The sequence below is a fragment of the Thamnophis elegans genome, chromosome 3, assembly GCF_009769535.1.
Source record: "Thamnophis elegans isolate rThaEle1 chromosome 3, rThaEle1.pri, whole genome shotgun sequence".
Classification (NCBI taxonomy): Eukaryota; Metazoa; Chordata; class Lepidosauria; order Squamata; family Colubridae; genus Thamnophis; species Thamnophis elegans.
The window spans coordinates 114,585,711-114,707,606 of NC_045543.1; the positions used below are offsets into that span (position 1 = coordinate 114,585,711).

Below are 121,896 nucleotides of genomic sequence, written 5' to 3' on the forward strand. Positions count from 1 at the left end.
AATGAGCTTATTCTCCCCTTTCTATCCTAGACTGTGAAATTAAAACATTCTTAGACTTAGGTGGCTGGTTGGGATTTGACTAGGGCAGTGTTTCTCAACCTTGGCAACTTGAAGATGTCTGGACTTCAACTCCCAGAATTCCCCAGCCAGCATTCACATTCGCTGGCTGGGAAATTCTGGGAGTTGAAGTCCAGACATCTTCAAGTTGCCAAGGTTGAGAAACACTGGACTAGGGATTCATGGTCTCCATGGGGAAAAAAAATCCAGGAATCCTAACCAAAGTAAGCTTTGCTGCAAGAAAAGAATAATGGGATACAGAAGCTGAATGAAGGGGATAATATTTTATGGAGAGAAGTGGGCTCAGCATTGAACTGAGAATGGGAAACTAAGCCTAGAAAATGCTAACTCGCATTTGTGAACAACAAGAAAAGAAATGTGGATGGCTTTTCTAATATAAATCAATAAAAGTTTGAAACAGAGATAATGGATTTGTGAAGATACTTCTGTTGTATCTAAATCTGTATTTCTGTGTGAGGGTACAGTGAGATAGTCAGGCCAGCAGACCTTGAACAGGAAGTAGGCACAGTGTACACTTTTCTACATTCATGCCTAATGCCTACAACTGCTACAGGAAGGAGACAAAATATTGCCCTTTACTGATTGAATGTGTGATACTTTGAAGAAGGCAATTAGTGGATTCCTCCTGATGGAATGAAATTGAAAAAGAGTTAATATTTTGTATGAACACTAGAGGGAGCCAAGAGAGAGAGTTTTAGAAGAGAACTGTATAATCATTTAATTGGTTAAAGAAAAACAATGTTAGAAGTTGATTGGTTAAATGTCATAATTCTATATAAGGTAATAGTTAGGGCGTTACTGTCGCTGACTGGTTTGTGACCGCCCCGATCAGGCTAGCTGATATGGGAGTAGGAGGAGTTAGGGAGGGTATAACTGCTGTCTCACTTTCATTGTGGGTGTGGCTCTCCTTTGTGACTCAGGTGAAGTCAGGGTGAGACCCACCAACGCTTTGCAAACCGTTTTCAAATTAGCTTTGATTTTTGATAATAAAGAGAATTTTATTACTCTACTCCGAACCTCGTCTCCAGAATTCTTTTAAATTCTGCAAACAAATTGGGGGCTCGTGTCCGGGATCCAATCTGCGTTGGGGCTCTGAGGGGTCCCCCTCAGGTGCACCCCTTTCCTTTTTTGAGAGGAGGGGAACCACCCAGAGGACTACGTAGCTTTTGGAAGCCCGTAAAAATTGTGTCATAGACGAACAGTAGGAGGGGAGTGAATAAAATAAGAAAAAGCCTGAAGACAGACCGGATAACTCCTGCGCGCGGACCCTGGTGAGTACTGGTTTTGAAAACACCAGAGCACAAGACCCAGGGCGGTCAGGGAGTGTGTGAATGTGAGAACTGGCAGCGGGGCTGGGTATAAGTCCTTTTGAGGACGGAGTGAGTGATGGGGATATTGTGAATATCCGGAGACGGTGATGTGTGGAATTGAAAAGAGCTGCTGGGAGGGACACAGAAGCACACACTTAAGGGAGGGCTACCTACCCATATAAGAGATGGGGGGAAATACAAGTTCAGCTGAGAAAGGAACACAGTGTGTAAAGAAAATTAGAAAGAATCCTAAGCTTAAAATTGACCCGAATGGCCCATTGGGCCAAATGCTGGCTGGATGGGGGTCCCCACCTTATAATCGGGAAATTTTAAGATTAGGATTGACTAAAGAAAATATGGTAAATTTATGCTGTTTTATTTGGTGGCAAGATGATAATGTTGAGTGGCCGCGGGACGGCTCTATGAATTTCTTTAAATGCCGTAATCTATATGATTATGTGAAACAGAAAAAGTGTAAACATTTGGACAATGAGTTAGATTATGCTCTGCTCTGGAACCCGGACCTTTGGCCATCAGAACGTATTCTGATGGTGAAGCCCGGAGAGCAGGAAGAAGAGGAAGAAGCCCCAAAAAGGGATTTGTTGAAAAATATCCCTCCTCCGTATAATCCAGTTCATATCCAAAATCCCCCACACCCGGCTAATGCAGTAACTCCCCCATTATATCCTGGAATGCAGGGAGGGATAAGCCAATTTACCCCAGGGCAGTGGCCTGGTTCTCCGATGCCCGTATTAAGTCCACAGGGAGGGGAGAACCCAGTTTGGACTCCTAATTGTCACACACCCCCCATCCCGTCCTTAATGCCATACTCTCCGGGGGTTGATGAGAAAACAGGATGTTCAAAGGACAAATTGGATAGTGCAAGGAAGAATTTAATAAACCAATTGGGTGAAGAGGAACAGGTTAAGCAATTTCCTCTAAGAGAGACCCCGAATGGAGTAAATGCCCAAGGGGCCCCAATTATAACATATGTACACGAACCGCTAAGGGCAACGGAGGTTCGGGCATTTAAAAAGGAAATGAAAAACTTCATTGAGGATCCATTAACAGCTAGCGATCAATTGGATTCCCTATTAGGACCTAACATATATACTTGGGAAGAAATACAAAATATAATGGGTATTTTGTTTAGCCCCGAAGAGAGAAATTTAATCAGAGTAGCCGCCATGGCAGTGTGGGAAAGAGAAAACCCTGTGGTGGCGGGAGGGAATCAAGATAGAGGAGATACTAAATATCCCCTGGTAAAGCCAAATTGGAATAATAATGAAGCAGAGGGGAGAAGAAACATGCAAGATTTAAGATCAATAATTATAAAGGGGATGAGGGAAGCAATACCAAGAACTCAGAACATGGCTAAAGCCATGGATATAGAGCAGGGAAAGGAAGAAGCACCAGCTACATTTTTGCAACGTCTCAAGGACGGAATGCGAAAGTATGCGGGGGCGGATCCTGACGATGCCCTAAATGTACAGATAGTTAAAATTCAATTTGTAACTAAAGCATGGCCAGACATTGCAAGGAAATTACAAAAGAGAGAGAATTGGGCTACAGAATCTTTAGAAGTTTTGTTAAAGGAAGCGCAGAAAATATATGTGAATAGGGAAGAGGAAAAAGTAAAAAGGGACGGACAGAGGACAAGTCGAATGATGGCTATAGCAGTAAGGGGGGCTATGCAAACACAGCCCGAGCAAGGAAGGGGGCGGGGCTGGGTGCCACACGGACGAGGGAGAGACGATACCGGACTTAGAGGGAAGCTCGGAATGAGAGGCAGAGGCGGAGTTAACCGAGGAATGATGAGAAGGGGAACAATGGGAGAAAGAGGAACTTGCTTCCATTGTGGCAAGACAGGACATTTTAAGAGAGAATGTCCCACTCTGGCCGGAGAGGAGCAAATTAACCGATTGATGGAGGAAGATGAAGATATATATTAGGGAAGTCAGGGGCCCTTCATTAGGAGTTCCCGCCGGGAGCCCTTGATAAATTTGGAGGTGGGAACCCAGGAATATACCTTCTTAGTGGACACTGGAGCATCTCGCACCTCTATGTGTGTGATGCCAAAGGAGGGAAAAATTGATGATCAAGCAAAAATAAAAGTTAGTGGGGTAAAGGGGGAAGCTTTTAATGTGAAGCAGTTAGAACCAGTGAAAATAAGATATGGGAAAAATGAGATCCGGACTCTAAAATTATTGTATGTGCCTGAAGCAGGAATTAACATCATGGGAAGAGACCTGATGTCTGCCTTGGGAATTACAATAAGCTTTGACAAAAGTGAAACAGTTTATGTTCTAACAGAAGATAAAGAACAAAAGATCGACCCTTTAGTGTGGGTGCAACCGGGAAATAGGGGCGGGTTAGAGATAGAGCCTCTAAAGATAAAATTGAAACCCAATAGTGAGGTAGTAAGCCAAAGACAGTATAATATTCCGATGGAAGGAAGAAAAGGTCTTCAACCAGTGATAGACCAACTAATAAACGACGGATTATTAGAAGGAACTATGTCACCTTACAATACCCCTATATTGCCTGTGAGAAAACCAGATGGTACTTACAGGATGGTGCAGGACCTGAGACTTTTAAATAAAATAGTAGAAACCAGACATCCGGTGGTCCCAAATCCCTATACTATCTTGAGCAAAATACCTGTAGAACACCGCTGGTTTAGTGTAATAGATTTAAAAGATGCTTTTTGGTCCTGTCCTTTAGACAAAGACAGTAGGGCTCTATTTGCATTCGAATGGGAGAACCCTTTCACTGGGAGGAAACAGCAGTATCAATGGACAGTGTTGCCTCAAGGGTTTACAGAATCTCCAAATTTGTTTGGACAAGTATTAGAACAGACCTTAGAAAAGTTTAAGTTACCAAAAGGAATAAACATGATCCAATATGTAGATGATCTTTTAGTGTCAGGCAAGAAGAAAATAGATACCGAGGAAGGAACAGTGGCTTTATTGAATTTTTTGGCCCAACAGGGTCTGAGAGTAAGTAAAGGGAAACTTCAGTTTGTAGAACCAGAAGTAAAATATTTGGGACATTTAATTAGTCAGGGCTCAAGAAAGATCAGTGCTGAAAGAATTCAAGGGATTATAGAACAACCAAAGCCTAAAACGCAAAAAGAGTTGAGAAAGTTTTTAGGATTAATTGGATATTGTAGGTTATGGATAGAAGATTATGCCAAATGGACCAAAGGATTATATGAACAGTTAACTCAAACAAAACCATTTAAAATTGGGTGGACCAAGAGGTTGGATGAGGACTTTCAGAGACTTAAGCACTTGTTAGTCAGTGCCCCAGTCTTAAGTCTTCCCAATTTAGAGAAACCATTTCACCTTTTTGCGTCAGTGGAAGGAGGGACAGCCCTGGGGATTTTGACACAAAGTTGGGCAGGGCAAAAGAAACCAGTAGCATATTTGTCCGAAAACCTTGACCCTGTAGCTCAAGGATGGCCCACATGTATTCAAGCCATAGCAGCAGTAGCGTTATTAGTAAAGAAGAGTGAGAAAATCACAATGGGAGGGGCGCTAATTGTAAGCAGCCCACATCAAGTGAGAACATTGTTGAAACAAAAAGCTGGGAGGTGGTTGACTGATTCAAGGTTGCTAAAATATGAGGGGATGTTACTGGATCATGCTGACTTAGTCCTGACAACTGACTCAGCATTGAATCCAGCCCAATTCCTCAATAAAACCAGTTCATCTGAAAGTGAAGAAATTGAACACTGGTGTAGTGAAATAGTAGATTTAGAAACAAAAATCAGGCCAGATTTACAGGATACCCCTTTGGAAAAAGGAGAAAGATGGTACATTGATGGTTCTTCACGAGTGGTAGAAGGGAAAAGACAAAATGGATACGCTATAATCCAGGAGGGCACATGGGCTCTTCTAGAAGGGGGGAGATTGCCAAACCATTGGTCTGCACAGGCAGCCGAATTGTATGCCTTGAAAAGAGCTCTCATATTGGGGGAAAAATCAAATTTAACGATTTACACCGACTCTAAATATGTGTTTGGAGTGGTGCAGACCTTTGGGAAGATTTGGAGGGAAAGGGGATATGTGACAAGTCAGGGAAAGGACCTGATCCACCAGCAATTAATCGAGAAGGTGTTATCAGCCCTTGCCCTGCCCCATAGAATTGCTGTAGTGCATTTGAGAGCACACCAAAAGGGAGATGAGGTTGAGAAGAAGGGAAACAGGTTGGCAGACCAGGAAGCTAAGGAAGCTGGTATGAATGAAGTTATTGAACAAATTAAAATTATGATTCCCCATGTATTTGAAATGAAGGAGATACCAATTTTTAATGAGAAAGAGGAAAACAAAATTAAACAGATGGGGGGAACGAAAGATGAAGATGGGAAATGGTGGTTACCAGATGGGAGACAAATTCTCAATTACCCCCTCATGAGACAAATCTTTGAAAGACTACACGAGGGGAGTCATTGGGGAACTCAAGCCTTGATTGATGAAGTATTAAAAAAATATGCAGGAGTAAAAGTCTATACGGCAGCACAACAAGTAACTCAAAAATGTATAATTTGTCAAAGGGTAAATAGAAATCAATTAAGGGAAAAACAAAAGGGAGGGAGGCCTTTAGCGCTCTATCCTTTCCAAAATATACAAATAGACTTCACCGAAATGCCACAAGTGGGAAGATATAAATATTTGTTAGTTATTATAGATCATTTGACAGGATGGGTAGAAGCCTACCCATGTTTTGATGAAACTGCTAGAACTGTTGTTAGATTATTATTAGAACATATTATACCAAGATATGGGATTGTTCAGAGAGTTGATAGTGACCAGGGAAGACACTTCACGGGGAAAATTACTCAAGGAGTGGCTAACGTATTGGGAATAAAATGGGACTTACACAGTCCATGGCATCCGCCCTCTAGTGGGAAAGTGGAAAATATGAATGGAAAGATTAAAACAATGTTGACAAAATTGTATTTGGAAACAGGAGTGAATTGGATAAAAGCGTTGCCGATAGCCTTATTTAGAATAAGAACACAACCCAGGAGGGATGTGGGAGTCTCACCTTATGAAATGTTATTTGGAATGCCACTAAGGAATGCTGGGATACGAATGGGGAATTTACCTAGTAAAGACAAAGGATTGATACAATACTTGCAAATACTGTCCCAGACTTTTGACTCTTTCAGGAAAGCGGGCTATTTAATACAGACTCCTCCATTGAGCTTCAAAGTACATTCCATTGAAGTGGGAGACCAGGTGTGGATAAAAACTTGGAAGGACGATTCCCTAAAGCCGAAGTGGGATGGACCATTCCTGGTGTTGCTGACCACAGACACTGCCATCCGGACGGAAGAAAAAGGCTGGACCCACTACACCAGAGCGAAGAGAGCCAACTTGGAGGAGTCGGAAACTTGGAAGGCCTTTCAGAAGGAGCCATTGAAGTTGGTGTTGAAAAGGCAGTAATTCTTCTAAAGGAAAAGGCCCGTGAGTTCTTGGCTTGTGACCAATGTGCTGGTTCTGTTCTTGTCCGTGTGAAGCCTGTTGCTGTTCTCATTGTCATTACTGTGTGCTTTGCACTCACTGCAGGATCCCGTGTGACATTGTGATAATTGAACAGTATCTTGAGGAATATTTTTCCTATACCAATCCTTCTCACACTGAACTCCGTATCACACCAACAGTACAACAAGCTATTGACAATCCTTTTTATAACCACTATCACCAAGGGTCTCTTGACCCCTCTTTTGATATCTAGTACTCAAGATGAAAATCCGTCCGGAACAGGTCGTTGGCCGGTCATATGTTCCCAGAGTACGTCAGCCCCGATGCCCATTTTTCAGAGGACCTTCGCCTGGACAGGAAATGGGATTTTGGGACTATTGGGCTCCTCGACCATCTTGCAAGTATTTCCTGTTGCATTTTCTAGGCATGACAATAATGATGGGTGTGTTACTTTTGGTGGTGTGGGGAGCATGTGAATATCAAAATAAGGAGGGAATAGTAGAGGATTTCTATGGACCTCCCTCTAAACAGAATCGCTCAAAAAGAGCGATCATTCCATACTTCAATGGGGAAAACTGTAATTCTCAAGGGATATGCATCTACCCTCACAATACATACGGAGAAGCCAATACACAAGTTACCTTAACTTGTTATTTGAAAAATCCAGCTGCAGCGTGTTTAATTACATGGCAATTTTTGCCTGCAAAATACAAAAAGGCAATCCAAAATGTGAGAGGTATTTCACACCCGAAAGAGAATGGCTGCTCTTCACATATTAGAATAAGAATCACAGAAAATTCTATAGGTTGGTATCAATGCATACAATACCAAAAAGGGTTACCTAATAAAATGAAAAAAACAGAAGTAACTTCAAGAGCAAGTATAAAATTTCCCCCGGTTAGTGAGTGGTTTTTAACATTATTGAGTTATCAACAAGAGATAGGAGGAGACAGCTCTCACCACCTTACAAAAAGAGAGATAAAAGAGGACATTTGCACAGCCTGTTTACAAAAAACCAAACAAGGCAAAAAAATTTCCATGACCTTAATATATTATACTATGAAGCCTGAATGTAATGGAACTATAATACCACCATGCACACATAACAATACACAATACAATCAGTGTTATACATCAAATGGGATACAATGTTATGAACCAAAGGCGGTAGGACCTATAACAAATAGCATCTATGTTTATGGCTATAAAGGAGGATCATCTAATTTAAGAGATCAATTTATTCAAGCACAAAAATCATCAGGGTACATAGCCCATAATGTTTCAAAGGGAATAGCACCTGTTACTGTTTGTTTCGATGCATGTTTAGCAATTGATATAGGGCAAGGAACAGGATCCGATGGAGTAACCTGTGGAGGACAGTCATGGGAACAATCATATATCCAAAACCGTAAATATCTATTTACTCGCTCAACACTTTCATCGCATGGAGGCTATACCCAACCAAGTGTATATTGGTACACAAGTGGCCGAGGACCTAATAATTTCAATCTTTCAATTACTCCGGCCACTACTGATTGTCAATTCCATCACTGTACACCACTCTGCCTTTCCGCGCACGTAGCAGGTACTTTAGGCACCCGATACTATCATTATGGTATTGGTATAGATAAAGCAGGAAAGGATCCTTATGGATACATCATTGTAAAGACTGAAGCAACAAAATTGACAAATCAACCTGTAAAGTTTTTTTGGAGTTATGAGCAGGAGATTGCTAAACTTAATGATCTACCTACACCTCCAAAAGCAAAAAATATGTTTATTAATTTGGCTCAAGAAGTTGCTACAGAACTTATGTTAAAAAATTGTTTTGTATGTGGAGGAACCACTATGGGGGATCGCTGGCCATGGCATGTACAAGAAGCAAACTATACTGAAATAGCACAATGGAAAGGGAACTTCACCTTTAATAACAACTTCAATGAAACCTGGCAAGTTACCTCTCATATAATAGGTCACATATGTTATACCAGAAATAAAAATAATCAGATTAAAAGAAATAAACCTATGGGATTTTTAAAATGTTCTAATGAGTGGGAAAATAGCACTTGGGTTTCACAAACTAATATGACCAAACCTGAAAACTCATTGCTGGAAGTAACTAAGTTACGAGGACTTTCAGACCCTGAAAATGATACTATTGTGTGGAATTCACCTGATGGGTTATATTGGATATGTGGTAATTTTGCCTATAATATGTTACCCGCAGGGTGGTATGGGTCATGCATCTTGGGGGCGATTCAACCATCATTCTTCCTAATGCCTATAGAGAAAAAACAAAAATTGGGAGTCCCTGTATATGATACTCTTGAAAGACGTAAACGTACAATAAATCTTTCCAAAGGGATAAAAATAGGTAACTGGAAGGATGATGAGTGGCCCCCTGAGAGAATTATTGCATATTATGATCCTGCGACGTGGGCACAAGACGGTTCGTGGGGATATAGAACGCCTATATACATGATAAATCGCATTATTAGATTACAAGCTGTATTAGAAATAATTACAAATGAAACTGCATTGGCATTAACTAAGCTTGCAAAAGAAAGTGTATTGTCAAGAACTTATATTATGCAAAATCGTTTAGCCTTAGACTATTTGCTTGCTGCCGAAGGCGGAGTGTGTGGTAAATTTAATCTTAGTAATTGTTGTATACAAATTGATGATTCTGGAATTGTGATAGAAAAAATAACTCGAACTATGATACAAACTGCACATGTTCCTGTACAAACTTGGAAAGGCATATTGGACACTGATGGTTGGCTTGGAGGTATTTTTAACAATTGGAAACAAGCATTGTTCATGGTTGGTATAATTTTTATTGGATTAATGATGCTACCATGTTTAATTCCCATAATAAGAAATGTTGTCACCTCCACGGTGGGAAGCATAATACAAGCTCAGCAACATGAAAAGTCAATGATGGTATTAAAAGAAATTGGGGATCAGATCCAATTATTGGAAAGTATGAATACATTCCCTATGGAAAGTACAATAATAGAAAGAGAAAGGTTGAAAGAAATAAGGGAAAATATTAAGAAAATTGCCATATAAGAGATGGGGGAATTGATGGAATGAAATTGAAAAAGAGTTAATATTTTGTATGAACACTAGAGGGAGCCAAGAGAGAGAGTTTTAGAAGAGAACTGTATAATCATTTAATTGGTTAAAGAAAAACAATGTTAGAAGTTGATTGGTTAAATGTCATAATTCTATATAAGGTAATAGTTAGGGCGTTACTGTCGCTGACTGGTTTGTGACCGCCCCGATCAGGCTAGCTGATATGGGAGTAGGAGGAGTTAGGGAGGGTATAACTGCTGTCTCACTTTCATTGTGGGTGTGGCTCTCCTTTGTGACTCAGGTGAAGTCAGGGTGAGACCCACCAACGCTTTGCAAACCGTTTTCAAATTAGCTTTGATTTTTGATAATAAAGAGAATTTTATTACTCTACTCCGAACCTCGTCTCCAGAATTCTTTTAAATTCTGCAAACACTCCTATCAAATGTGACTTCCTGCTGGGAAAACATCTACCAACATAAACTGGAACTGATGAGGACTGATTCTTCCCAGATGGTGAGGCTTGTAATCTAGTAGAGGGTGCCTGGTAAAGAAAGACAGGACCTGTGGAGAAAGGGGCTGGAAGGGCCATTAGGAAAACCCTCTAGGTATCAATCAGCCCCATATCCAGCTCTGCTGGAGTTAGTAGTATGATAAATAGGAAAGATCTGCTTCACCACACAGACCTCCCAGTGTTGTCAGCTGCTTTGGGATCTATTTTTGAATGAACCCTAGTTCTATATTCAGACTGAAACATGAGGTTAATAGGGTTTTTTTAAAAATAAGAACACTGAACCTGTGACTAATAAAGCAGAGGTTGATCAGGACAGTGGGTGAGCACCTTCCCATGTCACCTTACAACGGCCACCCTACCTATCATATCTAGAGCTATCCAGGGCTTCTCATTCTCTCTCCAAACGAAAACCTATGTGTCCCATACATCAAGCTCTCTACTTCCTAATCTTACTAGCCATTGCTCCTCTCCCTTCTTGCTTACTTGAGGCTTGTGAAAATCCTGCCCTGAATTTGCAGTTTCTAGCTTTCCCTGCTTGCAGAAGTGGCCAATTTGGATGGGGAGGTGAGGTGTGAAATTGCCTTTTTAAATTAGCTATCGTTTGTTTCCAAATGTCAGGTGGGTAGGAACAGGATGCACACAAAGGAGACAGCTGAGACAAGAATGCAAGAGGAAAAAATCAATGAGGTGGAGAACCCATGTTGCTTGGGTGGATTGTCCCAACGAAAACAGTGATCTTAAAGCGAACTCTTTTGTTATATTTGGGAGGATGCATGCTGGACTGAAAAGGCAAGAGGAAAACTTTCTTAATCCAACCTCTTTCATATCAATATATCTTTTCTTCTCTTGCACACATTTAGGTACCACACAAAAATTAGTTGTCCGCGTGACTAAACTCACCAAATGGCATAATAATTTAGATGGGGAAACTGTTTCTTGGCTTTGCCTGTACAATCTCACTCATGAAAATAACTAGTAAGTTTCCAACTTCTCCTGAAATGAAAAGCACCTGTTGGAGATGATCAGGCTGAGCCCAAGGGAGGGATTAAGTGTGTCATAAGTCTTGAGTATGTTCGTGTTCACAAGACATCTACTGTAAATCCAGCCCTCCTTGAATTCCTTCTGTCCTTATCTACTGCCAATTTCCTTTGGCCCTTAGTAGTTCAGATTAATGTCATGTGCCAGGGAAATCAGGAGATCCAGGCAGTTAAATGGGGATAAAGATTTATTGCAAGCTTAAGCTCTGTGTAAGAATCTGAACTACTGATGGCCAAAGGAAATTGGCAGTAGATGAGAACAGAAGGAAATTCAAGAAGGGGTGGACTTTGATCTCTTTTGGACACAAAGAGTCTCATGACTGATGATGTGTTTGACCAATCCTTCGGGCTCAGCCTGATCATCTCCTACAGCACCATTGTGATAATGGAGATTGTACAAAGGGAATGGCCTATGCCAGCTGAAAGTGGCTAATAGGTACTGGCACATCTCCATCCCTGACTATATCATCAGCCACTTCATTGATGAAGCATGAAAAAATGTGTTGAAAGAAGAAATACATGACTTTGAATTGGAACAGATAAGAAAGACTTGATGCTGCTGAAGCTGTAGATGGGGCAGGTGGAGAAGTTATCATGAGCAGAGCCCTCTACGTGGAAGGAAGGGGGTGCAAATGGTGAAATGAGTATTGCAGCAACCCTATGCAGGTGATGCCCCTTTTGTACATATATCATGTTATTATATGCACTTATAAAAGGGCTTCTGTCAGCCTCTGCTTCGCTACTTGCTTTCGGCTGCCACTGAAACTGGGGGGGGGGGGAGGCAGGGTATTTGGGAGGGGAGATTTTCAGTACAGGAGTGATTGTAAAAAGGGAGTTTGTTCTCACCATCTACTGCGCATGCTGCAGATAGTGGATTTGCCGCCAAGGCCAACTGTCCGGCATACCAACCTGATGATGCTTTTTGAAGATGAAACCCACGTGACACCTGAGGGGTGTGCGGATTGGACTATGGGATGGGGTTACCAGGGGGAGGGAGTTGGGTCACATATTGATATCTATGATTACGCGCGCTTTTGCCTCAGATCTTGCTTTGCTTAGCTGCTATCTACTCATAACCAGTAAAAGTACTCTCAATTCTGCAAAATGGAGTTGAGTGGTTTCTTTCTTGGTTACTGAGGGAGGCTGTCTTGACAGCTTCTATGAAAAAGAAAAAGAAATTTCAAGAATATCTTCATGTGCACTTAAGAGGCATAGGAGGATGAGCCAAGAAAGAGAATATTGGTGGTCTGAATGAAAATAATTAGGTTTCCACAAGGATTGCTTTATCTTGGTAGAGAGCATTTATTGGTCATTATATGGAGGAAGGGATGTTCTTTATGTGTAAATTGTTAATTGTGTTATGTTTTGAAATTATTTTCAGCCTGTCCTGTAATTTTATTTTCCAGAGTAGGCTGCTCTGAATTTGTCCAATGGTGTCCGTCAGTTAGCATTAATAAAATCTGCTCTCTGCTTTTGCCTAACCATCTTTGTCTTTTTTAGTGTGGGAAGTTATCACCCAGCGCTCTCCCAGAAAAATGAAATATCCTAGGAAATATTGAAAAGGCAGAATATTTCTCTGGATGTGAAAAGGAGGAAACCTGTTTTAAAAGACAGAATAGCTCCCTGCAGCTTCCTGCCCCCACCCACTTTGTCAATGGGCCATTAAGAAGGCCAAGCGAGTCCCTTTACATAATAAAGAGTTCTCCCCTTCAGCTCCAGGTGGTTGGGATTAAGGCATGATAATATTGGCCTTTTACCCAACTCACCACATGGCATCTGAGAATGCAACCAAACCTGGATTCAAAACGCAGCCTAGAGAGTTGCCCCTGCATGGCCCCATGGGAGTCTGACAACCAATCAGAATACAAGATCAAGATCAAAGGCCAGAGAGGACATAAAACCAGGGACACAGCTTCTCTTCCTCTCTTCTCTTTTTCTCCATCAACATTGAAGCATGTGATCACCTTTTCTGTTCAGGATTCAAGCCATGTGGTCCTGTACACCATTAAAACCATCTTTCCAAGCAGCCTCCATGTCTCCAGTGTCTTTTCCCCCACTTGAAGCTGAACCCAGAAGGACATTTCTTCCAACATTAGAAAGAGCCTGCTCCTTAAAAACAACTTGGAATTTCTTTTCAGCTGTAAGAATGGGACAACTCTCACAGTTTTTCCAAGAGGAAAAGGAACATAGGGTTCCATAAAGCAGTATACAAATGCCCGATGAATCAGAAGGCTGAATCAATTAGCAAATTGCCAAATGTCTGAGTGTTTGCATTACAAGATCAATATGAGGCTTTTTAACCCCTAATTCTGTTAGACTCTCCTCATTTCCCAAATCCTTATCAAACTCTTTTCAACTCTCTTAACTTCACAACACCTCCCAATGTTACCTTAATAACTACACTTGCTTTTTTATTCACCTGTTCAAAGGCCAGGTAGACTACACTAGAGAGTGCTTTGAAGAAGTATTATGTGTTAGGTAAACACATAAATTCAGCCGAGATGAGAAAAGGGAGTGAGAAAGAAGTTCAGGTTCAGGTTTCAGGTTTATTGGATTTATATGTCGCCCTTCTCCCAAGGACTCAGGGTGGTGTACAACATAAAAGAAAACACATATTACAAAAATTAAAAGGGACATTAAATAAAGTATCCCCCAAAAACCCCCAATTTATATTTACAATAAAAATTTTAAATTAAATTAAAATTAACAACCAAATTAATCCTATATTTTATTCTATTCAGGCCAGGCCGGCTTGCTGGAAAAGCCAACTTTTTAGGGCGTGTCGCAAGGACCAGGGGTCGGGGATTATGCGAAGCTCCGGGGACAGCTCATTCCAGAGGGAAGGCGCTCCCACAGAGAAGGCTCTCCCCCTGGGGGTCACTAGCCGACACTGTCTGGCTGACAGCACCCTCAGGAGGCCAACTCCGTGGAATGGCACTGGACGGTGGGATCCTAGTGGTGGCAGTAGGTGGTCTCGCAGGTATCCTGGGCCTAAGCCATGGCGCGCTTTAAAGGTCATAATTAGTACCTTGCATCTCACCCGGAAGACAACTGGCAACCAGTGCAGGCCGCCTAAAAGGGGTATAACATAGGAGCACCTAGGTACCCCCATGATAACCTGCGCTAAAGAATGCATGTGGTATAAGATTTCAAGATGCTTTTATTATAACTGGCAACAATAGTATCAGATCTGGAAGCCATCTTTTACATCTGGGCCTTCAGGCCTACATTTTCTACTGTGGGAAAATGGAAGGGAGATTATATGGACTATGGGTGATATGCAGTCAAAATAACAATCTTTTCTCAGAGAGTCAAAGCCATCTTGTCCTGCAGCTGTGATGAGGTGACTGGGAGGAATCTCCAGTTTTGGATGGTGCCTGATTAGATCATGTGATGGACATGTAAGTGCTGGGCAGGGACTTTAATTTTGTTTTGGGTGGGGGGGAACCTGGAATCTTTCAGATTTGGGTTTTCCCAGATGTGCCAATATGACATCTCTAATAAAATGAAACTTTGAGGAAACTCAAGCCTCCGAATCTTCTTTCGTTGGGGGTGTTTCTTGGAACCCTGACAAACAGAGTTATCAGTAGTTTTCATAGTATTTGTTTCTTGAGTTGACCTACCTCAAAAAAACTGAACAGGTTGGTGTTTCCCATTTTCAATAGAAAAAAAAAACCTTAACAAGTAGAAGGAGCTTTGACATGATAGTCCTTCTATTGATGAGCTAAAGAAAGAAACCACCAGACTTGATTTTCAATGAACATAAAATAATACTTGTTGCTTTTGTTTAGTTACGGTGTTTTTAAAAATTAAAATCGTTTAATTTCCTCCTCCTGCAGCTGGAAGTTTGCAGTTATAATAATCTTTAAAATAAAGTAATAAAACAATGAATAACATTAAAAATAAAAAATGTAAATAATCTCATCCACATTTTAAGAATAGCTCTCAGCAGTGCAAACTTCAAACGGTTGGATATGTACAATTAACTAGTTTTGGAACTCAATATTCCTCTGTTTCTTTAAACGTGAATCTATTTTCTCTTTTTAGCCATACAAAGGATCTGTATTGCAGCCTTCTGAGATAATGAACATACTTTGTTTAGTCATGTAAATAAACTTTCTGCTTCATCCAAAGTCTTGGCTAGTCTGTTTCCACGATCGTCATAGATGCCATATCCCAGGTCAGAGTCAATCAGCTTCCCATTCTCATTGCACTGCCTTGCATTCTATCCTTCACACATCTGCTTCTACCAGAAGTAATTCATTTTCTTGAGATAGGCCTCTTCCTTTCAACTTTTTCACGCACTTGGTACCACCACTGTTTTATCCTTTCCCTTAAGGGAAATCCTTCAGCCCCTTTGAAGGTTCCTTTGTACTCAGATCTCTTGTTCTCTACACCCTTCTCCTCTACATAATCATAGGCTTGGATATTTCACAGAGAACCACACTAAATGTAAGAAGCATTTGGAGTAGAGCAAACAGTGATGTGCGGTGAGGTTTATGGCTGGTGAGCACTGACACAGTGGTGGGTTTCAAATTTTTTTAGACTTGTGGACTTCAACTCCCAGAATTCCACAGCCAGGTATGCTCAGTTCCTATTTAATGCGACAGCATTTGTTTTTCTCCTTTGCCAAAAAGTTTCCTTCATTCTTTTTCTTCTCCCTCCCCCTACTTCCTCCCTCCACCCTCTCTCAAACAGACACACGCACACAGAGAAGTTGGATTGGACTATCTCTCCTACCCTCTTCCCTCTCTCACTCACTCTCTCTCAAACAAACACAAACACAAACACAAAAGCTGGATTGGAGCTGATCCGAGCCTTTGATTGCAGGCAGAGCCACGTTGCCTTTTCAAACTTGTAATCAGTGAAGCTGGGCTTATACAGTTTTATCCAGCTGTGTGTATGTGTGTGTGTGTGTGTGTGTGTGTGTTTGAAAAGGCAACGTGGCTCTGTCTGCAATCAAACTACACTTGGGGAGGGATCTACACTTGAGGATGAAGTTTGAACTCCTCCCCCTCCCTCCGACCCACACGTACTTTTTCCAGCTGTTTCAGCGAGGATTTCAACTCTGCTCTTGCCTGTCATCATGAAAAGAAAAAAAATGTAAAAGGAAAAAGGCAAGAGCTGAGGTCAGGCTGAGCTAGTTGCTGCCAGAGTCACCGTGGATGACTCTGCTTAACTGTTTAAAAAAGCCTCTAAAAAAGTTCCCTCTACAGGAGGAGGCAGGAGAACGACGTGCCTCATCTAGTCTGACTTTAGGCGTTTTATGATCACTCGAGCAGAGTTAAGCAAGGGTTAAAAGCCTAAAAATTCCTGACATAGGTGAGGCATGTCGTTCTCCTGCCTCCTCCTGTAGAGGGCACTTTTTAGAGGCTTTTTTAAACAGTTAAGCAGAGTCATCCATGGTGACTCTGGCAGCAACTAGCTCAGCCTGACCTCAGCTCTTGCCTTTTTCCTTTTACAGTTTTTTTCTTTTCATGATGACAGTGGTGAGGCTCTGCCTCCCGTGCCTCCCCTGACTGCACGTCCCTAAGAGCAAATATAGAGCAAAGACATTTTACCTGGAATAGGCTGGAATTGTTGCCTTCTTCAAACCCAGTGCTGGATCAATATGTACTCTGCAACTTTCAGGAATCTTTTTTACTATATGTCTATGAAGATTCTCAGTCATCCAGGTTACGGTTTGCCAAGGGTGCTTTTTCAAAAGGCAACTGGACTTTCTTTGTTTTTGCTTGAAGATGTTTCGCTTTTCATGCAAGAAGTTTCTTCAGTTCTGAACTGAAGAAGCTTCTTTAAGGAAAAGCGAAACATCTTAAAGGAAAAACAAAAAAAGTTCAACTGCGAAAAACCACTTTTGGGACTCTTTACTATATTTGTAATATAAGTTCTATTACACAAGAACCAGAAGCATCACATGCTCTCTCACATTCAAATAAAGAAATCGAAATACCGCAGCTCTTCCAAAATATTCACAGCATCTTGGAAAGGATAAAATATAATAATTCCTCCAGAACAATTTCACTTGGACAATACCCCCAGTTCTCTTATAGCTCTAGGTGCAGGAGATGAGCGATTACCGATAGTCCTTGACTGCAATGGAGCCCAGAATTTTGGTCGTAAACTATTGTGGTCATAAGTGAAGACACCATGTGACCAAATTTGATTTTGCAACTCTATATAAAGCAAATCACCATAATTCTAAAGCAAATCACATGGTTGGTAAGCAAATCCTGTGGTTATTAAGTGAATCTGTTCTTCTAAATAGGCATGTTTGCCAGAAACTATCAAAAAATGGCAAAAACCATTAAAAAACCTATTGCAAATCATGGTCACATCACTGCCGTGTGCTGCAAGCAGGGATAAATGCAAGCAGGTTGCCAAGCATTTGAAATTTAATCATGTGACCATGGGGTGTGGCAGTCATAACTTCGAGGATTGGTTGTAAGTAGGTTTCTAAAAGTCCATTGTATCTTTGAACAGTCATTAATCAACTGGCTGTAATTTGAGGACTAGCTATACTACAGTAAGTTCATGAAAAGCTATGTTTTGCAATAAATGTCTGAGGCTATTAAAAATATCACTTAGAGTCGGGACAAGATAATCCAGGACACTCCACAGAGCTGTTGAGTAATGTCTATCTATTTATTTTTGCTCCATTTTATTTTTCTTACTGGAATCATTTCCTAAGGACATCCACAACCAGAATGTGATCATATCCATCTCCCAGTGACAGAATTTAAATTAACTTTCCAAACTATAACAATATATTGATTTTAAAATGTGCAGACTACAAGGAAACAAAGCACATGCTCATAACAAAAAACAGTTAAATTTGGTACCAGGATTTAAAAAACAAACAAACTCCAAGGGTTAGTGATATCAAATAAAATGTTGATGACTGACAACTTTCATATATAAGGCTTAAGTCTGCATTAAAAAACAGAGAATTTTGAAAATACCTAGTTTTAAGTATTTGTAGTTCTAGCAGCCACAATTTTAATACTAAATGAATACTATAATCCTGTTCAAGATTTTTTTTATGATACATGAAGAAAAAGATGCTGTTTCTGAGCTGTAATTTGGATGAGGGTTTTAGTCTTCACATTAGCATCAATATTCTCTTTTCAGAGCAGTGTGAATCTTTATGGCTCTTTTAACTTCCTGTATTATAGTAATTTATAAAATGCATGTCATTTCAGGGAAGGCAGCATGATTTTATATTAAAAAATGAGATTAGAAAAAAGGATGCTAATTTTAAAAGTATCTGGGTGGAGAATTGTACAAGAGACACATCTTCAAAGGATATTTGTCAGAACAACAAAATAATTTAGGAAATAAGAACATTTGGTATAGTTTGATATATAATGAACTCAGATCCTGCAGTAAATTACACAACAAATTATATTGGAAAGGGTTCAGTGAAGATTTTAAAATGTGGTTTCAAAGTTATATTTGATTGACAGTAACGTTGGGCTGTCAAAAAGGAAAGAAAATGGGAGGGGGGTACTAAGAGACTTATTTTTAAAGCAAGGTATATATACTTACCATGGTGTTTCATTTCAGGGTAAGCAATTTTATAGAGAAAACAATAAATAAAAAATGCTAAATCAAAGGAATTAAAGATCTGAGATTAAAAAAAATAAAAGGAAACAGCTAACTGGTTTTAATGTTACCTAACTAACAGTCTATTTATCCCTGCAATTCATTGTTGCTTCTACCCTATTACCATTTTATAGATCTCATAAAATTCAATACAACCATAACTTAACTCATTCACTTTCTTCATATATTTGCTATACAGTTCATCCTCATTCAGCACCCATTCATTTGTGATCTTTCCTTTTGTTGCTTTATCCACACACTCTTTTTAGGTAATCTCATTTCCAAGGCATTCATTTTACTTTGTTTGACATATCCAAATCTCAACTCAGAAATAAAATGTTAATTGCCACCGCTTCTTCCCTTGTTTCCTTTTAAGGCCCTTCTCCACTATGCTCACTTAGTTTATTAATCTAAAAACCTTTATTCATTCTTACCATCTTTTCTTTTGTACAGGCGAACAATCATGGTGTCAGCATTCCAAGTATCATGTAGAATTAAATCAGAATCAAAGGCATCTTGTCCCCACACCCACAATCCATCATATGGTCCAATCTTCTTCTTCCACGCTGGCATCCACACCCAGCTGCTTCCGGTCAGATGTGAAAGTGCGGAGACAAAGGATGACCTTGGCTTCTAGTAAAGAATGAAAACAATACATTCCACAATCTTACTCCTGTCTATTCCCCCCTCCCATAAACTATATTAAAGAAACAGCATATTGAAATAAAAGAAAGTGTGGCAGGCCAAAATTCTAAAAGGAATATAATTGCAGGCCTGACAGGCGGCCTCTCCTCAGAAGAAAACCTTTTCCTGAAAAGAGAATAACATAAAAGTTAACATATAAAAAAATTAACCACCTACTTCCCCCCCTAGGGGACTCTTTGGCTTATCGGGAAACTTCTCATGGAATTGTTCTACTAACTTTTCCACTCTTAAGTTCCAACTTTTCACCCAATGGCTTCAGACAAAGGGTAACCCTTCCATTGCACTAAATACTGCAAGCGACCCCTATTCAACCTAGACTCTACAATCTTTTCTACCTCAGATTGTGTTTCCCCTTCTATCACTATAGATGGTGTTTCCTCTTCCATCTGGTTAGGAGGAGAGAAAGTTTGGGTGGATGCTCTTATGCTAGACCCATTTACTGGTTTCAACAAGCTACAATGAAATTCTGGACCAAATTTCCCTAGACTTCTGGGTAAACTGAGCTGAACTGTAAATGGGTTAACTATCTTCACTATAGGGAATGGACCTAGAATTTTTGGACCAAATTCCTTGCTAGGCATTCCTAATCTTAAGTATTTGGTAGACACAAAAACTTTGTCCCCCACATGAAAGGGGTTCTGTAACGAGTGGCGTTTCTCGGCTTGCTTCTTGTAGGCTTCTGTTGCAGCTGCTAGAGCCTTCTTCCTATTCTCCCATCTTTTCTTTTGCATGTCCATCCATTCATTCAAAGACATGGAGGAGGGAGGTTCTCTAGGCAGCTCAGGCATGGTGACAGATTCCATGCAACTGGTAATCTGGAAAGGAGTAAATCCAGTGTTGCTGTGAACCGCGTTGTTGTACGCCATTTCGGCAAAGGGTAGCAAGTCTGACCAGTTGTCTTGCTGATAGTCCATAAAACACCGGATGTATTGTTCCACTACCGCATTGGCTCTGTCTGCTGCGCAGTTCATGCTGGGATGAACCTCTGAGCTCAGTTCTTGTGTGGACCCAATGGATCTCAGGACCTGGCTCCAAAACTTGGCTGTGAACTGGAATCCGCGATCTGAAATGATTCTCTTGGGCAATCCATGCAGGCGATAAATGTGGTTCACAAACATTTTCGCTAATTTCTTTGCAGACGGCAACTCTGAGCAAGCGATGAAGTGTGCCTGCTTGGAAACCAAGTCCATAACTGTCCAGATTACTCTGTTCCCACTGCTGTCTGGGAGTTGCACGATGAAGTCCATTGCGACCTCTTCCCATGGTCTGTTAGGGCTGGCCACTCGTTGTAGCAGTCCAGACTGGTCTGTTGGGAGCGCCAATTTCATAGCTGTCATCTGCTTATCCTGGCTTCCATTACTGTCATGCTGTGGTTTTCTCGACAAAACATCCCCCAACAAGTTTTTGGGTTCTGGTTGGACAGCTGGGCTTTTTGTCTCTGCTGCAGGTTCTGGGGTCTTGGATTCAATCATCCATGGCTGGCCCTTTTCCTTCACTGGTGGTAGCAGCTCAACCACCATCATCATGTTCCTACAACCATCTTCCCACTTTATCATAGGCTTCCACTTGTCAAGCCATGCAAGCCCCAAGATTATTTTCTCCGGCATCTCTGGAGCCACAATGAATCTGAGAAGCTCGCAGTGGCGGCCCACTTGTAACTTCACCAGGTCAGTTACTAGCGTGGTTTGGGCCCATCCAATTAGCATTCCATCTACCTGCTCAACCCGAATGGGACAGGCTAGAGGTCTTGTGCTTATGCCTAGTTGCTTGACAATCGACGTGCAACTGGTGCTCACAACTGCTTCAACTTCCCCCTCCAACACCATCTTAGGCACTTGGAGGTTGACTTAGAAGGAGAAGGGGCGGATGGGTGCATTCACCATTGGGTCATCTTCAGCATTTTCCTCCTCCGAGGCCTCCCCCTTGGTAGGACTCTTTGTCACCTTAAGTTGGGGATCCTCTTCCAGAGGGTGTTTGCTTTTTTCCTCCTCCGAGGCCTCCCCCTTGGTAGGACTCTTCGTCACCTTAAGTTGGGGATCCTCTTCTAGAGGTTGTTGGGCCAGATGACTCTTTTGTGGTGGCATTTGGGGCCTTCTCTTTTCCGCCGTGGCAGTTGATGCGGACATTTGTGGCAATGGGGCTGGAGCCAAGTACTCTGACGCTTTGTGGCCAAGTTGACAGCAAAGGTGGCATTTTATTTGCCCCCACAAGGAAAGGGACCTAGTTACATCTCTAAACTTAGGAACCGCCTCATCACAATTTTCCACCATCCATTCTGTAGCTTGCCCCTTGGTAATCCCTTCTTCCATTGTTGAGAACATTTCTCCGTAGGAAGTTTGGGTAAGAACCTTTTGGGGCATTGCAGGCGAGACTGGAACCGGTGGGGAGGTCAATCCCTCGGTTGGCCACTGCCCAGTTGTCTGCCATGGTGCCATCTGCTGAGGAAGGGCAGGTACCAATTGGAATCCCTTCCATCCATGACCTGGGATTAAGACCCATCCCGAGGGTGCCTGATTCACAGGTTGCAGTTCACCCAATGATGGCTGGTTAGGGGGGTTTATGTGCCAAGGGCCCCTCTGCTGGCTTGGAGGATTTCTGGCCCAAGGGCCCCTCTGCTGGCTTGGAGGATTTCTGGCCCAAGGGCCCCTCTTCTGGCTTGGGGGACTTTCCCATGTTGATGGTCCTGGAGGTGCCCACTGGAATCTTAAGCATCCATACTCTGGGAAGAAAGCCCAATTTAGTGGTGCTTCATCCACTAGCTGCAGCCCAATTTCTGGTGGCTGGCAAGTGAAAGATGCTGGCCAACCCCTTCTTGCTGGCTGGGTTGAAAATCCCCTCATGCTAGGGATTCTGTCTTCAACTCAGTTGCAGGGCATTGGCTCATTTCAATTGTCCCTGTTTAGTAGGAGGGAAAATCTCCACTCTAGGGGTTTTCCCAAGCCTTGGCTGGGAGGAAGGAGGGGTAGTATGCACTCACATTTAGTTGTCCGGAATGGTCCGGGAAGGCCATCGGAGCTGTCTGCTTGAGGGTGGCTGGGATCTTTATTCATCAGATCATCTGGCCACCCTTTCTCCACGTTGAGAATAAGCTCCTTCATTCCTCTTCTTTCCATCTCCCACTGGCTGGGCTTCTTGCCAGTGACAATAAATTTTAAAAGAGAAAACTCCTTCGTCTTTGAAGATTTTTAGAGAAGCATCTCATCTCAGCTTCTTATCTCAAAAGGCTTGCTCATAATTGTTCACTGATATTTTACGCTTACTGGGTCAGTCAGCGTTGGGAAAACAGCAACATTCGCCAGCCCCCCCCCCCCCCCCCATGAGGGAAGGGTGCTGGTGATTTATTTTGAAGAGAGTATTGGGATAATGTCAGCGTTCCAAGTATCATGTAGAATTAAATCAGAATCAAAGGCAAAACGATCCTTAAAGTTCCAATTTAATAAAGCAGACATCTTAGCACATCTGTGTTATGAATCCCAATACTGGAAATGACATCAGAATTCCACCCAGTTAAAAGTTCGTGATCTTGTCCCCATACCCACAATCCATCACATGGTCCAATCTTCTTCTTCCACGCTGGCATCCACACCCAGCTGCTTCTGGTCAGGTGTGAAAGTGCAGAGACAAAGGATGACCTTGGCTTCTAGCAAAGAATGAAAACAATACATTCCACAATCTTACTCCTGTCTATTCCCCCCTCGCATCAACTATACTAAAGAAACAGCATATTGAAATAAGAGAAAGTGTGGCAGGCCAAAATTCTAAAAGGAATATAATTGCAGGCCTGACACATGGCCTGTTCCCAATCATCATTGCACAAATACTAAACAACTAGTACAGACATTCCAGGTGCAAACCACATCCATATTTTAACATATTTTTACAGTCCTGCCATTTTTCAAAATTATCACAGCATTTGCAACTTCCTTTTGATAGCACTTTTCCTGACAGTAACATGATAGCATTGGATAATATAATTGATAGCACTCAACGTATTGTTTTCATTTCTAAACAAATATCTAAAATATCCTATCCAATATGCCTTCATGTCTGTTTCCTTAAAAAAAAATTTTTTTTAAATTTTTGTTCAGGCTCCATCGCTTAGCTTTCATAACCCATTTCCAAAAAACAATGTTTTTATTTTCATAAACATTTTTATGCTTCTTTTAACATTAATTAAACTTCTTTAATCTTAATGGTTGTGGCCCTCTTTGATTATATTCTTTGTGACCATCTTTTTTCTATATAAAAGTTTAACAAATATTTTTATGTTCTCATTTTTGCAACAATAAATTTTGTATATGATTATTCACAGCCTTTTTCAATTCATCATTGCACCAAAGATACTAGTCATATTTTCCATTTGTGTAACTACCTACTTCCTATAGCAATCCATTGTACTCCTTTTCCAGCAGTTTTCACATCTTCTTATATCTGCTGCTGTTGGGAGATGGAATTATTCTATAATACATTTTTGTGCCTTCACTTTCTGCGATCATTCTATTTTCATCCTTGTCTATTTTTTCCAAGATCTGGAAACTTAAAAGAGAATTTGTTGGATTGGGTGAATGAAGGCACACTCAGGTTTCAGAGGAACAAACAGCTCTTTATTAGCACAAGTCAACTATGTACAATCCAGCGAAGGTTCAGTCTGACAGCAGCCCTTTTATAGGGAGCTGTCAGACCCTTCGACCAATCAGATTGAGTCTCTGTTCCCGCCGGAACAGAGGACCTTGGTGTAAACCATTACCAATGTTTCTGATATCTAACAAAATTTGTCCCATGTCATATACTCCTCTCTTATCCCTTATCCCATATATCCTTCAATGGGTTTTTTCAATATTTTATCATAAACAGCCATATCAATCATATCTTTTTGTTTTAATTCTTATGTATATATCTCTAGCCATACTTAAGCAGATACTTTTTAAAGTTAATTTTCTTTATTTAATCCATGCTCTACCATTTACTCATACTGTGGATGTTGCTTTCCATTGCCTATCATAGCTTTGGTCAATCAAGGTGTTTCCATAACACTAACTTTTTCAGTGATAGAGAAGTGTATAGGTTAACAGCCTTAGTGGTATCCATACTATTAGCAAAATCTCTGCTGATGGCAAAGACAGAATTGGTCTGGTCGGATTTGATGAGAAAATTTGTTTAAAATTTCATATATGAAAACTAAAGTAGCACTTTGTCTTTGAAGAATATTAGTTTTGTTCTCTTCAGATGGAATTATGCATTTTAAAAAAATAGAATATGAAAGAAGTGTCATGCATCAACCTTCTTGTGTTTGAGATAATTATTATATCCTCCTATATATTAATAGGCTTCATGTCAACAGTCTTGATTCATTTGATGACTTATTTTTTTGGAACTTAATAATCATATTGATGTGTGCATATAATAATACTGTAAGCTAAACTGAAGTCTGTCATCATGCATTTAATATGATTGTCTTATTTACATATTGAAATCCTATTTGGGATATGTAATGATGTATTTCATTTTGGAGAAGGAATTTTCTAGCTGGTATAAATACATTCAATTCCTTAATTAATTGCTAAATTAGCTTGCTGATCAAATTGGAAAAAAAATGTATTCAACCAATCTAATTTTTAACCTTCGTATCAGATTTTCTTGTAGTTAGTCAATGAAATCTGATAGCCTTCATGTCAGGTTATCTTATCGGTTCTGTAAGTCTTTCCATAGTGCAATGTGGTATTGGTAAAGCAAGCAAGAGGGAAAAAAGCTTAAGAAAGCAGATCAATGAAAGACAATATGCAAATGATGTTGCTAGATATAGAAATATATTCTATGGTAACTCAAGAGATGGTGAAGAGAAATGCACATTTGCTGGTCCAACAAAAAGGGCTGTCAATCTAGAAGGTATATTCCCAGTTTCTGTTATGAAATGTAGTGAGGTAGTAGAACCCCCAGGAGGAAGGGGTTGCATGCCAGAGGAATAAGAGGTAATTCAGCCCAGTTATTATGTGTGAGAGAAAGATGGTGAAGACAACTCCTCCCTAATAGTTCAGAAAGTATATTGTGCGTGCAGATAGTAGAGTTCTCCGTCTTCTAAGTTTTTGTCTATAGGTGTGAAACAATGAAGAACTCAGCTTGGAAGCATTGCCCTGTATCATTCTTGGTTTGGAGCCTGACAGCTGCATTCTACACAGACAATGTGAAAGGCAAAATCAATTCCAGTTACTGTCTTTTAACTGGTAGAATACTTGCTGGTTTTTAGTACTTGGATGCCATGATATCCTTTTACTCTTAGGTATTGAGTGTGGCTGATTTAGTCAGAAAGAAATTGATCTGAGAGTTTGATGTATCTTTTATCTAAAGAAAGTAATAATTCTTTTTCTATTCTCTTTACTTTTTTCTTCCTTTCTGTGCTTTTACCTTACTTTTTTCCTGGCTTTCTCTTTTTAAAAATTGTTTATCTTCTTGCTTCTTTATTGTCTATTGTTTTTTGTAATTCAATAGTTATATAAAAAAGAAATAAAATTGAACTGCATTGTCAGAATATTATAAATATTTTGATTTAATTTATCTTTCTACAAACAGAAAAGTGTTTCTACTTAAGAGAATGCCGATTGCATAAGAAAAATAATATAGATGACAGGCAGCTTTGTGCTCAGGGTGATTCTTTGTCCTGAAGTGTCAAAATGTAAAAAAAAATGACAGGCATACAGTATCCTGTCACTATTTGTGTTGTGACTGCAGTGCCATAGTCCAGGTAACATGTCACAGAGTTTAAGATGAATGACTGAGAAGGGTTTGAAACTCATGTTCTTAAAGAGAGGAACTGTCATTTGGTTCAGGTTGTGTGCAAGTGTGCATACACAAGGTATTATTTGAAATGCAAATATCAAATTCACAGTATTTTATTAGAATTGTCTTCTTACAGTTAAAGTGAATATGCTGTTAAGTGGCATTTAAATTCTGCTTTAAAAAAACCAAATCCCCAATAACTCTCAAGGAATCAAAATCTAGTGCATATTTAGATGACAGCATGGGGTTTGGTAACTTGTTCACTCTCTGCCACTGCCCTAGTCCTCAGTTTTTGGCTTTCTTTTCATTTCTAGTATTGGTTTTGTTAGGGATATTCCCATAGATATCAATAGAAACTTCCCTCCTTGGGCAAGGAGTCCAGTGTGGAGGGCAATTTAGACTTCCAAAGGCAAAGGTAATTTTCACACCTTCCAACTAAACAGAATAACAGAGTTGGAAGAGGGAGGTTTTCCAATCCAATCCCCTGTTCAAGCAGGAAACCTATACCATTTTAGACAAATGATTGTTCAATTTCTTCTTTAAAACCTCCAGTATTAGAGTACCCACAACTTTTGGAGGCAAGTCGTTCCACTGATTAATTGTTCTGTCTTCTCCTTAGTTCTAGGTTGGTTCCTTGATTAGTTTTCATCCATTGCTTCTTGTCCTACTTTCAGATGCTTTGGAGAGTAGGTTGACTCCCTTTTCTTTGTGACAACTCCTTAGATCAGGACTGCCAAATTCGTAGCCAAAAGGCCAGATATGTCACAAGCTGGCCATGCCCACGCCCAGTTTAGCGAAGGGGAAAGAAGTCATGATACCTCATGGCACGCCACCATGCCAACACGAGTTTGACACCCCTGCCTTAGATATTGACACTGCTACCACGTCACCCCTAGTCCTTCTTTTCAGTAACTAGACAAACTTAATTCCTGCAATCTTTTTCATATGTTTTAGCCTCCAGCCCCCTAAGCATTGTGGTTGCTCTTCTCTGCACTCTTTCTAGAGTTCCAGCATCTTTTTTTATATCATGGTGATATTCCAAATGTGGTCTTACAATATCTTCTTGTGTCATCCAACCATAATTGTTCCAGCATAATAATAATGAAGACCAATTTTGTATTACTTCTGTGATTACTGATCGAAGTAACTAAGATCCTATAAGATTTATTTTCCTTCCATGATGAATTCCAGTCTGGATCTCCCAAAAGCATTCAATAATTGATATGAAAGCTTGTAAAAGCGAATTGTATAATTAATCCTATGTTCATTTAATCCTATAAGCCAGTGATGGTGAACCTTTTTGGCACAGAGTGCCGAAAAGGGAGTGTGTGTCTGCGCATGTAATTGTCTGGGCCGCAACCTGGAAGAGGAGCTGCACAGGGGGCATGTGCGTGCCGGAAATTGAACTTCCGGTTTGCGCGCACCAGCCAGCTAGTCTTCCAGCTACTGGCGTGCTTGCGCGTGTGACAATCAGCTGGCTGGTACACATGCTCACACCGTAAAATGGAAGATCAGCTCTTCCAGTTTCCAGCACTGCTGCACGCACAAAGCCCAGCTGATCATCATGCCTGCTTGCGTGCCAGAAACAAGAAAAAGGAATGGGTGACATGAGCCAGGCGACATGGCTCTGCATGCCACTTCAGGCACACGTGCCATAGATTTGCCATCCTGGCTATAAGTAATATATTGTTCTATTTTCATTCTAGCATTCAAACTACATTAGATTTATAATATGGATGAATCCTGAATTTTTGTGTAATTCAGTTAAATTCCTTCCAACTGTAATTGGTAAATCAAAGGTTTTTGGTTTCTCGTTCAGCATTTAGTTTCTGACAGTATTTAAATTTACAGATCTTAACATTTTCTACAGAAAAGATCCTCTACAGTGAAAAGAAAAGAGCAACTACTAGATAATCATTTTGTACTGTATCCTCTTTAGTGCTAGTAGAAAAGAGAAACTAACAGGTGGCACATTGTAAATCACTGCTTGTCTTAACAAATTATGCTTCTATTGGCTGTTGGCTAGTTTGCATACTGCTGATCAATTTCTAGCTATGTACCAGTGATACTATGCAGTGCAACATACATGCTATACAGTACGGATGTCCATAGGTACTAACATTCTTCCCACCACCTCAGGAGGTTTATTGTTTCATATGAAAAAGGGAGTGGGGAAATGTGGGAAGAGATGCTCATATTCTGTTGAGCAAGCATTCCCTACAATTCAATAGACTTGATAGCTCTTGGCCTGAGATTGCTGCTATCCTCAACCATTTAATTGTTTTACTATAGCAACCTGGTTAATTATATGAATCTTGCTCTGAGCTGTCCAGAGCCAGACTATGTAAGATAGCCACACATAATTTAAATAAAATAAATAAATTGTTCTATTGCTGTGGAAATGGGATTATTCCACAGAAAGATAAAACTATAGAGGATTGCATGAAACAATATTTAGAATAGGACCTTTTTTATTTCTAAGCTAGTTTTATTATTGTGGGACTTATTTCTGTAGATTGTAGACCTTTTTAGGCATGTATTCTCATGAATGCAGTTTGCCTGCATCCTTATAGTGTCTTGCACAAATGCTCTATTTTAAATAACTGGGCAGCTAGGCAATCTGGAGCCAAGTTTATGAGCTCATCTTGGTATACAGTGTGATCTCAGTGGGTCTTTCGGAAATGTCATCTTAATGCATCACGTCAGCCACTTCACAGAATTAGGCTTAAGTAGGATTCATTCATCATGATGAACTGGAACATACCAGTCCAGGCTCAGTAACTGGGCAGGTTCACCATAGGAACAGTGGTCTTGAATGATGGTCTTTTGAGGCTGGTTGCTGAAAGTCCCCAATGGGAAAGTGGCTTAAGAATAGAGCCACTGGCAGTGTAAAGATGCAAGGACAATTCTATTACTGCACAAGCTTTGTTCCATGAAATGTTATTCTGTATTACTAGGCTCACCGATTTCTCTTCATTAGCTTAAGACAGGTACACCTCTGTCACACTGCAATAGGTAGGTTGCGCCACTGAGGTGGGGAAGTTGATGTAATCCAGCTGTTTTGAAGTCTAACTCCCACAGCCCCTTGCTAAGGATAATGATTAGTACTGATGGGAGCCTGTTGAAGGACATTACTTTGGCACAGAGCAACCCTAATCCCTGACCAGCAGCATGGGCATTTTTAAAATCCCTGCTTCGCTGCCATTCAACAGCAATTTTAACTCTGCATGTTTGGCAATTAAGGAATGTGATAGATTAACAGAGTGGGAAAAGACCTTGTAGGTCATCTAGTCCAACCCCCTGCTCAAGCAGAAGAGCCTATACCATTTCTGACAAGTGGCCATCCAGTCTCTTCTTGAAAACCTCCAGTGATGAAGCACCCACAACTTCTGAAGGCAAGCTGTTCCATTGGTTGATTGCTCTCGATCTCTCCTTATTTCTAGATTAAATCTCTCCTGCATCAGTTTCCATCCATTGTTTTGTCTGGCCTTAGGGTGCTTTGGAAAATAGGGAAAAATTGTCCCACTCCTCTCTGTGGCAGCCCCTCAAATATAGGAGCACTGCTATCATGTCAGCCCTGGTCCTTCATTTCACTAGACTAGCCATGCCCATTTCTTGTAACCGTTCTTCACACAATAAGTACAATACAATAGCAGAGTTGGAAGGGACCTTGGAGGTTTTCTAGTCCAACCCCCTGCCTAGGCAGGAAACCCTATACTGTTTCAGACAAATGGCTATCCAACATCTTCTTAAAGACTTCCAGTGTTGGGGCATTCACCACTTCTGGAGGCAAGCTGTTTCACTGATTAACTGTTCTGTCAGGAAATTTCTCCTCAGTTCTAAGTTGCTTCTCTCCTTGATTAGTTTCCACCCATTGCTTCTTGTTCTTCCCTCAGGTGCTTTGGAGAATAGTTTGACTCCCTCTTCTTTGTGGCAACCCCTGAGACATTGGAACACTGCTATCATGTCTCCCCTAGTCCTTCTTTCTATTAAACTAGACATAGCCAGTTCCTGCAACCGTTCTTCATGTTTTAGTCTCCAGTTCCCTAATCATCTTTGTTTTATGTTTTAGCCTCCATGCTTAATTGTCCCGCTTCATCAAGTCCGGCTCTGCCGTTGTACGGAAAGACCGACATACTGCGTCCACTTATCAGCCGCGTTTCACGGCTTCCCATCTTCCTCGTCCTCCTCCGCTTTCCCGCTGTTTTTTTCCAAGTAGCCCAGGGCGAATGGGCTTGCCCGGCCGTCGCAGTCTCCCACGCCTGCGATGCCAGATCTCGCCTCCCGCCCGGGCGAGAGACTCTGCTTTCCTTGGCAAAGCGCTTCATCACTGCAGCGCAGGGGACGCGCGCGAAGCCGGGGGATCCGCGCAGCTACTATCCCGCCCCTCCTCAGCCTCGGTCACGCCGCCAGGCTCCTCCTCAAGGAGGAGAAGACGGACGAAGGGGGGGGGGGGACTCCAATCTGCTGCTACCTCGAGCAAGCTGCAGCGCTATTACGCAGGGCTGCGAGTGGTTGGAGAAGAGGCAGAAACAGCAGCCAGGCCTGCGCTTCCAGCGGGTAAGCGGGGTTCCCACTCGCACCGCCGCCTCTGCCGCGAGGAACTTTGGAGAGAGTTCTCCTCCTCCTCCCATCATCAGATTTGGAAACGGGACTCTCTTCGCACTTTCCCCCCGAAGGTCCTTTCGGGAGGGAGAAGCTGCTTGAACGGCGGCAGTCACGCTCGTGCGATTTTGTCAGGCGCAGAAGTTTGGGCGAGTTCCGCGGGACTTTGGGGAGAGTGAAGTGGCGTGAGGTTTGCGGTCGTACTGCAGTCTTGTTTGGGGCGCTTCTGTTCCTTTGCGGGCACAGCCCTTTTGGGGGAAAATTTCCGTCTCTAGGGAGAAATCACAGCTTGTTGGCGGGGTCGTCGAAGTCTTCCCTTCCCTTTTGCATATCAAACCCCTGCAAACTTCGGGATGGGGGCAAAGCGGGTAAGCGGGTAGCAATTGTGGGGGTGAGGCAGAAAGGCAAGGGAAAAGCTGCGGACGAGAGTGGCGGAGGCGGCGGCGGCGGCGAAGGAAGCGCAAAACGTGCCGGGTGGCTGCAGACAATCCGGCCGGGTTTGCTGTCGTGCTGGACCGGGAAAGCCTCGAGGCTTTCCAAATGGATTGAACGCACGCGCGCACACACTCCCACTCTCTCACACGCGCGACCTTACCGCTGGCTTCTCAATCTTTCTCGATAGGATGAATCTGCAAGATTCTTCCTTTCTCTCTCGGGAGCTTGCAAAGTTGTTAGCTTGCGCCTTATCTTGCAGTCGGACTGTGGACGTGGTGCCATTTATTCCTTTAGTATTCCGAATACTTTTGACGCACAACTGGGGGGCGACTTGGTCGTGCGCGGCTGCCTCCTGCGCCTTTCCCCAACCCTCCCTCCTTTCCGTTACTTGGCGTGTGGAGCTGCAGTAAAGGCAATAAAGGGAGAGAGGTGGCGTGGATTTGCGGGGTGCTGGTGGTGGTGGTGGAAGAAGGGGGTTATCCGAGGCAGAGACCGGTTATTCTTGGGGAAGGGGGGCTTAGGGGAGCAGACGGGTGGTGCTCACAGGCACGTGCGACGCCGCGTAGCCGCTACGGGGAATCCTGCTCCTTCCCCCCGTGCGCCCGGGGAGCGTGAAATTAATCCCTGCAAGCTGACGAGGAGTGGGGATGGGTGGGCTCACTCGGGGTTGCCACTTTGACGTGGAAGCGAAAAGCGGGCGGGGAAGGGAGGATCGACGAGCAGGACGGGAGTTCCCACACAGCTATAGCAGCTGAGGGACTTGGCTTTAAGTTTCGGTGATCGGTAGGACCCGGTGCATTTCTTTTCCACATAGAATTTTGTGGTGATGCTACATCGGGATTTCAAACGCAAGAATCCCTGTTGGATTCCCCCTCGTCTAGGAAGATTCCACTTTTTTTGTGCCTCCCCCCCCTCCAAGAAATTAATGGTGTTTCTAGAAAGGACGGAACATTAAGGGGAATCTCCATCAAGCGTGCGGTGCCTACCTTTTTTCGCCTCAATAGCACTGCAGTGCAGGGAGCTGACATGATCCAGTGTGTCCTTGTTTAGAGAAAAGCTTGCACAACATCGCAACCCATACCTAGGGTGTTGTTCCCTGGAAAGGAATCGGCATGCTTTTCTTTTTAAAAATAAGCTGATATTTCAACCTAAATTAAAAATAATATTTAACACACACTAGAAAAAGTATGTTTCCTTTCCTAGAACCATTGGGGAAAAAATGAATGGATGAGTGGTGATATATCCTAACATCTATCTGCAATAAAAGCAGATCAGCATTTGTGTGTTTCATGAACAACAGTATTTAACTTGGAAAGGAATTGCTAAACATTTACATTTTTATATGTGACCATAAGGATGTTAAAATAAAAAGGAAAGTGAACAGCAAAAATATTGCAAGTTTATTTCATTGATAAATGTCACCAGCGCAGACAAATTACGTGGAAAAGGGAAGCAAAAAATTAAATGCTACAGTTTAAGTCTTTCCATCTTTATTAATATAGGCTGTACCTGAATTTACTGACCAGAAAGCTGCATTTAATTTTGTACTACTCATGAATAAGTATTTATATAATTTCTGCCAATAGAGCTAAATGTTGAATAACAGGAAGTATGTACAGTACAAGGTATTCCACAGCATCAGCTTTATATTATTTTTTTTTGCAAAAAAAATCTTTCTTAGATTTTCATTAAAAACTATGGGGTTTTTATATTTCAAAATCTCTTTTTTTTAACAAGAAATTTGTATGAATGTATGATTTATCCATTAATTTGGGCACATGAAAAAACAAAACATCCAGAAAGACTTTAGCTGCATTTTGGTGTATATTACATATATAACAATGCGTAATAACAATGATGGGTATATTATTAAATGTATCCTATTACACCATCTAAGTGTGGGGATTATAATAGGATATTTAAAAATAAAGAACTGAAGCTAATGTTCAAAAGGCAGAATGGGGGGCTATTTTTGTAAGCAAAGCCTAGGTGCATGAGAAGGTAGTCAAGCCAGAAGCATAGGGAACATGATAAATTGACATAATGAAGGACAAAATAATGCTGCTGTATAATTTCAAGGCTGGGTACAAAATTAAAATTATATTAAAACTGTTGCAGTGTTACCTTTTTATCCTATACAAATCTTAATTGAAAACATTCTGATTGATTTTATTAATACTGATCCAAGTAAATCCTGCAAGATTTTTATAACCTTGTCACCTAGGTGGATCCTATGCTTGCAAATCTTAATGGAAAATCCCATTCAATATAATTAAGTTTGCTGTCATTGTCTATGTATAGCAGGAGATCTATATAAACCTATTTATCAAAATCTGAATGTCGGTGCTTATTTAATCAAACACGTTTATTAGATTAAATGCAAATAGGAAGGAGTTTTCAGCTATGCAGGGTTTGTTATGTCACTGATAGCATTTAACATTTAACTAATTTAATTGAACTTTACTAAGTAACAGTATGTAGCTTTAAAAGGGTGAGTAAAAATGTTTATTTTATAAAATGAAGTGCATTATATATATAAAATTATTATGCTCAAAGGTATTCCAGCTTGTAGTATTTCCTTTTTAGATAAAAATACATTTTAAAAAACCTGTTTTAGGATGCAAGATTAAATATGGGAGCAAACTTTAATAATGTACTTCACAAAATGTATACCTATCAGTAAAAAAACCCATTTTTTTTCAATTACTGCATATAACTTTTAATTTTACGCATTGCAACTCAGCAGTTATAAGCACTAGGCAACCAAATGTGTATTTTGTGAAGGGTATCAAATCGGCAACCTTCTTTTATAAAAGTACAGTATGCTCTTTGATGGACCATTAAAAATGTCTTTTACTAGATATTTTTGATTAGTAAATTAGATAAGTAAATTAGTAAGATTATTAAAAATCTCTCTTGTTAACTCCAGTATGACTATTCGCTTTAACAAAAAGGTATTTTCCAGAATATCTTAACTGTTGTGATATTTTCTTAGAAATAAAGATTATCTGCAAATTATTTGTAGGATATTTTACTCAGGAGAAAACTGATATTTGAAAGGTAGGAAAACTATTAGCTTGGAGAACTTAGGGATGAAGTAGCTGTATTCAAATTATATATTGTCTGTGCTAGATATTTTAAACTGGGAAGAATGTAAATCTAATATATGTTAACTGTGCAAGCAGTAAACCTGGTATTCACCTCAGAATCAGGAATTCTGGTGAAAATTCCACTGCCCCATTCTAAGATTGTACAGAAAAAATAAGACCAAAAGAAGCAGCACCATGTTGGTCTGTGAAGTTCTTTTTCATTTCTGAAGTAGAAAGTAGATGAATAAAGGCTTGTCTCGTACCCTTGCAACCTATGCAGAAATATTTAGAATATATTTCTGTGTGAGTATTCAGAGTGGATAAATAAAACAAATACAAATGAAAATATCAAAGCTGAAGTAATACCTACCAAATAGTAATTAGAGGGCCTTTTATCCTACATATCTAAAGGTGTACCTTCCAAATAAAATGAATTTGTTTTTACATTTTATGCTGAAATAACAAAGACTTGCACTAGGGGAATAGTTGTCAGTTTTCTAACCTTTGGAAGGTTTTCAAAAGGAGGGGGAGACTGGGGTTTGTTTGGGGATTGGGATAATATTCTCCCTTCAGATAAAAGTTTTTCTGTTGCAGTATAAAGTGAAAAACAATGAGGTATCTGAAGAAGCTGAATCTAATACATTTATTGTTAAAATGTACATTGATTTGAGAGTGTTGTTAATTGAAGAAACAGGTTTCAAGTAATAATTTAAAAATATCCTTGATTTATCTGAATGCTGTGGAAAATTTTTGCTAATGCACTATATCTTTCTATATCTGCATTTTGACACTGACATTTTTCTTGTTTCATTAATCCATTCAGTAGATCTTTTATGGTATTATTACTAACATTGAATTTTAGGAATAAGAAAATGCTCCCCTCCCTTTATTACCAACACACCAAACACAGATTTAAGTGCTGTATTAACATTCATAAAATGTTGCTATCCTATTTCTCTGAGAATGTCTTTCTTTGGAAAAGATTAGTAAGTGGCCCAAATATTTAAGAGTTACTAATAACATTTACTTGGTCATCCATTTAATTTAGTGGCATTTATTTCTAAGAATCACCATAGTCTGATAAGAGTAAGCACTGTAATTTGTCCTAATGCTTTGCATGCCTTCTTCTATAGGAAATGGTTTACACAGGACGGATATAGCCGACCACAAATTGTTCTTGATACCTATAGAATTTGCTTGTTTTGTACTTGCTTGGAAAACAGCTAAACTAGGGCGTACACATGAAACTTAGGAAACGCGCAGTTATCAATTCTATTATTGGTCCAGATGCATAATTTGTAACCAATGACATTTGCAATGTTTGAAAACCTAATTTGCGTATGAAAGTTTATATATTCAGCTTTGCTACATAATAAAGTTGTCATTCACCCAGAGAGATCGTGCCCTCAAGTTCTTTCTAGGATTAGCTTCGTGGGTGACCCCACGTGATATTGTTGTGCCCAGGTGCCGCCCTGGAGAAGCCGTTTCCTCCAGGGACGGACTGAGGCACTAACAAGTGGTGACCTCCGACGTGATTTTTTCCGCCGGACCGACGCAGCCTCGCCGCTGCGTGCCTGAGACCCCATCGCTTACCCGCGCGCTCGTCGTCGTTCGTGGAAACGACTGATCTTTCGTAAGTATGGGGGCGGATCTGTCCAAGGACCAGGTGGGTCATGTTAAAGAACTTGGCCAGATTCTCAGAGCTTCTAAAAGTCAATTAAAAAAGAAATTTGTCTTTCCTACCAAATCTGAATTACGCCAACTGTTAATACACATTTGGCAAAACTGCCCCTCCTATCCTCACCATGGCTCCCTTAAACCTGGACCATGGGTGAAAATAGGCACATATCTCCATCAGGAACCTCGTGTTCCTACTCCGATGCTCCTGACTTGGAAAGTCACACTTGCTGCTGTTAGACTCCATCATTCTGACCCTTCTCCTGTTTTTCCCATAGAACCCCCTGATCTTACTCCCCCACCTCCTTATTTAGATCGCCCTTCAAGTTTTGTTCCGTCTGTCTCCTCTCCCTCTGTTTCCCCCCTCCCTCTCCTTCTGTTTCTGACATTTCGCTCACATCACCTCCCCCTCCTTCTTCTGATCCTGCCGGCGTTTATTTTGCTTCCTCTCTCTCTCTCCCTACTATGGCTGGCAGTGCTGTGGCTCGTGGTTTGGCTTCTGCCCGAGCCGATCCTTCTCTTACCCCAGATGATCTGGAACTTCTTTCTGCTTTTCCCGTTGACATAACGGGCGCCGCTGCTCCCGTCTATGAAGCCCTCCCTTTTAGAGTGCTGAAAAATCTCAGACACTTGTCCACTATTTCTCAGATACCCACCCTTTTTGCAGCCCTAATTACAAAAGCCCTTCCACTCCAGTGGAAGCCTCCTTCAACAGCTTTTTTCTATCAGAGACGCTATTACTGTCTTTGCCGATGGGAGCATGTGCCTGGCAGGAGGATGGTACATGGCACACCCAGCTCACAGAGCCACAAAAATCTGCTCAAAGAGATGAATTGGCCACTTCCTTCTTGGCCTTTCAGTTATTTGACAAACAACCGTTTAACTTAATTCTTGCTAGTCTTTATGTGACTCAGATTATAACTTCTTTGTGTGAGTCTTATCTCTCTTCTTCTGTTGATTCACAACTTTTGTCTCTGTTTCTCACTTTACAAGGTCTTGTCTCCTCTCGCTGTTATTTTTTCCATGTCTCCCATATCTGAAGTCATCAGCCTTTCCCTGGGCCTCTCCAGGAGGGCAATGATGTTGCTGACGCTGCGGCATCAGCCCCCCCACCCCATGTCAATGTTTGTTCTGCTATCACACCTTGGGATAGCCACTCTTACTTTCACCAGAATAAAAAAGCGCTCATAAAACCATTTGGCATTACTGCAAATGAGGCATCAGCAATTATTCAACTATGCCCCACCTGTAGCCAGCAGGCAAACCCTCTCCCTATGGGAGTTAATCCCTGAGGGACAGAGTGTTGCCAAATTTGGCAAATGCATGTTATACATGTTCAGGCTACATTATGGCATCCCCCCAAAGGGGTGAAGCCACCAAACATGTTATTAATCATTCGATTCGGACCTTTGCATCGCTGGGACGCCCAAAAGAGAAATTTGGTATTCCTTATAACAGCCAGGGTCAGGCGTTGGCTGAGCGCGCCAACCAGACATTAAAACATGCCCTGGACAGATATATTGGCAATAGGGAGGCCAGATTGCCCCCTGGCCTCCCAGCAGTGCAACACACCGGCAGCCCACCATCCTCGGCAGCGACTCGTCATTTTGCAGCTCCACCTACTGCAGACACCTCCCGTCCACCTGTCTACTATCGCTGCTTGCCTGACTTGACGTGGCGAGGACCTGCTGACCTGGGAAAGGAACTACGCTGCAATCCAATTAAAAGACAAAGTTCTTTGGATCCCAGGATGGCACGTAAGACCATATTTGCCAAAACCACCTATACAACCACCTACACAAACACAGAAGCAGCCTGACCATGACCAACCAACAGGAACCACAGCTTGAGGCTGTCTCTGTCTCTGACCTGGAACACAGAGCAGAGCACCCTCCACTCCCCCGACCGGCTGTCCTGTCTTTCGCCGCAGATCCCCCTACTATGTGTTTGGTTGAATGCTACCTGTTGTCATTATTTGAACCAGTCCGGACAAATTGAAACCAGTGTGGAAAAATTACATGATACCGTTCAAACAGTTGGACAAACATACAAAGCCTTGGACTCCTGGTAGGATTGGATGACCTCTTGGTTACCAAATTTTAACTGGTTGGGAAATGTTTCCAAGACCGTTATAACCCTTGTTGCTTTGCTGATACTGTTGTGTTGCTGTATTCAATGTGCACCCTCTTTATTAACTATGTGTAAGAATATACTCTCTAGCTTGGCTCCACAGAAGAATATTCACATTGTCAACCACATGGAGTTACATGAACAGTCAACCCCTTCATGGGGAAAGATCCCTTCCGCATGCCCAGAGATGAAGAGGGAGACGCTGCCTTTTAACAAAAACAGTGTTGGAATTCATTCCGGGTGTGTGTGTGCAGGGCAGTTTCTGCTGTCTGAAACACACATACACAGGGATGCAAAAACATCGCACCAGAAGCATCCTTCCGGCCTAAACGGCCAGGACTCATTATGCAGCCTCATGTAACATGAAGTATGTGAGCCAGCAACTCCCACACATGCCCTTTTTTCCCCTATGCTGTGCTGTAACTGTCTATTCCCCCTTTGCCATGATGTGATTTTTTATTGGTTTATGTGTAGAATGCTGTGATTAGCCCTGGTAGATGAAGAGGAAGAGTCTCTTTGACAAAAAGATAATAAAAAGAAAAGGAGGAGATGTTGCTATCCTATTTCTCTGAGAATGTCTTTCTTTGGAAAAGATTAGTAAGTGGCCCAAATATTTAAGAGTTACTAATAACATTTACTTGGTCATCCATTTAATTTAGTGGCATTTATTTCTAAGAATCACCATAGTCTGATAAGAGTAAGCACTGTAATTTGTCCTAATGCTTTGCATGCCTTCTTCTATAGGAAATGGTTTACACAGGACGGATATAGCCGACCACAAATTGTTCTTGATACCTATAGAATTTGCTTGTTTTGTACTTGCTTGGAAAACAGCTAAACTAGGGCGTACACATGAAACTTAGGAAACGCGCAGTTATCAATTCTATTATTGGTCCAGATGCATAATTTGTAACCAATGACATTTGCAATGTTTGAAAACCTAATTTGCGTATGAAAGTTTATATATTCAGCTTTGCTACATAATAAAGTTGTCATTCACCCAGAGAGATCGTGCCCTCAAGTTCTTTCTAGGATTAGCTTCGTGGGTGACCCCACGTGATATTGTTGTGCCCAGGTGCCGCCCTGGAGAAGCCGTTTCCTCCAGGGACGGACTGAGGCACTAACAATAAAAGATGGCACAAACTAATAAAATAGCAATGTCTTCTGATCTTACAGAAAAGAAAAATAATCTTGCAGTTCCTAGATAGTTTGATAGAATTTCCTGGGTATAATTGAACAGGCTAAACTAGAAAAGAGTAGTAAGGAGAAATCTATCATTTTGCATGCTGGTTGTGAAAATAATTTCAAGAAGGAAGAGAGATTACTCTTCAGAGAAAACCAGCAGAAATCACTATTTATTAAATAAAAATGAAATGTTTAGGAAATCAAGGCTAAATGTGTACAATATGATTGCCTGAAGGTATAAAACATCAGCTGATAGTTAAAGTTACTACATTACCAAAATAATGAGTTTCCTGCTTCAAGTGCTAATTAACCGCAACCCCATAATCTTGCAGCATTGGGTAATTCATTGATTGGATTTATATATCACACTAAGCCATAGTTTGTTTAAACTGATTTATAGAATAAATTAGATGGCTGAATTTGAGAATGGTTGAAGTAATAAGTAATGATTTATAAACTATAGCATCTGAGTTCATACAACTTACTAAGGCAAAATCAAATAACAATGACATTAGATATTGGCGTGAACCAAAATATCAATTCAGAATAGAGGGAAGTGACACTCATATTAGAACAAGGAAGAAAAATTAACACTATAGCTATTGCAAATGCATCTTTAGATTAGTGATTACAGGAGCAAGAAAATAAGTCATTGCAAGCTCATTTGATATATTTTATTTGGTTTTGGGAGTCCTTGGCGTTTTTCTCCTTTGTTGTTAAGATGTCCATGAACTATTGGTGGATTGGTTAAGATATAAGCAAAAATCAACCAATTAGCAAATTTGGAAATCAATGTAAAAATTGAGGGGCTTGAAATATGATTAGCAAAAATAAGAGAACAAAACTTGGAATGGGACAGATAGGCTTGAAATAACAGCGAGGGAGCACCAAAAAAAGAAAATATGGAGTAGGGAAAGAAAACTGGAGAAAGGATTGATAGAAAGATATTTGGCAGGGAGAAAGTGTGGCACGACAAAACCGCGCTCAACTAAGCCGCGCCCGATTAAACCGCATCGCTGATGTCATCAACAGGGCGACAACAGCGAGCGCGGAGAAAGAAGGGTGCTTTAAATAGCGCTTTGAAAGCAAGCCGATTCAACTTAAGGTAAGGGTTAGCTTTAGGGTTAGGTTTAGGGTTAGGTTAAGGATTAGGGTTAGGTTTAGGGTTAGGTTAAGGGTTAGGGTTAGGGTTAGGTTTAGGGTTAGGTTAAGGGTTAGGGTTAGGTTTAGGGTTAGGTTAAGGGTTAGGTTTAGGGTTATGTTTAGGATTAGGTTTAGGGGGGTTAGGTTTAGGGGTTAATTTTAGGTTTAGCGTTTACAGCGTACTTCTGTCTCCACGCTGTTGTCGCCCTGTTGATGACGTCAGCTACACGGTTTAGTCGAGCGCGGTTTAGTCGAACGCGGTTTTGTGGTGGAACCGGGAGAAAGAGCAAAAACAGCAAGCAGCAATTATCAAAGTTGTGCTGGGGTGCAAAGCTTCATTATTTTATTGGGCTGGTTTACAGTTCTAAGTAGTCCATAGATCTCCTAAGAATGGGCAAATATAGGAGAAATCTGAAACCCCCATCCTCCTTCAGTACAAGAAGTGCTCTTCCTAATCTCTTAGCTGACTGATCAAAATAGTTGATTCATCTGGTAGATGTGGAAAAATATTTAGGAGTAATTGTTGAGGCTCAGGTCATATGGCAAATGGTAAATGGGTTGGAGGAAGTAGCAAGCAACCTGTGATTTAAAATCAGACTGTGGTTCTGTCAGGAGATAACTTTGAGTAATGTCTGTTCTAAGCACCTACTATACATTGACATTAGAAAATGTTTCACAATAACAGATGCAGAATTATTTAGCTCCACTGATTTTCCAGAGTGGTAGATTTGAGAATAATTTTTGGTGGAATTTTGTGGAAATTACACTGTTGGAATTGGGTTTTAAATAGCTGTATGTTTGGTGGAAGTCATTGGGGTTCATATTCAAATTATGTTAAATTGAAAAGAAATTTTGAGGTTTCCTTTGACTATTTATTTCAGCATCCCTGTTTAAAGTTGTTTTGTTTACTTAAACTAAATACTGTTTGTCTAAATTCAGATATAGCGAGACAATAGAATAAAAATAGCAACAAAATGTATTCACATATTTAAGTAACAATTTAGTACTAAATCTAAACAGGACTATTGTTTAACCAATCCGAATTATATGCAGTACTATGCAAATGTCTTAGACCACCATTCGATTTGTTGTGTATAATAACCATATATAATTATGTCTCAGTCTCCTTATTAAAATACAACCAGAAAATACAGGAAATTTGTATGCAGTCAAAAACAGGAAAAATCAGCTTTCATATGCCATGTAGTGTGACCTCCCCATACACTTGAGCAACAGTAGATACACAGCTCCCATAAACCTAAATGTAACGGAACCCTAAGTACAGTCATTGCTAACATCTGTACGTGTTCTACTATGTGATCCAAAATGACTGCTGTGCAAAAAAGTATTATACCAGGTTTGTGCAAGACATGCTTGACAGTTTATTAGCAAGTTTCCAAAGTAATTCATTGGAAGCTTGTTAATAAGAATCTGATGAGAAGTTCCTCAGAATATCTTCTTTGAGAGACTGGTGGAAGTCCAGCAAGGACCTGGCTCAGCATCTGGCAGCTTCATTGGGATTTCAAGTTGACCTTTCTACAGTCAGATGAAACTTGATCAAGAAGGTTGTTGTGGAAGGGTAGCAGCCAAGAAGCCACTTTTGCAGGAGTGGTACAGCATGAAAAGTCTAAGAGATGGACTTAGGATCAGTAGGAAAGGATATTATGAAGTGATTAATCCTAATTTGAAATTTTTGGTGAAATCATCGACAATATGTGAGAAGAAAAAATGGAGTTAGATGGACAAATGAGAGCTTGTGGCCTTCAGTGAAGCATGGCAGTCTGCATTTCTGCCAGTGGTGTCTGGTCTCCAGATTCCAGACCTGAATATTATAATGTCAGTATGGGATCACCCGAACAGAGAAAGAAATAGAAGACAACCTAATTCTAAAGAACTCTGGGAAGTGCTGAAAGAAGCCTGGTATAATATTCTAGAAGATTACCTTAAAAAACTTCAGGAAAGTCTCCCCAAAAGAGTTCAAGATGTGCTTAGAGCCAAGGGAGATCACACTAAATACTGACTTGCCTGACGAACCATTTTGTTCTGAAAATTGTATTTGTTTAAATTTTGTGTACATATTTCCTGTATTTTCTGTTTGAATCTTAATACAGAGATTGAAAAATAATTATAATGATAATCAAAACTTTACTAAAACAACAAAGTGGGTGGTGGCCTGTGACTTTTGCACAGTAGGCTAGTTGACATTTTTGTTCTTTTTCTTACAGATTATGCTAAAAGCAATTCACAATTTTTATAAAAAGAGCAATAATACAAATGTGGGCAAAAGTATTGGCATGTCTTCGTTATTGCCCTTCCCAGGCTCCTAGAAAGTCTCGCACATAGAATTATGGGTGTGGCCATGCCTGTGCACCACCCCTCTGCGTTCCCCCCACTTTTGGCATGCGATGGGAAAAAAGTTAGCCATTACTGATATAGAAGAAAATCTTAAGATACACTAAAAGCAATGTATTTGCTCTATGGATTATAGAATAAAGAATGGTGGATGCTATTTTCTTGTGTCAATTTCAATTTATTTTACAGTAAATTGGGATTCTTGGGGGGGAATGTAGGGATACCAATATTTTAACTGCAATTATAAAATGATTTAAATACATAATAACTAGTCTCAAAATAAAATGAATGATAGAAATATAAATCCAAAGAATAGGAATACACTGCAGATAGGAACAAACAGATCTCCATTTTATAAATACTATATGGGATTTTTTTTGTCATGAATGTTTGGATACTGTTAAGAGACCTGCACAACTTGAATCATTAGCACAACTAGACTTTGGCAACTTGAAGATGTATGGACTTCAATTCCCAGAATTCTCCCACCAGCCATGGAGAATATACAAGGAGTGTCTTTTTCTGTGTATGTTGTGATGCTGCATGCATGTCCCAAATGGGTGTACGACAATTTGCCATGGCCAATCTGCCATCACCAGCTCACAGCCGCCAACTTGCCACAGCTGGCTTGCTGTGGACAACTCCATGGCTAACTAGCTGCTGGAAGACTCACCATGGCCAATTCACAGTAGGAGAACTCACCACGGGACAATAGTTACACTAATATTGAAGAAATAGTAGAATAGAGGGATCAAAGAAAGAATGCCATAGAAGGGATAAAATGAAAACAAAAATTAAAATATTTTAAAAATTGTTTTAAAGAATTGAATTGAATTGAATTGTCCCGCAGCAAATTGTCCTGTGACGAGTTGCCCATGTTGAGTTATCATGGAGCGAGTTGGCTATGGCAAGTTGTTCCATTCTAGTCCCAAAGAGGTGCAGCATTCTCACTTTCATTTTTCAGAAATTGAATATGCATATGCCATGAAAAAGTAAACAGAAAGTCTTCAAGAAGTCTTATTCAGTAACATTTAGCAAGAGTTGTTTTTATTGTGCCTAATTTGCCAAGTCATAAAATAGATGTTCCAACTAAGATTCTGTGTTGATTTTTTGCAAGAGAGTTATAATTATCTTTAATTACTTCTAATTCTTTATACTAATGAAGTGAACCTATCTGGAAAGTAGATGCTTTTGATCAGTGTTTATTATCATAACAATCCATCAAATTTGACTTCTGTTTCAGTGGTATCTTTATTCATTTCATATTTTAATAGTTGTGTCCTTAGGATTTTGAAGAAAAACAAGTATCATTTCTAAACAAATTAATTATATGGAATAAACATTTTTATTACTCTTAATACTCTGTGATAATCAATAATTAGATTAAATAAAAGAAGGAAAAAAGCTGGCACTTTGGTTTAGTACTCTTGTTTATTTCGAAGACCTTTACATCTGCTTCACTGATTCTGATTATAGCTTGTATGGTGTATATAATAGATTGATTATAGCAATATCATTAAATACAAATTCCATTTCCAATAACAGACCTTTAAGAAATTTGCATTCCAATCTATCAAGTGCTTTGAAGACCCCCAAAGGTAAAAAAAAACCAAGTAGAATTATAGTACATTTAAGAATGATGTATTGTGCAAAGTAGTCTCTATATAGATAGTGATAAAATTATGTTAAGGACATTTTTGTTCCTGTTTACCAGATGCAAAAATGAATATCCATGGGGCAAAATATTTGTAAAGAATTTCTTCCTGGTGAGATTTTGATTTACAGTCATTTTTAATTCTCTAATGTTATATGTTAAATAGAATGACTGATTAGAAGGCATCTGTTAAAGTATTTTCCTTTGTCATAGGCAATATCTGAGTAAAGCAGACTTCTTCAGTCAGACAATCTCCATGAGATGTTGGACAACCCCATCTCACTCAATCTATCTTAGGAGAATGGTTGCTTTAGTTCAGCACCTCAGGCTGGTGTCAGGGTGAAAAAGTCGGGGGCTAAAAAAATGTTGCTTTGATTTGTATTCCTGAGTCTGAAATCAATGTTCTTATGCCGCATTTTGTAGTTAACACCTAAAAACGGAAAAAAAGGATCCACAATTAGCTAATATTTCCATAAAGAAATTCATGATGCTATTATTAATCAAGTACACCTACTTAGGTTAAAAGAATGCAATAGCAGCAACAATGAATGATGAATTGTTCTGAGAGCTTTGTGGAGGCTTTGGTTTCTGTGAGCTTGTATAAATTAGGTGTTGATAACAATACAGTGCACCTTATCTGTGACATACAGGGAACAATATTGATGAGGAAATGCTTCTATGATTTGCAGATAATCATGATGTCTACAGTTGTACCAAACAAGGCTTATTTTTAATGGTGAATGTGAATTATATCCACACATACTTTTTTTTTTGCATCCAAGGGGCTGCTTAAAAGCAGAAATGATTTAATTCAAGAACAGTACCTTGTAACTAGTTATTATAAAAATGCCAAATTGTCAAAGGGAAGAAATTAAAACTTGTAAGAAATTGCTAATTTTTCTCCATGGGGAGACAAATTATTAAAAGAATGCACTGAGAAATGAAGAACTTTGCCCACAATAGAATTATTGATTAAAGTTGCAGCTATTCAGCAGTACATGCTTCTTGTTCATGGGAAGCCAACAAATATCATGTCAAGAGAATTCACTGGGATATAAAATCCAAAGGATAAATATAAATTTCAAGTTTATAAATATATTTCTTGAGATTCTTTTTAAAATGTCCATTGAATTGAATATCTTGGTCATCTACTGATGGTTCTGACCATAACTTCACCTCCTTTTCACTTGAGTGTTTCTTTCAAATGTATTTTGCTTCATGTGTGTGTGTGTGTGTGTGTGTGTGTGTGTGTGTGCTCATTTTAAAATTTTCTTATATGCCATTGGTAAGAGAGAGAATACATCTAATACTGTATTTAGTATATCAATTCTAGAATGGACTATATTTTAATTTCCCATTTCGTCACTGCAGAGAGTTGCTTATCAAGCAAAGTGATAAACTATCATATATAAGGCAAAAGTAGTAGTAGTTGTAGTAGTAGTAGTAGTAGTAGTAGTAAGTAGTAGTAGTAGTAGTAATTCTGGGGATGATAGTTTTAGCGAACAAAGATTAAAATTAAAAATGGCTGCTCTTCTGTGTTAAAGCTTGATTAATCCTTGTAATTACCTTTATCTCTGTATTATTGTTGAGGATGGATTACTTAATTAAAATGTGTAGGCTAATTCCATTAAGCTTTTGATTTTTGGATTTTTCATCTAGAAAAGCAACTTAGCTGTTGACCCAAGCTTTGTTACCCTCCAGATGTCTGGAAATTTATCTAATGGGAGTCCTATAGTGATCTATATATCTGGAGGTAATAATGCTGGGAAACATCTCAGGAGCTTCTGATTTCCTGGGTGACAACTATTTATCTTCTCTCTGGTGTTTTTTAATTAAATAACATGCGGCAAATAGGCTGCATGTCTTAGCAGGCAACAACATGAGAGATGTATGGTGAGATTGCAGGAAGGAATGTTATAAAGCTGAAGAAATTATAGTGGTCAAAGGATGAGAAAATGTTGAACTATTAGATTAGAAATAATGTCAGTCACATGGTGAGATATTTATCATTTGACGTGACTTACGATGACTATAATTCCAGGCTCTATTATGATCTTAAGTCAAGGACTGCCTGTACACAAACAAGTCTTGGGTAACTTAATTAAATAAAGCCAACTGTTTAAGTTGTTAAAATTTTTAGTTTATGACTAACGGAATATGCACACTATATATTCAGCTCAATGTATTATTAAACATACTTTGTTTGGTGTCTTTGTATTATTAACAGTTACTGAAAAAAGGTTAATCTATTATTCTAGATTTAGTCATCTCACCCTTACTATAGATTTTAATAAGAATGATGAAATGGCCATTGCCCAATTCATTTAGAAATATTTTTTGCATAGTATAAGAAAAAAAAAGAATTTGCATATTGACTCTAATACCGTGATGATGAATCTATGGCACATGTGCCAGAGGTAGCAGGGAGAGCCATCTCTCTGAGTACGTGCATCATCACCAGCTGCTCTTCCATCGCGTGCATGCACACCATTCAGCTGGTTCGGCACCCATGCGCATGGCAGCCAGCTGCAGTCTTCTGGGTTCCAGTGCATGCATTCACGCCAGCCATCTGATCTTCGCACAACCAGCAGGCTGGCATGCATGCTCACATTGGAACCCAGAAGAGAGCAGCTGGCCAGTGTGCATGCTCACAATGGAACCTGGAAGTGAAGTTGGCTGCCACATGCATGCTTACTGGCCAGCTGCTCTCTTTCGGGTTCTGGTGCGTACTCGTACTCCAGTTTTGGCACTCGCTGTCAAAAAAGTTAACCATCACTGCTCTAACACAAGATTTCTTCTTGATAATGTCAGAGGATATACTCTATACCTGGCTGAAGCAATATATATTGTACAGTTACACAGGAAGCTCCATTAAATCAATAATTGGGAAGAAACTTTGTTGGCACAATCTCATCCACTACCACGTAGAGACAATGTCAATTTCTGTTTGTTTAGGGAGTCACTGAAACATGCTCTCTCTGAATTCCAGAAATTAGACAGGCATGAGTAGAGTTGCTTGCCAAAACCTTGATATGCAATTTGAAAGTGATCTAGCCACAGAAAAGGACAGATGTTAACATACAGGTAGTTTGACTTACAACAGTTCATTTAGTGACTTCAAAGTTACAAAGGCACTGAAAAAAATGACCTAAAACTGTTTTTCACACTTAACTGTTGCAGCATCCCCATGGTTGCATGATCAAAATTCAGATGCTTGGCAAGTGATGGTATTTATGATGGTTGAAATCTGTTGGGATCATGTGATTTCCTTTTCAACCTTCTGACAAACAATGTCAATAGTGAATCCAGATTATTTAACAAATGCATGATTCACTTAACTGTAGCAAGAAACGTTAAAAAATGGGGCAAAAAATGGGGACATTTAATAAATGACACACTTAGCAACGTAAATTTTGGGCTCAATTATGGTCATAACAAGAACTACCTGTACTCCGTATTCAGCTTATGCTTCATCTTCTCCAAAGCAACTTACAGTATGTGCGTGCCTATGTGAGTTGGAGATGACATTTTCTGAGACAAAAACCTATGGTCACTTTGAAGACTCAATTCGAAGGCCAATATGGACTCCTCCCAGATCATGTAGATACCACTTCTTTTGCCCAACTCCATTCCAATTCTCCTACCCAAACATCTTAGGTCCAGATTATTGTATCAACTTTTTATTTTCTTTTTCTTTTTACAGTGTCCCATTCATTGTCTCTTTGATTTTGACTACATCTCATACTATCAAATACCTCAAACTTAACTTTTCCTTAACTTTCCATGAGTCTGTTCTGTTCCCTCCTTTTATCTCCCATTTCTGTTGTCTTGCAAAACCCACCTTGAAAAAACAACTCTAAAGTGAATTCTGTTGAAGGAGACCTTTGATTAAATTTTATAGTATCTATATATTTAAAGGACTACGTATGCATTTATTTAGAGTCTAACTCTCATTCTAAATGTAGCAGTATTTTGAAGGCCTTGTTAAGCAGACTAAGTGTATTGTACAGATGATTCAATATACAGGCTTATTTGAAAGAAAACTGCCAACAATCATTAATTTTGATAAAATCAGAGTAAATCACATTAAACTATCAGTTTGAAAATAGCATTGTACCGCAAGTATTTTGCTATATGCTTATCAGTCTCTTACATAACCTTTTTGTTTAGTAGTGAAGCCATTCTTTAGCCATATTCTTTAGCTAAAGAAAAGGAGTTTGCCTGTTTCAAGTGCAACATTCACTTCCATATACAGAAGTACTAATGCATTCCCTGATGTGCTTGCTCTGTTCACATTATCATTCATTCTAAGGAACACATTTCCATGTCATTCAACTCCTTTGTACCCACTGAAATAATCACTAGAAATATGGTCAGACAAATCAGAGGGAGATTTGTTTGGAAATCACTTTTTAAAATTTTAAGGAATTGTGGCATTACTCCAAAGGTCTTTAATGAAAGAATTGTTATGACTTCGTCAGATGAATGGAAAAGAGAGATATTGTGATGTATAACAAAGGTATCTCCACATGCAATCAATGTAGTCTTATAAACACTCCATACCATTATCCAAGATGAAAAACTACTTTTAAATTACCATGGAAATTTACAAGGGATGTTACTTCAGTCATATCAGGTATGTTGATGGAACAGAATGGATTTCCCTGTAAACTACTTGGAGAGTCCAAGCATGGGTTAAATTAGTCTGGTTGCCCTAGGACTGAGGAATCTTTCCTTGGCCACGCTTCCTGGTTCTCCTTAATGCCAGATTTTTTCATCAGCCCGTTTAGGGACTATTTTATAAGCTCCAGCTTCTAATTTTAACTCAGGCTTGGACTCTGTTTTCCTTTTTCCTTGCTCCTGTTGTTTTTTCCTATCCAGCTTAGCCTTTTTTAATCCATTTTCTCTGAGTTTTTCGTTATTTTTTTCTTCCTCTTGGCTTCTTTTGGCTTGTCAACCTCACAGCGGAGACTCAGAGGTAGGAGTGGACGTGGGGGGTGCTCTGCTCGTCGAGCCACTCAAGGATGGCAGCGGATATCTGCCTGGAGGCTTTGAACTCACAGCAGGGCGGCAGTGCTCTTGGCAACTGCCGGGAGCAGGCAGTGACTCCTTTTCTCTCATAAGCGAAGCGCCGCCAGCCGCAGAGAGGTGTGTAGCCATTTTAAGACATGCGGCTGCCATTTCCTCCTCCCTCACCCTCGCACCGGAGTGGTGGCCATTTTGGAAGGCTCCTGTTTTTGCACCATTTGCGCTTGTCCACGCTCCTGCAGATAGCCACTAAGTGGCCAAGTGACCCTTTTCGGGGTTCCAGCAGGTTCGCTGCACTCAGACCATCAGCTTCGGGCAGTGCTGGTGTCTTGGCAACTAGCAGTCATACACCAGCACAGGGAGTGCTGGACTTTTCCCCTTGGCCCTTTCTGCCTTATGTGCTAGGTTTGAAGCAGTGGTCTGCATTCCCTTCACAGACTTCCTCAATTACTTCTGTGATTGATTTATTGTTGGACTCTTCTCAGTGAGCATCAATAGTTTGTGCATTCTGTGGCTGCTTTATTCATTGACTATTGACACTGAGCCTCAATTACTGGCATTTCTATTGACTATCTTTTGACTCTGATCTGCATTGCATCAGAATCTGCATTACCATCTGTGCCTGATCCAGCTACCCGAGTCTCCATCGTCCCTGCCATTCATCCGCGCCTGGTTCCAGATGGCTGAGGATCTTAACACTGCAGTTATGGAGCAGCCCAGACCATGTTCTTCCCTTGACAGTAGACCAGGTCTCTCCCAAGCTCCTAGCCAGGGAAAATCCTCAAGCAAGGGCAGGAGGGCAAGGAAGGGCAAGGTGGCCAGTCAAGATAGCCATCCCTACCAATCATCATCCGCGGTCATGAATAGGAATGCTCAAACAATTTGAGAAGGCCCAACACCAAGCATCAAGGGAGGCCCCGCAGCCCACTGCATGGGCTGAGCCGGCCCTTCCACCATCTTCCATGGGGGATCCCCTTTGGGTCATTGAAGAGGAGATAGAAGTAGATTTATCCCTGGATATATCCTTGGCAGATCCAGGTTCCCCCACACCTTCTTCTGCTCAGAACTAGGGTCAGGAAATGTAGCGCCCATCCCTGGGGAGATTACAGGCCCATCCCCTGTGAGCCAGGGACACTCCTCTTCCAGGGCTAGAGGCGGACATGAATCCACTGATGTTCAGGAGCCCGAACTGTCTGCCCACATGCAAGCAGTTGTCGCCCGTGCTATTTCCCAGGGCATAGCTGAGGGGCTTCAGACGAGGGACCAGATGCTGGACAACTGGGTTCAGACAGGAGATGCCTGCTACCAGCTGCTGGGCATGCCATCCTTCTCTGGAATCTCCCGTGCTCAGCGAGGTCTCCGTCTCGGAAAACCTGGAGCAGGAGGAGCAGGAATGTTCGGAGGACGAAGATCTTCCTCTGGATGCCCCTGCCTTCTCCGGCCTCTTTAAGCCTAGCTTATTTAAATCCATCTTGCATAAGGCCAAGACCATTACCCAGTTGGGTACTAAGCCCCAAGCCAATCAGGGTTCCTCAGATTCGACTTCAACTAAACCTAATGACAGCATGTAAGATGCAGCCCTCCCCCAGGACCTTGTCCCGGTTCCCAGCCTCTTCATGGATGTTGTTCAGCAGTAGTGGGTCCCACCTAGTTCCCTAGCCGCACCCTGTGATGGGGACAAAAAGCTTTATTCGGTAGAATCAACTCTAGAGGACATCAGGGTAGACCCCTGATAGTGGCCCTTACCTCCAACTCTGTTCTTCCTGCAGACCTGATGGAGGGCCTCAAGGCGGAAGGCAAGAAAGCAAAGAAGGCTTGCCACAAAACCCATCTGGCGGCAGCCTGGGCATTAAGGCGTCTTCCTCCGTATCATTCTTCAATAGAGCTTCCATGATTTGGTTACCTGAGCTACAGTCTAAACGGGAGACACAATTTTCTCAGGATGTAACCAAAATCATTGCGGTGGTGAGGTTCTCAGTTGACACCTCCCTCAACGTGGCAAAATTTGCCTCTAGGATGCTAGCCTCCAATGTGACGTCTCGCCACCTCATCTGGCTTTATCACTGGCAGGCAGACCAGAAAGTCAAGTGGAAGCTCGCTTTCTGCCCCTTTTAAGGGGACTAAGTTGTTTGGAGAGATCTTAGACCCCTTCCTAATTGAATCCAAAGATAAGGGGAAGATACTTCCTACCCTAAACAAAAAGCAGGACCGCAAGTCCACTCCCTATTTTAGGAGGCAGTCCTTTCATGCGAACGACTCCTCATTCAATTCTTCCTTGGCCAACAGGCCTGCTAATCAATCATCAAACAGGTCCCGGGACAGGGGTAGGCAGCAGTTCAATTTTCACAGATCCAACCGCGGTGGAGGCTCCCAGAGGCCCTTCTGCAAATTCAAGTAACCACCAAGGGTCTTCCATCGTGGGACAACTCCAGTTCTTCGTCTCCCAATGTGAACTGACAATGGAGGATGCTTGGGTCCTGCAGACCATGAGAGAAGGACTTTCTCTAGAGTTCCTCTCGTGCCCCCCAAGGATTTTCACCTGATGTTCCACCTCCTCTTGTCCTCTCAAGAGAGAGTTCATGGCCCAGGAGATTCATCAGCTCCTGGAGATCAATGCCATAGAGCAGGTACCATCCAACCAGGAGCGGAGGGGATTTTATTCCATCCTCTTCCTGGTACCCAAGAGGTGTGTGTGGAGGGCAATACTGGACCTAAAGAACCTCAATTACCATCTTGCTTACAGGAGGTTGAAAATGCAATTCCTGCAGACCATCTTTGCAGGGATTCGCCAGAAGGACTTTCTCACATCCATAGACCTCAAGGAGGCATACCTACACATCCCAATTCGGCCACAACACCGAAGGTTCCTGCGGTTCTTCTACGTGGGCCAACACTATCAATACAGGGTCCTGCCATTCAACCTGTTGTCAGCACCCAGGACCTTCACCAAAATTCTGTCAGTAGTCGCAGCGCATCTCAGGACAGGCCCATAAGGCTCCAGTTTTACCTGGACAACATTCTCATCCAGTCGTTGTCCAAGAAACAGGCCTTGCATGACCTTCAGGTCACCATGCAGTCCCTCCAGATCCATGGGTTCTCCGTGAACCTGAAAAAAGCCACCTCACTCCGACCACCAAGCTTCTCCATATGGGAGCGGTGATAGACACCTCAACATGCAAAGTGTTTCTCTCCAAGGACAGGATAGACAGCATAGACTCCCTAGTCCACAAGGTTCAGGGGTTGACGCAGGTTCCTGTGCTGCTCCTCTCGCAAGTGTTAGGGAAGATGATCTCGTGCATCTTGGTAGTTCCCTGGGCACGACTCCACTCCTGGGAGTTGCAATGGTTCCTCCTGCCTCATCAGAGATCCACCAGAAGCAACTCCCCCATGAAGGTCCAACTTACACCAACTGTGAAGAGATCCCTCAAGTGGTGGCGATCAGCAGCCCTGCTAAAATGTCATGTCTTCAAAGAACCTGCGAGAGTAGTCATCACAACAGATGCCAGCCTTGCCGGCTGGGGTGCTTATATGGGACATTGCATGACTCAGGGAAAGTGGTCTCCAGCCGAAGAGGCCTGCAACATCTATTGGCTAGAGCTGTAGGCAGCGAGACTCACCCTACATCATTTCCAGCAAGATATTCTACACCAGCATGTGCTACTGATAATGGACAATGTGGCTACCAAGGGGCACATAAATCGCCAGGGTGGCACAAGATCCAGGAAGCTCATGACAGAAACAGGCCCTGGGCAGGCAGGTGGAGCGTCACGTCAAATCCATGTGATCCAAACACATATCGGGGGTGGACAACACCCAGGCAGACTGGTTGACCAGGATCACCATAGACAATGCAGAATGGCGATTGCATCCAGTCCTGTTCCGCCAGTTGTCCCGCAGATTCGGCACCTCCATGATCGACCAGTTTGCCACCAGTGAGAACACGCAGCTCAAACGCTTCTCACACTCTTGGAGCGGAGGGGACAGATGCCCTCCGCTGCAAGTGGCCTCAGGAGTTGTTGTACATGTTTCCTCCGCTTCTGCTTCTACCACAGGTGGTCCGCAAGATCATCGCGGAAAGGGTGGAGGTGCTTCTGGTGGCACCTCACTGGCCCCAGAGATCCTGGTATGCTGACCTCGTCAGCCTCTCGGTCTCCTGCCTGTGGCAAATCCCTCAGGACCAAGTCTCCCTCAGCCAGGGGGCCATTACCACCCAGACCCCCAGTGGCTCCAGTTGACCAACTGGCACTTGAGGGGGACCTCTAGAGGAAGGAGGGCCTGTCGGAGGAGGTGATATGTACCATCCAGTCATCCAGTCATCCAGACCTTCGACAACGAGAATTTATGACTCCATGTGGACCACCTTTGCCAAGTGGTATGACAACCTTGAGTTTGATCCGGCCACAGCACCAGTTCCCCGTATATTGGATTTTCTACAGGAGGGCCTCAATAGGAGACTTGCTCCCAACACCCTTCATCATCTGGTCGCTGTGTTATCCACCATTTGGTCTGGTGATTTGGCCCATCCCCTCAGCCTACTACCAAAGGTTCGATGCTTCCTCAAGGGTTCCTCCAATCTGGTGGTCCACAGTACCCAACCTGGCAGTTATCGGTGGTCCTACAGGCTCTGACTTCAGAGCCCTTCAAGCCTCTTCATATGACTTCTCTCCAGCACCTCACACTTAAGACTGTTTTCCTTGCCGCAATAACATCTGCATGGAGAATATCCAAACTGGTATTCCTGTCTGTCCGAGAACACCTATGTGTCGTTCATCTGGACAGAGTGGTGCTTCGCCCGGACCTGGCCTTCATCGCAAAAATTAACACATGGTTCCATAGGGTGCAGGAGGTCATTTTACTGAACTTTTGCCCATGCCCCAGACACCCAAGGGAACGTGTCTGGCACACTCTGGATGTCATACGGGCTCTGTGGAGATACATTAAATGGACAACAGAATTCCGCAGGTGCAAGGCACTTTTTGTGTCATTCCAGTCAGGGTCGATGGGACGTAAGGTGACATCTTCCACCATTGGCAGATGGCTAAGAGCATCCATTGCAGCTGTGTATGAACATCAGTCCAAGGGGGTACATTGGCATATCACCGCTCTCTACAAGGAGAGCCGCCACCACCACTGCCCAGGCAACCCAGGCTACAATAGACGAGATCTGCAGAGCAGCTACGTGGTCATCCCCATCGCCCTTTGTCAGAAAGTATAAATTGGAAATGTTTTCTTCAGCCGAGGCATCGTTCGGCAGGCGGGTTCTGCAGGGGGTTGTTTCCACGACCGAATCCCAGGACAGAGCTTCTTCCTGCCCTAGTGACAATTAACTTGGGTATGTCCCAAGCTTGGACTCCCCAAGCAGTGCACAGGAAAATGACCATTGGCTTACCTGAAGTGTCATTTTCTGTGCACTGCATGAAAGTCCAACCCCGCCAAGGGTCTTTGGGTCCAGGGATTTGGGGCCATCACGTCAACTCGGACACCTTTGTTTCTCTCATCACACCATCAGCCTTCACTCGTTCCAGAACTGGTCAAAAATCTGGCGTTAAGGAGGACCAGGAGGTGTGGCCAAGGAAAAGATTCCTCAGTCCTATGGCAACCAGACTAATTTAACCCATGTTTGGACATTCCCGCAGTGCACAGAAAAGAACCCTTTAGGTCAGTGTTTTTCAACCTTTTTTGTGCAAAGGCACACTTTTTTCATGAAAAACATCACGAGGCACACCACCATTAGAAAATGTTAAAAAAATTTAACTCTGTGCCTATATTGACTATATATAAAGTAATTCTCCCACGGCACACCTTACACTATGTCACGGCACACTAGTGTGCCGCGGCACAGTGGTTGAAAAACACTGCTTTAGGTAAGCCAATGGTCATTCTCATACAATACTCTAATTTCACGTGCAAAAATATTGCCACCTGTGTATACATCAAAAACTTTACAGGTGAGTCTAAGTACTAGACTAAACAGCCAGGTTTATTAGAATATAGATAGAATAAGGTATATCCTCCAATCTCTTAACTATCACATTGCCTGTATTGAATCGTACTCATTCTTTTTCATTTTGAGTAAAATATGCCCTCTCTCTGCTTTCTTCATTAGTCACTCCCAAAGGAAAATCAAAATGAATTAAAAGCAAATTTAAAAGTATTTTCTGTAGTCATGTTTCCTGAACATGATTCTGCAAATTCAGATTTTCTAGAAGTTGCATTAGTGTATTTGAAGTAAAGTAGAATAGAAATAATTTGGTTTTCCAAAAGTGAAAGAGCTTCACTATTATGTGCCACATTTACTAATGAGTGCGTCCAGATATTTTGGACTATAACTGGTTATGCTGCTGTATTAAGAAAAAATGTAATTTGGAATATATGAAGGGTACCCTAGATTGCGTATATGATCATATAAATACTAGAAAGTCTGTAAGGAATTAGAGAGCCAGTTCATCAGTCTAGAAACAAGGAAACGGAATTCTAGTTTCCACTTGGGCACAAAGCCATTTGGATAATCTTGAGCTAGACATTGTCTCAGCCCTTGGAAACAATGGCAAATGACTTCTAAAATCTTGCAAAGAAAACTGCAAATTCTTGTCCAGATTCTTGAGTTGCCAGAGCTCAAATACACACAAACACAAACACACACACACACACACAAACACACTCATGAATCATTGAATTATAAATTTAAAGATCCTTTCATAAGTGCCATTGTGGCAGATAGCTGAGTGTTTTCTTTGGTATCAAGCCTTTAACTCTTGATACCCTTGGGCATTTACTCTGGAGCACAGAACAGAAGATATTATTTTCCTCCATTCCTAATTAATCCCTTCTCCAAAGTCATTTAGTTGCAAGGTAAAAAATTATACCTATTCGAAGTTGCAGGATATCTTCCTGGAAAGCTGGGTAGGTGGGTGTCAACTCCCTCTTCCTAACCCCTAGTTTCTCAACTAGAATATTATATAAGCTGTTTGGTTCTGTTAGGTCAATATATTCATAATTAATTAATTAAGAATTAATGATTAAGGCAAGAAAGCTGTTTGGAAAAAACGAAAGCAAGAAACTAAAGAAAGATTACTCTCTTGCCTTAGTTTTTCTAAACAGCTTTCATGCCTCAATCAATTACATCAAATTAATAGGAAAATTAATAGAACTCTAAAAGTAATTTACAAGTAAGATTGAAAAGACGAGGAAAAGGTCAGAGAGTTATAAAGAGAATGTCTATACATGTGTACTTTATGCTTCTGGTAGAAAAACAGCCCTAGTTCAAATGTTGGTCACCTAACATATCTAGAAACCTTTACTTTTGTGACTGTTGTTTCAGTGTCATCTGCTAAAAACGTGCTCCAAATCAAAAGTTCACAGGTGCCATTTAGGACCTGTTTTGTATCTTAGCCTCTGTTCATATTAAGGGCTTGTATGCAGTGGTGGCATTCAGCCAGTTCGTACCTATTCGGGAAAACCAGTTGTTAACTTTCTAAGCAGTTCGGAGAACAGGTTGATGGAAGAAATCTTACTTAGTTCTATCTCCCCCCCCCCCCCCCATTTTACAGGGCTAATCCTGTAAGGAAGGCAGGAAGGAAACATTCTGGTGTTGCTTCTAGCCCAATCTTTATTGCCTTGCTTACAGAAACTATCTCTCCGGTTAACCCTTATTACATTGTAACAACTAAGGCGAAGAGCCCATCAATCTGAGTGACATTGAGTTGGCTATGCCCACACGGTCATATGACCACTGAGCCCCGCCTACCCATCTGGGGCAGAGAACCGGTTGTTAAATTATTTGAATCCCACCACTGCTTGTATGATATGAAGTATGATTAAAATTAATTACGGAGATTTTTGCAATTGCATTGCAGACACTTGATTGCACAGAATAGAATTGAATAATCTTAATGAATGAAAAGAAATTGACTCAGACGCAGTGAAGGAATAACCCTCCCCCAATAATAATTACACATTTTGCAAAGATCCCTTTCTCTTCTTTCTTTTACTGTCTTTGTGTTTTTTTGTTAGCTTTCAGTTCTGAATGTATGAAATCACGCTGCCTTTACAGAGGTGATAAAAAAATATAACCCTGGAGGCTGGTGGGGCCAGCTTTTTACAGTATCATTTTCATGAGATGTTTTGGAACAATGTCAGGCAGATTTTAAATCAAAGATGCTTCATTCATGAGTGTGCTGCAGTGAATATGTGAACACTTAATCATTGGAAAATGGCACTGTGTAGTGACAATTCCATCCCTTTTCCTTTTAGCAGAATTGCTAAATCATTTTGATAATAGCATTTAGGACTAAAGTGAGAGTCCTTGGAGAGGAGTTTGGCTTTTTGTCTAATTGGATTGCCTTCATTCTATTGGTCTTCAAGTGTCAGTAATCACTTTCCAGATGAAATAACTAAGCATGTAATGATTATTAAGGATAATGCAACCTGAAATCTCTGTGTGACTTGATTTTATGGTGCAAAAAAATCAAATACGTACTAGATTTCATTTCAGTATATTTGACATCTAATTTTAGGCCGATGGGCATATATTTTTAGTGTAAGATGAATGGGAAAGGGCTCTGTTCTTGATGTGCTGTGCAGTAAATGTAAAGTCTGAACAGATGCTAAATTTATGGGTTCTGTATGCAAGGTTGCAGAGAGTTACATATAGCTTCGCTTTTGCATGATTGGATGATTAGTGTTCAACAATGGAAATATGCTGGGGAAAAGCAAGTTGCAGGCCTGGAACATAAACTCCCTCCCTCAGCAACTCCCTTTAAACTGTGCTGAAATTTGATCTTTTGAACTGATCCTTTTCTTTTAGTGCAGAAAGTTATTCAGTGTTGCTGAGAGAAAAATACTTTCCTCTTTTGTACGATACTTGATCCTTGATTCTATGTCAGGGGTATCAAAACAATTTCATTGAGGGGCACATCAGGGTTGTGTTTGACCTCGGGGGGCCCAGAGTGGGCATGGCCAAGATGGGCATGGCCAGGAGGTGTCTGTGGTGGCCTGAACGTTCTGCTAGAGAAAACGGGCTTCCAAGTTCCATTTTCGGCAATGACGGCGTCCTGCAACCCTCTGCCAGTGAAAACGGAGCTCGGGAGGGCTATCCACCGCCTTTGTTAGCTCCATTTTCGCTGGCAGAGGCACTGTGAGCCGTTTCTTCGCTGTTTCTAGGGTGGCCCATGGGTCAGATCTATATGTGCCATGGGCCAGATCCGGCCCGCAGGCTTTGAGTTGACATCCCTGATCTATGTCATCTGAGGTCTGTGTTGTGTGTAGGAGCATTTCTGTATTGCACCACCCATCTGTAAATTAGTATGTTTTAACCTGTGGGAAATTGGTAGATAGTTATGTTTCCTAAGCAGGAATTATTTTAAATCATTGATTCTCTTAAGAATAAACAACTTTTAATTTACTTTCTTCTTCTTTTTAGGTTTTGTTTTGAAACTGAATGTGGTTTGGAGTTTCCCGCTGCTGTTATCCAGCACAAGTACCTTTTTGGACAGAATTATAGTGAATACACCTTGATAAGTAGACAATGGATAGAGCTTATGAGATGGATGATAGGGTTTTATTAGCAAAAGGAGCTCAGGACATTGCTAAGGAGGCCAAAAAACAGGCAGTAAAGAAAGCAAACCGAGCAGCAGATAGAGCTCAAGATGGCTACACTGAAAGATCTTACAGTAGATTCCAGACTAAAGAAGAAAATGATTATTATAATCAAGATGGAAATTATGAAGGAGAAGGAAATGAGGACGAAGGATCAAGTGACGCAACTGAAGGACATGATGAAGATGATGAGATTTATGAGGGAGAGTATCAAGGAATCCCAAGTACAGCCCAGAACAAAGACGGAACTGCAGCTTTAGGACAGCAAATCACAGATGTTTACAAGGATCGAAGTGAATTGGAGACAGAGCGAAAAGCTGATGAAGAAGAGCTAGCACAGCAATATGAGTTAATCATTCAAGAATGTGGGCATGGACGTTTTCAGTGGGCCCTCTTTTTTGTCCTTGGGATGGCACTAATGGCAGACGGAGTAGAGGTTTTTGTGGTTGGATTTGTATTGCCCAGTGCTGAGACAGATTTGTGCATCCCCAACTCTGGATCAGGGTGGCTTGGTGAGTGTTACTTCTAATCTGTCACATTGAATCATAATTAGACCAATGCTATCTGGATAACAATATGAACATATGTAAGATGTTTTCTATTTTGGTAAGACAAAAGTTGTGTTTTTCTTTTCATCCGCATTAAGACAAGCAGAAAAGCAAGTTTATAGTATCGTTTTTATTGTCATTCTACAAAATAAATACAACAAAATTGGTTTGTTGTTCCTAATTGTCCAGTTGCTTGAAATTGAAAGCTAAGAATATAAAAGTCTTGAATAAATATATGCCTACGCCCGTGATGGTGAACTTATGGCACACGTGCCACAGGTGGCACCGGAGCCCTATTTGCCAGCACAGCAGCCCTTAGCTCCAATACACATGTGTGCGCCAGCCTGCTAATTTTCGGCTTTCTGGAGGGCCAGGATAGGCCATTTTTGCCCTCCCCAGGCTTCAGGAAAGTCTCAGGAGGCTGTGGAGGGCACGTGCATGCGCAGGTTGGGGGGGGGGGGGTCACGCATGCATGCGCAAGTGGGTTCACACATGCTTGCATAGGTGGGGTCACACATGCATGCATAGGTGGGGTCATGCATGCATGCACTTGTTAGGGGGGCACACAATTTTGGTACACCTTTAGAAAAAGTTAGCCATCACTGGCCTAGGCTATGAAGCATAAAAACCAGTATATAAAGTATTGTAATGAGAAATTAGAAAATACCTTAGTCTGCAGTATATTGTGAAGGGTAAATCAGACAAAGTTCAAAGGCAAAGAAGCTCGTACTAAATTGATTTGTTACAACAACAATAAAAGGAATCAACTCTTCTTTCCACCCAGAAGTGAAAAAGCACACAACCTGTTATGCTGCATGAAGGAAGAGATTTAAGAGGTATCGTTTTATTCTGTCATATATAGGATTAGGCTCTTAACATACTGAAGTAGTGGGATTTCTTCATTAGCATCTTTTCTGATTCTTGCAATTGTACATAAACATGGAGAGTATCTGCAGTCAGGCATTTTGTTTGGAAAAATGCCTACCTGTACCTCCCCCAAGGGTCAGTGATAAACTGGGGTACAAGCATCATCATAGGAAAGTACCCTCCCCTATTTCCCCTACGAAAAAAGTCATAATTTGTGTCTGGTATTTTGTGAAGATGCATGCTTCTTATGAAAATGTCCTTATCATGCTCTCAAAACTCAGAATGTGGCCACTGCCCCTCTCCTTACCTCTCCTATTGTCCTTTCTGGATGTTATAAAAATCTATCCAGAATTTGTCAGCATTTTCTACATGTGCCAAAGCAAAGAAATATTGGAGTAAGGTTCACATCTTAATACAGAAGATTCTTAGAGTGAGTATAAAGATAAAATCAGACACTTTTCTTTTAGGCTTAATGATAAGCCTCTTGATAAAAATAAACAATTTTAATGATTTAATGATTTAAATAAAAAATCCATTTTTAAAAAAATCATCTATTTTTAGCTATCCTGATTTGAAAACTGCTAGATTGTTATTCTCGTTAACTTGCACTTGCTTTTTATGCTTTTTGGGTTTAATTTCGGTTTTAATTTGCCTTAAAAGATTCTTCCGTGTTTTGGATATTGGTTGCATTATTTGGGTTGTTTTTAACTATATAAGTTGCCCAGTTGCAATTATGAGATGGGTGATTATGCTAATTGAATGAATACATAAATAAACAGCCACCCTGCTTTTTAAAACATTTAAAAGAACCCAATAGAATTGCCTTTTCTTTGTTCAACTTCTCAGACTAACTTTTGTCATTTTTGCTGTATTGATTTGTGTTCAGGTGTTCATTTTGTAAAAAAATATTCTTCCCTATCACTTTTTGCATGTTGGCTAGCTGATAGCAAATCAGCGTGGACTGTTACCACAACTACTCTTGTGGTGCTCAGGTGAAAAAAAGTGTAAGTTATCCTTGACCTTTGACCATTGTTCAAAGTTATGATGGCTTCTCTGGTGGAGTGTGGGTTGCAGGCGGTATGCCCCGGTACGGGCATACTGGTGCCTGTTGGGAGCATCGAGTACCGTTACGGTACAGTGCTCCAGAGGGCCCACCTGCCTGCCCATCCTCCTTACCTGTATTTGAGCTCTTCGGCATTTCCGCGCACGGTGCATACAGTGCCTGCGCGAATGCTCCTCCAAGCAGCTGGAGCATCGTGGAGGCACTGCAAGAGGTGACTCATGCGTGCGTGGACGCCGGGACCCATTGCACCGTACCGGTTGCAACGGGATCCAGAACCCACCACTGCTCCGGTGTAGTATGAAATATCAAATTGCCTTTGCTAATGGTGCAATTCAGCCGGTTCTATCCGATTCGGGTGAACTGGTAGCAATGGCGGCAGGAGGCTCCAGCCATCTGCCCAGGCGTCATCACGTCCCGCTTTTGACATTCTCCACGTACGCATGTGCTCACATGTGTGAACCAGTAGCGAAGGTAAGTTGATTTCACCCCTGAAGGTGAGCATCTGTTTTCACAGTTTTCACATATAGATGCTACCTGAAATAAGATTGTCTGGAGTTGTATTTGTCTGGGGTGATCTTCCCATTTTGGATGACCCTGTTGGGAGTAAATGTTCTTGATGTAGTGTTCTTTACTGATCCCTCGGGGGATCACAATAAGGCAGCATAGTAGGACTTAAAAGAATTAGAAGGAATAGATTAACCTTTTTTAAAAAAAACCCATATCTTACCAAACTCAATGTTCAAATGATCCGTATAAATCTTTATGATAAAGAGAAAAAAATTAAGACCCTAGCTAATGGATCTTCTGAATGTGACCAAAGCACATCTAGTTTAAGCTGGTCAATCCTGAGAAAGTAAGACAGGGTTCTTGTTCCTGTGTGCTCTGCCACAGGACCTGCGTGGTATAGATCCACACCTCTTTTGTCTGGTCGAGGTCTGCTGGGAGGTGCCATGCAGTTGTAGTCCAAGCAGTAATTAATACTTCTTTTCACACCTGACTTAAAAGAGGGGGTGATATGCCCCATCCTTAGGAAGCCATAGTTGGACCTGATAGTTTTGGGTAACTTCTGCCCAGTCTCCAACTTTCCTTTAATCTAAAGTTTTGCTAATAATTCATTTTGACATATGATTCATATTATACTACCTCTTTTATTTAATATTGTTTTAATGTTAATAACCGTCTTGAAATCTCAGATTAATACAAGAAACTTTCAATCTAGAGGATTGATTTAATGTTACATTGAAATTTTAATTTTATAACACTTGAAAATTTCTTTTATTTGTTTTTATTTTTTCCATATTTCTTCTTAGTTGTAGTTTTAAACATCTTAAATCATCTAAAATGGAGGATTTTCATTGTGAGGCGCAATTAATCCTAGAGAATGAGGAATATTTATGTGGTTTCATGGCATATGCCACTGAGGATCTCTTTAAACCTCAAGTAGATTTCAGACTAGAGAATCATGCTAATTTGCTTCTATGAAAGGATGAATTTAAGACTTACATGGTTACTGCTTCTGCATTTTGTATCAAAAATCTAAAAGAAACATTTGAGTGTCCTCAGTTACAGAGAAAATAATAATCTGACTTGAGTGTTATTACAGGGGATATAACACATACTTAACCAAATCTGCCTTATCTCAGTCGTGTCAGTTAGGATTCTCAAATATTAGCAGGAACTATTGGGTAAGTGAAGATACGTTCAAATGATACTTTTAACGCTAGTAGTAAAAGTATCTGTCAGTTATTTCACATCATTTCTTGAGATGTTATACATTATTTGTGCAAATTGGATTAAATAATGTGGCCTCTGTCTAGTCTTTTAGCTATAAGACGGAATTCCAAACAAGCTGTGTGGCATAATAACAGCCCTTTATCGCCATACATCCTGCAAAGTAAAAGCCTATAATGAAGAAAGTGACGCTTTCACTGTAAACTCTGGAGTCAGGCAAGGTGGTATCTTGTCACCAACTTTATTCAACATCGGAATGGATGCCATATTGTCGAAAGCGCTTGATAATCAACCGGGAGGAGTCATTATCTACCCAAATAACTTTATACTGACCGACTTAACATTCGCCGATGACATTGCCCTGATCGCAGATTCGTTGGATTCACTACAAGGCATGGTGGATAGAGTGGCAAAAGAAGCTGCAAGTCTAGGCTTAGTCCTTAGTGGCAACAAGTCCAAGTTTATGATATGCTGCAACCACATAGACGACCAAACCATCCACATTCAAAACGAACCAATTGAAGCTGTTGATCATTTCACCTACCTTGGCAGCAACATTACGGGAAATGGAGATGTTTCTTCAGAAATAAGTGCTAGAATTCAAAAAGCAACAATTGCCTGGAGCTCACTCAAGAAACTCTGGGCTAGGAAAGACATTCGCCTGAAAACCAAAGTCCGTATATACAAGGCTGCTATCATACCAACGTTATTATACGGTTGTGAAACCTGGCCAATAAAAGTTGCTCATCAACACAAACTGGACTTATTTCAAAACCGTTGCTTGCGTAGACTTACGAAAATCAAGTACTCTGAAAGAATATCCAATGCTGAAATCCGCCGAAGATGTGATATCAATGAAAATGTATCTGCCATTATAGAACTTAGACGCTGGCGCTGGCTAGGCCATACATTGAGAATGCCAGAAAATCGAATCCCAAAAATTTCCCTGCTTGCAGAGCCTGGTCCGACCTGGAAACGGCCAAAAGGAGGTGTTCGTCTAACCACTCTGCGTCACTTCAAACGGAAAGCCGAAGATATAGTCATGCGCCCATTCAATCTTAGCCGAAAATCATATAATAGCGACTGGCTGCACCACCTGACAACCCTAGCCCAGGACCGAAAACAGTGGCGTCAAATTTCCATGGAAGTCGCCTATACCCACGATGGGTGAAGAGGCGTCAAGTACAAGTACAAGTACTTTTAGCTATTCAAGGGCTATATAATGATTCAGGGATAGGCAACCTGGTGCCATCCAGTTAAACTGAATTTCAGTAACCATCAACCTTGCCCAGCATTGCAAATTGCAACAGATTTTATACTAGATATTGTCTATTTCTGTAAGATGATAATTAAGCTTGGAAATTATTCCTTTGATTTTAAATGCATTTGAAAAGCAACTCTGCTTAGCTGGCTCTTGGATTTTTTTCCCCTTTAGTGTTATCATTCATCTGCTTACAGGTAGTCCTTGTTAAGTGTCCATTTATTCAAAGATAGTGAGAAATTATGATGGGATTGAACAAGTCTTAGTTATGGCCAGTCCTTGATGTTATAGCCATTGCAGCACCCTTATGGTCACATGATCAAGATGTGGATCCTGAAAAACACACCTGCATTTATGACCAGGTCAGTGGTGGGTTCTGGCGTCCTCCATGCGACGTGCGCATGCATCTTACTTTCTAGTGACGCCTCCACAAGCCTCCGTGACACTCCAGCTGCTCAGTGGAGCGTTGCACAGGCACTGTACGTGCCATGTGTCTGTGCGGAAGCGCTGAAGGCACAGGTAAGGAATGCGGGTGGGCGGGTAGGCCCTCCGGAGCACTGGAACGGAATGGTACCTGGTGCGCCGGGCAGGCTCTGGTATGCCCATACTGGGGCGTACTGCCTGCAACCCACCATTGGACCAGGTCCACCCACCTATCTCTTCCCCCATCACTGTCTTTTAGTCTGCTTTGTATTCTGTTGCTCCTCCTGCTCTACATTCTGTTGCTCTAGAAAGGTTTTGTACAACCAACAGCTATCCCATGATGGGCCAAGTTGGGCATGCCTCATCAGCAGTGGGAGGAAGAAGATGACAAAGGTCAGTTGGTGCAGGGGGATACAGGATAGCCAAAAGGGCAGAGAGGGGGAGAAATAGGTTGGTGGAAAGAGTTGAAGTGGAGATGAATACAGTTGGACAGGAGAAAGTGAGCTCCTGACTTATCAATAGTGCATAATCCTGCCTAACAATTGCAGCCAGGACTACCAAAACCTTTGTCACTAAGCAGTACAGTTATATGGTATTTTACCTAATGCATCATTTAGCAAAGGAAATTCCAGTTCCAGTAAAACTCTTTAGTCATGAACTAGCTCTGTACTTTGTACATTGCATCTTCTTGTGTCTCTTTGTTTAGGGAGACTTCAGAGTGGATTTAAAAACAGACTTCTATGAATTGGCTTGCTTATAAGTGTATGCATTCTTGGTTTAGATGTTAATATCAAAATATTTATGTAGTGTATATGTCATTTGCAAAGTACTCTGAAATCCAGAATCAGCAGAAAAAATATGGATAAGTGCAGATGAGCATTTGAGTAGGAAAGCCATTGATTTGATTGACTCTTGGAATTTTTCTATTTGTTGTCATCACTGTACTTTCTATTGCATTCTCTTATAGTCTAATGAGTCTTTAGTGTGTGTTTAAAAATATAATATTCTGTCACCAAATATTACTGTGTCTAAAATGAGTTTACCTTTTGGTGATGATACTTTTAATTTACCAGATTTTCAAATACATCATTGATGTATTTCATTTTGTCAATGCATTATACAGAATGAGAATTTACAAGATTGTCAATTTCTGTGAGTCTCTTTGGAAAGCTAATTATATTGCATTTCTAGTAAATTTGTGGTAAAAATTGGAGTTGATAATCAGGTAGTCCTCACTTTCTGACTGCCATTGGGACTGGCAGCTCTGTTACTAAGGGCAAAGGTTGTAAAGTGAAACCTCTCCTGACCATGCCTAACTTACAACATCAGTTATGGCTGCAGCCGTGAAGTAAATCATTCACAGTCTTTAAGCACAACATCATTTTAATTATTATTTAATAAATTTGGTATTATTTTAAATATTTCTCTTAACTTTCATCTTTTTTAACATTGGAGTAACATACCCAATTGAAGCATGTATTGACAACTTACTATGGATCTGATAAAATCACACCTACAAATACATGACATTTGTATCAAAAGTAAAAGTACTGTACATATTTAAAGTTAAAACTGCTGACATTATAATGTACAGAATAAATATTAGGAATATCTGATAATGGAATATTAGTAGCTGCAAGTCTGAAAGAATATTAAATTGTCTTTAATATTGAAATTAATCAAGATAAAGATTCCATTTTGAATTTATTGGATGTTCCAAACCAGGGGTCACCAACGTTTCGGACCTCAGGAACCACTAAATTCATAATTTTAAATCCTGCAGACCACTAATATGATTTTGTCAGACTCTTATTCTTGTGAAAGTGCACAGAGGAATATAAGGCATGGCCTATAATTTGAAATAAATGCCCAGAAATTTTTTTTAAAAAACTTAAACAAAATCTTATTTACGGTAAGTATTTTTTTACCGCACCATTTATGTTTGGGTTATTTAAAGAAAGCCTTCTAAATACAGTGAGATGCTAGCCTCCACCTCAGGCCACAAAAGCAGTTGTAAATATGTGAATTTACATATTTTTACAACAGATTGTCAATTTCTTGTGACTGTTTCAAATTCTACCTGGTTTTGGAACAAAGATATTAAGAATTTATGCTGATGAAGCAACTGTAGTATTTCTTTAGCCATGTTTTAGGAGATATTGAACCTGTAACCTGACGAGATATAATTCTTTTAGAACATACTGGACAACCTGTAACCCATTAGGTCATCCTTTGAAAGAAAGTCATACAGTCTGAGTGACCAGAATTAAGATTAAACTTTAGACTGATCATATTTTTTTACAACGTTAGATGGTTCTGTGATCATCTAAGAAGAATATGTAAATATATAATGTATTTATAAAATATATAAATCATAATCATGTCACCTTGGGCAATGCAGCACAGAGGCACTTTTGTGAATGAAACTGGTCTAATTATCATGGAATTTCAGTTCTACTAGCAATGGGTCCCAGATTTTCTACGCATTTTTGTAAGCGGACTTGTAGAAATCTTGATTCCAAAATTGTTATGATATGACGCACCATTTGGGCTAACTTAAAGATACAAACAGAAAGATAAACATAATAAGAGTTTTAGTAGTGTATAGATTTATAGTGGACTACATTATATTTGTAATTTCTTATTTCATTATTGCTGTGGTGTTCCTGTATTTGCTTGCCTTGTGCTTTATTTTATTATATCTATGTGCATCTAATTCAGGGGTGAAATGCTACCAGTTTACCTGAACCGGTAGTAAAAATGCTACCCATTCACCCGAACCAGTAGTAAAAAAAAATGCTACTGGTTCAGGCAAACTGTTTTTTTTCTGATGATCAGCTGTGACACGTGATTTAGATTAGATAGAAAGCAGAATTGTGTGGCACAGCAAATTTAAATACTAGATATTTTGGCAAATAAATATATATTAAATGTGAGATATGAGGGGATAGGGAACTGTTCCCATAAATGGATATGCAAATTATTCACTTGCAATAGCTCTAAATAAATGATAGCACTGGTTAATACTAAGAACAGAAATGTTATCGTGATAGTACTGTATAATCCTACACATTATTTTTTTGTGTCTGTTTCAGGTAGCATAGTATACCTTGGGATGATGGTGGGAGCGTTCTTCTGGGGAGGCTTGGCAGACAAGGTGGGAAGGAGACAGTCTCTTCTGATATGTATGTCGGTCAATGGATTCTTTGCTTTCCTTTCATCATTTGTCCAGGGTTATGGCTTCTTTCTCTTCTGTCGATTACTCTCTGGATTTGGGTAAGCTCTTCTCCTTTCTTCTATTTTCTAAACCACACTTGTCTGCTGATCTGTTTTAAGGTGAAGTGATACTAATGGTTATTCCCCTTCAAAAGATCACATTTGAAAGTAGGGTGCTTCAGATATTTTTACATTCTTAGTCTGCACTTTTGGCTATAGTCATCCCTATTATTCAGGTATGGCAATGTTATACAACTAAGGAAGAATAAAGGAGATAACTCCAACAGTGATGGCTGAAAATCCTGAAATAGATTAGCCAGTTTTATTTGGTTGAAAGGAGAATTCCTGGAGAACCTGGAGCAAGGCTCGCTGAAACGGACATCAATGAGGGCCCGGAGAGAAAAGGGGGAAGAGGGGAACCTCCTGGGACAAAAAACTACCCAAAGCAGATGGTTTTGGAAAACTTTCAGGCCTCTCTAAGCGGTTTACAGAGAGTCAGCATATTGCCCCCAACAATCTGGGTCCTCATTTTACCTACCTCGGAAGGATGGAAGGCTGAGTCAACCCTGAGCCGGTGAGATTTGAACCGCTGACCTGCTGATCTAGCAGTAGCCTGCAGTGCTGCATTTAACCACTGCGCCACCTTGGCTCTTACCATGATCCAGATGACTGAGAATCTCCATAGACAACCATCTTGGGGTCATCTTTGATTGTGCAAGTGAACCAGAGAGACTGAGCCCTAAAAAAATTCCAATTCCTTGTGTGACATTGGCAGAGTACTATGTCAAAGATTTATCACTTTGAATATATACATTTAATTTATTCCAACTAATTGGCCTTAATGATAATATTGATTTACTGGGATTTATGTAAGACTATCTCAATTTCATTTAAAAAAAACATAAGCCCTTTTAAACATTCTAAAAGAAAAAACTTACATTCTAAGAAAAGAAGTTGCAGAATTCTATAAATTCACTTCTAAGGAAATATTCTATGAAATAAATCTTGAAACTTGGGAGTTTATAGAGAGAGCATGTAATGATGACAAGGAACGTTTAGATGGGAATGCTTACTTATTTTCTGTTTCACTATTCGTTTGAATGACTTCAATAAAGGTGTGCAAAAATATGAATTTGAAACAATCTGATCAATCTTTGACTTGCTGTTTCAAACCTGGGTAATGGATTGTTCTGGGTGTTTTTAAGATGGTCCAATCTAACACAGTTTGTTTTGATTTTGGATCAGTCTTGATATATTCTTTTATGTTAGAACATTTTGTATTGCAGTAATTTTCACTGTTATGCATGTTTGCTACACTTCAGTTCTTCAAGATATTATAGCTATATCTTGCTACGTATCATTAAATGCGTATTTCAAGTCTGTGCAGATTGTCCATATGTTTGATTGCTTGGGGTGGGTGACCTGAGTCATTGCCAGTTTTCAGTAGTAACTGTTCGTTTAGTTATAATTTAATTTTAAATGGTTGATTTTTGTTGTGTTATTGTACTTTTGGAATTTTAAATGGTATGAAAAGTAGTATAAAATTAGTAAATAATAAAATATAGATATTTTAGTATATTTTGTAATTGGCCCAATACATTAATTAATATGTTTGCTTGTCAAAATTTAAACTCTTTCAGGAGCTTAATGTAATATGCATAGCAATCTTTCCTCCAATTATTTCTCCATAGCATCTCAGTAGCATTGCAAGAGATCTCTTTTGTAGTAGCAGTGGGACCTAATATTAGTTCAAGCTGAAGGGAGCCAAATTTGCAGCTATGAAATGTCCTCCATAAGGAGACTTCGGAGACAAAAATTGTCCCATTAAATATTTGTCTCTTTATCTTCCTTTCCCTTGCACCATTTCCTAGCTGGATATTGCCTTTTTGAATTTAATAGCTGTCTTTGAATCTCTCATTTGTTGCAAATAGGAAATTGTGGGAGAAGATTTCAGTAAAGTAGACGCTGGGAGATCCCATTTCCAAAGCACGATGCTGCTTAAATTTCTCTGGATCTGAACAGTGACTCATGTGTGATAATCTTTTATGTGAAAGTTGTTTCTAAATATTAAATAGCAAGACCTTTCAGTATTTAATAGTTACATAAAGTATTTCAGTATATGGTGATGTTGCCTCAGATGTCTCCTTAAGCACCAATATCAGCATTAAGAGCTTATGATAATCAAAGCTAAATTTCAAACATATTGAATAGCTTATGTAGAATGGAGCTTATCATCGTTTAAGGTTGATAGTAATATTTGAAATACTGTGTGTACAACATAACATTCCCCAGATACCCACTGTCTAGCTCTAAACCATCAAAAATATTATTAAATTGTGTGTCATAGCAATGAATATTTGTAATTCACAGTTGAATTGTGGGGTCCTTGGTGCCGCCTGAGCTTGATTGTTTTCTTTCACAACCAAGAACAACCGAGCTGAGAGAACACCAATGACCCCCCATATGTATTGCTCATTTTGATTATTCAATACAGTTGATTTTTAAAAAAAATCTTAAGTACTACATTATTTATTTCACTCTACAGTATATTTAAGGTCTATTTACACAGACTAAAATAGTAGCCATTAGCTAATATTGTTTGAAATACAAAAGACTGTGCTTCATATACTGTACCACTATGACAATTTAAGAAAATTTTAAACCAATTTTGGGTGACCTTTTCACATTCCTCCACTGCATCATTAGTATCCCTGATCTACTACATGGATATGTTTCTTCCATGTCCTAAGGTCTGTCTATATGCATTTATACTTTGTTCTTCCTGCCCAGAAAAGTTCAGGGAAATCAAGAAATATTTCTATCTCTCCCTTTGATATCTGACGCTTTGGCTCTGTGTGAGGTGCTAGGAGCATCCATCCGGCGGTGCCTGCAGGTTGTCAAAAAAGTCAAGATAATACTGGATCCAGAAAGGTCCAGTTGAAGCATTGTCTGCTTTTTATATGCAATACTTTTTTGAACACACCCTGCTGATACCATGTCAGTGGTGCCTGGAAAACAGGCAGTCCCATCACCATTGAAACTTGGCACCTAGCAGTTTGTTACTGTGGATGAGCAAATCCATCAGAGTCTTTGCTTAAGCAAAACAAAAACACTAAATATATAAGAGCAATTCAGAGAGGCTGGGAGGATTTACATTCTTTTTCATCTCAGATTACAATAAAGCCAGAGAAAGGCTTGGGGAGTCAACATGCTTGTATTTCTTCAAAGCTGTGCCTGGGTAATGTTCGGCAATACAATGACTTACAGCATACAAGCTTTCCTTAATCAACATTTCTTTGATGTAAATAAGTAATTGGTTTATTTGTCAAGATTCCCAGAACTCTATTGCTTTCGGCGTGTTTCTTCTCAAAATAATGCAGAGCTCCTACAGATTTTTTGTTCCTGTTATTCTTTTTTGTTTTGTTTTTAGGATTGGAGGCGCTGTTCCAGTTGTATTTTCATATTTTGCTGAAGTACTTGCTCGAGAGAAACGTGGAGAACATTTAAGTTGGCTTTGCATGTTTTGGATGATTGGTGGTATCTACGCATCTGCCATGGCCTGGGCAATCATTCCTCATTATGGTGAGAAGTGCAAGATTTTTTCCCCTATAACTTCTATTTCCACTGTACATAAGCACTAAACCAGTTTAAATTGCAATTGTTATTCTATTGTCATTTTCCCGATGGAATTACTTAGAATCAGAAGTATTCAGAAAAATATATGTACATAGAGTTCTTGACAATATGCACATGTATATTTTTAAATTCAGTTTAATATAATTCTGCTAACAGAAGCCATTGTCTGAGGTTACAGATGTGAAGTTAAACACAAACCATTGCAATAAATGGTGGGGCTATTTGGCCCTTACCCCATGATGTCCATACAAAGATATTGTGCTTTCGGTGGCACTTACGCATCGGAGAACCTGCATTATCTAAAGTTCCAGTAATATATGCAGGAATGCACAACCCTAGAGTAATGGAGGGAGAAAAGTTTTGTTCTGTAATTATAGTAGCACTTTTAAAAATTCAGTATACAAAATTTACTTAAATTTATTTTTAAATAATAAAATGACCGATATTGTTTGACTTTTAGAAATAAGCATGATTTCTTAACTTATCTTGGGGTAAGGCATTTATATACACAGTTAAGTGTCTTTCAAAGGTTATTTACCATATTTGCTATAAATAGCTTAATAATATTTAAATGCCATAAGTATTTTCACTTTTCTTTCGGTAAATATTTGAAGTTAATTTTCTTTTTCCTCAATAGAAGATATTTGGTTATGCCAAGCCACTTAACCTTTTCAGTACTGATTATCTGTGTTACATCTAGAATCTATTCCAAGTTTGTGAGGTTGCTATATATAGCACTTAGCAATAGCACTTTGGCTTATATACCACTTCACAGTGCTTTACAGGCCTCTCTAAGCAGTTTACAGAGTCAGCATATCGTCCCCAACAATCTGGGTCTTCATTTTATTGACCTTGGAAAGATGGAAGGCTGAGTCAACCTTGAGCCTGGTGAGATTCAAACTGCCAAATTTCAGGCAGCCAACAGTCAGCAGAAGTAGTCTGTAGTACTGCATACAGTCAATAGTATTATTTTATACTATTCCAGAACTGTGATTACTAGGCCATTCTATCGTTACTAGAACCTTCTTAATAGATGAGCCTGGGTGATGAATGAACAGGCATTGTAATCTGTATAGGCCACCATCACCAATATGTTGACTTATTTGGGAAGGAGGAAGTCAGCCAGCTACTGGCTCACTCTGTTTTCCATGTAACAGCCGTAGCATCCTTCCATCATATCTATTCCTGTAAAACTTAACTTAGACTTGTCTGTGAATAGTGAATAGCATGAATGAGCTGGAAGGGACCTTTGAGGTTTTCTAGTCCAGCCCCCTGCTCAAGAAGGAAAACCTATACTATTTCAGATAAGTGACTGACTAGTCCAGGGGTCCTCAAACTTTTTAAACAAGGGGCCAATTCATGGTCCCTCAAACTGTATGGCGGCCAGACTGGCTGGGTGGGCATGGCTAGGAGGTCATATGACTAGGTGGGCATGGCCAATTTAGCAGTCCATTAAACAATGCATACAAACTTTAATTTGTTTTGTTCCTGGGGGCGTTTTATTTGCTTTTGTTTGCATGTTGCATTTTTGGTTGACTTTTCTTTTTACTAGATCGTTTCTTTAGTTGTTTAGGAGTCTAGTGGTCCACTTCAGGAAACTCAGTTTTGCAGCAATTCTTTTCAGCCCCAAGGAGCTTACAATCAACAAGTCTCTCTTTCTCTATCTGTTTATCTCTTTGACTCTCTCTCTCTCTCTCTCTTTGTTTCTCTTGTCTTGTCTTGTCTGCCCGTATCGCTCCACCCACCCGCCGGCCCCCACCCTGGGCTGGAACTGGAACACAAGGCCAACATTTTTGGCCTGTAGAGTGCTACTGGAGATGGGGGAGGCCAAAACAGTCCCAGGAGCGTCCGTGTGCCTCGTTTTTCACCTCCCCGCCTCCAGAAGCACTCTGTAGGCCAAAAATGTTGGGCCTTCCATTCCAATTCCAGCCCAGGGTGGGGGCCGGTGGGTGGGTGGAATGATGTGGGTATGGCAGCTTCATGGTCCTGCGCGAGCTGGATTAATGGCTTCGACAGGCCATATGCAGCCCACAGACCATAGTTTGAGGAGCCCTGGTCTAGTCTCTTCTAGACTGACTCTTCTGTGCATAGGCATTGACATCTATCTATGCTGAGAAGGAATTGGTAAGCATAGGTTGCAGTTGGGCTAATACACACACCTCACAAATCTCAAGTACGCGTTGTGCAAAGATGTGTGTTCTGCGTGCTGAGTAGTTAATCCAACTTCCTGTTGGGAAGCAGACAGAACACAAGGCCTGTTTTCTGTGCTTTGTTGTTTGAGTGCCCGCTAGCCAGAACGTTAACAGAGCTGCTTGTTTGCAGGAGTATTTAAGTAAATTCCACAGTTCAGTCAATTCAATTATTTCAGATATTTTAAAAAGAACCATCCAATTGGGTTGGGTAATGCATTACAGAACTGGTATTTGAAGGGTTGGATGACCTCTCCGTTATGTTTTGGGAGCTGACAGATCTGTTATTCTGTGCGCTGCAGAAGACCAGTGAAATTTAGGACTAGAATGATACACATACACAATTAAGGCTAAATCATGAGGCTATGGCTAGTGCAGAGGTTATTGGAGCATGCTTGTATCATAGTTAGACCCAAATATGAAATGGCTTTTAAGCCAGTTGAGTGCCTTTAGGCCACTTATTCTCATTTACTCCAACTCACTTCACAGGTTTGTTGTTGTGGGGAAAAAAGGAGCAAGAGGGTATGTTAGATATGTCTGCTGTCTTGAGGTGTGTATAAAAATAATAAAGGCATGATATAAGTTAAATAAATTGTAGCATTTAGGGTTCCCGAGGCTGAAGATGAAAGGAATGTCCACTCACGGATAGCTGAATCAACCAAAGTTTATTGAGCATCCAGAATTAACATGAGAATCAACAGCAAAATTATTAATCATGTAACATCATTCTTATAGTGTTTTCAGCTTCTTTGAGCTTTATGTATTATCTCATTATTGGCTAACAAATCTCCAAGGCACAATAATTGGTTAGTCCTTACATCATTGGTGTTCGTGAGAATGTTCACGTTGTAATAGCTAAGTAAATCAAGTGTTATCAAATGAGTGAATAAAATGTTGCAGGTTATACTTTGTATCGTCCCATGTCCTCGAACATTCCTGGGAACACTGCAAGCAAAGAATAGCTGACAGGCAAATATTTTCTGCAGATTGCTGCAGTTTTTACTTACACGTGTAACCTCAGTTCCAAGGACCATCCAGATGATTCACTGTAAAAACCCTACATTTCCTCGCTTTTTGTTTTTAATGACGAAAAAAGAGATTTTTCAAGAGCATGCATTTGAATCACATTCAAAGTAGGTGCAGGAGACTTGCGAAACATGGCAAAAAATGAAGGAACACATTGCATATAGCAACAGCAAAGTATAAGTAATACGATTATGTTCACACCATAGAAAAACAATTGTTTTAACCAAGAAATATCAGGTAACCAGTTAGTTAACCAAGCATAAGGAGAAAATTCATCATGTACATTCTTTTTATGGAAGCTTGTAAATTAGCTAATTCATCTTCAATAGTTTTATTAAGTGAATGAAAATGCGCAGCGCAAGCACGTTGACCAACTAAGCTGCAAAATCCACCTTGACGAGCTAGCAAATAGTCTATAGCAAAGCGTTGTTGAATTAAATCTTGATTAAGTTCTTCAATTTCATTTTGTAAATCTCTAATAATTGCAGCAGTAGCATTAATAGATTTCTCCAATCGGCATATGAGACCTAAAATAGAATGTCTGTTTTCTTGAGCTAATATTCCTGGGTATGATCCCAAAGAAATAGTTCCAGTTATTGCTCCAACTAATGCACGTCCAAAAGTAGGCAATGAAGAAAATTGAGTATCAATAATAACTTCATCAGAACATTTTAATCCCAAGGCTGCAGGTCTTTTTCTAGTTGGTAAACTTCCATAAACACCCACTTGGACAGGTAACGACAAATATCCAATGGCAGCACATTGATAGTTCTGAGGGTGTACGTTAGTTGCATATTTGTCAAAGAAAAACCACATTGCAGGATCTTTTAATTGCCATCCAGCACAGATTGATCCACCTGTTTCAGTATTAGAAGAGACAGTTTGAAAAATAGGAAAATTTTCAGGATACATTTCAGGTATGGTGTTATGACCTTGGGATGTTTTAATAGTACCCCATAACCAATATTTCTGAGTACAATAACTATAATTCCCTACTTTATCTAAAATACGTTTAGCTTTTGGGTAATCAGACCATTGATTAAGCCAATTATGACGAGCATAACAACAAAAACATAAGCCTCTAGTAAATTGGTTAATGCGAATATACTCCCATCTAACTAAATTTAATTCATTTGGAGGAGTAGAAAATAGCCAAGAAGAAGAAATATGTTGAAGTTGCGAAACAATGAAAGCAGAAGAATTAATTGGATTAGGAATAAAAGCAACTTGACCAAGAGCCATAGGAGGTTCATAATATAAAGTTATATTACAACCATGAATCAAAAACATATATTGAGCGTGACGAATCCAAAGATTAGGACTAAGAGGAAGAGCAAGAGTTGTTTCCGAGTTAGTAGAAACCGGAAAGAAAAAGAAAAAGAGAGAACAACACATGAGAAAAAAGAATTTTTCAATTGATGTTGATCTTCAAGGTGATTCCAAGGCAATATTGGAGGACGTTGCATCCTTGGATGTTTCATTTGTTTTTCCATGATAAGGACGAACACACCGGCCTGGAATCCACACAGCTTGCTTTGTTTGCAAATCTTCAACTGCAGCGTAACCCCGTCCCCAGGTTATAAGTTTTGTAGGTCCACGCCAAGCAGGATCAGGAAGTTGACGAAAGAGCACCAAAGGACGTGCCACAGGATCCTGAATATGAAAATGTAAATTCACTGGGAGGTCTGAAAAGGAATCTAGAAAAGTTAAGTAATTCCATGCATAAAGAGTAATAGAGATCAAATTTTGAATTTTTCTCAAATTGAATGGACCAGATTCATATTTTACTAATTTAGTTAATGTAGCTTTGAATGTACGATGAGCTTGCTCAATTATAGCTTGCCCTTGAGAATTGTAAGGAATTCCATGTATCAATTGAATGTTCCATTGTTGACAAAAAGAATTAAAGTCCTTGCTAGTATACGCAGGACCATTATCAGTTTTTAATTGAATTGGTCGTCCCATTACGGAAAAAGCAGAAAGACAATGAGACATTGCATCAAAAGTGCGCTCATGTCTAGCAGCAGTGACCCATAAAAAATGAGAATATGTATCAATGGATGCATGTAAATAAGTATATGGTTTAAAGGTAGCAAATTGTGTGACATCCATTTGCCAAATTTGATTAGCCTTTGTTCCTCGAGGATTTACTCCCATAGGAAAAGGAACAGCAAATTGTTGACAAGAAGTACATCCTTGAACAATGTCACGAGCCTGAGACATAGGAACATAAAATTGTTTAGCCAAAGATTTAGCATTTTGATCAAAATATGAATGACTAGCAACAGGATCTGAAAAAAGAGTTGTAACTTCTTTGAGAGTCTCATCAGCTCGTCTATTTCCTTCTGTCAAAGGATTTGAAAAGGAGAATGGCTCCTAATGTGCTCAACATATAAAGGAAAGACACGTTCTTCCAAAACATGTTTTAAAGATAAAAATAAAGACAAAAGATTAATGTCAAGAGAAACAGCAGAATAAGCATAAGGAAGAGATTGCATTGCAAGAAAAACATATTTGGTATCAACAATCAAGTTAATAGGCTAATCAGAAAATAATCTCAGAGCCAAAATAACAGCTGCCAACTCAGAACGTTGGGCAGATGTCTGAACAGAAGTGAATTTAGAAAACCATTGTTGACCATCCGTCCAAACCACAACTCCACGAGTGGGTGATCCGTCTGTGAAAATTGTTAATGCTTCAGGAAGAGGAGAATGAGTAAAAATAGAAGAAAATGAAAGATTCAATGTATTTGTAATAACTATTCTAGGATCTTTAGGTAAAGAATATTGAATATCACCAAGGTAATGTGAAAATGCAATTTGATATGAATCAGAAATGGTCATCAAATGTTCATGTTCAAGTTTAGTACGAGTGAAAGCTATTCCATCCAGGTCATGGCCTATTAATTGCAAAGATCTTCGTCGTGCTTTCATAATCAATTCTTCTAAAGCCTGTTGATAAGGAAAAATGTTTCTAGGAGGAGAAGCAGACAAATTCAACCATTCATGAATATGAATCACTTTTTCATCCAAAATAGAATAAAGACATCCAGTAGGTAAAGGTGAGGTAGGAAGAATTGCTAACCATAATTTCTTAGCTATAGAAACAATTCTATCAACGTATCCCAATTTAAGTTTATTTAGAATGTCTTGGAGACATTTCTTTTGCAAAACAGTAAGTGAAACCAAATCTCCAGGTTTTTTGGAACCTTTTAATAGAGAGAAAAGCCGTAACATTTCTCATGTAGAAATTTTAAAATATGGACGAGCCCAATTAATTGTACCTAAAAGTTTTTGCCACTGAACCAAAGTGTATAAAGATTGCACCTTAAGTTCAGGTAAGATAGGAATGGAAGAAGATTGTAAAACTTTAAAACCTAAGTATGAATATGGTTCAGAACGTTGTATTTTTTTCAGGAGCTATGAAAAGCCCTCTGCTTGCTACAATGGTAGTCAATGTTTGTCGCACTTGTTCTTCATCAAGATCGTCACCTGCAATTAAAATATCATCCATATAATGGTAAACAAGATAAGAAGGAAATTGATCACGAAAAGATTGTAAAGCTTGATCCAAAAAATATTGTCAAATTGTAGGAGAATTGAGCATACCTTGTGATAAGACACACCAATGAAATCTTTGTGTAGGTTGACTATTATTTAAAACAGGCACAGTGAAAGCAAATTTTTCTTTATCCTGTGACTGCAAAGGAATAGTGAAAAAACAATCCTTCAAATCCACAACTAATAGTTTATAAAACTGTGGGATTAAATTAGGATTAGGAAGACCACATTGTAAAGGTTGAATACATTCATTTATTTTTCTAAGATCAGATAAAAATCTCCATTTTCCACTTTTCTTTTTAATAACAAAGACAGGAGTGTTCCATGGACTAGTAGAAGGTTCAATATGGCCAGCAGCCAATTGCTCCTGTACCAAGGAATGCAAAGCAATCAATTTTTCAGAAGATAGAGGCCATTGCTCAATCCAAACAGGTGTAGAACAAAGCCATTTAAGAGGAAGCGCCATCATCCAAAATCAAATGTGCATTAAGAAGAGAAAGAAGGTCCCTACCCCAAATATTAGTATGAATATCTAAAATGTAAGGATGTAAGGATACAGAGTTACCAGCAGAGGTTGTGATGGCTGTGGAATGAATGCTTTGCCAAGCATTTGTAGACCCACCAATGCCCCACAAGGAATTAACATCATGTTTAGGCCATTGGACAGGCCACTGTAAAAGGGAGATGACAGTAACGTCAGCTTCTGTGTCCAACAAACCTTGAAACGGTTGCTCATTAAGATACAAAGTAAGAAGTGGCCTATGAGAATTAATAGACTGCAAGAGTCCTATAGAAGTAAGAGTTGAACCAAACCCAGAATCACCACGATTTCCAGTACCTGGGTTAGGTATTTTATAGGGAAGCAAAAGAAGTTGTGCTACAGAAGATCCTTTAGGAAGAAATTGTGGAATGTTAACCCAAATTTGCATAAGAATCACTCCAGTGTAATTAGAATCAATAACCCCTGGAACCACAAAACATCCCAATTTATGAGCAGAAGAACGTGGTAAGATTATGCCAACCAAACCAGAAGAAAGAGGATCAGTGTATTGAGAAGCAACCAGTTTCACTTCTAAAGGAAATTTAAAATCCAAATCAGCTTGAGTAATTAAATCGATCCCAGCACTACCTGCTGTGACCGAGGAGGCCCCAGAGAGGGAGGAGGAACAAGAGAGGGGGGAGGGAGACTCACAACGGGAAAGGCACTCTTTGTTTTCTGGGTGGGTGCCACACCCACCTGGCCGTTTCCCGAACCCAAACGAAATCTACACCGATTTGCCCAATGAAAACCCTTCTTGCAAATAGGACACTTCTTCACAGGACGCTCACCACCAGTAAGTGTTGAACAACAATCTTTCTGAAAATGACCTAATTTTCCACATTTAAAACAGTTTCCTGGAGGCTTTCTCCCTTTTTGAATCTCTGCAGCCAACAAATTCATTTTGTATGATTGAGAACCTACATCCTGACAAACACGTAACATGTCTGCTAATGTATATTGATTTGTAGCTTTTAAAGGCTGCAAAGCACGTTTACAGTCCACATTAGCATTTTCAATAGCCAACTGACGAAGCAACTCTGCAGCTGCTTCCTGGTTATCCAACTGTTGATGCAAAGCTTTTGAAAGTCTCTCCACAAAATCAGCATAAGGTTCATTCACTCCCTGGTGTATGTTAGAAAAGCTAACTTTAGGTTCTCCGGCTTGAGGAACCTTGAGAAAAGCCCTGAATGCACATTCAGAAACTACCGCCAAAGTTGCAGGAGGAAGTAAAACCTGATTAGGAATATCTGCAAACTGACCTGATCCAAACAACTGTTCTCCTGTGTAGACTCCACCACTACCTATAGCAGCTGCCTGAGAATGACGCAAATACTCACTTTCCCAAACAACATACTGCATAGAAGTCAAAATCATTCTAAACAATTGTTTCCAATCCTGCGGAATCATGGTATAGCCATTCTTAATTCCTTCCAAAAGACCTCTAGTAAAATTTCCAGTAATACCATAATCAGAAATAGCCTTTTTTAACTCCCTTAAAATCTGAAATGGCAAACCTTCGCATTCAGCAATCTGCTGGCCTGGTTGTGGCCCTGGTTGATATTGAACCAGACACACAGACAACAATTCAGCTAACTCTTCTCCAGAAATATTAACATCCGATTTACAATTTTCTACCATTTTCTGAAAAGCAGACCTTGGAAGAATATTAGCAGAAGGATGAGGAATAGGAGGAAGAGCAAGAGGAGGGGGAATAGGAGGAGGAGGTGGAGGAGGCTTTATCACAATGTCAGAAGAAGCAGAAGAAGGTGTTATTTCAGACTTAGATTTAAGATCAAAAGACGAAATTTCTTTTTCAGACAATGGAGGAAAAATCACAGTAGTAGAATGTTGAGAGGGAGGGGATGATAAGAAAGAAACAGAATCTTCTTTCTGACCAAACATTTCTACAGCATGCCGACACAAATGCCAAGCATGCAAAACATCTATATCTTTCCTAGGCTCAGAATGCAAAACCTTGCCAACTTTTTCCCAATCTGACAACTTCAGAGAGCCTTGTACAGGATAGAAAGGACAACTTAAAGCAATTTCATGGACCAGCCGAAAAAGAGCCTTTTGTGACACACATAACTCAGACTTCTTAAGAAGATACCCCAACTCATTAACATGCTTCCTTTGCTCTTGAGAAAGCGAAGATCCCATACTTACAGAAACCTTGATAGGTTGAGAAGCCCTTGGGCCGACGACGCGTCTGTCCTTTTCTGGACAAAGTATGGTCCCTGTTCGGGGCGCCAAAATGTAGCATTTAGGGTTCCCGAGGCTGAAGATGAAAGGAATGTCCACTCACGGATAGCTGAATCAACCAAAGTTTATTGAGCATCCAGAATTAACATGAGAATCAACAGCAAAATTATTAATCATGTAACATCATTCTTATAGTGTTTCAGCTTCTTTGAGCTTTACGTATTATCTCATTATTGGCTAACAAATCTCCAAGGCGCAATAATTGGTTAGTCCTTACATCATTGGTGTTCATGAGAATGTTCACGTTGTAATAGCTAAGTAAATCAAGTGTTATCAAATGAGTGAATAAAATGTTGCAGGTTATACTTTGTATCATCCCGTGTCCTCGAACATCCCTGGGAACACTGCAAGCAAAGAATAGCTGACAGGCAAATATTTTCTGCAGATTGCTGCAGTTTCTACTTACACGTGTAACCTCAGTTCCAAGAACCATCCAGATGATTCACTGTAAAAACCCTACATAAATAAACCTTTATTTTAATTTGGGCAAACAGGAAAATCAGCTTATTCAGCTCAAGGTGGTTTGTCATTTTTTTTTCTTTTGTTAGGAATAACTGCAAGCTTGACAAACAGATTCCCTGAATTGGTTGACATAAACACAAATGTTGACTTGGTATGCTTCTACTCAAATTTTATTTGATGTCATTTCAATAGCTTATTCACCAACATGCTCAATATTGTTCATGTACGTTAAAAAATAAGCCAAATGCACAAAACATTTCCCCCTAATTGTTGCATTGTTACTTTAAACAGCATTTCCTCTTCTCTTTGTCTTTCCAACTCTGCCTACCAAAGAATTGTTTTGATCAACAACCTGTTGAGATGAAAAACAAATATAGCCTCAGAGTTGTGGCTTAATTCCCAAGGAAACCAAAATCTGATTTTGGTTAGTCATCGATAGCCCTAAGATTATCCAACCATTGCCACCTTTTGCATCTGCTAAAACAGTAGAGAAACTTTTTTTTTCACCAGTAGCTTTTAGAGGATGTGCTTACAGTTCTTCCATAAAATATATATTCCTAACTGCAAATATACATGATTGCACCCAATCCAAAACTAAATTTTAAAAAGGAGGTTATTCTATGATTTTTTATAAATAAATTTGTTTTGGTAGCTGATAATCTATTGATAGTACTAGACGTACCTCAACAATTGGCACTGGAACATCCATAGCTAAGCAATGTAGTCGTTAAATGAGTCATTGTGACCACACTCAATTTTACAATTATTATTTTTTTGCAGGAGTCATTATGGATTAAGTAAGAATCTTGTAATTGTTTAGTGAATCTGGCTTCTCCTATTGACTTTGCAGGGAAAGTTGCAAATGGTGATCAAGTGACGATTGGGTTACTGTGAAGGTTGTAAATGTGGGGACCGCTTATAAGTCACTTTTCCCAGCATTATTATAATTTAAATGGTTGCTAAATAAATGATCATAAGCTTGGAATTACCCATAATTATTTAAATATGATTTACAGTGCTGGATACCAAGCTATTTCAGAATACCTCTGTTGGCCAATATTGTAAAATAAATATATCAAACGGGGAGAGAGAGATAGAAAGAATCTATTAAAAAGATTATATTCAGCGTAAGAATCATTTTCATTCTGGTGGAGACAGATCATTTACAATACAACCTAGGTTCCTAATTTATTCCTAATGTATTATTTTACTGTACTTTTATGTTTTTATTATTCAAAATTACTTCTTTATGATTTGAGACATTTTAACTTCTACATTGTCAGATACCTGAGTTCAAATGTTTCTTTTATTGGACGAGACCAGTTCTAATGGTCTGTGCATCTGAACCTACTACATTTTTGGAAAATACATTATCGGTAGCAGAAAAGCTGACTGCAGTGGTCATGGATGACTTCATTATGGAAGACAGTGAATTGTTTTAGGCAGAATGCATCTCTGCAGGCAGAATGCATCTCTGTTTACTAAGCCAAGTGGACTTTCCTTTTGAATCTCTTTAACTCTCTTTTGAATTGTAATACTACAATCTGGTAGAAGACGCAACTTCATTTAAATAAGTTGGGGTTGTTTTCAGCTTGAAAGCACACAATTTTTTTAAAAAATGGGCAATAACTATGGGAAACAGGATTATTATAAAAACATTTGCATGTTAAAAATTGTTTTTAAAAAGTTGAAATCCAGTCATTTCCATCTACCAAAGTTGCTGGTGGACCATATTTCCCCTCTTTTTTATGTCCTCCAGATGCCCATTTGATTTGTGATGGAAGCTTCACTCTTTCCCTAAATATTTCATCTTGAATACAATGAAGTTATTTAGAATAGCAGGCTGTGAAGAGCTACTCAGAGTTTATATGTATCTTAAATTGAGACAAGATTTGTACTAGCAGTTTTGTATCTAAATGTTATAAGAGTGCCATCCAGTGGCTAATTCAGCTTTTCATCTAATTGAAACCAGTATTTCTTTTCCTACTGTATATCCCCATGGCCATAGTAAGAATTTATTTACTTATTTGATTTGATTTGATTTGATTTGATTTCTATAGCTGCCCATCTCAACTAGTAACTCTAGTCAATGAACATCATAAATGCAATGATATTACTAACACTACATACCTTGACTTTTTTCTGGAGTTCAAATGACAATCCTGTGAAGGTTGAGACAGTGTAATCTACTGAACTCTTCGGTTGAATGAGATTGAATGGGAATTCCATGGGAGTTTGAGCCAGAAACTTCCCGGTCCAATTGACACCTCAACCAGTACCTTACATCTATTAAAAAAAAATCTGGTTTAAAAAAGAAAGCAAAAAAATTCAAGAACAGTAGTCTTAAATGAAATCTGGGGGATAAAGTAATTTTGTTCTTTGATAGGTCATTCTGATGACATATCTAACTGCAAGCTAAGTGCATTTCAATAAAGTTACAGTGAAAACAATGTAACCATTTCTGTTTTGGGCTGATCTAAGCTCCATTAATTATTTGTGGGCATGGAAGAAGTTAGAAAGCTAATGATATTTTGGACCTGGAGCTTTTCTTACCTTGGAATTCCTCACCTGAGAACCAGCTGTGGAGATTTGCAGAATGGGAAAGCAACATTGGCATGGATCCTCAAGTCGTATTCCTCCTTCTGAGGTTCAGGGCTCAGGATTTGGCATGAGAAGAGAATCAGAGAAACATTATCTCAGAGACTATAACTTTTTTTTTCAAGGAGAAAGCCGGCTAATAAGTTCCTTTAATATCCAATCAATACATCCTTTTGCACCCCCTAACTTTCTGTTATACAGGTAAGCCTTGACTTACGACCATTCATTTAGTGGCCCTTCAAAGTTACAGCAGCACTGAAAAAAGTGATATGATTGTTTTTCAGACTTAATGAAAGTTGCAGCATTTCCATAGGATCAAAGTTTAATTGCTTGGCAACTGACACGTTCTTATGGTGTTTGCAAGGTCCGGGGTCATGTGATCACCTTTTCCGACTTTCTGACAAGCAAAGTTAGTAGGGGAGGCAGATTCTCTTAATCATTAGTATTAGTAACAATAATCAGGTTTAGCAACTATAGCGGATTCCCTTACTAACTCTGGCAAAAAGGTGATAAAATGGGGCAAAACTCACTTAACAACTGTCTTGCTTAATGTCTGTGGATATTCTCAGTCACCCAGGTCATGGTTGTCCCAAAGATGCTTTTTCAAGAAGCAAGTGGATTTTCTTGGTTTTCTTTGCAGATGTTTCGTTTCTCATCCAAGAAGCTTCTTTAGGAATGGAAGGATTTACAGGTGAAACTCGAAAAATTAGAATATCGTGCAAAAGTACATTTATTTCAGTAATGCAACTTAAAAGGTGAAACTAATATATGAGATAGACTCATTACATGCAAAGCAAGATAGTCCAAGCCGTGATTTGTCATAATTGTGATGATTATGGCTTACAGCTCATGAAAACCCCAAATCCACCATCTCAGAAAATTAGAATATTGTGAAAAGGTGCAATATTCTAGGCTCAAAGTGTCCCACTCTAATCAGCTAATTAAGCCATAACACCTGCAAAGGGTCCCTGAGCCTTTAAATGGTTCAGTAGGAATCACAATCATGGAAAAGACTGCTGACCTGACAGTTGTGCAGAAAACCGTCATTGACAGCCTCCATAAGGAGGGAAAGCCTCAAAAGGTAATTGCAAAAGAAGTTGGATGTTTCCAAAATGCTGTATCAAAGCACATTAATAGAAAGTTATGTGAAAGAGGAAAGTGTGGAAGAAAAAGGTGCACAAGCAGCAGGGATGACCACAGCCTGGAGAGGATTGTCAGGAAAAGGCCATTCAAAAGTGTTGGGGTACTTTCACAAGGAGTGGACTGAGGCTGGAGTCAGTGCATCAAGAGCCACCACACACAGACGGATACTGGACATGGGCTTCAAATTCATATTCCTCTTGTCAAGCCGCTCCTGAACAACAAACAATGTCAGAAGCGTCTTACCTGGGCTAAAGAAAAACAGACCTGGTCTGTTACTCAGTGGTCCAAAGTCCTCTTTCTGATGAGAGCAACTTTTGCATCTCATTTGGAAACCAAGGACCCAGAGTCTTGAGGAAGACTGGAGAGGGACACACTGCAAGATGCTTGAAGTCCAGTGTGAAGTTTCCACAGTCTGTGTTCATTTGGGGAGTTCAATGACCGTGGAATAACTGTGCTTGATTGGCCAGCAAATTTGCCTGACCTGAACCCCATAGAGAATCTATGGGGCATTGCCAAGAGAAAGATGAGAGACATGAGACCGAATAATACAGAAGAGCTGAAGGCCGCTATTGAAGCATCCTGGTCTTCCATAACACCTCAGTAGTGCCACAGGCTGATAGCTTCCATGGCGTGCCGCATTGAGGCAAAAGGGCCCAAACCAAGTACTGAGTACATATGCATGCTTATACTTTTCAGAGGTCCTATATTGTTCTATGTACAATCCTTGTTTTATTGATTGGATGTAATATTCTAATTTTCTGAGATGGTGGATTTGGGGTTTTCATGAGCTGTAAGCCATAATCATCACAGTTATGACAAATCACGGCTTGAACTATCTTGCTTTGCATGTAATACGTCTATCTCATATATTAGTTTCACCTTTTAAGTTGCATTACTGAAATAAATGAACTTTTGCATGATATTCTAATTTTTCGAGTTTCACCTGTATATTCCTTGCAGACAGCTAGTCATTTGCATTCTTTCAGAGAGTCATTGAGCTCATTGCCTTGCTTAGCAATGTAAATTTAGGGCTCAATTATGGTCATAAGTTGAGGACTCCCTGTATTACCTTTCATGGTAGATCTTACAAATAAATGTTAAATAATCAATAACAACTACATAATAGGTTACTGAAGACAAACATTTGCCAGTACAAGTATCAATTCTAAAATATTTGAGCTAGTCACAAATATAGAATATGCCCTGTCTTTAAAGGAGTGCCAATAAGTCTTAGATATATCCAGCTTAATCCAAACGCAAATGAGTGGCTTTTTCATTGTTTATGTGTGTAGAAAAAGTATTGGGGCAAGGAGCATTAAAAAAAAAACCATTGTGACTGCACGATCAAAGCTTGCCCTCTTTATGTGCATCATGAAGTACAAAAGAGGAACAGACTTCTGTTGTGTAATCATGCCTTCCCTCTTGACGTCTTGACCATCTCCCAAAGCCTCTATTACAGGTTTTTAATGAAGACCTTCTTTACTCTAAAGCTATTGGATTCAGTCTTAGTGCATGGTATATTCTGATATAGCCCTCTCAAAAAATTTCCATACACTTACGAAAAATATTCTAGAAGACATATTTTTGCTGCAAAACAGAAAATAAATAAAAAAATAAAAATAAATACTTCCCCTGCTCTCCCAACACACAAAAACTAGTTTAGGGTTGGTTAGATCCCTGAAAAGGACTTAGAAATGAAAAATGCAGTTTTTATTGTTTTTGTTAAAAAGCGAGACAGCCTTTCTTGGCTATAATGGGTTTTGTTGAATAGGATTGTTTATGTGTTTTATCATTGATCTCTCTTATGCTAATATCATCCTATAGTCTGTCATTGCAACTTGAATGATTTATTTGCTCTTTCTTGTAATCAGTAGAGTGAGAAGGTGATATTTAAAGTGAAGCTGCTGCAGAGATTGAAAAAAAGCTGAAGGTTTTATTTCATGCCACAGCCCCAGAAAACTGTTCCCAACATGCACTTGGGCCTATTGTTTTAACAACCCATCTCACCCCTTGGAACTTGCTGCTGCTTTCAAGATTAATGACTTTTGAATTCAGCATTTGCAGGGAGCAAGGGTGAAGTTTAACTTTGCAGAACTGCATTGCTGTCTGAATGAATCAGACAAAGAACGCTATACATCTTCCTGTTAGGTCACAAAGAATGACAGATGGAAACCAAGAGCACACCTCCATTTGGCAGCAATGCTTATCTGCAGATAAATCTATTCCAAATGCATTTTTTAAATTTAGTTGGTGGAAAGCAATATCTAGAAATCATATGCTTCATTTGCAACCAAAACAAGGAATCTTGGCCTCTTCAAAAAAACACACCCCCAAAATGGCATATACTACTATAATCACTTGTATAAATCTATAGACAATTGTATGGTTCTTTATTTATTAAAATAAATAAAATTATACTGTACTTATTTTAAAAATAGATTAGTTTGTTATTCTGTTGCGATATTAAAAAGTAAAGGATCCACATTTTCAAGAGGGCAAAATTTTATTCCTTGACGATTATAAGCTATGGTAATTATAAGCTATGGGACTTCTAAGACTGAGTGAAGTAAAAATTAAATTACAGCTGAATGTAAGAAACATCTGGCAACATTGATATAATAATTGGAGACTATTTCATTCAAGCCTTGGGGGTTTCATACATAGCTGATGTGGCATCAGAATACGTAAACGGAATGACATTTTTAGCACTATCCTGTTTTTAGCAGCAATCATGATAGGTGTCTTCTCTCCTTTGAAACAAGGGAACCACATCAGCTCTTTTCTAGTCCTCTGGCAGTTCCCCAGTGCTCCAGGATCTCTGAAAATATAATTCAGTGGTTCTGAGATCTCGTCTGCCAGTTTCTTCAGAGCCCTGGGGTGTAATCTATTCGGTCCTGGTGATTTGAACTCATCTAGGGTAGACAGGTGCTCACTTACCATTTTCTTCCCTATTTCAATTTATGTTCCTAATCTGATTTTTGTGGTGCTGTTTTTGATAGGTTGGACTGTTTTATCCCTTTGTGTAAAGACAGATGCAAAAAATGAGTTAAATAGTTCTGCTTTCTCCCTGTTGCTTGTCACCTTCTTGCCACTTTCTCCCAGCAATGGACCAATTGTTTCCTTAACTTTTTTTCTTGTTTTTAACATGTTGGAAGAAGCTTTTTTTTGTTATTTTTTACTTTTGTGGCAAGCCTTTCTTCATTGTGAGCCTTAGCTTGCCTCACTTCATCTTTACAGGCTTGGGCTATTTGCTGATATTCTGCCTTAATTATGTCCCCCTCGTTCCACTTTTTACACTTATCTTTTTTGTCTTTCAATTTGTCAGAGAGTTCTTTATGCAGCCATGCTGGTTTCTTTGGGGAGCTGTTATTTTTCTTCTTCACTGGTATTGTGCAAGACTGGGCTTTTGTAATCTCATTTTTCAAAATTTTCCAAGCTTCTTGAGTTGTTTTCCCCTTGAGGATTCTCATCCATGGAATTCTTCTCAAGCTCTCTCTAAGTTTATTGAAATTAGCTCTCTTAAAGTCCAAGACTCTAGTTTTACTTTGTTCTACTACTTGTGTTTGTATAATGTTGAATTCCAATATTGCATAGTCACTTGCCCCCAAGGTTCCTGTGGCTTCAACACCTTCTATCATTTCCTCTCTGTTAGTGAGAATCAAGTCTAATATGGCCGATCCCATTGTTCCCTTCTCTACTTTTTGGGAAACAAAGTTGTCTGTTAGGTTCGTTAGGAACCTGTTGGATCTTCCACTTGGTGCAGAGTTTGTTTCCCAGTTGATGTCAGAGTAGTTAAAATCCCCCATTACTATTGTGGTGTGCTTCCTACATACCTTAGTTAGCTGACTAGCAAAAAGTTCATCTACTTCCTCTGCTTGGTTGGGTGGCCTGTAGTATAGACCTATGGCAATGTCATTCTCCCCCAACCTTTAATATTGAACCAAATGCATTCAAGATAGTTCTCATTATTGTTGTGCTCTATTTCTGTAGAGATGTAGTTATTTCTTATATATAGTGCAACTCCACCTCCTCTTTTATTTGGTCTATTTCTTTTAAATAATTTAAATCCTTCTAGCTGTATGTTCCATTTGTGGGTTTTATCCCACCAAGTTTCTGTAATGGCAACAATATCGTATCTGCCCTCATTTACTTGAATTTCTAATTCATCCTGTTTATTCCTCATATTCTGTGCATTGGTGTATAGACATTTGAGTCCATTTTGATTGACCCTGTGTTTACTGTCTACATAAGAGCCCATAAGAGCCCAGGTGGCACAGTGGTTAAATGCAGCACTGCAGGCTACTTCAGCTGACTGCAGTTCTGCAGTTCGGCTGTTCAAATCTCACCGGCTCAGGGTTGACTCAGCCTTCCATCCTTCCGAGGTGGGTAAAATGAGAACCCGTTGGGGGCGATATGCTGACTCTGTAAACCGTTTGGAGAGGGCTGAAAGCCCTATGAAGCGGTATATAAGTCTAACTGCTATTGCTAACTGCTATAACCTGTGATATGCCTGACTGCATATCCACTTGTATGATTCATGCACATGGTATGGCACTCACTATTAAATGCCCCCCACAAACATCTATGTTACATGAACTGATAACCCTATGAATTTTAAATTGCTGGGGACAGAAATGTTCTGTATCAATGCAAACCATCTCTTTTGTACAGTTTTTCATTGGACCAGCTGCAGGCATCATGACTATTAAAACCAAAGCCTTCCCTTTTACACCACTCCTTTAGCCACACATAAAACTCTGCTACACGCTGGCCCTTCCCTTTTTGTTCCTTAGATTCTGGTAAAACCTCTGAAAAGATAAGCCTACAACCTATACTACTAAGTTCATACCCCAGCTCTGGAAATCATTCTTCACAGAAAGTACATCTTTTTGGGACAGATCATTTGTACGAAGATGTATAATAGCATCAACATCACAGTCCTTACTTGCATTCTTGATTATCTTAAGAATATGCCTCCTGTCTTTGCTGGCAGTAGCACCTGGCAGACACCTGACCTGTTTTAAAACCTCCATATCCTTTCCTAAATTTACATCCCTTACGATTGAATCACCAACCAGAAGATTTCTCTTTTTGCATACCTTGCTCTTCTTGTGCGACTGATGTGTGATACCTGGTTCCCCATTTCGCCTTTCCAAAGAAAGTTCTTCATTTTGGACCACGATCCCCTGCTTATTTGAGTCATCATTACACAACTACCTTGACCTAATGGTGTGCGGTCCCCTACTTCAGTTTCTGTCTCTCTGACTCCCCCCTTGTATCCAGCAACTCCAGTCACCAGCCTCAGGAAGGTTCTGGGAAAATTCTGGGAGTCATTTAATCTGTGGACTCTGTAAATCTAAAACTTGTAGACTTGAATAAAATACATATTTTATGCAAGACATTTGTCTGGTGTCAATTTGTGTCTGAGAAAACTAGGTTTTAGATCTTTTTGTAGAATGGTAATAGTATAGGTACAGTATTAATATATATTATAAGAGAAGATGTAATTTCTTTGATGGTTAAATGTGTTGGATCTCAGATGAAGATATGCAAAGTGTATAATCTAATATAGTTCTGAATCTTATTGAAGATATTTAATACGTGTAATGCAAATGAAAGCTATTGCAGATCTGTGCAAAAGAAATACTTGGTCTGTAGAATGATAAAAAGGCAGTTCCTTTTTACCATAATCTCTTCATAATTAATGAAAATTGAGTGATACTTTTATCTCCTTTTTCAGGATGGAGTTTCAGCATGGGATCTGCATATCAGTTCCACAGTTGGCGAGTATTTGTTATAATGTGCGCCCTGCCTTGTGTTTCTGCTGTGGTGGCACTTACTTTCATGCCAGAAAGTCCAAGGTTCTTGCTTGAGGTAGAATATCTACATTCCTTCAAGACGTTGAGCTTACCTGAGTCTTAATATCAACCTCAGATCCACCATTTAAACAAAAAATAAATAAAAATCAGGCAAAGCATTTTCAGTGGGGACTTAACATTTTTGAAGTTCTCTCTCTGGCAAATGTTATTTTCCTCTTTCTCTTTGAGAGATGTAATAAAAAATCTTTTTAAACATTCTATCAAGTTTTCATCTATATTGCTTTTAGTCTGATTTTATTCTAATTTTTATTTGGTGAACTGTCTTGTTTGAGGTGAAAAATGTATTGCTGAAGGTCTAAACATATTAAGGAACAATCTTCACAATAAATATTGCTTTATAGTATTACAATAAATGAGGTGATTTAAGGCTATTTGATGCCAAATATACTCCACAATATGGCATATCTCAATATGCCATTGAGATAGAAAAATCTGGCAAAATATTTCTTTAAGTGTAGATGTATTTTGAATGAATACAGATTGCTTTATCAACAACTTGTATTTTCATAATTCTTTCTGAAATTTTCAAATGTCTTCATATCCTTAGGTTGGAAAACACGATGAAGCTTGGATGATTCTCAAACAAATTCATGATACAAATATGCGAGCTCGTGGCCAACCTGAAAAAGTTTTCACAGTGCGTATTTTGTATACAAATATATCTCATTAATGGAAAATTAGTTATAATTTAGACTGGAAAAGTTATCAGTAAAAACCATATATTCTTCTTGAGGAAAATAACACCATGAAGAATACCTACAGCAATTATTCACATAGATCTTGGAGATATGTTTTTGTTTAAGGACATTTCTTGATCACGTCATTGGGGTCCAGATAGCCTTGATAAAATTATCTGGCTATAATTCTTAATTCTTGTAGCCCTAGGGCTGCAACATATTCTTTCCCCCGTTTCCTTCTGCTCACGCACAAATACACATGTACCCTTGCCTCCCTCAATTTGCACCACACTGCAACAACCCTCCAATTCATGCATAACCTGCACTGGGCCTCCCCCACCACCACCCTGCAGCAGCCCTGCACTCCTCATCTGGATCTCTCTCTGCTTTAGGTTTAACAACCCATGCATCACAACCAGGATTGCTTTCACTAAGTCATGTGATCATGTGAATTGCACTTTATGACTTCATCGCTTTGTAGTGGAAACTCTGGTCCCAGTTGTGGTCATAAGTTGACTTAGGCGCAAGCAGCCAGATCCACATATGAAAGGTTCAAGTTGACTACTTTATTTTGTTCTACCTATTGTACAGGAATCTCCCAAGACTGCTTACCTTCCCTTGGGAACAAATAGATAAGGTTCCATGAAACTTAAAGGGAGTCAGCTTTATGTCTCTTGTGGCTGTAAAAAGACTCAAGACTACCGTAGTTCCCCATTTGATCCCTCCTCCCTGCCTCGTTGGAATTTTCCCAATAATGACTACCTATAATGTTCTTTTTTATGTATTGTTAAGTTTAGTAGGGTCTGTAAAGTTGCTTCTTTTTCCATATTGGTTATAACTCAGTTTTGAAGGGTATTATGCCAAAATCATAACAAAATTAAAAATTGATATTGTCATGAATTTATTTCCTTCATTCATTAAAGTATGTTTTTAAAGAGCTGCAGTCAACCATTTTTATAGTTTTTAAAAGCTCTACAGGTAAGCTGATTTCTCTAATAATACGCAAAATATCCCTGTTTCTATAGAACATGCACTTTCATATTCTCCTGTCCAATTGACTTTCTATGCAAATCGTACTTTTCCTGTATGCTACTTGGAGAATCCAAGCATGGGTTAAACTCAGCCAATCTGCCCAGGAATGAATTGAAACTTTAGCCACGCCTCTGGTGTTGCCTTGACTGCCAGATTTTTCAATTCACTCAAAGCCCAATGGACACGTTTTATTTTTCTCTCGGTCTTTTGCAGATTGCTTGGACTCTCTAATTTCCTTTTTTTGCTGTTACTTTAAAAAAAATTTCCTTCCCTTCCTTCCCCAGAGAGCAGGAGCGGTGAAAATAGTTTTTTATTACCTTTTTGGTTTGTCTCTTGTCCTCCCTCACCATTCTAGGCTTCCACGGTGTCCCGGGCTCGCTCGGACGCTGCGGAGGTCGTAGGCAGCTGCCGGTTGAGGCATGATGTCGGAGTGCCGACAGCCACGCGATCGCGCTGTTTTTTTCCCACCTGTGCGATTGTGCTTCCGGCAGGGGCTTTCATCGCTGCCATCCGTGCTCATCTGGAGGAGCCAGCTGCTGGCGTGGAGCCTCGGCAGGCTTCTTTAACTACTTCTGGTGGCCATTTTGGATCAAATTTTGGCACGGCCACCATTTTATTTTTGCATTTTTCCTGCATTTTTTCTTGCCTGCCGGTGCCTTTTTGCCCTACTCACAGCAGATCGCCACTTCAGACTGCTTGTCCAGACCTCCAGTGGGGTCTTTGTCCTGGGATTGATTCCCTGCAGCTCAGGAGTTCTCTTGGCCTCAGCGGTCAGGCTTGTGGCTTCCCGATCTGTTCTGGTGCTGGGAGTAATTGACTCGCACCTGATTACTGGCCTCTATTTCCACCAGATGCATCTGGCTGCCGCCTTCAGTGCCTCCATCTCAGGAGCGCTATGGCATTGATCCAGGGTCGCTAGAGTGATGAGTGAAGAGCCCCTAGTTCCCTTCCAGTCCCCCAAGATCGCTGAGATGGCGGATCAGGGCCCTGAGGATATTAGCCAGCCAAGCCTCTCTGCCAGCAGGACTCCTTCCAGGCAGGCTAGCAAGGCAACCAGGGAGGCCCTAAAGGCAAGCAAGCCCTACACTAGACAGGATAAGCAGCTAGGGCCAGGCCTTGATAGGGATGCTCTTTGTTACCAGAAGGCCTTGGAAAAGCAATTCCACAAGGCCCAGCAGCAGGCCCAGGCCTCCAGACGGACTCCTCCCAGGGATTCCGAGGCCAGACCAGGGCAAATTTTTCCAAGCAGCCTTTCCACGGGGGGTCTGGCTCCAGACCTTTCTCCCAGTATAAGTGACCACCATCGGACGGCTCCCATAGGAGGGCATCTTCAGCTGCTCCATGCCCAATGGGAGCGCATCACATCGGACCAGTGCGTCCTACAAAAGATTCGCTTAGGTCTGACACTAGAATTCATTTCACCTCTACCTCGTCACTTCATCCAGTGCCCAACCCCCTCCTGCCCTGTCAAAAAAGCTCTCATGGAACAGGAGATCCTTCACCTCAGGGAGATCAGGGCCATAGAACCGGTTCCACCCGGTCACGAGGGGACAGGGTTTTATATCATTCTCTTCCTTGTCCCAAAAAGCTAAACCATCACATAGCGTACAAGAGGTTCAGGATGCAGTCCCTCCATCTTGGGCTGCATCAGGCCAGGGGACCTTCTAACATCCATAGATCTGAAGGAGGCTTACCTCCACGTACTTATCCGCAAGGCCCACCACAGATTTCTGAGGTTTTTGTTTATGCAGGCCAGCACTTTCAGTACAGGGTTCTGCCATTTGGCCTGTCATCGGCTCCCAGAATTTTCACAAAAATCCTCGCAGCGGTAGCAGCCTACCTCAGATCACGTCCAGTGCAGCTCCAATGCTACCTGAACAACATTCTCATCCAGTCATCGTCCCGCCAGCAAGCGAAGGAAGACCTACAGTACACGATGAAAATCCCACGAGACCACAGGATCTCTGTCAACCTAGAAAAAAGGCATCTGGAGCCAACCACCAGGTTGCAACACCTCGGTGCCATCATAGACACTTAGCGTGTCAGGTCTCCCTGTCTACCGACTGAATGACAAGCCTCAGGACCCTTGTGTAACAGGTACACCAGTTGTGGCACGCCTCAATTGTGCAGTTGTCCCAACTTTGGGGCAAAATGATATCCTGTCTGTCCATCGGGCCTTGGGCCAGGCTCCACTCTCGACGGCTACAGTGGCATCTCTTACCGCACTAACGGGCCAAACAGAGCAACTCACCAGCATTTTTTTTTCTTAAATAAATGTTTTTTAATTTAAATTTAAAACAGGTACAGCATCTTTCTTTACATCTGTAGAAAATGTGTCAATCAATTACAGATAAGTTTTGGTACATCTCCTCCATAGTCAACTAACATAACTCATATTAACTCAAGCATTATTATATATCCATTTTCATTTAACTGTAATTATTATTTAGAAATATTAATAAAAGTAATAATCTTAAACAATACCTGCCCACACCGGTGGGGAAAGAAAAAAAAAAGGGCAAATAAAAATAAAAATTAAGATAAAAAATAAAAAATAAAAATAATACAGAAAAAGACAAAAACGACAAGAGACAAGGCAGGAAAACAAAACAAAACACAGGTGTCTATTATAAAAAAAAAAGAAGTACTCACCAGCATTGATTCTGGTCCCTCCTCGTGTGTGGCGGTCCTTCGGATGGTGGATGACTTCTGTCCTAGCGAAGGGCTCCTTCTTCAGGGAACCAGACTGTCTCACCATCACGACGGACGCCAGTCTTTTCGGCTGGGGGGCTCACTTCCACAACCAAATAGCACAAGGCAGGTGGTCAGCGACCGAGTTGACACACAGCCTCAACTGGTTAGAATTGAGGGCGATGAGATTGGCTCTTTTTCACTTTCAGAGCAACATCCAGGGACACCATGTGATGATCCTCATGGACAATGTAGTGGCCAAGGCACACATAAACCGCCAGGGGGGCACCTGATCCAAATCCCTGATGGTGGAGGCCGAATCCCTGGGAAGGTGGGCAGAAAGACACCTGTGCTCGATTCAAGTGGAGCACATCTCTGGGGTGAACAACATCCAGGCAGATTGGCTGAGCAGGGCCACGGTCAATAATTCGGAGTGGCGCCCGCATCCGGATCTGTTCCATCGTCTGTCGCAGAGGTTCAGCCGACCAGTAGTCGATCTATTTGCTACCCTGGAGAACGTTCATCTTCCCAGGTTCGTCACACGGTTTTACATCCCACAGGCGTAGGGGGTCAACGCCTTACATTGCCCCTGGCCACCGGAACTTCTATATGCATTTCCTCCGTTGCCCCTCCTGCTCAGAGTGATTCTCAAGATCCTGACGGGGGGCACGGAAGTCCTGCTCATGGCGCCCTTCTAGCCCAGGAGGACCTGGTTCGCCGATCTCATGAGTCTGTCCATCAATCCACCTTGGCGGATTCCCCAGCAAGAGGTCTCTCTCAGTTAGGGGGCTCCACAACATCTGGAGCCCTAATGGCTGCAACTAGCCATCTGGCACTTGAGAGGGACCTCTTGAATAAGGGCAGACTCTCCGACAAGGTCATCCACACTATTCAGATGTCCAGAAGACTTGCCACGACCAGGATATACGACGCCACCTGGAGGTCCTTTGAAAAGTGGTGCACGACGCATGAGGTAATGCTGCCAAGGCTACTGTCCCTAAAGTTTTGGACTATTTACAGGATGGACTGGACCAGGGCCTGGCACCTAACACTCTCAGGCGTCAGGTGGCTGCTTTATCTACGATCCTTGCACCTAATAGTCACTCGTCACTTGGCCGTCACCCCATCATCTGTAGTTTCCTGTGGGGCGACACCAACCTGAGACCCCCAGTCATCCATCGGTACCTGTCTTGGGAACTTGTGGTCGTGTTACGGGCCCTAATAGACACGCCCTTTGAGCCACTACGTTCCACCAGTCTGAAACATCTGACATTTTAGACCGTCTTTTTAATTGCCATCATGTCATATGGCCATGCCATATTACCACACATTCTACATGGAGCACCGCCACCACCACAGCTGGGCGACCCAGGCACCAATAGAGAAGATTTGCAGGGCGACTACTTGGACTTCCTTATCTCCGTTTGTTCGGAACTATAAATTGGACAAATTCACTTCTGCGGAGGGGGCATTTGGGAGATGAGTCCTACCGGTTATTCATACCAGTGGAGAGACCATGGACTCATCAGTTTCCTCCCTAGTGACATTTAACTTGGGTATGGACTTGCTTGGACTCTCAAGCAGCGTACAGGAAAATGACCATTGGCTTACCTGAAGGGTCGTTTTCTGTACGCTGCAAGGAAAATCCAACCCCACTCGGGGGTCTTTCTCCACTGTTGATTTGTACTTTGGACGCTTTTATGGACTTACTTGGACTAACTTTCAACGCGCACAGATCTACGCCTTCATTGAAAAATCTGGCAGTCAAGGCAACACCAGAGGCGTGGCTAAAATTTCAATTCAATCCTGGGCAGATTGGCTGATTTTAACCTTGGACTCTCCTCGCAGCGTACCTTCAGGTAAGCCAATGGTCATTCTCTTTCTTTCTCAAGAGGTGGAAACTACAGCCAAGATTAGATGTTTTAATTTATAAACATGCAACTTGAAGCTGTTTATCACCTCTTAGATAAGGTTGTTAAATTTCTTCAACAGTCAAATGCTTGTTTCTCAAGCAGGAAAAAAAAAATACTCTTCTTGTGTTCTCCATAGGTTAACAGGATCAAAACGCCAAAACAAATAGATGAACTTATAGAAATAGAAAGTGACACAGGCACCTGGTACAGGAGATGCTATGTCAGAGTGCGCACAGAACTGGATAGTGTAAGTAACACAATCTGTATAATATTATTTATATTTAAGTAAAAAACGGTCTAGAGAATCTAGAGAAATTAAACATTTACCAATATTATAAAGTTTAAATAAGACAGTGTTAAAATTACTAAAATAGATATAAAACAACTTCTTAAGCTTTTAATTTCTCCCCCAAAGTTAAATATTCTGTGATTCCATGTTTTTTATAGGGATTAATATTTCAGATTATGGTACTTTATTTATTTTATTGCTTTATCCTTCCCCTTCTCCCAAAAGTTGGTGATATGCTCTCAATTTATCCTTGTGAAATAGATTAGATTGAGAGATAGTTTAGTGGCTCACTCAATAATCCACAAAGATAAAGTTTGATGTGGGTTCTCACATGTCCATTTGATTACTGTCATACAGTAATGGAGTATGCTAACTGAATTTGGCAAGAATAGCTTCCATATACATCATGCAACACGGCAAATACAATCAGGTTATGGCTTCTAAAGTTTATAAATATTGTTAATCAGCTGGAGTAAAAAAAAAAGGGAAGTCAGAACTCAAATACTTATCTATATTTTTAGTAGTCCTTTTTCTTTTTCCTTTCCTTCTTTTTAATATTTATAAACAATAATGTGGAGATTTTGGAACTAAATTCAAAGATATGTATTTCTATCTTTTGATAAAGATAACTCGATATATTTGGTCAAGTCTGGTAAATTTTTTTTATTAAAGTTAAAGCATTATTGTATAATTTCAAATTTTTTCTTTATCCAATTATTGTATTGACCGAATAAAGCCACCAAAATGGGATGTACTGAATCTTCCAGGAAAAACTTGGTTTCTTTTGTTTTTTTAAGTTGCTTCTTAAATTTGACAAAGTTTATATCATTTACATAGCCCCTGTACCAATGGTGGGTTGGCAATTTTTACTACCGGTTGTGCAACATCCAGGTGGGTGGGCTGAGCGTCCCGCCGCTGCTACTACGATCCAGGCCGAACCGGGAGCAACACCTCTGCCCTGTACATTAAATTGGTAGACCAGAATTGGTGTGGTTCAGTTCTGTTGCATCCCTGGTGCTTGACTTCCAAAGCTTAATTCAGAAAATTAAACTAAAAGTAAAATAATTTCTCCAATAATAATTAAAAGCATCATCTAGAGACCTCTACCAAAATAACAGTAATGTGGATACTTCGATGCTAAGGGTCCCTATTGCAAAAATGACCAATATGTGATGCCGTTCTTCTACTTTTATGCAATCTGGGAAATCTGGGGTCTGTAATCTCCAGTACTTAAGTTTCAGGTGAAAGATGTTAGCTCTCTGTGCCTATTGATGCCATATTTGGCCCAAGAGCATTTGTTACCACTATCTGATACTCTGTGGCTTTTACTCCTATTTGTGAGGTTCATAAAGGCTTCCCTTTCATTTTGCATTGCTCAGTTAGGGGTTGTGTTATTTCTTGATTTAAGCAGATGTTGTTAAAAGCAAATGAAGCAGAGTATTCAGAAATCTAGTTAAATCTGTAAAACAAGACTACTCAACTTTAGATATGAGCCTGATATTCCAGAAACTGGATTAGTTATTGCTGTTTCAGAGGAAAAAATTGGGCACCTCAAGCATTTTTCCTGTCATATATGTCACTGAAAACCATCTTTCCCTCAAAGTAGCATTTTTTTGAGGATCCTGAAGTGAAGCACAGAATCTAACTTTCTGTGATGCTTATTCTCAATGTATTTTTCATTTAGGTTTACATGAAACTTTAGAAACAATGCAGTTTTTCTTATTTTCTCACAGATCTGGTTAACATTTAAGAGGTGTTTCACGTATCCAGTCAAGGACAATACAATTAAGCTTGCAATAGTTTGGTTTACTCTTTCTTTTGGGTAAGGTTGATGAGAAATATATAGATTTTATAATTGTATTGCATTCATTTTGTTGCAAATTCATACTCATCCATGTATGGTGCAGTGGACTGGATGGATATACTGCATTTACTTTGTGAAGAAAGATTCAAACAAGTTAAACATGCCATATTCCATTTAATAGGATTTTTCTTTATTATTCTCTAACCTAGAGACTTCCCCCATTATATATTTACTGTGAAGCAGCCGTGCTGGTTTCATTCATTTTCCACAATATCAGTGTATGGTATCATCAAATTACTGTCATCTTAAATTACTTCAAATCCTTTTTGAAACTGAAGAAAATAAGTCTTTGAAAAGCATAAAATTACACTTCAACATGCTACACAATAGAAATACTCTTTTTTTTAAAGATGTACAATTTGAGATGAGCAATAATATTGCTAGTGATTGGGCTACTTCCAAAGTATCTGTATCTTGGCATTCCTTTACTGTTGCTTTTCCATTTAGTGACATGGATACCTACAACAACAAACTTTTTATTGTTTTATAAAATTTGTAAATTGCTCTTTTTTCATCCTTTAATTTTTTTTAATATTCAAAACAATATTTTTATTTTAAAAAACATTCTGCACTGACTTAATATTTAAATTAAACATAAACCAGCACATATCCTTTTTCCAGTCCAGTCCACACTATTATATCAATGTTTTCTATTTTTTACTTCTACTTTTTAACCATTTGCTTTAACCAAATAATAGCTTCTAAACAAGGTTGTTCTGTAAAGTATATTTTAAAAATGATTTTAAAACTCATTAAATAGTGATTGCTCAAATGAATGGCTTTTTCCCTATCCACATGGTTTAAAAACTGAAAATAATTTTAAAGGATATTACTTTTATAGCAAATGAATTGTGTGATCACAATACAAGTTTACAAAATACAAAATACAGGTTTATAAATATTTCTAGAAAAACAGCTAAATAGGTAGGACTGGGAAAGTACAGAAAAGGACAACCAAAATGATCATGGCAGTTAAAACAATCGCCTGTCAGAAAGAAATAATACAGGAATTTTCATTTTTTTAAAAAAAGCTAAGAAAGGGAAATATGATAGAGATTTATAAAAGTATGCTTTGTGTTAGCAAATGGAATACAAAGAAGTTTGCTTCCTCTATCACAGTAATGGTGAATGCCAAAAAGTTCGCACAGAAACATCATGTGTGCGCATGCATGTGCGCATGAGTGCTTGTCAGGGCACACTCTGGAAAAGCCAAACTTCCAGGTTCTAGCATGCATACATGCCCAACAATCAGCTGGGTGTTGCACATGCGCAGGCCAGTTTTTGGCACTGCTGCATATGTGAAGAGATCACGCTCTGGAAAAGCCCAACTTCTGGGTTCTAGCACGCATGAGTGCCCGACGATTAGCTGGCTGACGCCCATGTGCAGGGCAATTTTTGGCACTGCAGCGCACACAAAGGACAGCGTCATGTGTGCATGTGCGCCAGAAACCTGCAAGACAAACAGGCAAGGCTGCGCGTGCTGGGCAACATGGCTTCATGTGCTACTTTGGGCACACAAACCATAGGTTCGCCATCACCGCTCTGTCAGAATCTGTGCCATTTTTTTTTCTTAGAACATTGTGAAGTCATTTTGAAAGGAGATGAGACACCCATAGATTAGTATTTAGTATTTATTAATACTTATAGGCCGCCCTTTTCCCTGAGGGGACTCAGGGCGGCTTACATAAAAAATGAGGGGGGGGGGGTATACAGACAATAGACACAAACAATACATAGAAGTAAAATAGTAAGCAACATTCATTCATCATTCGGGTGGGGACAGTTATCTTTGTCCCCAGGCCTGACGGGCTAGCCAGGTCTTAAGGGCTGTGCGGAAGGTCTGGACGGTGGTGAGGGTACGAATCTCCATGGGGAGATCGTTCCAAAGGGTCGGAGCTACTACTGAAAAGGCTCTCCTCCGTGTAGTTGCCAGTCGGCACTGACTGGCAGATGGAACTCGGAGGAGGCCTAATCTATGTGATCTAATTGGTCGCAGGGAGGTAATTGGCAGGAGGCGGTCTCTCAAGTACGCAGACCCACTACCATGAAGGGCTTTATGAGTGACAAGTAGCACCTTGAAGCGCACCCGGAGATCAACAGGTAGCCAGCGCAGCTCGCGGAGGATAGGTGTTATGTGGGTGAACCGAGGTGCACCCACAATCACTCGCGCGGCTGCGTTCTGGACTAGCTGAAGTCGCCGGATGCTCTTCAAGGGCAGCCCCATGTAGAGCACATTGCAGTATTCCAGCCTAGAGGTCACAAGGGCCCGAGTGACTGTTGTGAGGGCCTCCCGGTTCAGGTAGGGTCGCAACTGGCGCACCAGGCGAACCTGGGCAAATGCCCCCCTGGTCACAGCCGTCAGATGGTGGTCAAAAGTCAGCTGTGGATCCAGGAGGACTCCCAAGTTGCGAACCCTCTCTGAGGGGTATAAAATTTGACCCCCCAGCCTGAGCGATGGAACACTGATCGAATTATTGGGAGGAAAACACAACAGCCACTCGGTCTTCTCCGGGTTGAGTACAAGCTTGTTAGCCCTCATCCAATAGCAATAGCAGTAGACTTATATACCGCTTCATAGGCCTTTCAGGCCTCTCTAAGTGGTTTACAGAGAGTCAGCATATTGCCCCCAACAATCTGGGTCCTCATTTTACCCACCTCGGAAGGATGGAAGGCTGAGTCAACCCTGAGCTGGTGAGATTTGAACCGCTGACCTGCTGATCTAGCAGTAGCCTGCAGTGCTGCATTTAACCACTGCGCCACCTTGGCTCTAGTCCATAACTACCAACGTTATCCAGTCCATAACGGCCTCAAGACCCCGGTTCATCACGTCCACCGCTTCATTGAGTTGGCACGGGGCGGACAGATACAACTGAGTATCGTCCGCGTATTGATGGTATCTTATCCCGTGCCTCCGAATGATCTCACCCAGCGGTTTCATGTAGATGTTAAATAGTAGGGGGGATAAGACCGAACCCTGCGGCACCCCATATGTTAGGGGCCTAGGGGTCGATCTCTGCCCCCCCACTAACACCGACTGCGACCTGTCCGAGAGGTAGGAGGAGAACCACCGTAACACAGTGCCTCCCACCTCCACCTCCCGCAGTCGTCGCAGAAGGATACCATGGTCGATGGTATCGAAAGCCGCCGAGAGGTCTCTGGCTCTCCAAAGATCATCGGTCAATGCGACCAAAGCGGTTTCTGTGCTGTAACCGGGTCTGAAGCCTGACTGGAAGGGGTCGAGATAGCTTGCTTCCTCCAAGGACCGTTGAAGCTGGAAGGCCATTTACAGAATCAGAAATAGTACTACTTATAACATTCTCAAGGGTATCTGTGGGAAATTGACTAAATTAGAATAAGCTTAAACAATTTTGGTAGTTTTATATGTGGTTTTCAGTGGGAAGACAATGATTAAATACTGTAGTGCTACAAATCTACAAATATGCTACTATTATTCCTCTCAGAAAAAGTAAGGCAATAAAAGTCATTTCAGTCAATGCATTTCAAAAGCCTCTTTCAAAATGTTTTGCACATGCCAATTACTAAAATTACAAAATAACATTGCAAGCTATTTATATTAATACAAGCTTGGGAGCAACCCCCCCCCCAAAAAATGGACATGTTGTACCTTTTTCTCTCTATATATATAATCTCCCATTTCTATTTATTTCAAAGATTCAGCATTCTTAATTTTGTTTCTTTTTTCTTAAACCACATTAAAAATTTCAAGTATGAGACCCTTAGCATAAGCTGCATGTGTATGTTTTGATTTTAGAGTTTGTAGGCATTGTCTTTCTCTTCTTATTCCCACTACTACCCCCATGCCACCATCTATATGTTGTCATGACTTCACCTTCATTCTTCTATAAGTTATGCAATTGGCTTATTTTGATTAATCATAATTAACATAGTATATGTCACAATATATAATATTAATTTTAACATAGCAACATCAGTTCTCATGATAATTTTTGCAAAGAGAGAGGGAATTCAGAAATCTTTGGGAATGTTATGCATGTTCTTGTTACATCTGAATGCAGCTAGAACGTTGTAAAACTACTTTTTTATCAGTATATATTCAACATAATGCTGCATTGCAGTTCATTTTTGTGTCATGTATTTCTATTGAATGCTGAAATTACACCAATTGCTTTCATAGGTACTATGGATTGTCTGTCTGGTTTCCAGATGTCATTAGGCATCTACAAGCAGATGAATATGCCAGTAGAGCGAAGAATTTTAGCAATAAGAGGATCGTGGACTTTGATTTTAACTTTACTCTGGAAAATCAGATCCATTTAAATGGGACATTCATCAATGACAGGTTGAGAAAAATAAATCTATTTCTAAAATGATTTGCTGATTGTCCATTCTGCCTTTCTTCTAATGCCTTCAAGATAGCATATTTAGCACTGCCTCTCTTTCTCTACAATGGTTATGTGGGGTGAGGTAGGCTGAGAAGTAGTGATTAGTTAAAAGTTACTCACCAACCTTATGTACTTGAATGTAGTCCCAAAGATGCTTTTTCAGGAGGCAATTGGATTTTCTCTTTTTTTTCTTTTGAAGATGTTTCATTTCTCATCCAAGAAGCTTCTTTACATTCCTTGCAGACAGCTGGTAATTTGCAACACCTTTTGAATGGTATAGGAGTAGGAATGGATTTCCAGAGGAAAGAAATTGTTGTGTATGGGAACCAGGAGCACTACTCAGGTGACCCTAATGACAGATAAATCTCAAAGTGCTTCAATGACCCTCTAAAAGGATGCAAATTACCAGCTGCCTGCAAGGAATATAAATCCTTCCATTCCCCACTATCCCGTCAGACCTGAAGAAGCTTCTTGGATGAGAAGCGAAATGTCTTCAAAAGAAAAAACAAGAAAGTCCAGTTAATTCTTGAAAAAGCACCTTTGGCACAACCATGACCTGGATGACTGGGAATCTCTACAGACTTTTATTTGAATATGGATTTTCCAGGTTCTAGTTTAACACTGTAACTTCTCCATTATTACCAAATTACACCCCCTTTTGATTTTTAATTGTTATTATAATTGGTTTTGAAAGTTTTGTATCATTATTGTGCATCTTACAAATACCTCTATCCTTGCTATTAAAAGACCTTTGAATTATCATGTTTTATATTTGACCACCACCGATTGAGAGAAATTCAGATGAAAAGACATTATGATTTAAGTATACAGAGTGTTGCCCAGTTCAGGGTCATCTGGTCCCTCATACCAGTGTTCGTTTTATCTTTCTTTTTCTTTTTCCTGTTGGAGAGATGCAGAGGGGGTATTCTGCCAGTTCGCCCCGGTTCAGGCGAACTGGTAGTGGCGGTGGCGGGAGGCTACACCCACCTGCCCAGACGTCATGACAGACACTCTGCACAAGTGCAGAAGGTTCTGGGTATGCGCAGAAGCGTTGCCCGTAGCGCTCCTGGTTCCGAACCGGTAGCGAATATAAGAGAAAACCATTACTGGAGAGATGGGTATTAATATAGGTTCTGCTTTTCTTAGTTCACTCTTTACCTTCTTTTCATAATTATAGCTAGCTCTAATTCTCAGATCAGTAAGTATTATTAAAAATGGTTTCAAATCATATTTTCGAGTAAAGTTGGCTGTTGATAACTGTGGTGTGATTCAGCTATCACAGCATCCAGTAGTCATGAAGGTTAGGAAACCTGTGGAACTTCACAAGATAGAAAGAATATGAACTCTTGTCTTTCCTGTCCTAACCCAGTGTTTCTCAACCTTGGCAACTTGAAGATGTCCGGACTTCAACTCCCAGAATTCCCCAGCCAGCATGCTGGGGAATGCTGGCTGGGGAATTCTGGGAGTTGAAGTCCGGACATCTTCAAGTTGCCAAGGTTGAGAAACACTGTCCTAGCCCCTCCGAGTTTGAGCATGGGGAATTTGAACATATTACTGCAAAAGATTGAACCTTCAGAAGATGTTTGTATTCAGCCACACTCTTATTCAATCATATGAAAGATGCTTCCAGTTAGACGTCTTCCATCATGCTTTAAATCAGTACAGTAAATTCTTTGTTTTTCTCAGATTCACAATGATGACATTCAAAGCAGTTACTTTTCAAGACTCCCTTTTTAAGCACTGTTACTTTGAGGATGTTACTACATTGAATACATATTTTAGAAACTGCACTTTTATAGAGACTTTTTTCTTCAATTCAGGTATGTTGGGGGAGGGGAAATACCACACTCTTTTGTTCCCCAAATCCTTCAACTGTTTGGTAGTTATTTCAATGGAGAAGAGAAGTTAAGCAGAATACTTTTTAAACTTTTTTTTTAACCAGCTGTAGGGATGTCAAGTGCTGAATTTCTGGCTGAGCTTAATTATTTGACAATGTCAGAAGTAACTAACTTTAAAAAAAAATCACTTTGAAGAAGAAAGAGTGGGAATATTTGGCCCCATGGATAATTTCTTCATCTTTTTGGCATGAATGTCTTTCTGCCAAGGGTGATTGGAATGTAACTGAGACTTTCTATTGGAATATGAGAAAGTTGAACTGGGCCAACTAATGTTTAAATTTTTTTAGGCAGACACAGAGAGGGACCCTTCAGGATTCCAAAGGCAAAATGAAGTCAACTTCTACATGTACCTTGGAGGTGCAGGGGGTGGAGGATTGGGGAGAACATACTGTGCTTAACATCACTTTGGGAAAGAACTAAGAGTGTTTTATCATCCAGGTTTATTCATTTTTCTTAGGTGTTTTGATTAAGGCTAATACCACGGCCAAGAACTACATCTGTCCTTGGGGGAGAGAAGGTTTTTCCCCATTTTAAATTAAAATATCTTAATAGCTGCATATCATGTCATTTTGGCCTTCAACTAACATTTCTGATTAATAATTATAATAGAGTTACAAGGAGAATACAGGTAGCCCTTAGCTTCTTGCATTCAGCACGCATTCAGTTATAGCATTGCTGAAAAAATGGACATACAATTGGTCCCTGAAATTCCAGCTACAGCACTTGATGTTTGCAAATTGGGAGCCATAATCACATGATTGCCATTTGTGATATTTTCTGCTGGCTTCCCAGAAGGGCATTGAATAGCGAAACCAACAAGGAAGGTCGCAAGTCACTCTGGAAAGTGATTCCTGCCAGCAGCATCCTCTGCCATGTATTAACTCTGCTACCCCTCCCTTGTCGCCCTCCCCAACTTATGTACAGCCTGAACTGGGCCTCCCAAATCCTCCACTGACCTCCCTCAATTTTTGTACAGTCTGCACCAGGCTTCTCAAGCCGCCCTCACCCTGCCTAGATTTGTGTAACAGTCACATATTTCCGTCCGTCCCATCCCCCTCTTTTGGTATTTTAAAATTATAAATAGTGGAGATTTTGGTGAATTCTTACTTTCATTCTTAAAACAATTTAATGTAATTTAATGATTTTTCTAATCAATGATACACTGGGCACTAACCCTAAAATTTGTCACTCCTTTGTGCACTTCTGACATTATGTTTTTGTACCAATTATTTTTTCTTTGTTTTTGTTTTTTTCTTGTTTGTTTGGTCTTTGTTTTTGTTTTTTAAGTGATTAATAAACCTTTTTTTAAAAAAAAACCTATATTTGACTTAACAGACATGTTACCTTATTTATAAAACATTTATTTATTCATTCATCTTTCCACCTGATGACAATAAAAACATATTAAAAAATAAACACACATAATTTTAGTAAAAGATATTGATGTCCTGCTGAGGAAGAGGCATATCTAAGTTAGCGAACACAACAATATAAAACTGGGGAAAAAAACATCATTAAAACATTAACATACCACAATATTAATATGCTGGACTATTATACTAAATATTAATGTTGGCCTTTTAGGCAATATGTAAAAGAACCTGTGTTTGAAATATATTACAACTTTCACAAATTTCTTCTATTTCCACAGATCTTGAGCCATATAAATACCCTGGCAGTGAATTTGTGAATTGTACGTTCTTTCACAATAAGACAGGGTGCCAAATTTCATTCGATGATGATTACAGTGCCTACTGGATTTATTTTGTCAATTTTCTGGGGACTTTAGCAGTATTACCAGGAAATATTGTCTCAGCTCTTCTGATGGATCGAATTGGACGTTTAACAATGTTGGGTAGGAACTTCGCTTTGAAATTGATTGATTTTTTTTTTAAAAAAATTAAACATTCTTCTCCTTTTCACTTAAGGATTTACAAATAATCAAGCACAGGGTGAGGGATCTATATACCGAGAGTTGTTTCGCCCACCAGCTAGTTTTCAGTGCACTATCAGATAGTAGATGGTGCAGCGATCCTTTATTTTAAGGAATAATGAATTTGTGAGAGGCTTAATGCAGCCTTTCAGCCTTAAACCTCCCTAATCCTATTTTCTCCCAAAACGATAGCCTCTTAGCTGAATTGCCTATAAAAAGAGAGAGAGAAAAGAAAATACCCCAAAATTTGACTCCCGTTTAACAAAGTGTTTCAGGCTTTTCTGTGATAAAAAGCAAGAAAAGAAAATCATTTTGCTTATCAAACTCACAAATTCCTGCTATAAATTCCTCCCACCCCCAACTTGAGAGATCATGATAGTTGAAATTGTATGTTTTATCATTTTATCCTGTGATATTGTGTGCCGAAGGAAGCTTGTTTTTGTCTCAGTGCTGGCCCTTGGAGCGGAACATTTTTGAATCAAGGTTTTCAAACAGATTATAAGAAAGCATAAGCTTCTCATAGTTCAAGATCAGAAATCTTAACACAGAGAATTACTAGCCAGTAGCAAGTTTTTTCAGTCTTTTAAAGAAATTTTGACAGTAGGGAACTTGCCACCATGAAAATTCCAAATCCAATTGAGTTCTTGTATGGACTTTCAATCTTCTTAATTCCATTTTAAACTGTCCTTTCTTCCTGAATAGTGGAAAGCCTTAAGGACATGACCCTTAACGTATTATTCTGACATCCAATGCAACTACAAAGTCTTTGATCCTTACAGGTTCTTTGCTTGCTATAACTTTGCTTAAGTTACTACTCATGTTGACAACATTATAATAATTGTTTTGTAAAGCCTTTGCCAGAAGCAATAGTAACTATTAACATTTGGTTTTCACGCAGGTGGTTCTATGATTCTTTCTGGAATTAGCTGCTTTTTCCTATGGTTTGGTACAAGTGGATCCATGATGATAGGCATGCTGTGTCTATACAATGGCCTTACCATCTCAGCATGGAACTCTCTTGATGTCATTACTGTGGAGTTGTATCCTACAGATAGAAGGTATAGTTTTATATTCTTGCCAAGTTTTACCTTCTTTTCAAAGCATAAGTCAACTGGACATTTCAAAAATACATACTTAAAAGGTGAAAAAGGCTAGGAAATAGACTGCTTGATTGTGAATAATAAGATATTTTTTTATTTTTGTGACCTCTACTGATCTGCACTAGGGCTATATTATTTAACTTCTGTCTAAATTCAAAATTGATCAGGAAAGCTATGTTCTGTGCGTTTCTACTAATCTTGAGCTGTATTAGAAACAATACATTCAAGCTGAAAGCATTAGGTGCAAGTCAAATGCCTACTTCACCTGTTGTAAACTGTAGAAAGAAGTTAAAGTGCTAACAGTACTATGTTACAAATATGAAAAAAACCTAATGTCTTAAGGTTGGAAAAATACCTATCCCAAATAAAGGAAATGTAACCACATGTGTAGATTATTGAACGAATTCTTTATGTATCCAGTTTTCTTCAACAATTCCAAAAATGAATTGATCCATAAATGCAGAGAAGCAGAAGGATTTGAGATTAAATAGCTTACAGAGATGAATAATAGAGCAAGAATATTAAAAGATTTCATTTTGTTTCACTGACAAAGCTTGTAAATGTAGAATGGGAAATACTGTATATTAAAGCTAATGGATATGCCAGAATATCTGATTATTCTTCTGAGGAATAATGAATAAAACACTGTTGGAAAGCAATTTAATGATAGATAATTTTGTTTTCTTGCATTTTACATTATTTGCATAAAATAAATGTGCTAGGAAAACAAAGAGGAAATTAATCCAGTGGTAAAAAGGCTATGAAAATCTTGGGATATTTCATGACAAAAAAGATCAGCATAGTTAATGATCCTTCCAGTGATAATATAATCAACATGTTACAATTGTTAATTTATATGATACTTGTAATCTTTCTCATATATAATATACATCTGCATAACCAATTACCGTATATACTCGAGTATAGGTCGATCCGAATATAAGCCGAGGCACCTAATTTTACCACAAAAAACTGGAAAAGTTATTGACTCGAGTATAAGCCTAGGGTGGGAAATGCAGCAGCTACCGGTAAATTTCAAAAATAAAAATAGATACCAATAATGTTTTTGAATATTTATTTCAAAGAAAAACAGTAAACTAGCTCTGTAAGTGGAAAAGAGGGTCAATAAAAACAATATGGTATCAACAATAACTTTAAAAGTACAAAAACCTTAGCTCATTCAGCAACCAAGCTAAAACACGAGTTAAAATCCTTCAAAACTCATAGGCTCATAATATACATTCTACCAGTGTCCTGCCTGGCCCATTGAATATACAGCCTGTCCTGTGTCCATTAATTACAGCCTGCCATTGCCCATTGAATAACATACAGCCTGCCTGTGCCCATTAAATATACAGTAGCCATTGTAAAAATTTGCTCTGGATAACAAATTATATCACACAATACCGGTGTATTCAATGAAATACTTCACTCACCTCATCTCCATGCAGTTTAAATTCATCTCCCTGGAACACTAAGTTCTCTTTTTATTTGCTAAACTGTTGGACTCCTACAGTAGCATGCAGCTTCATTTTCAGACTTTGCTCTATTGAATGATGCCAAATAAAACTTAAAAAAGAGGAGATTTCTGCAAAGTTTGTCCAAATGTATGCATGTACAACATACCTGTGTTAAAAATTCTTCTCTGACACACACACACACACACACACACACACACACACACTTATTTCTTGGTTATCCCAAAGGGCCACAAAAGCATCCCATTGCCACTGTTGCTTTCAGCATGTTACATTCCACCATGGATATGAATTTGAAACTAATAAAGGATGTGCTGTCCAATTTCTTAAATGAATTATATTTGGTGTAAATAAAATGAACCCTGAAACAATTACGTTGGCCATTGATGTGTTTGACCCTTCCCTTGGGCTCAGCTTGGTCATCTCCTACAGCTATCAGTCTTTTGCATACGTGGATACCAAAAGAACAGTTTACAGATAATCCTTATTTAGTGAACATAACTGGGACTAGTATCTTGGTCATTAAATGGTTGTTAAATGAAACTGTGACTGGGCTGAGGATCCTATTCAGTTTTCCTTTGCTTTACAGGTCTTTTTCACCATCATTATAGCTGCAAACAAACAATCACTAAACAAGGCAGCAGATACAAGGGGGTAATTCAGTCCACCTCATCCCTTTGTAAAACACCCCCCACCCCCAGCCGCTCTGTGAAACACCCCCCACCCCCAGCCGCTCCTCAGCCCCACCCGTTCCAGACACCTGATGAGTCAGCACTACTTGCCCAGATGGGGACAGCGCACCCAACGCTTAGGTAGTCCGAGAAGAAGCGGGGAAGGGCCCCACTTCTTCTTCTTTCCACCCCACCTCCGCAGAAGGAAAACTCAAAGCATCACGGCGATCCCGGGAAAAAGAGGCGAGCCGGGGAGCGGCGGCATTTCTCTCTCTCTCCCTCTCCCTCTCTTTGCCGCGACCTGCCGCCGGCGGGCAACAAGGACGGCCACCCACGCCGCAGATCCACGTCCAGCAGGGAGGAGGAGGGAAACCCACCCACCTGTCAGCCACGGGAGAAAGGAAGTCGGCGAGCGGAGGAAAAGACGGGGGAAAGGAAGCTCGGCGGGTGAAATGCGGTCCCCGCCAGGAATCTCACCTCGCCCTCTTAGCCTCCCCACCCTTGACACACATGCACGCACACGCACCCTCCGCCTAGCCCGCCAGAACATTCCCGGGTGGGAACAGCCGGGGGTGGGGGGAAGAGAGAGAGAGAGAGACGCGATCGCGTTCCCGGCAGTCCAGAGCAGGAGGCGCTTTTTCCAAAAATAAACACCGTGGATCATCTATCTCAGTGTTTCTCCACCTTGGAGACTTGAAGTGTGTGGACTTCAACTCCCAGAATTCTGGGAGTTGAAGTCCACATATTTCAAGTCTTCAAGGTGGAGAAACACTGATCTATCTAATTAATATAATTAGTTATAATTAGTTGGGAGGGAAAAGCGCTTGGTGCAAAGAAGGACTTTCTTTCAACCAGCGGAACCCCCTGGCGCAATCGGCTGCGATTGGCGGCCGTCCTTGCTACAATCCGCGCCGAGCTCTGATGAGGGGGAAATTAGATTCCGGCTGATGCGGCAGGGGCTGTGCTGGTGGGGGACGGGTGGAGGGGATGGGACTTGGAGTCCTACCATCTTGGCGAGTGGGGAGTCTCATCCCACCCCGCCCCGCCCGTCCCAGCCAGCGCAGCCAGGCTGCGATCGGCGGCCGTCCTTGCTACAATCCGCGCCGCCCGCCTCATCAATGGGGTAAAGTCCTTACGTCCAGCTCTGATGCGGGCGTAAGGAAAGTCCTCTCTTTCCCCCTCATCAGAACACAAGCCCGGGAAGCGAGTGGAAGTTCTCTGCGCGACTGAAACGGAAGCCACGGCAGGAGAGTGAGGCTGCTGCCGGCCATTTCACCTCGCGCAGAGAACTTCCACTGGGTCCCGAAATGGAGGAGAAAAAGGGGCGCCCCTTTTTCTCCTCCATTTGGGGCAAATTTTTCACTGACTCGAGTATAAGCCGAGGCAGCTTTTTTCAGCCCAAAAAGTGGGCTGAAAAAACTCGGCCTATACTCGAGTATATACGGTATTTTCTGTACTTCCCCTTCCCCACCTTTCCTTCTCATGTTTCCTTCCAACTCACCATAATTTAAATCCTACACTGCTCTACTCACTCTAGGTATCTGATGGAATGAGCAGCAGTTCACAAAAGTTTATGCTCTTTCATATAACTTGTTAGTTGGAAAAGATATTATGAGACTCCTGGTTTTTTGCCAATACAGACTAATATGGTTTTTTTCCTACAATATTATTAAACCTGGCTTATTTGATAAGTGCTGTTGAGTTTGGCCTTTGACAACTGCAACTGCCATCTTGATCTGTCCCCAACAGTGACACAGTTCTTCAAAGGACATTCCAATAATCATTTTAATCTCATTTATTCATCTTATTTATAACCTTTCCATTTTTCTATATCAACATTTCCAGGAATATATTTTTTTCTAGTTCATCTTATGCTCAGGTACATACACAAATTATATGATTTTTTGCTTGCTGATCATTGTCCTCAAAAGTTCCATCAGCTTCCATTTGATCTGGAACTTACTAGATACTTGTAATGATTCTAAAATCTTAATTTGAATGGCATGTAATTTTCATCGTTTTAATATCTATTTTTCATAGATATACAGTATCTCTTTAAAAATAATTACTTTAGTAATTAGTTGTAATCTTTTTTATCATTGCAGTATCCCTGAGTTTTGTGATTTTGCCCAAGGTTTTGTAAGTGAAGTGAGTCTCATGATTTTCACCAGTTTAAGTGAGCAGTTTTATGTCTGTCAAACATTCAAGGATTACCTGTAGGCTTTAAAAAATCCATATGGTCCTTGCTTCTTGGAATTAACAGCTATATGGAGCCTGATGCTTATTTTCATGTAGAGATATTTTTTATGATTGTTACTTTTTTTCTGTGTGCCATTCTGGCCTCCTCAAAAGAAAGAGCAATATACAATAAATAAAACAATAAATGTTTGTCTGTTGCTTTCAATTTAGTCCAAGAGAATGGAGAAGTATGGGAGCCTATGGATTCATAATGACCCGTCTTCATCCAGTGTTGAAGAATTATAAAAGAAATGTACCTATTAAGACATCCAACAAAAAATTATGTGGCTCTGGGTGCTCCTTCAAGATTATTGAGTTGCAACCTAAACAATTTTCTTTGAAGGAATCCTTTCCTTTGTTTGCTATTTATGAACTATTGCACTCCTTATTTAATTTTGTCAGAAAATATGTGATTTGAAACAATTTGCAGATATTGGGACAGCAGATTTTTACTGCCACCCTGTGGAATGAATATGACAATATTCATTTAAGTTCATCCATCCTGTCCCCCCCCCCCCAGCCAGGGTATGGCTTTCTCACTGTTGCTTTATTTTAGGGTGTGTCGGTGGGTGAGATGTTCATTAAATCAAGCCCTCAAAAATTGCATGTGACACACTCTAGAAAAGCATCCCACAGAAATTCCTGACATTGTTATTTCTCATGAGGTGCATATGGAATCTTGTCAGACTAGCTAATTATGTGTTGAAAACTTGCTCTCCTTCATTATATCTCATGTCTTCTCCCCATTTTCTTGGAGGCTTTATAAACTGGAGCTTTGAAACTGCCCAGTTTTCCTTATTTTCCACCTTTATGGCTACAGACTAGAAGTACTATTCACACCACACCTCACAGTAATTTTTGCTTTCCTTTTTGTAATGAATGATGTAATTACAGTTTTTCCTGCCTGGATAGGCAGGGTGTGTAATTTAATCCTGGTTAGCTGCCCACTGTTACCCCTAATCTTCCTTAGATGTCTCACTATGTAGGCTACCTCATTATATTTTGCTTCAGATACGATCTCAGGAAGATTTATATGTAATATAATCTTGATTATTTCAATCTCTGTTCAGAGTTGCACGCTGCAAGATCCAATTTCATATAAACCCAGCAGGTGCACCTTTCTTCATGCTATAAAATACAAATAAAAATATAGAATGGGTATCTTTTCTCTAATGACACTTTTCAAAAGAAGTTACAGATAGTCCTTGACTTACAAACAGTTCATTTAGTGACCGTTCAAGGTTACAACAGCACTGAAAAAAGTGGCTTATGACCATTTCTCACCCTTATGACCATTGCAGCATTCTGAGGGTCACATTATCAAAATTTAGATGCTTGGCAATTGGCTCCTCTTTATAATGGTTGCAGTGTCCTGGGACTATAGAGAACAGCTTTTTGCAACTTTCTGACAAGCAAAGTCAATGTGGAAGCCATATTCACTTAACAAACACGCTATTAATTTAACAACTGCAGTGATTCACTTAGAAAGATTGGCTAGAAAGATTGCAAAATGGGACAAAAAACTCATTTAACAAATGTCTCACTTAACAACATAAATTTTGGGTTCAATTGTGGTCATAAGTCCAAGGCTACCTGTATATGTCGATTAGATTAGTAGATAATGTAAACTCAACCTGAAATAAAAATTGATTCTCACAGTGATAGATTCCCACGAATGTCTATCTGTTTGTGACAACATCATGGTTTCTATCAAACACTCATAACCCAGTGACTGGTTTGAAATTGTTCAAGCCATGATATAGTTTTGACTTTGATTTTGGTCCTGAACCAAAATTACATACCTTATAATTAATAAATTGTGGCTTATTTTTTTCAAGTTTCTCAGTCAGCTTCCAAGACAGAGGTTGCTACCAACTATTAAATTCTGTCTTTAAGTGTAACAAAGATGCTCTCAAATAAAGACTAATTCCTAGTGATTGGATCCATGCAATTTTATTGCTACTTAAGGAGGTTGGTTGCCATTATATTCTAACACAATGTTTCCCAGCTTCCCTATTTCACTTATAGCTTTGCAATTTGCAGGTGGTTCCTATCCAAGAATTAAAAATATTTCTTTAGAGTGGATGCATAGAGTTGAAGCTATCACTGAGATTTTGAGCCATATTCTCCTGATCACGTAACGGGCCTGGCACTAAGTTTAACAGCATGAAATTGATCACTAAAACTGTTTAAAAACCTATAACTTCTTATGTTTGTAATCTAGTAAAAATCTATTCCTATTAGCTTTATTAGGAGTTCTTCATAGGAGATTATCATGGAATACCAGGGCCTTACATTAGATTGAGAATTTAATTCCCAAAGATACCATTGTCAAGAAAATGGTGTAAAGTTACACACTCAACCCAAAGAAGATTTTATTGTATTTGGTTTTCATAATTATAAAAAATAAACTTATTTTGCAAAATGCAAATATTTGACTACATAAATTTATAGTAAGCTAACCAAAATGCCCCAGAGGACATTATTTAAATTGTATGCATGGCTATGCCATATTATTGCAAGGAGAAACATTTTTTCCCCAGGATATGCAAATAACCAAACTAGTTCTACTAATATGTCATCTGTATTTGTCACCATGTGTTTAAGGGTGTCAAACCAGCTGCATTCCCTTCCCCTACTCCATGCAGTTACTTCAAATTCTTCAAGCACAGGCCTTCTGGCTTTTAAATTTGGCTTACCGTCCTTGTAACCCATATTTGTGTTGGCAATTAAGCGCATAGATATTTTTGTGGACCTCTATAAAACAATGCTGCTGTTTTGTTGTTAAGAGCACATATTTGTTTCTGTTTCCCAAGGGTCTGTACATTGCCCCGTAATCTCAAACGGGTTTTTCAGAGTAGGAAATAATATAGAAACCTCTGACAGACAGAATTTATTTGGATGCCGTCTCATAAGCATCTTTACCAAGTACCTTATTAGCTGGATCTCCTGAAGGCAGTTTCTGTTTCTCATAAGATTATTTATCTGATCATGTGTAAAACCTGTGGCCCTGAGGCAGCTGAAATTTATAGACCTTTGCAAGCAATTTGTTCAAAACTCTGGCAAAAGTAATTTGTCTCAGTCTTGATAGCCTACTGGGCAGAGAGGACAAACAAGCAGGAGAAGCCAGAAAAAGGAATTGTGTTTGATGTGGGAATTGGGGAAATAAAAAGAATAGTTTTAAGAATACCTGGCTCAAAACATGCAACAATTTTAAGTTTTGCACTGATTTTTAGAGAAGGTAATCAAATGTTAAAAAGTCTTACCTTTGAGACATGATGTAGCAAATTATTTAAACATAGAGTATAGCATTTAATTACTATCTCTGTATATTACAGTAATAATTACTTAACTATAATTATTTTCATTACAGAATTGTATTTCTGTAATCTATCATATAAAACTGAGCGAGAAATGTTATTCAAACATTAGAAATATTCAGAAAGATTCTCCTGCGTTTCCACAGTGATGTACTTCCAACCTTCTATACTGTTTCATAATTTCCAGCTTGTATACGCTATTGTATAGGCTGCAGCTCTTTGATGCATATTGATATCTATTTTCTATTGTTCCTGGTGTGTTTAGATATCACAGATTTACCACAGGTTACAAAAAAACATTTTTATATAAGAATTATTCCATCATGAAATTGTAATGCACTCAGTGCCCTTCCATTTTTGCAAGAAAGAACTAGGAACCTTCAGATCAGCCTTTTTAAGCCACAAACATATAGCTGTGCTGGCTGAATTCTAAAATTGACATTCATCTCTCCAGAGGGCAAACAATTGCAGGAAACAGTGATTTAGATTCAGACAGGTGCATTACTTTGCTGGTATGACCCACCTATGATTAAATAATGTAATTACAGGTAGTTCTCAACTTACAATCATTCATTTAGCAACCATTTGAAGCTACAGCGCACTGAAAAAAGTGACTTACCTCTGATCCTCACACTTATGACCATTGCAGCATCCCCACAGTCATATGATCAGAATTTGGGCACTTGACAACTGGCAAGTATTTACAACAGTTGCAGTATCCAGGATCATATGATCTCCATTTGTGACCTTCTTAGCTATTTGTAACAGGCAAAGTCAATGGGGCAGAACTGGATTTGCTTAATAATAGGATGATTCATTTAACAACTGCAGCAAGTTGTTTTAACAAATATGGTAAAAAGAAGTTGTAAAATTGGGCACAACTCACTTAACAACTGCCTTGCTTAACAATTGAAATTCTGGTCCAATTGTGGTCATATGTTTAGAACTACCTGTACTGTACTGTATTGAGTGTCCAATCTGGGTCGGTCTCCAACACCAGTGGTTTTGTCTTCCAAGCTATCGGACTCGTACTGGAGCCCATCTTCAGGAAACTTCTCTCTAGCAGAGTGACTACTCTATTGACTTTTTAGCTTTGGAAGCAAAATCGTTTGTTCGAGTAGCCCAGTGGTTCCCAAACTTGGCAACTTTAAGACTTGTGGACTTCAACTCCCAGAATTCTCCAGCCAGCTCTGAGAATTCTGGGAGTTGAAGTCCACAAGTCTTAAAGTTGCCAAGTTTGGGAATTACTGGGCCTGAGCTTGAGGATTGCCAATTGCTAAGTTGTCAGGCCTCATTCATACTTTACCTGAAAAGCCATTGCATATCTTAATATGAATAATGTTATTATTTCCCCAAAGGTGCTTTTTCAAGAGACAATTGGACTTTCTGGTTTTTCTTCAAAGAGATCTTGCTTCCATCCAAGAAGCTTCTTCAGCTCTGACTGGATGGTGGGGAATGGAAGGATTTATACTCCTTGCAGCCAGATGGTTATTTGCATTCTTTAGTGAGTTGTTAAGGTCACCTAGAGGTCAGAGCTGAAGAGCTTCTTGGATTAGAAGTGAAACGTCTTCAAAGAAAAACCAGGAAGTCCAGTTGCCTCTTGAAAAAAGCACCTTTAGGACACCGTGACCAGGATGACTGAGAATCTCCTAGATAATTTTCAGTCTGTGACTAAAAAGTATTTGATTATTTTCATCTATTCATGTATTTTGGTGTGCTGAAAACAAATAAAATATTGAAAAAACTCCTAGATGTCATGATTGGCCACAAACATGCAAAATTGTCTTCAAATTTATCTTTTTTTTAATTTTTGGTATTTTTTTTAATATTATGGGTTTTTAACCAAATTTAAAGTCCAAATTACTATTAATTAATTCACATAAGTGCATTTAAGATATAAAATGCCAAAAAACCTTAAAGGGTTTGTCCGAGTTATATAAAAAATATATAGCACTGTAAATCTGTAAATCTATAAAATCTTTAATTTTATAAGTCTATTTCCATTTATTTTGAGAGATTGCCTTATTTAACATAGTTACCTAAATTGTCAAGAAACGTGATGTCCTATGACAAAATGGAGGTCATTTTCGGATTCAGCACACCAAAAAACATAAAGATTACATGGAATAACCAAAACAGCTCTCGGTTTTTTTTTTTTTGCAGACCTGTGTAATGTTACTATTTGATTTTTTTTTAAATTATATCTTGCCTTTATTATTTGTATAAATAAGTCAAGGTGGTGGACATATCCAGTTCTCCTGTTTTCCCCACAACAACATCTCTGTGAATGAGTTCAGTTGAGAGAGGTCCAAAGTCACCCATTTGGCTTTCTCTTGTTGCTTCCATTTCTACTTTCTGGGTAAAACATGAGACTGAATAACTATATGAGCTTCATTATTAGTCAAGGGCAATTTCATGCATCACCGAATAACACTTTTTCTAATGCCAGAACTGTGTGGCAAAATGTTTCTTAATAGTGGCACCACATTGGTATAATTTCTTCTCTGTGTAGAGGCCTGTCAGGCATAAATGCAGCTTTCTTTTTGATACTAGCAAAACATGCTATTCTTCCCAATCTTATTTCTTCTCTTTTAATATTTTGTTCTATGATTCATCATTCTTGATCTTTTCGTCTAAACTGATGAATGGCATATGGCCTTTAAATTAAAAATGTGCTGATAAGTTTCCCCCCAGAAGTAAACACATTTGTAGTAACACGTGAATTGACATGTTTAGATTCATGTATACAATATGTTGTTTCAGAATTGTTTATTAAGGGCAGGTAGTCACTAGTGTTTTATCTTTTAAAGAATGTGTATGTGTATGTATTTATACAGATGAAAAACTTTTTTTAAAATCAAGTTCAAGTTCAGACAACACATTATCACCATCATTAGTGTATGTGTGTTTTCTGCATATAATTCTAATTTATTTTCCTCTCTTTCAGGGCAACTGGCTTTGGCTTTTTAAATGCACTCTGCAAAGCAGCAGCTGTTCTTGGAAACTTAATATTTGGTTCTTTTGTTATCATTGCCAAATCAATACCTATTCTGTTGGCTTCTACAGTTTTAGTGTGTGGAGGTTTGGTAGGACTTCGACTTCCTGATACCAGAAACCAAGTACTGATGTAATTTGAGATGGGTGGTGGATAAAAAAGCCATTTATTTGCTTTCCTCGTTTCTAAGTGTCATTTCTTGGATGGATGGGATGAGGCTTCAGATTGTTGGTTCAAGGAAAATAATTGCACAGAGAAGTTCTACCCTCAAAATGAAACCACAGCAACAAAAAATTAAGAGAAACACAAGAAAGGGGAAAGAAGAGTGAATTCAGTGGAGCCATTTGTCCCAGTATTGTGCATCTCATCAGTCCAACCTGTTAAGTTCACATCTGTAAAATTCCAACAACTGGAGTCTCCATGTGTCATTCCCCCACACAGACCTTTGTAGGTAAAAAGTGTGGAGGAACCTGTAGACACCCAAATTACATTTTTGAGAAAAGAGAAGGATGGAAATTATGGACTGAACTGGTGGGAACATAAGATATTAGGGACCAAAAAAATGGCCATTGCCTATCTACTCCTCAGTTCATTTAATGAGTGCATAGAGATGTTTTTGAAGACAGTTGCTATGAAAACAAAAACAGATATAACCCCTGTAGCAGGGAGAGCTGGCCAGGCACTCATTACTGTAGGGTGGTTTGACTGCCTCCTATCTGGCACGGGTGAAATGGGGCCACCCGAGCCATCCCGCAGCCTTTGGGGCTGTCCGAGCAGTGCTCAGCCACGGTACATGAGAGAAAGGGACAGTGGGACCTGGACTCTTGCATTTTCAGGAGTAGGGTTACATCCCTTTTATTTCATGCTAAAAGAACAGTTGATGAAGCTGGCATAGTGGCTTCTATTAATATCCCACCTCTAAATTAAGGTTTCCAATTAAATTAAGAAAAAGAATAAAACTATTTCCTAGAAATAGGAGAATGGGTAGGAGAACAGGTTTCCAAGCCATTTCTGAAAAGCGCTAATTGACGAGAATAGGGTTCTAAGACAAAAACTAATCTAAAACGGCCTCTAGTCACTTGTGAATTTAAATAAATTACAGCACAGAAAGCAGCATATCCTTCTAATGCTTATTATAGTCACAAAAATTAATATTTTAAAAATTAGATTAATATAAATAAACATCTAACCTTTTCTTAGGAATAAATGTTAATCTAACAAAACTGTCTCCAGAACTCCTGCTTGTAGCCAAATTTGCATACAAATATGGACAGATTAGGGAAGGTTGATCAAATACACATTATGAGACAAATTAGATTAAACTACCATATTTTTCACTCCATAAGACGCACCTAAGTTTAGAGGAGGAAAGCAAGCAAAAAAAATCAGGCAGAGCCTGAGAGGACCACAGATAGGTGTCCTCTCATATGCCAGCTCTGCCTATTGGCTGTTGCACTACGAAAAAGAGAAGAGCGGCAATGACAAAGACAGAAAAGATGGGGTTCAGCACTAAAAGGACCTCGCCACCACGGCCCAATGCACAAAC

At 39.9% G+C, this 121,896-nt stretch overlaps 2 protein-coding genes across 2 annotated transcripts; both read left to right on the forward strand.

Annotated features, from left to right (window-relative positions):
* The first annotated feature begins 1,081 nt into the window (after positions 1-1,081).
* Positions 1,082-5,408, forward strand: LOC116505425. The gene is made up of 2 exons (XM_032212653.1): positions 1,082-3,022; positions 5,109-5,408. The coding sequence occupies exons 1-2, from the start codon at positions 1,574-1,576 to the stop codon at positions 5,139-5,141; spliced, it is 1,482 nt and encodes a 493-aa protein (XP_032068544.1). The 5' UTR covers positions 1,082-1,573; the 3' UTR covers positions 5,142-5,408.
* Positions 5,409-59,411: 54,003 nt separating this feature from the next.
* On the forward strand, positions 59,412-120,486 carry SV2C (synaptic vesicle glycoprotein 2C). Its single transcript, XM_032212648.1, has 12 exons — positions 59,412-59,994; positions 68,471-68,651; positions 72,022-72,173; positions 91,749-91,882; positions 92,435-92,524; positions 98,337-98,447; positions 100,223-100,311; positions 104,510-104,674; positions 106,404-106,537; positions 108,267-108,470; positions 109,447-109,606; positions 120,303-120,486. Exons 1-12 carry the CDS (start codon positions 59,412-59,414, stop codon positions 120,484-120,486), a joined length of 2,187 nt encoding a protein of 728 aa, XP_032068539.1.
* The last annotated feature ends 1,410 nt before the right edge of the window (positions 120,487-121,896 follow it).

Coding starts and splice junctions, on each gene's coding strand:
- LOC116505425 (XM_032212653.1), top strand. CDS start 1,574: ATGGGGGGAAATACAAGTTCAGCTGAGAAAGGAACACAGTGTGTAAAG. Junction 3,023..5,108: donor TGAATAGGGAAGAGGAAAAA/GTAAAAAGGGAC, acceptor GTTCATCTGAAA/GTGAAGAAATTGAACACTGG.
- SV2C (XM_032212648.1), top strand. CDS start 59,412: ATGGATAGAGCTTATGAGATGGATGATAGGGTTTTATTAGCAAAAGGA. Junction 72,174..91,748: donor GGCAATCATTCCTCATTATG/GTGAGAAGTGCA, acceptor CTCCTTTTTCAG/GATGGAGTTTCAGCATGGGA. Junction 106,538..108,266: donor GACTTTTTTCTTCAATTCAG/GTATGTTGGGGG, acceptor CTATTTCCACAG/ATCTTGAGCCATATAAATAC.